The 142,130-nt window shown below is 38.3% G+C and overlaps 12 protein-coding genes, 2 long non-coding RNA genes and 3 pseudogenes across 23 annotated transcripts in view; 7 read left to right on the top strand and 10 right to left on the bottom strand.

The window, feature by feature from the left end:
- Positions 1-36: 36 nt before the first annotated feature.
- LOC131315339 (uncharacterized) lies at positions 37-8,150 on the top strand. The gene is made up of 7 exons (XM_058344507.1): positions 37-492; positions 1,145-1,254; positions 4,839-5,081; positions 6,878-6,976; positions 7,248-7,461; positions 7,641-7,745; positions 7,888-8,150. The coding sequence occupies exons 1-7, from the start codon at positions 99-101 to the stop codon at positions 7,941-7,943; spliced, it is 1,221 nt and encodes a 406-aa protein (XP_058200490.1). The 5' UTR covers positions 37-98; the 3' UTR covers positions 7,944-8,150.
- A 4,643-nt stretch (positions 8,151-12,793) lies between these two features.
- On the top strand, positions 12,794-16,775 carry LOC131315335 (pentatricopeptide repeat-containing protein At1g63330-like). The gene is made up of 2 exons (XM_058344498.1): positions 12,794-14,780; positions 15,991-16,775. The coding sequence occupies exons 1-2, from the start codon at positions 12,946-12,948 to the stop codon at positions 15,992-15,994; spliced, it is 1,839 nt and encodes a 612-aa protein (XP_058200481.1). The 5' UTR covers positions 12,794-12,945; the 3' UTR covers positions 15,995-16,775.
- Positions 16,776-18,954: 2,179 nt separating this feature from the next.
- LOC131315325 (pentatricopeptide repeat-containing protein At3g22470, mitochondrial-like) lies at positions 18,955-21,106 on the top strand (annotated as a pseudogene).
- Positions 21,107-25,893: 4,787 nt separating this feature from the next.
- LOC131315316 (pentatricopeptide repeat-containing protein At3g22470, mitochondrial-like) lies at positions 25,894-28,537 on the bottom strand. Its single transcript, XM_058344475.1, has one exon. It carries the CDS (start codon positions 27,957-27,959, stop codon positions 27,222-27,224), a length of 738 nt encoding a protein of 245 aa, XP_058200458.1. The 5' UTR covers positions 27,960-28,537; the 3' UTR covers positions 25,894-27,221.
- A 9,803-nt stretch (positions 28,538-38,340) lies between these two features.
- LOC131315308 (transcription factor MYB62-like) lies at positions 38,341-39,848 on the top strand. The gene is made up of 3 exons (XM_058344464.1): positions 38,341-38,537; positions 38,802-38,931; positions 39,179-39,848. The coding sequence occupies exons 1-3, from the start codon at positions 38,387-38,389 to the stop codon at positions 39,750-39,752; spliced, it is 855 nt and encodes a 284-aa protein (XP_058200447.1). The 5' UTR covers positions 38,341-38,386; the 3' UTR covers positions 39,753-39,848.
- Positions 39,849-43,052: 3,204 nt separating this feature from the next.
- Positions 43,053-45,007, bottom strand: LOC131315298 (pentatricopeptide repeat-containing protein At1g62930, chloroplastic-like). Its single transcript, XM_058344460.1, has 2 exons — positions 43,908-45,007; positions 43,053-43,576 (listed from the first exon to the last, which is right to left on the bottom strand). The coding sequence occupies exons 1-2, from the start codon at positions 44,869-44,871 to the stop codon at positions 43,530-43,532; spliced, it is 1,011 nt and encodes a 336-aa protein (XP_058200443.1). The 5' UTR covers positions 44,872-45,007; the 3' UTR covers positions 43,053-43,529.
- A 2,210-nt stretch (positions 45,008-47,217) lies between these two features.
- Positions 47,218-49,277, bottom strand: LOC131315290 (syntaxin-related protein KNOLLE). The gene is made up of 2 exons (XM_058344448.1): positions 48,542-49,277; positions 47,218-47,762 (listed from the first exon to the last, which is right to left on the bottom strand). Exons 1-2 carry the CDS (start codon positions 49,157-49,159, stop codon positions 47,433-47,435), a joined length of 948 nt encoding a protein of 315 aa, XP_058200431.1. The 5' UTR covers positions 49,160-49,277; the 3' UTR covers positions 47,218-47,432.
- Positions 49,278-50,804: 1,527 nt separating this feature from the next.
- Positions 50,805-59,817, bottom strand: LOC131315273 (uncharacterized). 3 transcript variants are annotated; one of them, XM_058344437.1, is made up of 11 exons: positions 59,587-59,817; positions 58,817-58,922; positions 58,167-58,659; positions 57,928-58,073; positions 57,375-57,566; positions 57,123-57,290; positions 56,555-56,932; positions 53,949-54,028; positions 53,308-53,668; positions 52,825-53,037; positions 50,805-51,472 (listed from the first exon to the last, which is right to left on the bottom strand). In XM_058344437.1, the coding sequence occupies exons 2-11, from the start codon at positions 58,859-58,861 to the stop codon at positions 51,143-51,145; spliced, it is 2,406 nt and encodes an 801-aa protein (XP_058200420.1). In that variant the 5' UTR covers positions 58,862-58,922; positions 59,587-59,817; the 3' UTR covers positions 50,805-51,142. The 3 variants fall into 3 exon arrangements, with proteins under 3 accessions (XP_058200420.1, XP_058200404.1, XP_058200411.1); XM_058344421.1 differs by having other exon boundaries at positions 59,583-59,774; XM_058344428.1 differs by lacking the exon at positions 59,587-59,817 and adding an exon at positions 59,060-59,187.
- LOC131318240 (small nucleolar RNA snoR100) lies at positions 52,377-52,493 on the top strand (annotated as a pseudogene).
- A 1,760-nt stretch (positions 59,818-61,577) lies between the features above and the next one.
- LOC131315263 (DNA repair protein XRCC4) lies at positions 61,578-65,729 on the bottom strand. The gene is made up of 5 exons (XM_058344411.1): positions 65,438-65,729; positions 65,146-65,288; positions 63,827-63,955; positions 62,896-63,018; positions 61,578-62,001 (listed from the first exon to the last, which is right to left on the bottom strand). Exons 1-5 carry the CDS (start codon positions 65,583-65,585, stop codon positions 61,765-61,767), a joined length of 780 nt encoding a protein of 259 aa, XP_058200394.1. The 5' UTR covers positions 65,586-65,729; the 3' UTR covers positions 61,578-61,764.
- A 2,221-nt stretch (positions 65,730-67,950) lies between these two features.
- LOC131315255 (uncharacterized protein At2g34160-like) lies at positions 67,951-71,689 on the bottom strand. Its single transcript, XM_058344402.1, has 5 exons — positions 71,321-71,689; positions 69,293-69,341; positions 68,724-68,786; positions 68,419-68,483; positions 67,951-68,332 (listed from the first exon to the last, which is right to left on the bottom strand). The coding sequence occupies exons 1-5, from the start codon at positions 71,495-71,497 to the stop codon at positions 68,201-68,203; spliced, it is 486 nt and encodes a 161-aa protein (XP_058200385.1). The 5' UTR covers positions 71,498-71,689; the 3' UTR covers positions 67,951-68,200.
- A 4,343-nt stretch (positions 71,690-76,032) lies between these two features.
- On the bottom strand, positions 76,033-85,038 carry LOC131315205 (MDIS1-interacting receptor like kinase 2-like). Of its 8 annotated transcripts, XM_058344358.1 has the most exons (5): positions 84,690-85,038; positions 81,528-82,022; positions 81,008-81,393; positions 80,342-80,355; positions 76,055-76,178 (listed from the first exon to the last, which is right to left on the bottom strand). In XM_058344358.1, exons 1-5 carry the CDS (start codon positions 84,985-84,987, stop codon positions 76,175-76,177), a joined length of 1,197 nt encoding a protein of 398 aa, XP_058200341.1. In that variant the 5' UTR covers positions 84,988-85,038; the 3' UTR covers positions 76,055-76,174. The 8 variants fall into 8 exon arrangements, 4 of the variants coding, with proteins under 4 accessions (XP_058200341.1, XP_058200348.1, XP_058200315.1 ...); XR_009196630.1 differs by having other exon boundaries at positions 76,033-76,178; positions 80,342-81,393; positions 84,690-85,037; XR_009196628.1 differs by lacking the exon at positions 76,055-76,178 and adding an exon at positions 79,206-79,435 and having other exon boundaries at positions 80,197-81,393; positions 84,690-85,037.
- LOC131315249 (uncharacterized) lies at positions 78,015-79,004 on the top strand. The gene is made up of 2 exons (XR_009196653.1): positions 78,015-78,622; positions 78,679-79,004. It is a non-coding gene; the product is annotated as an uncharacterized LOC131315249 (long non-coding RNA).
- Positions 85,039-110,087: 25,049 nt separating the features above from the next.
- On the top strand, positions 110,088-111,512 carry LOC131315233 (uncharacterized). Its single transcript, XM_058344376.1, has 5 exons — positions 110,088-110,398; positions 110,745-110,829; positions 110,900-111,010; positions 111,102-111,317; positions 111,406-111,512. Exons 1-5 carry the CDS (start codon positions 110,223-110,225, stop codon positions 111,499-111,501), a joined length of 684 nt encoding a protein of 227 aa, XP_058200359.1. The 5' UTR covers positions 110,088-110,222; the 3' UTR covers positions 111,502-111,512.
- Positions 111,513-113,207: 1,695 nt separating this feature from the next.
- On the bottom strand, positions 113,208-116,715 carry LOC131315198 (uncharacterized). Its single transcript, XM_058344319.1, has 4 exons — positions 116,428-116,715; positions 115,368-115,829; positions 114,433-115,280; positions 113,208-114,333 (listed from the first exon to the last, which is right to left on the bottom strand). Exons 2-4 carry the CDS (start codon positions 115,613-115,615, stop codon positions 113,612-113,614), a joined length of 1,818 nt encoding a protein of 605 aa, XP_058200302.1. The 5' UTR covers positions 115,616-115,829; positions 116,428-116,715; the 3' UTR covers positions 113,208-113,611.
- Positions 116,716-132,174: 15,459 nt separating this feature from the next.
- On the bottom strand, positions 132,175-134,103 carry LOC131316979 (probable leucine-rich repeat receptor-like protein kinase At1g35710; annotated as a pseudogene).
- Positions 134,104-141,203: 7,100 nt separating this feature from the next.
- LOC131315243 (uncharacterized) overlaps positions 141,204-142,130 on the bottom strand; it is a 1,046-nt gene continuing 119 nt past the window's right edge. The window contains exons 1-2 of the long non-coding RNA XR_009196650.1: positions 141,844-142,130; positions 141,204-141,736 (exon numbers count right to left, since the gene is read on the bottom strand). The exon at positions 141,844-142,130 is cut by the window's right edge and continues 119 nt beyond it. This is a non-coding gene — a long non-coding RNA (uncharacterized LOC131315243). The remainder of the gene's footprint in view (positions 141,737-141,843) is intronic.

Raw genomic sequence — 142,130 nt, 5'->3', positions numbered from 1 at the left:
CCTATATATTCCCCTTGTTCTTAAAGCTAAATCTTCGTTCATAGTTCATACCCTGTCTGGTGCAGTTTAATACACCTCTCTCTCACACACACAGACACATGTATTCTCAAATTCTATTGCCTAAATGGACACTAAGCACAAACCCATTCCCAATCCAAAACCCATGCACAACAAGAACACGCCTTGCCAACCCCAGAAGGACTGGGAATGATCATGTTCATAATCCAAGAACAGAAAGCTTGGCTTCAGATGAAAGTGGCTTACCCCATCATAACGCTAAGTCAAACTTCCCCTTCAGCACTGGGCCTGTATCGCCACCACCTCATCGTAACGGCGGTGGTGGGAGTGCGGCGGTAGAGTGGAAGGGGAACAAGATATCCTTGACAGTGCCCGACCAGGTTAATGGCGGCGTTCAACCTGGAGATGTAGTGTTCACTACCACAGGACCCTCAGCTGGTTCTGGAAAACCAACGCTTCTCGATGCTTTAGCAGGTCTATATATATAATTTCTCTTCTTTATTTCTACTTTTCTGTTTTGAAATATGTAGTTTTAGCAGCTAGTAAATGATTTTGTACATGAGGTTCCGTTATGCTAAAAGAAATAAGTACTTATTACAATTAGCATAGAAATTCATAATATTTACTTAAAAATCCAGGGGGCACGACGTGACCCATAGTTATACATTGACTCTGCCAGTTCAGCAAAAAACTTTTTTTCTAATACCAGTTAGCTTGTTCAGATGAAAATATATGCATGAAAAAATCGTAGATCATTCGAAAAATAGATGAGAAAGGTAATTCCAATTTTAAACTGTCAATTTCATCACATAAAATATACTATGCTTCATTCAAGTGCAATCGATTTCCAATAAAGTCGGTTTTCGCAGAGGTTTTTTTTTTCCCTACGAGACTGCAAGTTGTACGAGATGAATTTTGCACAGATTATTGGGCACATAGCTAGGATCAAACGTAAAGCGGTGCTTTCTTGGCAGAGTTTTAGGCTCGGACGGGTTTGGAGAGATGGAGTATATAACGTAATCGTCTTTCGTAATATATATATAGCAATAAAGTAGAAGTAATAAACACATGCACGTACGCTGTACGATCCGTGATTACTAATGATCACTTGGTTAAATAATTGCAGGGAGAGTTGGTCGAAGCACGAGACAGTCCGAAGATGTGTATACGAATGGCCATCAACAAACTCGAGCTTCTGGCACTTTGGGTACGGAGAGGCCGGAACAAACTGGGGAAGTAAGTTAGAGAAGAAATCTACAATACACACCTCTTTAAGGTGCATATGATATGCACCTATTGAATGGTCCATATTGTGCCACCTCATAAAAAATTACCTGCTGAACCGGTCATTCATAACATTTTAGGTCTATCGTAACTTTTATACCAAAAATTCGTAACTTTTGATTCATAACATTTTTCTTACAAATCATAACCTTTTAGTGGATATCGTAATTTTTACGAATGAATCGTAACTTTTTAGCAACAGATTCATAACATTTTTAGAATCATAACATTTTGGTGTGTTTCATAACTTTATAAAAAAAATCGTAACATTTTCAGTTCGTAACATTTTCACTACGGAATCGTAACATTTTAGTCCATTTCATAACTTTTCTATAATCAATTGTGTAATCGATTATTTAATCAATTTTTTTTGAACGGTAGTTAATGAAATATGTAATCTATTATGTGAATGTTCAATTCCATAATCGATTAGACTTTATAATTAATTTTTCAATTGATTAGATATTATAATAAATATATAGTAATTGATTTTGCAATTGATTACATATTCGATTAGACATCATAGTCGAATATGTAATCAATTCTATTATGTTCAATTATGTAATCGATTAGACAATATAATCAATTTTGTAATTGAATTGAGTATGATTGGGTAACAATGTGAAGTCAATTACTCAATCGATTTGCTAATTGATGGGCCTTAGTAAGTCCTCTAATCAATTGCGAAATAAGTTAAAAACAATATTGCAATAGATTTAAGAATCAATTGTTCTGAATAACACAAATAATTGATTACATGATAGATTATATTTCTATGCGATTTCAATTACGTAATTGATTGGTATTGATAACACTTGTAATCGATTACATTATCAAATACGAGTATTAGTTATTTATAATTCGGATGCTTGCACTAATTCACAAAATACTAGTAGTACGTCTATTGACCAAAAAATAAATAGCACGTCCTAAATATTGTTGTCTTTTACACGTAACCTAAAATGTATTGGTAAATTTATCTCGTCACTATCACTCTCTTGATCACCCATTAACTTTTTTGTTAGTGTTTCCTACTTATTAATACAGATGATCGACTTCGCTATTCTTTTTAGTTAGACTATTTATGTGAAAATTCACTATGCAATTAAAGATATTGTGAAAAATATTAAACATCATAATATTTCAAAAAAATTCAAAAAAAAAAGACTACAAATATGAAACACTTTAAAAATTCTGTAAAAAATGCCTGGATTTTTTATTACATTATGAAAATGATTGTATCTTTTTCCTTTAGTAATTATCGAGAACCTATTTTAATGAAGTAAATTATTTCCACTTGAAATAATTTTAGCTTCAAAGTTTTTAAAAAATAAAATTATTATTTTTAACATAAATTAATTATCAAAAATAAAATTGGGCTGGTTTCGCCGAAGGAAAAGAAAGATATACGATGGTTGGGAAGAAAGTGAGGTGTGGGATTTTCTTTCCATTTTGGTTAATTCACAGGGTTTACCTATAGCACTGGTAATAGGTTTTTTTTTAGTAACCTATCGGAACATTTTAAAGGGTTTAGATCATTTTTCAAGCATCTAATGGTAATTAAAGAGGGTGCATATGATACACACCCAAATAAGGGGTGTGTATTGTAGCACTTCTCTTTTTTATTACAAGTGATAGAACAATACAAGCTTCTGAATTCTGAAAAACGAGACACAAGTCCACAATCATATTATATATAAGCCCAACTGAAAGCCAATAATGGGAACAAAAAACTAAACAAATAATCCCCATTCAGGTGAACAAATGATAATATGATTTTCGGTGGACGAGGAAGAAGGGTGGATAAGAGGTGGATATGTTATCCGGAGAGATTAGTTAAGGAGGTGGATTAGCTTATACTTCGTTTGAGTTGTAGTTGAGATGAGTGGATAAGAGTGGATAGTATAAATATTACTCCCTCCGTCCCTAAATAAATGTTCGGCGCGCAAACCTAAGTCTTTAAAAAAATACATTTTTTCATAAAAAGAATAAAAAAAACTTCGATCACGAATCAATAGATATCAATGAGTTCTTTTAAGTAGGTCTTCTCGCCGCCCGAATAAGCTTATCCTAGGGCAGCGGTGGCCGGTGGGGTAAGCTAGATCCTTGGACGGGAATAAGCTCTCCCCTGGTCCTTCCCTTCTTCCCGTCTGTTATCCCAGTGCTAACAAATCCATAACAAATACTCCCTTCTTATTTATCCCCCTCCCTCCCTTATCTCCTTTCCGCACTTATCCCCAAACAGACGAGCCGTTATAAGGGGCATCCTAGTAATTTTGTTTGTCCAGATATGATAACGACACCTCCCAGGTGGGTTTCATTTATCCCCTTGGAGGGGGGCTTGCTTCTCCTACCTGGATTACTAATCCCAGATTGTTTGATTGTTGATCCAAACAAACCTTGGAGATGGGTGGGCTCGGGATAAGCTTATCCAAGCAAACTCCAGATATGCATCAGTAGATTATCATGTATGACTTTTGGAATTTACTTTATTTTCTAGCAAAAAAAAAAAAAAAGAGCTTGTGCAACAGTGGATTAACATATATGACTCATCATGTTCGCTTCTTTATTTTTTAAAAACCTTTATATACGTTGTCCTTTCAGTTTCTTGTATCAATATCCTTTAATTTTGTTCCTTTTGTCTATTCAATTTTATGAAATTACTATATGATTTGAAAAAAAGAAAAAATTGTAGTAGGAAACGGCAGATAAATAAATTTTATTTTGTCTTCAGTTGTTGGTCTATTTTCTTACAAATTTTTGGAGTACGTAGAAATTTTTTCTAAAAAATATTAACAATAGTACATTATTTGTTAAACCAATCGTGAACATAATTATCTAAAATGGACCAACAATTAATAATTAATGGAGGGAGTAAAGAAAAAAGAAAAGACTTACCCAAAAAAAACTTTTTGTTTTTGTATTCATTCATGTAAAATTGTGGTATTGTCCTCTCAGGGGGTGTTCCAACTTCAAAAAAAGAAGGTTTTGGAAAAAGGAAGGTAATTTCAAGCCCAAAAATCATATGTTTATGCAAATAATTTTCCTACCAATATGGATCTTGTTTGATAGATTTCATTGAGATCTTTTATACGGTGCAAGAAAAATCAAAAAATTATTTTTCATTTTCATTATATTTGAGTTTGAAAATTGAAGAAAAAGAACTTTTTAAAAAAGAAGGTTAGTTGGAACACCACCTCACTCGATCAATTTTCTAAGAGATGAAAGAGTCTTGTTGTGAATTTATATAGATAAAGATAAAATAAGAATCACAAATAGAAAGAAGATGAGTGTTAGGAATCAACAACAAAAATCATGTTCGTGAAATTTCTTTTGAAGGAAATTTTATAAAAGTACAAAAATATGGACTGATGTTAAAAAAAAGTTTATATAAAAAGATAATTTAGACAAAAAAACAAGACAACTGTTTAATATTTTTTTCGTCTTTTAGAATTTATTTTTCTTACGTTTGGTCATGATTTTTACTTTTTAGACTCATCTCGTCGGACACCGATCACTAAATTCCCATCTCCCAGGAAATTGGAAAAACTGGAAAAGGTGATACGGAAAGTCCAATCCTGAAGAAACCCAAACTACTCTGCCTCCATGGCTACAGAACCAGTTCCGAAATCCTCCAGAAACAACTCCAAAAGTGGCCGGAGTCGCTGCTCGGGAGATTAGACCTCGACTTCATCGACGCGCCTTTTCCGGCGCTAGGCAAATCCGACGTTGAGGACCTCTTCGATCCCCCTTATTACGAGTGGTTTCAGTATAACGAGGTAAAAAGATGTATACTCCCTGATTCAATTGTTTTTGAATTTTTATAATTTGAATTCTAGATTGTACTGTAGTAAATTATTGACTTCTGTTCATATTTTGTAGATGTCCTCTGGGTGATTTTTAGATTCTGCATTCTTCAGTTCATTCGTCAGAATGCATTCCTTAATATGTGGTCAAACAAGTAAAATGTAATAATGCGCGTGCACAACGCCAAATGAAAAATCATAAATACCATAACCCCTTGATTTTCAATGTAAAGTGTTTTTTTTAAAATGATAATAACTTCATTGATAGAAAACAAAGATACAAAAGATAATCATAGTAGCATCCGTCCTTAATAAAGCATTAGAAAGACCACTTCTACCTCTCATGGCCACATAAATGGGCCACCGCCACCCCCATTGGCACTCATTCCCAAAAAAAAAAAAACTCGCATTTATCAAGCATGCACTTGCGGCGTTGGGTATTCTTACTGATCACGTCCACAAAACTAATGGCAAGCCAGTCCAACTGATCTGATTAGTCATTAGACCTACCACCCGCAACATGCACTTGCGGCGTTGGGTATTCTTACTGATCACGTCCACAAAACTAATGGCAAGCCAGTCCAATTGATCTAATTAGTCATCAGACCTACCACCCACCGCTGCCTGGCTCCTCGTTGATGAAGAAAAAGAGGGGAAACACAAAGAAACTCTCATATCTGAGATCGAGAGAGAACCTTCACTGGACAAGATGAGTAATTAAAAGCGTAAAAGGTTGCCATCACTTGAGAGGAAGGAAAACACCCACCAAAGGTAAAACCCTCCCCTCCCGCCGCCGCGTTAAGGTGGTGAAAAACCTAGGGGGAGCAGAGGCAGAGCTATGTTGGGGCCCGAGGGGGCTCCGGCCCTAGCTCCCCGAGCATTCGAATTTTAAAATTTTTATTTTGTATATACTTGATTTTGAATATTATTGATAATTATTTGTGTATAGCTATTTATAATCTCAATAATTTTGGTTCGATTTGATAAAAAAACTAATTATTTTACATTATCATTTCTCAATTTCTTTCATAAATAAAAAAATAAGCACGTGGTAGTTGATGTAGCCTAAAGAATCATTTTAATGTACAAATGTAATGAATTGGAAAACAAAAACCTTATAATATACTCACTCCATCCCCTTTTTAAAGTCCAGTATTTCATTTTGGGTTGTCCCTTAATAAATGTCCATTTTGTACAGGTAGTGGGTAAAAGTTGGTACATTTTCTATTTTGCCCCTAAAAGTAGATTCCATTTTGAAAAGTTAGTGAGTAAAAGTGTAATGATGATGTCTCCATAGAGGGTAAATAGGGAAAGTGGAGGTAAAAGTTGATATAAAATGTGTAATGATGATATTTTTTTAATAAGTTGGAGTTACGAAGCGAAACATTTAAAAAGAGACGGAGGGAGTAATAGTTATACGTTTTGATGAAAAATATATGTCTAATAAGCATCTAAGCCGGCCCCCTTGAGGTTAAAATTCTGGCTCCGCCACTGAGGGGGAGTGAGGGAAGAAAGAGAGAAGGCGGCTAGGTTTATAAATGTGATTGCTTGGTCAGGGTAATTTTAGATTCAGAAATGCTATAACACATGTACACTAGAAACATGTAAGTGTCCATAAAAAAGAATGAGCCGTCCATTCCTTTTCATGGACACGGCCCATTCCTTTTCATGGACACTTTCATGTATCCTACCAAGTCCCTTTTAGATTCTCATGTTCCTCCAAAATATAATTTTTCTGATTTCTGTGTGAATTGTGTTTTGTGTAACAGGACTACACGGAGTACTATAATTTTGAAGAAACTATTGCTTACATTGAAGATTATATGATCAAGCATGGACCTTTCGATGGTATCTTGGGTTTTTCGCAGGTGGGTAGTTGATAATTTATTTATTTTTTTGTTAAAAGTTCTCATTTAAGTTCATTCTTATCGGTTTGTCGAAATGGCATTTTTCATCAAGAAATCTAAGAAACAAAAGAAACCACATAGTAAATAACATTGATGGAGAATATTTTTGTAATAGGGGCCACCCCATAGAGCCAAGTCTATCGAAGTATTATCTTTTGGAACCGGCTCCTCTCCAGTTTTGGAGAGAGCTACACAATTTGTGATTAATTTGCTGATAATGAATTATATATAGGGAGGTGTTATAGCTGCATCGATGCCGGGGATGCAATCAAATGGTGTGGCACTCACTACGGTTCCAAAGATCAAGTATCTGATTATCATTTCGGGGGGAAAGTTTGGTGGATCCACGCCTTCGTCGAACGGGTATCTCGGACATATCGGGTCTCCCGTACTGTGTGCTGATTCATTTTCGTCTCCCGTCAAGTGCCCTTCCCTCCACATTATAGGTACTTCTGTCGTTAATTTGATGCCTGATCCTTGCGCTAAACTGTTACTTGAACCATATTGAAGACTCAATTGGTACTTATGTATTGTATGCCTGATTCTTGCGCTGAACCGTAACGTGAACTGTATTGAAGACTCAATTGGTACTTATGTATTGCAATACCTTACGCGCGATTTACAGGTGAAAAAGATACCATCATGGGACTACCAGGGACTGAGCTAGTGGAATCGTTTGTGGATCCAGTTGTGATCAAACATCACCATGGGCACACCGTGATAAGACCAAGTTAGTATCATCCCAATCTATCGCTCTTTCAAGAACAAAATCTCGTTTTTTACGTTGGCGTTTCGTTACTGTCAATGTTGCATACATGAGCTCTCTAGTGGAAATCCATTGATTCTCATTTGTGAGTTTCGTCTTTGAACAGATCCGACAGACCGGGAGACGATACTCAGCTTCATTGAAAAGATTGAGAAGATGTAACTGTAGCAAACCGTTGGCTTATTCTGTCATGAAGAGCAGAAATCTTTTATGAAGGGTTACCGACCCCAAGATGTATTCGAATGTCTCATTTCAATCTTGATTGTACAGTATCTATTTTGTACAAAAGTACAGCGACCCTAAAGCTAATTAATAAACATTTATTCGACTAGAAATTCTATGTTTTGAAGAAAATACGTAATTGACTAATTGCCTTTTGTCATAAGGTGTAGTAGAACCAACTTCCTTACGCCTTACGGGTTTACTCGCCCGTTTGACCCTAGAAATTCTATGTTTTTCCCGCCGGTTATTCTGTTGGGTTGACCGGTTCTATGCTTAACGGCGTGTGGAGTCTCGCCGCGTGGAGGTCCATCATGATTGTTCTTGTCTGGCGTCAGTGTGGTGGCTGGCGATGTGCTGATGCGGCGCTGGTAGTTGTTAGGGTTTGTAGCTGTTAGATTTTGCCGTGGGTTTTCATTGTTTCGGCTTGTCCCTTTATCTGGTCTTTTAGCCCCTTTAGGTGTTTGAGCTTAATATTTATCTGGGCTTTAGGCCAACAGGTGTGGGCTTAGTCTCAATGAGTGTTCTCATGTTTGGCTTCTTGCTAAACTTAAGGTTGGGGTCTCGGATGGACATACGATTATTCTTAGCATTGTTTACTCAATTGGTCTCAGGTTTGGAATATGATGTCATCACTTATTGTTCCTATTAATCTTTGTAACAATTTCAGAGATTAATGAAATTTTTTGCCTTTCAATAAAGGTGTAGTAGAATCAGAAATCCTGCAGGGCACTTCCTGTAGTGCACCCTGCAGGTAATGGTATGGAGCTAATTGGTTGGAACCATATCTTTATGGTTTGGGGATCTAACATAGATCAGATAGCATAGTTTTCACTCAGTTGCATTGTAAAGAGCTCTGATTTTATCGTTTGGCTTGTACAAGGACCGAAACAAAACAAAGAGAAAGATTGAATAAACAATGCAACTGAATCGTTTAGTGTTTATGCAGGGTCGGGCAAGCCAGATAGGGCTAGTTTGCCCTTGCAGAAGGCCTTGTTGGATTTTGCATGCCTTTTTGTGTTCTTTTTTTTGATGTTGTTAAAGTTGTTAAGGTATCATCGAACCCTTGTCAGCCGAAACAATGCGATTGAATTGTATAGTGTTTGTGCAGGGCCTAGCCAAGTCAGATAGGGCTAGTTTGCCCTTGCAAACGGAAACGGCCGGCCTTGTCTGATTTTGCCTTTTGTGTTCTTTCTTTTGATGTTGTTAAAGTTGTTAAGGTATCACGAACCCTTGTCAACCCTTGAAGAAACAATGCGACCGAATTGTTTAATGTTTGTGTAGGGTCTGGCCAAGCCAGAGAGGGTTACTTTGCCTTGCAAACGGCCTTGTCTGATTTTGCCTTTCTGTGTTCTTTTTAATGTTGTTTAAGTTGCTAAGGTATCACGAACCCATGTCAAGGCCGCTCATGATAGAGCTCGGAAGGCCTTGAAGTAATCTTGATGTATTTCTGTTTATTAATTGGATGATATTTGGTCACCAAAAAAAAAAGTAGTAATAGTAGCAGCTAATGTGAGATCACAATATCTTTTTCTACGTATGATGGGATTATATTAAATTCTTTATTTTATTTTTAATTACTATTTCCTCCGTTTCAATTTAAATGTCTCCTATGGGAAATTAACCGTGCAATTTTAACCTTAGAAAAATAGTATTATTTGTAATTTTTTTTGAATTTTTTTTGCACCGTTCGAAAGTACTCACTGAGACCCTTTTACGCGGTCCAAGAAAAATTAAAAATTAATTCCGAGATTGCTTTATTTTATAATTTATTTCACTCGTTCAAACTTGTTTCTCTTACTTGATTTTATCAATTTTTTTTTGCCAGGCAATACAATGTGAGTTGTTAGTAGTTACAACGGGAGTTGAGCATCTCCTCCTGAGGACTCGAACTCAGAACCTCTCTCTCAAGCAAAGGCGATGCCACAGCCAAAGCTGTGGGGTTGGGCGGGACCCCATGGACATAATTTTTCTTTTACTGCTACCACATTGAAATTTTCCCGATATTAATAGACGACCCCATGGGATATTTACGGCGACACCACACAGAATAATTCTTCCAACTTCGTACCCCTGAAAGTTAAAGCGTACTCTATACAAAATGAAAAGCAAAAGTATAACCCAGCTCCTGTTTCTCACCGCCTCTGTTATCTTTGACTTTGACAGATGGTTTGATCTTCGTCGACTGTTGCATTGTCGTCGGTGGACAAGTCCGATTGAGTCTCGGAAGTTTCCTCTCGCCACAGGTACATATTTTAATTTCTTGTTTTCCCCTCTCATTCACTTTGAATATTCTAGGGCTTGTTAGTTTAAATGTATAAATCTTGAGTGGAATTGGAAAGCGTGATATGAATAGAGTATTCTTTTACGGATAAGTAATATGAATAGAGTTTCTGAGTATACATATAATATGGTAGGAATAATTTTATAAACTTTGCCATTTGGAATTTGCATATATTTAGGATATGGGTTGTTTGATTGTTTTGGAATTTGCATATATTTACGACATAGTTATCATGCAACAATTTCAAAATATGAAACCGTTCGTATGCAGTTGTAGAAGCTCGTGTAATCTTTTTTTTTTTTTTTTTGGGTCGAAAATTGAAAACAAGTACTCCATAGTATATGCCTCTCAATATCTTTTGTGTATTAGTAGAAACACATGTCGAGCTTTAAATGTCAATTTCTGTTAGAACTAGATTTTTAATTACCATTATTATGATTTTTTTATCTGATTTATATTTGGTAACAATATTAATATTTATGAATGACACCACACTCCCGAACTCCTAGAGTCGCCATTGCTCTCAAGACGGAGAGTAAGGAATTAACCAAGGCCATTAACATATTGGTTCGAGATACAAATCGAAAATTTTCTCTCTATTTATTGTGTATGTGTTTTTTCTGTTTCGGTCTTCGGCTGCGAACAACGGTGAGATCGATTGATGTATCTTTTACCTGCTCTTTTCTACAGTACCAACTACGCTCTAACAGCTCCTTGAGATTCAGATTTTAAGTGGATAGCCGTACTACATTTACTGTTCCCATTATTTTTTACTTTTTATTGAATGTAGATGTAGATAGTATGAGAAATGCTAAGTACAAAGAAAATAAGCAAAGAATAGACCCTTAAAGTGTACATAAACGGCTCAGATTCACACAGAATGAATCTGAGCTGTTCATGTACACTTTAAGAGTGTGAATCTGAGCCGTTCATGTATACTTTAAGAGCCTTTTCTTTGCCCATTTTCTTTGTCCCTAGCACAGCTCAATAGTATAGCTAAGTACGTTTACGAAACTACAATTTTTTAATTAATACGTACCAAATGAAGAGAGTAGATGAGTGACAAGCCCAACACCGTCGTTAGTTGTGAGAGTTTGAAACTGAGCAATAGTTCATCAGAATGAATTGATAATAATGTCTAGTATTGTGTTTCTGTTTCTTGAAAGAAAGACATTAAACTACAAAAATAACAAATAAATTAAAATAAAATGGGGGCCTCATTAGTATAAGAGTGGGTTGGTATTGTCAATCATGTTTTTCTTCTGTACTTAAATTCTTTTCTGTAAGGGTTTATTAAACTTTAAAAACGAGTTGACAATGAATTCTGTGTTTGACCTAAATGTTGATTCCATTTTTATTTTTATCCGGCTTATTCCATAACTTTTTTAGTGTTTGAGATCCTATTTTCAACCTGACAATCGATCCAACAATTATTGAGCAAAACACGATTTATGGAAGTGATTTTCACACTCCCCTTCTTTTTTGTCTCCTTGTGTTTTATGCACGGAAGAACATACTTCTTTACTTCAAAGCAGTGTTGTCAATCTCATACCGTGCCGACCTTAAAACGGCACACATTTCTTGGTGTTCTGTACCGGTTGATATGGGGCGTATTGGTCAATACCGGGATCTTGGCCGGCACACAAATGCTTGTGAATAATTTTTCTTTTAATAAAAAAGCATGAATTTTAAGTTTTTTAACAAAATTTGGAGTCCATTTCATATTAATTTTATTAGCACTAGTATTAAGGTGTATCCAAAATGCCAGTAGAATTTATTTTATTCTCTATTTTAAGTTTTGCAATTATACATAAGTATATTAAAAATATCTAAAAACATATATTGTGATGAACTGTAACAGATACAAATCGATATCCATGCATACCGTACCATACAAAAAACGATCTGCTAGCCTAGAACTTCTCTTCATGGTAAAGAAAATTGCTCCTTGAGTTCAAATTTGAGTAAAAATCACCCAAAATACCACTCCACTGCTTACTCAAATTCAAACCAAATTTGAATTTTACTTAAATTTCTCCCGAAATTTGGTTTAAACCAAATTCTTACTCAAATTTTGAAGGCTATTTTCTTCTACTTAAATTTATAACTATTTTATTAGTGAAACATTTACTCAAATTTATGCCTCAATTTGCATTTGCCTATACTAAATCAATTTTTTACCTAAATTTTTACTCAACTTTGGGTAAGAGCATCTTCACTCCTTACTCAAATTTTTATCTAAATTTGAGTAAAAATTTGATTTGGTATTATGTGTTCCAAAGGGTAAACTCAAACCCAGGCACACATATGCACAAATTTGAATAAAATTTTTATTAATGGCAATATCAAAAATTTTAATGTGTGAAATTTGTCTTAAAAAATGAGTAAAATTCAAATTTGGTATATGTTTGAGTAAAGAATGAAGGAGGGTTTTATGATTTTTACTCAAATCAAATTTGAGTCAATTTGAGCATGGGTGGAGATGCTATGACGGGTGATGTTCTTCGAAGGATAAGTTGGATAAAGCGCTCGAACTGAAGATTTGAGTAGAAATCCCTTAAATCTCACAATCCGCTCCCTGAATCCAGCCTATGGACGATTGAGTTTTACTCAAGCCAAAGAACACCCAAATCTTTGCAATCGCTGAGTTCTTTCGGAAAGATGCAGGGAAGTCCCTCTATTGCTCCGATTCGTCAAGGTAAAACTCTTCCTCCCTCGCTTAAGTTTAACCCATTGTTAGCACCATCTCTTGGTTATGTATCCTTGTCTCACTCCCAAATTTCAAGACACGCTTTTGACCCTCATGTTGTTGCAACTACGAACCGAACCCAGATACAGGAATTACTGTCGGAAAAATCCAAATTGGGTTTTGCTAAACTGGACGATGCTCTCAGTGTATTCCATCGAATGGCTCGAATTCGACATGGGTTTTCGGCAATCAATTTTAATCAGCTGTTAACTGCTATTGCCAAAATGAAGCACTATTCGACTGTCATTTCTCTATATAAAGAAATCTGTGCGGTTGGTATTCCAGTTGATGACCGGACCTTGAGTATTTTAGTTAATTGTTTTTGCCGTTTGAATCAAATCGAATATGGGTTTGCTATCTTGGGTATCTTCTACAAATGTGGTTATGTCCCTGGGGTAGGTACCTTCAACACTCTAATCAATGGGTATGTTTTAGGAGATAAAATTGATGAGGCTGTGGAATTGTTTGGAAGGCTGATTAAAAAAGGAGACATAAAACCTGACGAAATTACATACGGGACAGTCATAAAAGGGCTTTGTAAAGTAGGAAACATTGAAATGGCTGTACGGTTGCTCAGAAGTATGCAAAAAAGGAGATATAGGCTCACTGTTGAGATGTATAGCACAATCATCAACCACCTTTGTAAGGACGGAAATGTGGATGATGCTTTGAGGTTTTTATCAGAGATGAGAGAGTGGGATGTTATGCCAAACGTGTTCACCTACAACTCTTTGATTCATGGCTTATGCAACTCAGGTCGATGGAAGGATGCCACTAGAACGTTGAGAGAGATGACAGGGAAAAACGTTCTTCCAGATGTTGTAACATTTAATACGTTGGTAGGTGCACTTTGCAAGGAGGGAATGACAAAAGAAGCAGAGTGCATACTCGACATCATGATTGAAAGAGGTGCGAAACCCAGTGTTCTCACTTTTAATGCACTAATTGGCGGGATTTGTTTGCAAGGGCGCATGGACAAAGCAAAAGAAGTGTTCAACTCCATGGTGGATATGGGCATTGAGCCTAACATCTATAGTTATAACATACTGATCAATGGATACTGCCAGAGGATGAAAATAGACGAGGCCATGGATCTCTTCCGAGAAATGCCTTGTAAAGGTTTAAAACCTGCTACAGACACTTATAATACTTTGCTAAAGGGGTTGTTAAAAAATGGGAGATGTGATGTAGCAGATAGTATTTTCCACGAGATGATATGTAGCGGTCAAAATCCCAACATTTTAACTTACTCAGTCTTGGTAGATGGATTCTTTAAGAACCATCAAGTTGTCAAGGCAATGGTGGTCTTTAGCTTGATGGAAGATCACAGCGTAGTTCCTAATATTGGAGTTTATAATATCCTCGTAAATGGTTTGTGCAAAGCTGGAAAAATCGAAGATGCTTGGAAACTTTTTGGTTCCTTTTCGTCCAAAGGTTTGAAACCTGATGTTAAGACTTACACTGCAATGATCGGTGGACTTTGTGACACGGCCTTGGTGGACAAAGCTGAGAAGTTACTTCTGCTAATGGAAAAAGATGAGTGTCCCCCAAATTCCTTCACTTACAATGTGATTGTGAGGGCATATCTTGAAAGGGGTGACAAACACAAGGTTATGGTAGTTATGCAAGAAATGATCAAGAAGAGTTTCTCACCTGATACACGTACCATGTCCATGTTAATGGATTCCCTCACAGTTGATGTTGAGGGCTGCAAAATGTTTGAAATGATTCAGAAACTTACGCCAAGGTGTAAAGAAACCAAGAGCTGAATTTTAAGGAATAGATTAAAGTTGTTATAATAGAGATGCTTGTGTAATTGGCACACAAGGGTTTCTGAGATTCTGTGCCTTAGCTGCATTTTACCAAGGACCTCTTTCATCGACACTCCCCGCAAAAAAAGAAACAAAAACAAAGGGGGACTCTTGCATGGACTATTGCTTCTGTAGGGATCTTATATGGTTTTCTTTCAGGCATCCTCAGTTGCATAATATTACCATCACTACAAGCAGGATTACCATAAGTTGCATCTGAGTTTGTATGCCCTGATGTGCCATTGGCTAGTTGTCTGAATCATCTAGTGGTTTACAGGATTTGTTAGACCATGGTAAACCTGTCCAAATTCATACACAGTCATGTCCTCTAGGTCTGCGGCTCGTTTCTTGCTTGTTTACTATGGAGACAAAGTTGAGGGTTCAGTTTTCTATCTTCAGTTTTATCACGTCATGCAGCTTAGTTTTCTTTCTCCATATCTATCATTTTTTACAAGGATAACGTTACCACAGGTGTTCATGTATTATTTCTGTTCAACACTTTCTGGAACTGTTGGATATGTTGTCTGTGATCGTTGAGCATTCAGTTTAGTGCTATGAAAAACTCAAATATTCCTTTGTGAAGCCACAGAGGCTTATACCACTTCTGAAGGTAAACTTACAGAGGTCTTCTGCCCTGGCATACTACTATACTAGTAAGATGTCATTCAGATAGTGCATCAATTCACGTCAACTCCTGGTAATTCACGTCAGTCACTTGACTACTCATAGGGAACACATTGTGTCGCATACTTTTATTGACAAGTATGATTTCGTTCTTTCTGTCGTTTCTCGTGTTAGGAGCAGCACATAATGGACCTTGTATAGGTTATTTCTCTGTTTGTTTCCTATCAAACAAAAAACAAGAGGGGTGGGTGTGGTCCTAACACCCAATCAAATTGATAAACTATCCTTGTCCTATCATGGATTCATGCTTATTTTTGCGAATTAGATGACACTACCATAGCATTGCTGTCCAAAAACTGGTCTACGTCATGCCGTTCTATTCAAATGCATCTGCAGTCGACAAATGCTTCTGCAAGCCTTTTTTAACTTCTGGTCAATGCTTTTGCAATCTGAGCTGCAGCTATTTTTTTGTTACCATATTCAAGATATAACAATGGAGCTCCTTTTCCGGGGATGGTGCAGGTAGTATCCAGAACTGTTATCCAATATACGGCTTGACCCTGTGACGAACTTCTTATGAGGTATGACTAACAGCTCACATTTATCTTATGAAATCTTAACCACCAATTGTTCCACCCTTTCTCTCCAAACTTGCAGTTCCGGGTGCAAGGGAGGAAGTTTTATCTCCAAAGTGAAAGTGGATAATATTCTATACCAAGGGTGGTAGCCTAGTCGTCCATGGCTTACTCCCAAGTGGTTTAGGTGGTCAAGAGATCCAAGGTTCGAGTTGTGCTAATGAAGGCCTCTTGAACTTTTCCCTCCGGCGAAGCTTGGCTATGTTCTATTAGTCGGGCAATAGTTGTTATGGCTCTTGGGTTCCTTCTGAGCCTGTTGCGGATCTGGAGTCTCTATGGTCACACCAACTTCAAATTTCACGCGGGAAAGGGTGGGGCTGGGTTGCTGGTTGAGATTGGACTGGTTGAATGTAGTGGTGGTCAAGACAGGGGAGGGGCAAAAGGGTGGTGTTGGTGGCTATTGTTTTGCTTGCGAAAGAAGAAAAGAAAAAGGGGATACAGAGAGGTGGTTGAACCAGGTTATGATAACTATAGGAGGAGGCGCGGCCCGACCTTTTAGAGGCCCAAGGCAAAATACTCAATAGTAGTTTGTTCGACATGTAAAAATTGAGTAAGCCAAATTATGTGAATAGAGTTTTGTGTACGAAATTTCGTTCGGCCTTTTGTGATCTTCTTGTTTTAAATCAAAACATCCATGATTATAACTCAAAACTTGACATGTATTGTTTCGTCCCTCCAGATGAGTTCTTTTGTATTGAAAATCAATCTGTTACATAGTTTGGTTAGAAAAATGGAGCCTTCTCCAATCGGCGCCCAAGGCGATAGTCTTAATGCTTGCGGTTTGGGCCGCCCCTTGATGGCTGTGGTCAGTTTCTTGTGTGAGAGGTGGTTGTGAGTGTGTCAATTGGGAAGGGGGGGAAATTTCAACCCTCTTGTCCAACTCTCTGGTTTTTCATGTTCAGAGATTTCTTCTTCCTTCTTGTTCGGGCTATCGTAAACATGGTGTTATGTTTGGCTATAACATTCCATCGAACCAATGTGTTCAATTTAAAAAAGAAAAAAATCATGTGTTCATTTTATTTTTTTTAATCTTTTTAATTCTTTTAGCTTTGATCAAACTCTTCCATTTTTCTTGGGTTTCTAGTGAGAGAAATCAAATAAAAGTAAAAACGAAGGGATTGTCGAAAAATTTTGTCTACAAACAAAAGACTGCATAAACATTTTTTATTTTGCGTGGTTCATTTTTGTCAAGTTTCTTTCGAAATGTAAAATTTTTCCAGTTTCTCCTACCAGGGGAATGGAAAAGTAAAAAACATGAGAGGGAAAGAAAAAAATCAACCTTTTGGACATCCCAACACGGCATTAATGTATTTTTTTTGAATACGTTTTTGTAAAAAATTTTCTTATTCTGGCTACGTTAGGAACTCGAAGTAGGAAAAATTATAGGAAAGTCAAAGAGAAATTGAGGAAAAATTGTACCTCTCTTGGAAATTTACCTTATCTTTCTTTACGAATCAAACAAGGGAAGGCATTGCTTTTTTTTTTTTTTCCCGTCATTACCATTTTTTGCCCAGAATTTCCAAACAGATAAGATAAATTGATCGAGTAAAATCAGTTTCGCAAAAGAAAAGAAAAGAAAAGGTTCAACGAAGACAGGAAAAAAAACCCTTGAAAGAAGGCTTCATTCTTTGCCTGGCAAAGTGGATTTGCTGACAACACATAATATTTGAACCGAAATTAAGATTTAATCCAAATATGATTGGGTAAAATTCACTGACACTCCCTGAGATTTTTATTAATGACAGATAACCTTTTCACGTTTGAGGAGTGAGTACAAAAGTGCCGAGCGGTTAATCCGGTCGTTCATCTCGGAATCAACGGCCCGGATCGAAACATCTTTTTCCTTTTCCTTTCTTTTTTTAAAAATCCGTTTGGTACCTTTACATCTGGACCGCCCAAAGCACCCCTGCTTGGCAGGGTCTCCAGGTCCTACAATCCCTTATGGTTTCATTGTTTATTTCACCAATACTCAACCACGAACTGTTCAATCAAACACATGATAAAATTATCCCCAAAATCACTTATATTGACAAATTCACCAATTTTTATAATTATATAAATAAAATAAAACCTCCTCAATTCTCAATCTTTAGACCAAAAAACAATAATTTGTCGTTTATGACAAAAAAGGATTCTCACAACGAGTAAAAATAGGTGGCTATTAGTAAATTTTACCCTTTTTGATCAAAACTACTACTCCTATAAGTAAAAAAGTCATTTTGATTCAAATGAAAATTGCTTGTTTTTCATTTCTTTTTAACCTTTTATTAACATCATCAGGTGGGCGAATTATAAGATATAACTTACTTTTTGGCTCATTCCATCACCTATTTGGACAAACATCTTTCAAATTTGGGATATCGGTAGAACGGTTTGTTTCAAATGAAGGATCCTCATTTTAGTTAAAATATGGACCCTCCTTTTTTTGATCAAATTTCGATAATCCGAGCCGCTCAAATGTGTTCAGAACATGATTTTAAGGATATCCGCGAGAAATCCTCAAAAAAAAAAAGGACTAGGAAGAGCTTTGTCTGAACAGTTTTTTATTAAACGGTTCAAATAAAAATTGCTCAAATCAAGCTCTTTCTAGTCATTTTTTTGCCGATTTCTTGCAGGTACCCTTAAAATTATATTCTGATCACATTGAGCAGTTCTGGATCATCGAAATTGGATAAGAAAATGAGAGAAATGGAGCTAAAATGAAGACCCCCATGTGAAACGGACTGATCGGTAGAATGCACATAAAAACCACAAGGAATTCGTTGTCATTCTCTGTCATCAAAGAAAACCTGAGGGTTTGAATGAAATTTACCAAATATGAAACGACGAACTCCAAATGCTTATTGCACCAACACCCACTTGGTGCTTGTAGCCTCGTTCATGCATAACTCATTAACCCTAGAAAAGGTGAAGGGCAGTTGATGAAACGAACCGCTTCAATGAGGAAGCTGCTGGGAATGGCTACTGTTGCTTTCTTCTCTAACCCTAGAAAAGGTACCTCGCTCCTTCTTCTTTCCCTCAAATTTAACCCATTGGTAGCTGATATAGCTTTGTTTCACACCCAAATTCCAACAAACCCTTTTGCTCCTGATTCCCTTGCACAAATGGGTCCAACTCAAATTCAGAAATTGGTGTTCGAAAAACACAAATTGGGTTTTGATGAGCTCGACCATGGTCTTAGTTTGTTCCGTCGAATGGTCCAACTTCGATCTCGTCTTTCTGTCATCCATTTTACTCAGCTGTTAAGTGCTGTTGCAAAAATGAAGCAATATTCGACAGTAATCTCTTTATTTAGGCAATTCCGCGAGCTCGGAATTCCAATCGATCAGTATACACAGGCTATTCTGATCAATTGCTTTTGCCGCATGAATCGAGTTGATTATGGTTTTGCTATCTTAGCTATCTTCTTCAAATGTGGTTACAACGCGAATGTGGATGCCTTCAACACTCTAAGTCTCTAATAAATGGGTATATTTTGCAAGATAACACTGCTGAAGCTGTGAACTTGTTCCTAAGGTTGACGAAAGACAGAGACATTATACCTGATGAGGTTACATACGGGACCATCATAAATGGGCTTTGTAAACTTGGAAACACTATAATGGCTGTAGAGTTGGTCAGGAGTATGCAAAAATGGCACTGCAAGCCTAATGTCATGATTTATAACACAATCATCGACAGCCTTTGTAAGGATGAAAATGTAGACGATGCTTTGGGCCTCTTGTCAGAGATGAGAGAGTCAGATGTTATGCCAAACGTGGTTACCTATAATTCTTTAGTTGACGGGTTCTGCAAATCTGGTCGACAAATGGATGCCACAAGAATGTTGAGCAACATGACAGATCAAAATATATTTCCAGATGTCATAACGTATAATATATTGGTGGATTTGCATTGCTAGGAGGGAAAGACTAAAGAAGCACAGGAAATTCTGGCGATCATGATTCGAAGAGGTAAGGAACCCGATGTAGTCACTTACAGTGCACTTATGGATGGATATTGTTTGCAAGGGCACATGGACAAAGCAAAACAAGTGTTCAACTCCATGGTGGATAAGGGGCTTGAGCCCAACATACACAGCTATACTATTTTGGTCAATGGATACTGTAAGAGGAAGAATATAGATGAAGCCTTTCATCTCTTCCGAGAAATGGCTTGTAAAGGGTTAAAACCTAATACCGTCACATACACCACTTTGTTACAGTGTCTGTTTACATTAGGAAAGTGCAATGCTGCAGATAGCCTTTTTCACGAGATGTTGTGTAGAGGTCTGAAACCTAACATTGTAACTTACTCAATTTTGTTAGAAGGCTTCTTTAAGAACCACGAAGTCGTCAAGGCAATAGATGTGTTTCGTTCAATGCAAGATCACGGTATAACTCCTGATATTGTTGTTTACAGTATCTTCATAAATGGCATGTGCACAGCAGGGAAAATTGAAGATGCTCGTAAACTTTTTAGTTCTATTTCTGCTAAAGGTTTGAAACCCAATGTTAAGATTTACACTGCATTGATTGGTGGACTTTGCAAGGAGGCCTTGCTTGATGAAGCCGAGGAGTTACTCTTGCAAATGAAGGGAGATGGGTGCCCACCAAATGATGTCACTTACAATATTGTGATTCAGGCATTCTTGAAGAGGGGAGACAAACACAAGGTTATGATACTTTTAGAAGAAATGATCAATAGGAATTTCTCTCCAGATGCATCTACCATGGCCACATTATTCCATGATAGCGATTATCTCAACATGATCCAGAATCTTGTATCGATGGATAGAAAAAACAAGTCCTAGATGGTAAGGAATTACGTGATTTTATCACAGTTTGAATGCTTATGTTTGTGCCATGCTAGGAATGCCCAGTTTCTATGTTCTATTTCAACTTTTTGGTATTTCTCTTTCTAAATTGCTTTTTTTCCCTCTGGGATAATCTATATTGTTATCAAGAGATCAAAAGATTGTAGAAAGAGAAGCTTGGTAATCACTTTGACAGGTGATCTTCGAACTCATGAGTTTTATATTTATTTTTTATCGGTAACTCGTGAGTTATATTACCGCAAGAAGCGCCATGGGAAAAAATGTGGAGATATAAGCATACTTAACTAATCTATTGTGTTTAGATTGAAGTGTCTGCTAATGTGGAGATATGCCATGGGAAAAAAATGTGGAGATATAAGCATACGTAACTAATCTATTGTGTTCATCCCTATTTGTTCTATTACAAATTTTTCCAAGCTGCTTCGTTTTGTCCCCAAGGGTTACCATGTGGGACCTTGTTTTGAAATTTTGGGGAACAAAGACAAGAAACGAAAGGCACCATGATCTTTCCTAAGCATGGGATTTATGTATTTTAGTGCATGCATTTTTCACGGACACTCCTTAAAACTGCTGCTTTTCGAAGCTATGCTGGATGTTCTGGTGCTGATGGTGTCTATGATTATCGGGCATTCAGTTTTGTGATATGAAAAACTCAAATACTCCTTTGTAAAGCCACGGAAGCTTATAAAACTTCTGAAGGTGAAGTTATTGAGGTCTTCTCTGCACTGGCATATGAGTAAAATGTCATTCTGATGGTGCATCAATTCACTCCACTTCTGGCAATTCATTTCGATCATTTGACTATTCTTTGGGAACACTTAGTATCACAAACTGTTATCCACAAGTATGAGTTGTTCTTTCCATCGTTTCTCTGGTTCGGAGCAGCTCGTACTGACCCTTATCGAGGTTATTTATCTGTTTGTTTCCTTTCAAAGGAAAAGAAGAGGGCTGGCTGTGGTCCAAACAGCAAACCGAGTTGATAAACTATTCTTCGCGTATTAAAAGTGATGGATTCATGCTTATTTTTACGTTCTAGATGACAGTACGACACCATCATAGCATGGTTGTCCAAAAACTGGTCTACGTCACACCACAGTATTCAAATGCATCTTGAGTCGACATTTGCTTCTGCAACCCTTTTTTGTTTAGTTAAATTTTCTTTGCAATGTGAGCTGCAGCAATCTATGTAGCACAGATGTGGACATGGAAACAGCACGGGACGTAGGTATAGATACGGGACACGTCATTTCTCAAGAAATGGGGACTCGGCTGGGGACATGTATTTTTTTAAAGTTATGCATCCTACAATGTAACCACTAAATATTTAGGTCAGGACTCCTATTGGATGCATCATCGACCAATGGTTTATGCCAATACAAAGACATGTTTTCTGTACAGTTTTTACCCAATAATTTTGAAGTTATAAAAACTTTTAAAAAGTATAAAATGAAAAAAGTGATAATAAAAATGGACACTCCACATGACATGCATTTAGAACCGTTCGATATATATGAGTCCACTTTCATCTAATGGTAGCGGATACAATTGTGTCCGGAGTTGTTTTCTTAGACTTTTCACATGGAAAAGAGCGAAAAGTATCATATGGAAAAAGTGAAAAGTAGGTGAAAAAGCATTTTACAGAAATTAGAAGCAATGGGGATGTTGTGTTTCAATAAGCAAATCAACCATAGCACTGTAATCCCATAATCCATCCTCCAAAAAGGACTATAAGTCTATAACAGTAAGAACACTCGCAACACTTAAACATTTTTAGTCCCAAACCTGGAAGCAACATGCTCATATGGAAGAAAATTAAGTAAAAATGTATACAAGAATGTTGAGTAACCATTTTTGTATGCGAATACTAGGTTGGAAAAAAAAAAAATAGATTTTAAGATTTTTTGAAGCTGGTGGCGACGGGGATGACCACAACGAAGATGAGAATGAGGAGGATTATGATTGCAATGCACATCCACCAGCGGCTGCTCTTCTCGTATGTCTGGCAGTCTCGAGAATCTTAGTGCCATCGGTCACATACTGGGAGGCAGCATTGTTCACGTGGTGTTCGATATCGTCCATTTACTCCCCCTCGGCCTCCTTCATCACCGTCATAGCTTCATTTTGTTCCTTGTTTTCAAGGAATCCCCAATTGACATTGCAAATAGAATCATTAGCAAAATGACCAGTCTCTTACAGTTGCTCCAGTAATGCTTTTGCTTCACCCATCAGCCTTCTTGATGAAGTACTGATTATCAACATTTCTTTTACAAGTCTGCAGTCGTTTGGAAAAAAACTTACTGAAAACATCTTTGCCACCTCTTGCTTCCCCTCTCTGCAGATTTCAACAGTTTGGATTTTGTAGATTTCAGGATCTGTTATGCTTGTTCCATCTGCTGAAATAGTAACAACAATTCAGCAACATGGAAGTCTTGTACAGACCATCCATCATCGTAAAGATGAACACTAGGGACTTCAAATTTTGAACCTTAACTATAATTCTATCGTTCAGTTAGTTACCCAAATCCGCTGAAATTCTAAATCAGCAAGGAATGGGTTGTACCGTCGGGACTGAGGACACCACCCAATTCTTTTGTATTTGCTAAGCAATACAAACAAAGTGAGAACAGAGAAAGACAAGGCTCTCTATTTGCAGATTGCTCTAAATGATGACAAAGATCAATGAGCTGGGGAGGGATGGAAAGAACAACGCCATACATGGAAAATGTCATGTCATACTTTTGGATGTGGCAGTCCAGATCACTAAGCTGCAGGCAAATTACCAGTGCTATATCGAAGAGAATTGATGCACAATTGAGAGGGACATTTTAACTTATCTGCCGATCGATGGACAAGAAAAACATTAGTTTCAAGTAAGGAAACAAGGACTGATGGATGGTATCCTTATTTGTAGAGCTACCAAATGCTTGTACTTATAATATGCACCACGTGCAAACCATTTGCTCCAGCTATCACTTGAGAGAACAACATGCATATCATAGTGCAAATAGTGATGATGGAAGTTTGCATCACTGCCCAAAGTTAAAACACTTCCACACTAGACGTAAATTTTGTTCACTGCTGGTTTCAGAAACCAGTAAAGCAAGACCAAGTCAAAGCTATTTTTGTTGATTTTCCAAATTAACATCCCCACGTAGAGAAAGAGGGGAGCAGTTTTTGGAAACTGTCCAAGTACCCAACGTGGGTCAGTGGGAAGCCAATTGTGATCTGTTGCTCTGCCTATATAGAGACGGATGCAATGTTCAAGCAAAAGGGGAGGGGGGAATTGGAGGATGGAGTCATGGATAGAACATGTCATACTTTAGGATGTGGCAGTCCTGATCACTAAGCTGCAGTCGAATTACCAGCACTATATTTACGGGTATTTGATGCACAATTGGAAGGGACATCTTCTGCTTATTGGCAATTCAGTGGACAAGAAAACTATAGCTTAAAAACTTATTTCACGCAAAAAAACAAGCACCAATGCATAGTTCCAATATGTGTAGAGCTTTTAAAATTATTTCCAAATGATGATGCCTGAAAGAAAATATTAACACATGGCCATAACAGAATAACGCCAGTCAAAAAACTATTTACCCGTTTAATTGCCCACATGAAGCTTGAGTGCAATTAATCCAGAGATCTTCCATAAATAGCTCAAACACCTGTCACAATTAACATTCTATTTCATGCTGATCGGGCAAAGCATGCAAATTAGAACAAACTGTCAAGATTCCAAAGGGTAGACACAATACTACAGCAATAACGGACAAGAAAGAATCTTGCATCAGGGTTCATGAAACTAGAAAGTAAGGCATAGGAGAGTAAAGAAAGGGTAGACACATCAGAGAAGTAGGCATTTTCTACCTAGAAAATCACATTGGAAATGGTATTATTTGGCAAACAGCCAGTCTCTTCAATTTTGCGAGCAACGTTTTTGTTACACCCACTAGCCTTCCTAGCAAAGTTCACCTATCGTACAGGATATGTCCTACATTAGCTCATATATCTATTTTTGTCTAGTAATAGCAGCGTGCAAGTGTTTATACTCTCATGTTCATACACATTTCACATTTCGTCGAGTTTCGTACTCTACGGCATGACATGAGGACAACTGGTAAGAGTTTTTCATTCATTTTTTTTCCCCTTGGTTGAGTACCAAAAGCATAGTTGTTTTCCATTCTTTTTTACCAAAAGAATAGTTGTCAAATCGTGAATCAAATTGATATTTGAAAAGGTTCAGTTGAGAATCGGGAATTGAATTGAACCGTGAATTGCTCCGATTTGTTCATGATTTTTTAAAACGCACAAAAAAATGTACATTTCAAGTTTGAATCAATAAAATATTGTTTCAAAAGATAAATAAATGATGTTGTGGTCTAAATAGGCAAGGCACTTGCTTTTATTACAAGAGATGTGGGTCCAAATTCCTCCATAATCTATAGTTCTACATAAAATGACAACAAAATTCAAAATACCAAAAAAGAAGTGACATACAGGACATAATTTATAATCAACACAAGATCCCTCATAAGATCATTTTGTTTCATCGGTTAATTACAGTTGGAAAGAAAGACACACAAGTGCCACAGGCGAATTTTCAGTTATCTCAGGTAACAGCAGCTTACAAGTGTAAGTAGCCAACTGGTAATGGAAAATGACAGACCCATGTGGGATTGGGTAAAGTAGGAGGTGCAAGGCGTATTTAACCCTTTTCTAAATATAACCCTAACATAATGACATTTTAACATTCATGCAGACACATCAAAAAAACTAAAATGATGACGCATTCATTTATTCATACTCATTTGAGCTCATCAACATAATTTTCAAGCCAGTTGTGTTTTCATCTGAATAAATTTTCATGCACATTATATAACTAGTCATGTGTTTGAGAATGTATGTTTTACCATTGGGAATCTGGGATCGCTATTTACAACTTAAGATAAGATTTTACCATGAGAAAGGATACTCTAGTGGAAAAAAGCTATCATTAAAAGAAAACAACCAGTATCAAAACAATTAGACATTACAACCTCAAGCAAAATTACCAGTAAAATGAAAATGTCAACAAAAGAAGTCAATGGTACAGGTGAAACTTGCTTCTAAAGTTGACAACATAGAACCTCATAAATCCTTCCATGCCACTTGCACAAGCATCCATACTTTGACAACTTCAACTCATTGCAAAGAGAATCAATAGCCAAATGACCAGTCTCTTCCAGTTGCTCCAGTAAGGATCTTGCTTCACCCAGCAGCCTTATTGATAAGTACATCTATCATAATTGACATTTCCATAAACTTATGCAGCCCTTGGGAAGAAAACTTACTGAAAACATCTTTACCACCTCTTGCTTCCTCTATTCGCAGATTTCAACAATTTGGATTTCAGATTTTAGGATCTGTTCCGCTTGTTCCATCTACTGAAATAATGACAATGAGTCAGCAACAAGCGAACAATGTTCTAAAAATTGCTAGGAGCCGTATAGTTGGCCGCTTAACGCACTAGGCGGGTACTAGAAGCCGACTAGGCCTAATCTAGGCGTTGGACAACCGCCTAGCGCCCTTGCCGGAACTAGTCGGACTATGCGGCCGACTTCTAGAACACTGATGCAACTCTTGTACCGACCATCCATCATCTTTCAAACAAACTTTTCAAGGACACCTACACATCCCAAACATGGCTCAGTTATCCAACTTTGACAACTTGAAAAAATTCCTCCTAATTCAAGACATAACTTGTTTATCCCTTGGCACGAGCTTCTGAATCATTCTAAACATTTCCCCATCCTCACCTTCAACTGTGAGTAAACCCACTAGCATGGACATGGTAGACGCATGTACTGAGAAATTGTGATTGACCATTTCTTGCAGAAATATCATAACCTTATGTCTATCACCCTTGTCGAGGAATGCTCGAACAAGTATATATAAGTGATATCATTGGGTGGACAACCATCTAACTCCATGCGTTTTGAGTAACTCCTCAGCTTCATCCAGCAACTCCACCTTACAAAGTCCACTAATCATTGCAGTGTACATCTTAACATTAGGTCTCAAACCATTGGACAAAAGGCACCTAAATAGTTCCCGAGCATCTTCAAGTTTCCCAGTTTTGCACATACCATCAAGAAAGCTAGTATAAACAGCAATATCAGGAGCTATTCCCTGATCTTCCATGGAACAAAACACCTCTACCACCTTGCCAATTTTCTGGTTCTTAAAGAAGCCATCTAACAAGATTGAGTAAGTAATAATGTCAGCATTTTGACCGCTACACATCATCTCATGAAACAAATGATCTACTGAATCACATTCCCTACTTCAAGCAGCCCCTTTAACAAAGTGTTGTAAGTCTCGGTAGCAGGTTTTAATCCTTTACAAGGAATTTCTCTGAAGAGATCCATGGCCTCGTCTAAATTCATCTTATTGCAGAAACCATTGATTAGAATATTATAGCTACGGATATCAGGCTCAAGGCCCTTGTCAACTAGGGAGTTGAAAACTTCTTTTGCTTTCTTCATTTGGCCTTGCAAACAATATCCGTCTATCAGCGCATTATAAGTGATAACATTGGGTTTCTCACCTCTTCGGATCATGATCCCGAGTATGCCCTCCGCGTCTTCGGTCCTTCTCTCCTTGCAAAGTGAATCCACCAGCATACTAAAGGTTACAACATCTGGGAAAATATTTAGCTCTATCATGTCTTTCAACATTCTTGTGGCATCCTCCCATCGTTCTGAGATGCACAAACCATGAATCAAAGAGGTGTAGGTGACAACATCTGGCACAATATGCGACCCTCTCATCTCTGATAAGAGGCTCAAAGCATCATCGATGTTTCCGTCCTTACAAAGGCTGTCGATGATTGTACTGTACATCACTACAGTAGGCCTATAGTTCCATTTCTCCATACTCCTCAGCAATTGTACAGCCTTTGTAATGTCACCTATTTTACAAAGCCCTTTTATGAATGTCGAGTATGTGGATTCATTGGGTTCGATGTCTTCTTTTTCCATCAACATTCCGAACAATTTCATGGCCTTAGAAGTCTTACTTTCTAAAATATACCCGTTTATTAGAGTGTTGAAGGTGGTCACGTTTGTAGTATAACCACATTTAAAGAAGATACCCAAGAAAGCAAACCCATAATCCACTTGATTCAACTGGCAAACACAATTGATCAACAGAGACAGCGTATATTCATTAATTGGAATACCCAACTCGCGGATTTCTTTGTAATGACGGTCGAATATTCCTTCATCTTGACAACGGCAGTTAACAGCTGAGTAAAATTGATGACTGAAGGCAGAGGTCGAATTTGGGCCATTCGTCGGAATAAACTAAGAGCATCGTCCAGCTTATCAAAACCCATTTTGGATTTCTCCGACAACAACTTCTGTAGTTGCATCCGATTTTTTATTGAAATAGCATCAGGCGGATTAGGGTTTGTTGAAATTTGGGTATGAAACAAGACTGTATGATCTAGATATGGTGACAACAATGGGTTTAACTTGATCGAGCGAACAAGAGAGGTACCTTTTCGGTAATAAAGTGCCATTCTTGGGCTGAACATCAAAGCAACACCAGCAATTCTTCTCATCCGCTCTTCTCTCACTTCTTAGAGCATCTCCAATCCACCTCTATTTCTCCAAAATAGAGGATGGATGTAACACATTTAGGGGGATTTTATAATTTATTCTTTTTTTTCTTCACTTTTTATAATTTTTGGAAGAATTTTTGAGGGACCCACCGTCCTTTTTAGAGTTTGGTCCTCTAAAAGTAAATTTGGTCCTCTAAAAATGGAGGATCAAAAGTAAATTTGGAGTACAAAATTCTTCCAAAACTCTAAAAAGGACGATGCCTCAAAGATTCTTCCAAAAAGTACAAAAAGTGAAGAAAAAATAGAATAAATTACAAAATCTCTCCTCAATATGTTACATCCGTCCTCTATTTTGGATGAATTGAAGATGCTCTTAAAAAGAAAAACAGTTCGTGGGTTTATACGTCCGGATTTATTGGTTAACAGATGGGTTAAATATCTACTTCCCCCTCCAACTATTTCAATTTTAGTTATTTCCCCCTCCAACTACCAATTGAAGCTACTTCCCCCTCCAACTTTCAAAACGTCAGCTACTCCATCTAATCCTTAATTCCCGGCCAATTCATGGAGGGAAAACCAACAGCTCCAACCCCCTCATCCAATTGAAGGGATTTATGTCTTTAACCTACCAAAATGCCAATATGTATGTATGTATATCCCTTTCCAGTCAAAACCCCCTCATCCTCGTCTGCATCTCAAGTCCCCATTCCAATTCACGAACAGAGACTTTGTTCCTCTCTCTCTCTCAATCAATACCTTAGGAGTAAGCAAATCCCTAAGTGTCAGGCCAACACTACTTGCCCAATTCCTTAGGGTTAACTAGTAAAAAGAGTAGTTTAATCTTTGCAACGCAAAAGCCTATTTTGGCTTAATAATTAATTCGCATTTTTTATTTTTATTCATGAAAATTTTACATTTGTTAGTTTTGCTTCAATTTTTTATGCATTATTAGCTCGACTCGACAAGAAGAATTTAAAAAGTAAAAAAATTATGAACCAAACTATAATATTTTTTAATACAGAAAAAAAATTCAAAATGTTTGTCTATTTTGAAATGCAAATTTTTTGTGGCTCAACATACAAAAAATGCACACACTACACCTCAACAATATTCCATCTATACTGCTCGATTTTGATGTGCTAAAAATTCTTAACCAAAGTTTAAATCGGGGCCCACTAAATAGTTGCAAAACATAGCTGGAGTGATAGTGTGATACCCATAGCATTGTTTGGCTAAAAAAGTCAAGTGGTTTTTTTTTTGTCCTTATTCAAATTTTTTTTACATTTATTAGTTTTTCGTCAATTTTTTTAGAGATTATTACTTCATCATGCCGAGAAGAATCTAAAAAGTTAAAAATTACAATCGAAACCTTATTTTTTTAATAAAGACAAAAATAAGCCAAGCTAATTTTTTCGTCTTTATTCAAAAAAATTGGATTTCGATAATAATTTTTTACTTTTTAGATTCCTTTCGTCATGACGGAGCAATAATCCCCAAAAAATTGACGAAAAATTAATAAATGCAATTTTTTTTAATAAGGACAAAAAAATAAACCATTTAACTTATTTAGCCCAAAAACCCTTAATGCCTCTTCTATTTCTCCCCGTGGAAGAGCATCATTTTCATGACGTAGCTTGGTGAATTGGACATCTGGACACAATGGTGAAATCACGTTTGGAGATTGAGTTGGAATGTCCAAATTACCCTTCTTTTTTGGGGCACCAAAACCATTCTTGGGGTTAGTGTTGTTGGGTTTTCTATCCATGAATTGGATGGGAGTTAAGGATTGGATGGAGTGACTGACGTTTTGAAAGTTAGAGGGGAAAGTAGCTTCAATTGATAGTTGGAGGGGGAAGTAACAAAAATTGGAATAGTTGGAGGGGAAGTAGATATTTAACTCTTAAATTTTCTCCTATCATTGACCTCTTTAAAAGCACAATCATTCTACAATAAAAAACAGCACAATCATTCTACAATAAAAAACAATTACATACGAGAAAATTTTCAATACCGGGTGGATACCACGTAGTGTTCGCTTGGCACATCTGAGCCATCCGATGCACTTTTAGATGACTCAGGTTTGGAGAGAGAAAAATGAGAGAGAAAGAGGAGGGTTGAGAGGAGAAAGAATGTTTTAATCTGAGCCGTCCAAAAGTGCATCGAATGGCTCAGGAATGCTAAGCGGAGACCACGTGAAATATATCCACCCCTATGGTTGATATAGACAGAGCGCTGTGACCCTTTTTGCTAGTGTTTCGTAGTACAAACTGCTGCGAGCTTGGTTTTGTTGATCGAGGACCGCTTCAGCGGTTTGACGGAATTTATAAAATGAGTTGTGTAGATTAACTTCTCGCAGCGACATAAATTTATGTTGTGTTTGGATGAGTTTTTGAGAAATTTTTGAAAAATTTTGTACGGTTATGAGTAGAGAGAGAAATGAAAGGAATTGTTGAAAGTAGGGGTACTGATTGGAGAAAGATAGAGACAGAAATGAGAATAATAATTGGAGATAGGTATGAGTAATGATTGAAAATATAAGTAATAAATATTTTTTTGAATTTTTTTCAAATCATTGTCCAAACAAAGCATTAATGTGTCTAATGGCTCCACTTCACTGAGCATAACTAAAATTCATTACAAGCATAACAAAACTCAAACAAGGCATAATCAAAGAATATCCAAAAAACCAACTAAGACATAACAAAATTCAACCAAGGCATAACAAACAAGTTATAATTTTTTTATGCTTGTAATGAGTTTTGGTTATTTTTATAATGATTTTATTATGCTAAAAGTCACGATGTCTCCAAAATGACCGGAAACACCGAAGTCATTCCATCAATTTATCCTAGACGGATATGATGTATACTGAAGTTTTCCTTTTCGCTCGGACGATATGACAAAGTGAAGTCCTCTTTATATTGCCACGCAATTAGAAAACCACGTAAGAATCTCTTTGCACTTTCTAGTTGCGTTCTTTACTTGATTGTAGTTAAGCATCAAAAGTGGTGATAACTCCTTATGGATATGCTATATGTTCTGAGGACCATATCACCATCGCCTCTTTCTCCAAGTAAAGCTCACGGGATGCAATCTCGCAACCGGTCCCCCACCTCACAACTGATACGAAGAGCATAAGATCAGCACAAATTTCCTGTCATGTTTTTGGTCACATTTATGCAGGAATGTGTACTATGAAAAGAGAATTTTCGCACACCTTCTTTGGGCCACATGGGTAGTTTCAACTTTTTTGGCTTCCAAAAGTGAGATAAATGACAGAGCAACTATCGCCACTAACAAGGCTATACAGACTCTCAATTGTGGAAACCTCTACAGCCTTTACAATCAAGATGAACAACTCTCCGCACACAAAGTGCAAGCACTACTCTTCCCATTCTTAAATTTCTCTTTTGAATCTATCCAAACCCTATCCCCGACCGCTTCCACTATTGTGTGAACTTTCTAGTTCTTCTTCCACTATACGGGAAATCGATCCCTCCTAAAGAGGGAGTCCCACGTCGGCTATGAATCGAAAGTGGGAGTGGCATATAAGATAATGTCACACCGGTTAATTACTAGTATTAACTTGAGTTATTAACTTTTGAGCCACGTGAATAAGGCTAAGGGTTAGCAAGTCTGCTGTTGCGGATCGTTACTGTCACGCCCCGCCCCGCGCACGGCGCCCTATGCGGGCTCGAGCCGGTGCGGCCGCGTGCTCACGACGATCCAATCCATCTTTGTACAATATTGTCCGCTTTAAACGCCCAAAGACCGTAGACTTCCCAGTAGGGTCACCCATTCTTGGACTACCCCAGGATGAGCACGCTTAACTGTGAAGTCCCTACGTTCTTTGACCTGCCCTCACGGCTTTAAAAGGCCTTGTACAAGTATGATGGATCATTCCTTATAAATTGTGACCTTGCCCCCCCCCAACTGGTGAGTAGGCTGTCACAATCTACCCCCCTTAGAGGTGTAACGTCCTCGTTACACAGTGCCCAGCAACCCTCCCTTGGGGTCTGTGGCAGCAGAGCGCATTCTACTCACCACTTTGCCCAGGGTTAAGCTTTGATACCACCTGTCACGCCCCGCCCCGCGCACGGTGCCCTATGCGGGCCCGAGCTGGTGCGGCCACGTGCCCACGACGATTCCATCCATCTTTGTACAATATTGTCCGCTTTAGACCCCCAAAGACCGTAGACTTCCCAGTAGGGTCACCCATTCCTAGACTACCCCAGGATAAGCAAGCTTAATTGTGAAGTTCCTACGTTCTTTGGCCCGCCCTCACGGCTTTAAAGGCCTTGTACAAGTAGGATGGATCATTCCTTATAAATTGTGACCTTGCCCCCCCAACCGGCAAGTAGGCTGTCACAGTTACACTATATATGTTTAGCTCATCACCTTGTGCAAGTGATCTAGATAGAAATAGCCACTAGCTATTTCTTAGACGTTGAAATTAGGTACTTAATGTGAAGGAATTGGATCATCTCCAATCTTTAATTGGGAGTGATGGGACAATCCAAATCCGAATCATTCATCCTCGCAATTATACTAATTATTTATAGTCCAGATTTGGACTGTCCCGTCCACTTCAAAACTTTGATCGGGGAGAATCCCAACCCTAATGTGAAGCCTACCAATCCCACGTTTAGTCAGCTCTTGTGTATTATCAAGTACTCCAGTTAATATGTTGTCTAAGCACGTTTTTTTTATTTATTTATTTATTTATTGACATCAACTACCTGTAAATAAAATAAGACAAACTGGAGGACTTATTCCCCATAAGAAACACCCAAAATTCAGTTTGGAGATCACAAAGTCATGTCTTGCTTTATTCCTTCCCTTTTCTCTATCACTTCCCCCAGTTCTTTCCTGCCATCAATTGGTAAGAATACGTTTGAACTCATACGCTAAAAATTCAAACTAACAATATATCGATTATCGTGCCCTTTTTCCAATTATCAATCACAATAATAGCAGGATTTGCCGATTATTTTTGGTTAGATTTCCCTCCCCTATTTTCGACTTGATGTACCTTTTGTTAAGTTTTTTGAAATAAAATATTGTTTTTGTCGATAAAGACAAAAGAGGCTTCTCGATTTCTAGTGAAGAGACACAAATGCGAAATCATGCTATATCAAAGGCTTTTACCCCCTAACTATTCAGAGCACTTGTTGATTTGACTGTCATTCTTTGCATTAAAATCATTTTTTCTCGGTAATACAGGTGTTTCAGGCAGCTTACGCGCACCTCAAATTAATCTCTAGAGTCCTTTCCACAGCTGTTTCACGTGCTTATGTGTGGGGGTGAGATGGTCCAAAGAGTTGATAGCAAGAAAAATCAATCATCAGACTTTATGAGGAAGCAAATTTTTAAGTCTCAAGCCAAGACCACCGGGTCGGCCGTTGAACTTTGCTTTTAACATCATTGTATGAGCCACTTCCATCAATCTATGCTGTTTTAACATCATTGTACGAGCCACTTCCATCAATCTATGCTGACATGAAGCAGATCATGCCAAGAGGTTGTCTGGGTATTGGTTCCCCTCCTGAGTTAATTGTGGGTCCACTCCCATGTGTTTTGTGCATCCTAAGATGTTCATCCAGACAAACTTTACTACCCACATTTAACGTTATTTGAGCATGTTAAGAGCATCTCCAACAATCCCCTTAAACATCTTACATCAAAAGGTTGATTTCTTTGTTTACGGTTTTAAGTGTTCCAAGAGACCCTTCAAACACCAACCATCCTCCAAATTCTTTTCTCTCTCCTACGCCAAAAATAGCCTTTACCGGCAGTAACAAAAGCATCAGTAAAGAGGCTATTACCGAAGGTAATAATGAAAAACCGTAGCAAATGGTAATTATTAACAGCGGGAGTGATACCGCCGGTAAAAGTGATTATTAACGGCGGTAATGTGGAACCGCCGGTAAAAATAACTATTAACGGCAGTAAGAAAAAAAACTGCCGTGGATAAAAAAAAAGAAAAAAGAAAAAAATTGCCGATAAGAATGGTGGTATACAATACAAATATCATTATTTTTTTAATAAAACACAAAATTTCATGTTGCTGAGTGATTAAGTGCTCGGGTTAATATTCAATGGGTCGCGGGTTCGAATTTCGGCCACTACAAATTTTTTTTGAAAAACCTTTAGCGGCGGTACTTTTACCGGCAGAAAATTATTGCCATTTTTTCTTTTCCACACTTGTTTTGCTGGTGGTATGAATTCTGATGTTATTACAGCAGTTATTTAATGCCGCTAATGCCAAAATTTGATGTAGTGCTCCTTTGAAAGTTGACATACGAGTAAGCTTCCTTCGGATAATAATACCTACTACTAAAGCTAATTCTTCGATCATGCCTAACGGCGTGGGTTTCTACAAGTTGGATGTTGCGGCTGGCGTGGCTCCTGCCGTGGTTGTTGTTGGACAGCCCGGTACTCGCCTAACGACAAGGTGTAGCTTCCGCGGCAGTGTTGGTGTGTTTTGGTTCTGGTTTGCATCTCCGACGGGGTGGCCAGTGGTGGCGTGGAGGAGTTTGGAGGTGTTTGCCCAGCGACGTGGTTTGTTTTTGTCTGACCAACAGTGGTAGCGACGTTAATTTTGGGGCTAGGTTTTGGGTTTTTTTTGAGCCGGGCTTTATTGTTAGATTTGGGCTTTTTAGGCCTTTTGGTTGTATGAGCTGTATTTGTTTGTATCTAGGCACTTTAGGCCTTCAGGTGTTGTTGTGGGCTTTGTCCCTCTGGTTGTATTTTTCAACTTTTGGTTAGAATCCATTTCCCTATTTCTAATAAATTGTTACTTTTGTCGATAAGAAATAAAAAAAAAATCTGTCGAAGCACACAAGTTGCTTGGAGAATATGATCCATCAAATTGCAAGGTAAATTAGCAAAACTAAAGTATATTTTTGAAGATAAATTTCAAAGTAGATCGCTAATTAAAGGTGATCTTATGCACTCTCCTCTATTTTTCCAAAATCTTTTTCATGGTAGATCTTGTGTTTTGTAGTTAATAATTCTTTATCTTTTGCCGAGAAAAAAAAAATGTCAAAAGTGGAGCGGACCAAAATTATTTTCCATACTACTAGTACGCTGCTCTACACTGACCAATCCCATCTCAGGAAATTAACTTGTTGGGTTCTATAAATCTTGTTGGGTAAAATACCCGACCACCCGCGCAACGGAAGCGTAACAAAAAACAATCACACACAAAAGAGACTCAAGATTATGTGGTTTCCCAAACTCGGGTATGTCCACGGAGAGAGAACAACTTCCACTAAAATTGAACGAGTACAATGAGATACAAAATACCCTACTTTATCTCTCAAGCTCTCGATATTTTTATCTCTCCCACACTCACCAATAATATTCTCACCAATAATATTCTCACACAATTTTGCTCTCTCTCTCTCTCAATATGCTCTCTGCCGTTTTTCCCACACATACTCAATTCACGGCACAACACCACTATAAATACACAGAATTGACAATGGCATGAAAAACTCTTCCACTGCTGAGAAGCCTCTAGAGCCAACACAACAAATGCTCTGTGGGACTTGTAGAAATGCACCACCCAAAGCCAATTAATTCCACCGAACAATTTCCTATACAGCCAAATAAATTCCCTCTGTTTTCATTTTCCAAAAGCATTAACACCACATGGGCAAAACCCAACAAACACCCCCTTTTGCTCATATGAAATCGCACCCCCTTACTCTGGTGCCCCGCACCCCTTCATCGGGGTGCCTAATCGAAACTATCATAAACCAAATTTGGTGCGAAAGAGACCCTCTTTCTTGCGCACAAATTTTCTTCATCAACTTTTTGCCAAAACCAACAATTGAGGCACTTCATTCTCAATGTTGCTCCACACATAAAGATTCATTTGCTTGCACCTTTACACACCATACTTGTGTAACCCGACGCCCATAATTTTTCCTTGCTCGGTATCGACCATTTGCATGCCACACTTCAACTCGACCTTGAAGCTTGTACAATTGCCCACCATTTTCCCTTGCAACATCACTTTATCATTCTTGAAAACCTCAAGAACATCATCCCTTGTCGCAAAGCTACATCCCTTTGAATGTAACATTCCCAAAGAAATTAAATTTTTCCTTAGTCCCGGCACATGTCGAACTTCGGTCAACCTCACAAATTTTCCATCGGCCATAAGAAAACGTACCGTTCCTATGCCAACAACCTTATTCACCGTGTTGTTTGCCATCCTAACGGTACTTCCATCACAAGGCTCATACGAACAAAAATATTTTCTATTTGAAAACATATGAAATGAACAACCGGAATCCACAACCCAATCAAAATGCGCCGTACCTTTGAAAGTCACCATAAGCAAATCACCTTCATTTTCGGCAAAGCTCTCAACAACCGCCACTTTGGATTTTTCCTTCTCTTCATCTATCTTCGATTTGAGCTTTGGGGAAAACTTCAATATATGTCCCTCTTCGTTACAAAAATAGCATTTTCCTTTTGTCAACGGCCCACGACTCACCACCTCGCGAGTGTGAACGCCCCCTTGGCTTGGACCCATTTTGCCTTTCCGTCGTTCGTCCTCTAGTTTGACTATCAAATGATGCAACCATGACACGCTCCTCGGATATCTTCTCGCTCTCCTTCCTCCGTATCGACTCGTGAGATAGGAGTGTAGCAATAACCTCATCAAGTCCGAGAGTTTCTTTCCCAAATAACAATGTAGTCTGGAGATGCTCATACGATATCGGCAAGGAAACCAACAACATGATCGTCTTATCTTCCTCCTCAATCTTTGCACCAATGGCTTCCAACTCCGTTACTAGCCGATTGAACTCATCCAAGTGCTCATTAATATTTCCTCCCTCGGACATACTTAACGCATACAATTGCTTCTGTAATGACAACCCATTCGTCAAAGATTTGGACTTGTACCTACTCTCCAACTTCGCCCAAAGTTCCGTCGGATCCGTTTCATTGATGACTACTCGGAGAGCGCTATTCCCGAGATACAATTGGATGGTGCTATTAGCAAGCTCTCTCATCTCCTCCCATTTATCTTCCTTCATTTCTTCCGGCTTTTCGAATTTCGGCTTGAGTGCTTTCACCAAATCTTCTCTCACCAAAATATTCCTCACCCTTTGTTGCCAAAGAGCAAAATCATTGTGCCCATTGAAAAGCTCAACCGCGAACTTGGTGCTTTTTCCTGCCATACCGTAACTCTGATACCACTGTTGGGTAAAATACCCGATCACCCGCGCAACGGAAGCGTAACGAAAAACAATCACGCACAAAAGAGACACAAGATTACGTGGTTCCCCAAACTCGGGTACATCCACGGAGAGAGAACAACTTCCACTAAAATTGAATGAGTACAATGAGATACAAAATACCCTACTCTACCTCCCAAGCTCTCGGTATTTTTATCTCTCCCATACTCACCAATAATATTCTCACACAATTTTGCTCTCTCTCTCTCTCTCTCTCTCTCTCTCTCTCTCTCTCTCTCTCTCTCTCTCTCTCTCTCTCTCTCTCTCTCTCTCTCTCTCCCGTTTTTCCTACTCAATTCACGGCACAACACCACTACAAATACACAACATTGACAAAGGCATGAAAAACTCTTCCACTGCCGAGAAGCCTCTAGAGCCAGCACAACAAATGCTCTATGGAACTTGTAGAAATGCACCACCCAAAGCCAATTAATTCCACCAAACAATTTCCCATACAGCCAAATAAATTCCCTTTTCCAAAAGCATTAACACCACATGGGCAAAACCCAACAAATCTTTGGTTGCCTTAAGATTCATTCACTGCTTTGGCTTCAACAACCAGTAACCCCGTACCATAAAAATCTCCTCTCTCTCTCTGAAAACAGCTATGCAATCTGCGAATCAAAGTGCAAGGAACGATAGTGAAGAACAATCAGAGATGAGAAGAGGGCCATGGACTCTTGAGGAAGACACTCTTCTCATCCATTGCATTGCTTGTCATGGTGAAAGCAGGTGGAATTTGTTAGCCAAGTTTGCAGGTAATAACACTACTAACAGTTAAGAGATCAAATCTTCTATACCGAAAAAAGTGCATGACTGCATGTACTTCTGTTCCCGTGCAATTTCAACGGTGGGCTTGTACAATAGTCTCTTTCTGAGAAGAGTCTTTTGTACAATCATGCGGCTGACATTGCAGGGAACCGAGGTAGATACTTTTGGGTACAGGTGACCTCTATGACAGGCATTTGGTTGATTAATTACCACTCTTTTGCTCTGTTTTTCATCATTTCCTTACTTTCCAGGGTTGAAGAGAACCGGAAAAAGTTGTAGATTGAGATGGCTAAATTATTTGAAACCTGACATCAAGCGCGGAAACCTCACCCCTCAGGAACAAATCTTGATTCTTGAACTCCATTTCAAGTGGGGTAACAGGTCAGTTCTAATCCCTAGTCATGTTGCAATCTAATTTGATTGAACGTATGTCGTAGCGACCTTAGGGTCACATATAAGAGTATGGTTTGTATGCTGACTTGGACGATCGATGTTTGAATCATGAATTTGTGCAGAAATTTGTGGCAGAAAAAAATAATTCATGAATTTCTTCCTCTATAAATCTCAGCAAATTCAGGATTCAAACATAGCCTAACCAACATGATACTCCTGAATTTTGCGGTAATAGGTGGTCAAAAATTGCACAACATCTCCCTGGAAGAACCGACAACGAGATCAAGAACTATTGGAGAACGAGGGTGCAGAAACAAGCACGCCACCTTAAAATCGAGTCTAACAGCAAGAGGTTCCTGGAAGCGATTCGGTGCTTTTGGATGCCAAGGTTAGTTGAGCAGATGGAGCAGACTTCATCGTTGTCGCTATCATCTTCATCTATTCCTCCAACCATGGGAACTCAAAACTCAACAATTTCTTCGGTACCACCCGGCGAAATGAAGTGCGTCAATCAAGCCAATGAAAAGCCTGAAATTTGCTTCTCAGCATCCATGGGAATAACAGAGATGCCAGAAATTTCAGACCAAGCAACAAGTCCACGTCATGGCTTCACTTCCCTTGTGGATGATTGTTACTATGTGGACATTATAAGGGGCTATGATATGGAGGGCTTCAACCTGGATCCCATGTCAGCAGTGGGGCCAGGCGAATTCTCCGATAGCCAAGTGGCGGGAAGTGATTTGATCAGCGATGACATGGCAGGTGCTTTATGGAACATGGGTGAATTGTGGCAATTCAGGAAGCCATGAGAGCTGGGCATCTGGGGGGAAGTTATTCAGTGTTTCGAGACCACAACCTAAAAATCATAGGCTATATCAGATAAAGTAAGACTAAAGTTCCTGTTGACTCGAGAACCTCCTCAGAATTTGTAAAGCCTGCTGGAGAAGGTTGGAAATTGAGTCCTTGCATTGCCGGGCTGCTTTGAATAATCTCTTTGTTAGTATAGTTGCATCATTCTGGTTTCTGGAGAATGAATTCATTACTCATTAGTGTTGTTGGCTTTCTGATGATAAACAAAGAGACCAAAGGTGTAGTACTCAACTCAATTCCGGGAAAGGAAGTGGAAGTAACAACTAGGAAGATTAGGCTCTGTTCGGTAAAGTTGCCGGTATTCTGTATTTTTTTTTTGTAAATGTGTGTGGTTAGAGAATTATTGTTCAAAGCAAGTTAAACTCGTCCCTCAACTACCCTATGGATTTAAGTACAGTCCCCTATTCTGATGCCGTCAACAATCGGTAAAGATTTGGACGAAAAAACGAAAATGTTAGAATCTATAAAAAAGTTAAATGAAAGTATCCATGGAAAAAAAGAATGAATGATCCAAATTCCATAAATATGTGAATCTAGACAATTCATTTTCACGAACGCTCTCACGAAATACTTTGTTGGGATAACTTTTATACCAAATTTGTATATGAACGTTTGATCTTGTAACGCTGGTTTAGAATATCATCATGATTCATAAAAAGAGCTACTATATTAATCAACTCATCCGAGTAGAATCTTATTGTCGTACTATTATTATATTTGCCGTTCAAATAGTCAACAAATTCTTAACGGCGCCAATGATTGGGCTACATTGAAATGAATCAAATATTCGAGGGTCGATGGACTACATTATAAGTTCAATTGGTAAATTAAGGGATGAATTACAAATATTTAGAATAGTTTACAGATGAAGAGCTAATTAGCCTTTTAGAGATTATGCAAAAGTTTAGCTCAATTAAAAATTCACAAGCGCTTAACATTAAAAAAAGAAGAAGAACCTTTTTTTCATTTGGAAAGTTTTCCAAGACTAGCTGAAACTACTAGTAAATTGGGGGATGGTGAGCACACGTCTGAGCCGTCGGACCGTCCGATCGTGCATCCGACGGCTCGGATCTCATATTGGCAATGAACCGCTTTCGATAGTTGATTGCCGAGATGAGATCTGAGCCGTCGGATGCACGAACCGACGATTCAGAGGTGTGCAACATGATGTTATGCAAGTCACTACACAGCACCAACCTGAAGTCAAGGGGTTGAAAGGAGCCTAGCTAATCAACCAAGGTATTTTATTCCAATAATCTGTCATCCCAAAAGGGACAGTCAAGTTCCCTCTCACACACATTAGTCCCAAAGCCAGTGACCATTACGGCAAATCCATGGCAGCTGAAAAGAGTACAAAAATGAAAAGCACCACAAAATGCCAAAAAAAAAAAACAAAAAGAAGAAGAAGAAGGTGCAAAAGTCCAAGATTTACAGAAATTAGAAGCAATGACACCCCTGACTTTGACCGAACCAGGGAGGCGAACAGTTGAGGTGAGCGTAAGCTGGCCTAGACACCCCTGACTTTGGAACTAAAAAAAGAAAAGATCCAAGATTTTATAGAAATTAGAAGCAACGGGCATGTTGTCTTCCGACAAGCGAATCAACCAGAGCAATGTATTCCCATAACCATCCTCCAAAAAGGACTTCAAGAACACCCTCAACACTCTCAAACATTATTTGTCCCAAACCAAGGACCAGCATGAACATCTCTATTACAAAACAGAAGGGTGTGGGGACAAATTGTTGGAACGGCTTAGATTCATTTGATCTAAAGGCTGTAGTGCATCCTCCCTCCCACTTCCTGGTTAAGTACCCATGGTTTTCACCTAAATTACACATCAGTCATTTCCTTCCAACCGAGATGCGTATTGCCGTAGGCACAGGCTAGCACTAGTACGGAAAAAAAATACAAGACAGGTAAAATAGAACGCAAGAATGTAGAGAAACCATTTTTCCTGTGAATACAAGGTTTGAAAAACAAGAGATTCAAGATTTTCGGAAGTTGGTGGCGATGGGGACGACGACAACGAGAATTAGAATGAGGAGGATTCTGATCGCGATGCACATCCACCGGCGGCTGCTCTTTTGGTGTGTCTTGGCAGTCTTGAGGTTCTTAGTGCCTTCGGTCACACATACTGGACGACATTGATCACAAGGTGCTCAATATCGTCTATTTGCTCCCCCCGGGCCTCCACCATCACCACCATGTCGAGGGACACCAGCAAGAAAGAGCAGGGTTCATGAAACTAGAAAGTAAGGCATAGCAGAGCAAAGAAAGGGTAGACACATCATAGAAGTAAGACTTTGCTACCCAGAAAATCACATTGCAAATGGTATCCACTAGCCTTCCCAGCAAAGTTCACCTAAAAGATATGTCCTCGCATTATCGCGTATATCTATTTTATATATATGGCAAGTAGTAGCAGCATGCAAGTGTTCATACACTTTCCACCTCTCCTCGTGTTTCGTACTGTACAGCATGACATGATCACATGAGGACAACTCCTACGTGTTTTTCAGTCTTTTTCCTCAGTTGATTACCAAAAGCATAGTTGTCAAATCACGAATCGAATCAAGATTTGTAAAGGCCCGGTTGCAAATCGTGAATCAAATCGAATCGTGAATCGCTCCAACTCGGTCATGAATTTTAATACGCGTGAAGAGATTTCAAGTTTGAATCAATAAAAGTATTGTTTCAAAACATAAATACATGATCATGTGGTCTAAATAGGCAAGGCAATTGCTTTTATCTCAAGAGATGTGGGTCCGAATCCCTCCGTGATACGTAGTCCTACATGAAATTGTAGTAAAAATTCTGATATAAAAATGAGAAATGTCATACAAGAAATTATAAACTTATAATCAATGCAAGATCTCTCATAGGAGTTTTCCATTCCATTTTTTCCTCAGTTGATTATGGTCCAAAAGAATGACACACAAGTACCACATGCGAATTTTCAATTATCTCAATTAACAGCAGGCGTACAAGTGTAAGTAGCCTGCTGGTAATGGAAAATCACAGACCAATGTGGATTGGGTAAAGTAGGAGGTGTGAGGTGTATTTAACCCTTTTCTGAATTTACATAATGGATTTTTAACATTGACACAGACACATCAAAAAACTTAAATGATGAGGCATTCAATTATTCGTACTCATTTGAGCTCATCAATATAATTTTCCAGTCATTTGTGTTTTCATCTGATTAGATTTTCATGTACATTATATAACTAGCTAGTCATGTTTGAGAACGTATATTTTACCATTGGGATCGCTATTAACAACTTAAGATGAGATTTTACCATGAGAAAGGATCCTCTAGTGGAAACAAGTTATCATTAATAAAAAGACAACCAACATCAAGGGAATTAGACATTATAACCTCAAGCAAAATTACCAGCAAAAGGCAAATGTCAACAAAAGAAGTCAATGGTATAGGTGGAACTTCCTCCCAAAGTTGACAACATCGAACCTCATAAATCCTTCCATGCCACTTGCACAAGCATCCATACTTTGACAACTTCAACTCATTGCAAATAGAATCATTAGCCAAATGACTAGTATCTTCCAGTTGCTCCAGTAACGCTTTTGCTTCACCCAGCAGCCTTCTTGACAAGTACATCTATCATAATTGACATTTCCATAAAACTTATGCATCCCTTGGGAAGAAAACTTGCAGAAAACATCTTTACCACCTCTTGCTTCCTCTTTGCAGATTTCAACAATTTTGATTTCGGATTGTAGGATCTGTTCCGTTTTTTCCATCTGCTGAAATAATGCCAATGAGTCAGCAGCATGCCAATCAATGTTCAGTTATTCAACTTTGACAAATTGAAGAAATTCCTCCTAATTCAAGACACAACTTTTTTATCCCTTGGCACAAGCTTCTGAATCATTCTAAAAATTTCCCCATCCTCGCCTTCAACCGTGATTAAACCCTCTAGCATGGACATGGTAGATGCATCTACAGAGAAATTCTTATTGATCATTTCTTGTAGAATTATCATGACCTTGCGTCTATCACCCTTGTTAAGGAATGCACGAACAAGTATATTATGAGTGATATGATCGGGTGGACAACGATCTGCATCCATACCTTTGAGTAACTCCTCAGCTTCATCCAGCAACGTTGCCTTACAAAGTCCACTAATCATTGTATTGTACGTCGTAACATTAGGTCTCAAACCTTTGGATGAAAGGCAACTAAATAGCTTTCGAGCATCTTGAACATTCCCAGCTTTCCACATACCATCAATAACGACATTATAAACAACGATATTAGGAACTATTCCTTGATCTTCCATAAAACGAAACACCTCTATTGCCTTGCCAATTTTTTGATTTCTAAAGAAGCCATCTATCAAGATTGAGTAAGTTATAATGTCAGGATTTTGGCTGCTACACATCATCTCATGGAGCATATGATCCGCTGCATCACATCTGCCCGCGAGTAACAGCCCCTTTAACAAAGTGTTGTAAGTCTCGGTAGCAGGTTCTAATCCTTTACGAGGAATTTCTCTGAAGAGATCCATGGCCTCGTCTAAATTCATCTTATTGCAGAAACCATTGATTAGAGTATTATAGCTACGGATATCGGGCTCAAGGCCCTTTTCAACTAGGGAGTCGAAAACTTCTTTTGCTTTCTTCATTTGGCCCTGCAAACAATATCCATCTATCAGTGCATTATAAGTGATAACATTGGGTTTCTCACCTCTTCGGATCATGATCCCGAGTATGCCCTCCGCTTCTTCGGTCCTTCCCTCCTTGGAAATTGAATCCACCAGTATACTAAAGGTTACAACATCTGGGAAAATATTTTGCTCTGTCATGTCTTTCAACATTCTTGTGGCGTCATTCCATCGTCCTGATTTGCATAAGCCATCAACCAAAGAGTTGTAGGTGACAACATCTGGCACAATATCCGACCCTCTCATCTCTAATAAGTAGCTCAAAGCATCATCGATGTTTCCATCATTACAAAGCCCTTTTATGATTGTCGAGTATGTGAATTCATCGGGTTCGATGTCTTCTTTTTCCATCAACCTTCCGAACAATTTCATGGCCTCAGAAGTCTTACTTTCTAAAATATACCCGTTTATTAGAGTGTTGAAGGTGGTCACGTTTGGAGTATAACCACATTTAAAGAAGATACCCAAGAAAGCAAACCCATAATCCACTCGATTCAACTAGCAAACACAATTGATCAACAGAGTCAGCGTATATTCATTAATTGGAATACCCAACTCACGGATTTCTTTGTACAGAGAAACGACAGTCGAATATTCCTTCATCTTGGCAACAGCAGTTAACAGCTGAGTAAAATTGATGACTGAAGGCAGAGGTCGAATTTGGGCCATTCGACGGAATAAACTAAGAGCATCGTCCAGCTTATCAAAACCCATTTTGGATTTCTCCGACAACAACTTCCGTAGTTGCATCCGATTCTTTATTGAAATAGCATCAGGCGGATTAGGGTTTGTAGAAATTTGGGTATGAAACAAGACTGTATGATCTAGATATGGTGACAACAATGGGTTTAACTTGATCGAGCGAACAAGAGAGGTACCTTTTCGGTAATAAAGTGCCATTCTTGGGCTGAACATCAAACCAACCAACAGCAGCAATTCTGGGAGCAATTCTTCGCATCTTCTTGAATTATTCCGGAAGAATTAGACCGACTATTCGCAACCTCGTATTTTCTCCCTTAACTCACTACATTTTGGTAAATAGTTGTTGAAAATTATACATAACATTTCGGTAAATAACTGTTGAAAACAATATTATATTTCGGTAACTACATGTCAAAAATATGTTCAATCTTCGGTAAACAACTGCCGAACATACATTTTCGGTAAATAACTGTTGAAAAAAATATTATATTTCGGTAATTGTATGCTGAAAATATATCTCAATTTCAGTAACTAATTGTCGAGTATAATTGAAAATTTTTAACGGACCGCAGAAGAAAATACGAGACGGCAAATAGTCGCTCTCAGAATTAAATGGGTGACCGGTTGTTATGTTAGGAGAGGGGTTAATTATATCTTTGATCCTTGAATTATTCCAAATGAATTAAAATTCGTCCCTCAACTATCGATTGAACTCTTATAGTCCCTCAACTATTCAATGGATTTAAATATAGTCCACTTCCTATAATAATTTCATTTTAAGTCGCAACCATTCATTTAGTACCGCACGTTTAGAAGATCATATCCATAAAAAGAAGATATTTTAGTATATAAGTCATCTAAATAGTTAACGGATTGTAAACGGCACTAAGACTAAATAAGTTTAATTTTCAATTAATGGATGAGCTAAAAACATTTAGAAGAGTTTATAGATGAAAGAGCTAATTAACCCTAAAGAGATGATGCGGAAGTTTAGCTCAATTAAATGTTTATCGGTGCTTGGCGTAAATATTCAATTCTTGGGAATCAAAAAGGTGAATTTTCAGATCAAGCAATTCACATATCCGATTTAACTAAGTTTTTAAATTACATGACATAAATGAGTCTTGACTTGACAAAATAAACGATAGTGAACATCAAAGTTGAATTCACAATATGCACAATCGATAAGATTAAGGATTCTTAACAAGATGAGAGTGAACAAAGTTACTCCCGCAAATAAGTAGAGATTCTTGGGACAGGAATGGATCCCTCTGTTCCAACATTTGGACTCGATGATCCGAGTTGGGCCCACCTAGTTTCCATTTTGTTCATTTCATAGCCCAAGTTGTAAAAGTTATGGATTATAGAAAGTTCAAAACCATTTTAATATAGCTGTCTAGATATCTAATTGAACATTATTTGACTTGGGAGAAAATGGAGGACCATAATTTTGAACATAAATGTGATTTCTTCAAGTTTTTTTTCTACGCTGTACAATATCTAAATAGTATCATATAGCCAAACGATTAACATCACCCAAATGAGACTTAAGAGGTTTTCATACATCGAAATCGAACCATCTGAGAAAATATAATCTCAAGAATGATTAAAACATCGGTTTTGCTAACTTCCGTCCACTAGACAAAGGATAATACACAAATAACTTCAAATAAGTTAAGATATCAATACATATTTCACAGATATTAATACACTTTTCAAATTATCAATACACTTTTTATGGATTCATGAAAGCCTCTCAAACGAATATTCTTTTAGAATAGCATCTATGTCACTGTGATTCGATCCCCAATTTTTTCAAAATATCCATTCCGGGTTCATTTTAGTGTTCTAAAAATCGGAGTTAATTAATCGATGGCGGGCTTATCCCTGACTAATTGTTATGCACCGATTAATCGCCGTTTACTAAGCCTCGAAGCTTGAAGGTGGACCGTCCGACTAGCGCCAATCCATGGCAGCTAATAATGAAAAGCACCATAATGCAATGGGGATGTTGTGTTTGAAGAAGCAAATAAACCAGAGCTCTGTATTCTCATAATCCTCCTCCAGAAAGGACTTCCACACTAACAAAACTCTCAACATTTTTAGTCCCAAACCAGGGACCAACATGCTCATACGGAAAAAAGAATCCAAGGCAGGTAAAAAAAATACAAGAATGGAGAGCAACCATTTTTTTTTCTTCTGCGAATTCGACGTGAAAAAAAACAGAAGATTCAAGAGTTTCTGAAGCTGGTGGCAATGGGGACGACCACGACAAGAATGAGAATGAGGAGGATTATCAGCGCGATGCACATCCACCGGCGGCTGCTCTTCTGGTACGTCTTGGCAGTCTTGAGGTTCTTGGTGCCATCGGTCACGTACTGGGCAGCATTGATCACGTGGTGCTCGATGTCGTCCATTTGCTCCCCCTGGGCCTCCACCATCACCGCCATGTCGAGGAACACCTGGTGGAGCTCCAAGAGGCTCTTCTCTATCTCCTTGGCCGCGTCGTGCCTGTCTTGTATCTCCACCACTGTTTCCAGTACCTTTCCCCTCCCATGCTCCTGTTTACCCCCCCAAAAAAAAACCACAAACGCGCAAATTCAAATCCAACCCCCCAATGCTAAATGCCAAAACTTGAACCTTCACTAAATTCCAATCCTAAACTTTGTTACTCAAATCCGCTGAAATTCTAAATCAGCAATGAATGGAGCCCCGTTCTCCAATAAGTACTCATTTTTGGAATTAAATCTCGTAAAGCAGGAAATAAGTCCGAAAAACATAAAAACCTTAGGGAACCGGGTCTCAGGGTCTAGATTTTTGTTGGGAAATTGTAACGATCAAAACGGCCGGCCTCAAGACAATCGGAGAATTAAGTCCTTATTCTTGGAATTAAATCTCGTAAAGCAAGAAATAAATCTAAAAAACATAAAAAAACCTTAGGGAATTATAAGTCCGAAAAACATAAAATCCTTTGGGAACGGGGTCTCATGGTCTAGATTTTTGTTGGGAAATTGTAACGATCAATGTCATATAAAGGGCCGGCTCAAGACGATCGGAGAAATAAGTACTTATTCTTGAAATTAAATCTTGTGAAACAAGAAATAAGTTTGAAAAACATAAAAACCTTAGGTAGCTGGTCGCAGGATCTAGATTTTTGTTGGGGAATTGTAATGATCAATGTCATATAAAGGGCCGGCTCAAGACGATCGGAGGGTTGTTACTAGATTATCTCAAAAACCTCTATTGTCCAAAAAAAAATTTGCTCCCATTTAACATCTACCACCAGAGGTACATTTACAAGACAAATATAGAAAGAGATTTCAAATAACTTAATTAATACCTGAATTGCCCTTTTGAGGAAGTCCTCCCCACCAACCCCATTCCCACTAGAAATAATCTTCTCAATCACTTCCTCATCCGGATTCTCCCCAGTAACTGTAAAATACCTCCTCCCAACAGTCTCCTTGTACTCATCCATCATCCTCTTCCTCAATCCTTGAAACTCCACCATCAGCTCCTTTAGCTTCCTCCTCAGCCCGTTTGTCACTGCGGTCCGGGTCCGGTCCACCGGAGTACCCGATTTACAGCCCGACACCCGCCTGCTCACGTCGTTGGCCCGATCCATCTCCTGCAGCTCGGCACCGATCCCCCTCGCCGCCCTCAGCACCGCCAACACATCGGCGTTGATCCGGTGGCGGAGGGCTTTCACGGATTCGGGTTTGTGGAGGGTTTTGGACTCCTCGTTGGATTCCTGAAGCCGGGTCAGGATGACCCGGATCGAACCCATCTGCTCCTTCACCTTCTCTGCCTGATCCAGGAAGGACCCGAGGTGCTTGTCCATGTGGATCGCTGCCGCCGTCATTTGGATATCCGGGTCGGGTCCGGCCTCGAGGTCTTTCATGGCTTCTTTCTTTAGATCCACGTAGCTCACGAATGATTTGGTCATCAGGTCGTTCATCTTGGCTGTGTTTGGAGAGAGAGAGAGAGAGAGCGAGAATGGAAAGTGGAGATGTGAAAAAGGAATTGTGTGAGCTGCGGAATTTGTTGAATCTGGTTGTGAGATTTTGGAAAGGGTTTTATAACGGATAGTATCAGAGCTTCCCCATATTTGATACTGTAAGGAAAGTAGCCGTTGTGGCTTCTTAACGGCTATATTTCTTGATTTGACTTTTCTATTTTATTCTTTGGGTACGGGGGATTCTTGAGCTGTAGATGCAGGGACATGGCTCCGTTCCAAAGCATATTTTTAAAAAATAAGTACTTATTTCATATTTTTAAACTAAAAAATAACGTAAATAAAAAATAATTTTTTGATTTTTTTTTTGCATCGTTCAAAATCTCATTGAAATCTTTCAAACAAAATTCATGTGGCATATTTTTATATTTCAATAAGCCCATTATTTTTTAATTTAAAATTGTCTTCTTAAAAAATAAGTACTTATTTGACGTTCTGAAATGGGGCCGGCCCCGTTCTAGATTCTCAAAAAGTATTTGCAAAATAAGAACCTATTTTCAAACTTAAAAATAATAGGTTTACGAAAATAATTTTTCAATTTTTTTTGTAAGATTTGATAGATCTCATTGAAATCTATAAAATTAGATTCATATTGCATTTTTTTTTTGTTTCAGTAAGCCTATTATTTTTAAGCTTAAAAATTGTAAATAAATATTTATTTTGTAAGAGAGTAAACCAGATTGGTTTGATAAAGGCGATTGGTCTTAAAACACTCTAAAGTTTTGAAAGATTAATATTTAAGAAGGATTGAAAAAGATTCAAATTATCCCTGGTTTAATGCACTTCCCTTTTACACAAAAAGAGATGAGAAAAAATATTGAAATTATTGCAATAGCAGCCTTGTTAGTCTTAAAACCCTAGGACACGATCTTCAATAAATTTTTTCTCTCTCTCGACTTATTACTCTCAAAAATCTCCCTCAAAACCTAAACCGGATAAGATAGAGTCTACAGGATAATTGGTGAAACTATGTACCACAAAATTAGTTATGCTATATATTCCGTTTGAGTGTGATAAGGAACTATATTTAAAAAAATACTCCCTTCATTCCTAAATAAATGTCCGATTCGCAAATTTAGGCCTTTAAAAACATGCATTTTTTCCAATTTTTTGAACGAAAAATGCATCTATTCAAATGCCTAGGTTTGTGGGCCGGACATTTATTTAGGGACAACGGGAGTAATATTTTTTGGCTATAGATGGGAGAAATTAATCCGGAAGATATTATTTACCTCAACCTAAAATTATAATTCAAAAATATTTCATGAAATAAAGATGCCCAAAATATAATCCCAAAAAATAATCCAACAATCAAAAGTCGACCTTCAAAGCAACATTAGTTGCTCCTGTCTTTTCTTTTTCCCCATTTTATTTCCAAAATTGACAACGCCTCAATCTGTACCACATCAATGTTACGATGCAACTTTTACCTTTGAATCACCGGCGAAAATAAACCCCCTAGCCAAATTGGGCACGGAGAATTTGCGCTTAGAGCCCTTGGTTCTCGATAAACAATAGGAGTATATCAAATGCAAGCTCTAAAGCCCTTGGTTCTCGATATCGCTCAAATGCGAGCCTGATATGCTACTTGCAGTGGAAACTAGCCATCATTTTTCTTTCATTTTCCTTTCTCCCAGTCACTCATACAGCATTAATCAGAACTCAAAATAGTACAAGATGGCTGAAGAGGTCAAGCCATAGCAATGCCTCACCCACGCTCACGCCAGAAAAAGGTTTAAAATGAAGTTCTTTCCCAGCTGAAAGAAAATCACTTAACATGACTAATCACAACTGTTGTAACTCCCACAATTATTACCAAGGGTATTCTATCCACCTATTCTAGGGGACGAAACTGCAGATATCATCAAGGGATGTAAACTAATGATATCGTGAAATTCATGTGTGTTAGTTGTGAGATCCAGGTGTTCACTCGAGCTGTTTCGTCCAATCAAAAGGCGCCCAATCTCGGGCAAAACTCGAAACAGCTTGCTTTTGAGTCTCCTCTGAATCATGCTTCCTACGACCATAAATGTCCTCTTCCGGCAACTTCAGCATGCCCCTTATGACATTGAGTCCGAAGTTGGCTTTGAACTGCTGCTCATCATCAATCACGTGGACAAACCCCTTGTTTAATCCGAATTCAACATGGAAGTACGGAAAATCCTTGGGAACAGAACCACGCAACCCCTTTACACTTGTATCAATGAGCTTCTTCGAATTGTGCTGGCTCCACTCGTCTTCAGCTTCATCAATTGCCTGAAGGAAACTCATTTCACAAACATGTGAGTAGGAAAATACTAACAGAAGATTACTACAGATGTTGAGTTCTCAAGAAACAAGTAAAATTTTATCGATGTTGCTCAAGGTTTAAAGATTAAACCAATCACCAAGGGTTTTCTTTCTGTAAAAGACCAATAGTGATATATGAACCAAACTTTCCAAATGGTGATGAGTGTGATTGGCATTTTTCTATCAGGATAGAGGCAAAAAATGGCAACACATGGTATCTTTGTTTCAGTGTCCAACGATTTGTACAAAAAGTAAACATCTACATTTCAATACAGTGGAAGCGAATATATAAGCTCTACGGTACACAAGAAGTAGGAGTAGCATTTCATATTGACAATGAGATATTAAACTGCATGCTAAACTGAAGCTGTGAAAAGCAACAAAGCAAAAGCCCCAGATGGCAAGCCATTGGAGAATGGATGACTAACTCAGCTCACAACTCTCTCTTAAATACTCCCTCCGTCTCACAATGGATGACAATTTCGGCAAATGTGCCTTTCAAGAATTTATCAAACAAGATTCATATAGCATATAAAAGCATTATAAATTAAAAGACAGATAATTTTTTTTAAAAGGTCTGAGCTAGCGAAATTGTCATCCATTTTGGGACAGAGGGAGTAACATATAAGGACAAAGGCACAAAGGGTTTAAAAAAAGGAAAATAGGGTGGTTACATTATGTGTGTGTGTGTGTGTCTTCTTTTGCTACTGTAGAAATCTAATTAGGGGGCTTCGCTGCCTATAGTGGTAGGATTTTCACCCAATTTACCATTTCGGTACCGATCAACTTGCAGCATTAAAAGTCACGCAACTACACAAAAGATTCTGTGCTTAAACTTTTAAAACGAGCATAATGGTGTCCGCTAGACTATCTATGAAGGAAGCATGGTAATGTGCACAGAAATTGAATTGGCCCAATTGGGTCTCTAGGCCTACCCTCTCTTATGCCATTTGGCTTTGATTTGAGGGCATGGTTCTGCAGCAAAACAGATATAGGGGGCCACTGGGTATTCTGAGAGCAGCCACTTTGTGCATATTGCCAAAGGTTAGGTCTGTCTCCAATCCTCCCCCGCCCATACCTCCAATGATTGCAGACTACATGGGTTATGATGTTGTTGTTGTATTGACACGTATTTCTGTCTCAATACAACAAATAATATGGCAGAATAAAACCAATAGTACATGCAGAAAAACTTTCAGAATATAGAGGAGAAGGGGAAGGCGAACAAATCCATTGAAAATAAGACATCCAAGGTAAGTGGTTCCAGCAGAAATAAACACAGTATCAACTAATAACCTCAACATAATAGAAAAACGCACCTTTTTGAAATAGAGAGGTGCCTGTTTTGCAATGTCCTGGGGCAAGGGAATGCACTCAACCAAACAATGGCGCCTTTGCTGGGCCAACCCCATGACCGTTTCAAGGAACACAACATCCTTTTCTTGCTTTGCAAACATCATGATAAGGCATTTCTTGAAGTTGCGAATTTCGTCCCACACATTATTGTCCACAGCCCTTGTAGCTGATTCATGCTGTTTAGACATAATAACTAGGAAATCAATCATAACAGCCACAATGAAGAAAAAAGCTGGGAGTCTGTCTGTGACTCAATGGGAATGAAATTAATGAATCTATTACAACAATAACAATAGCAGTACCCATGTAACTATGTACAAACAAAGCTGAGTCCACAACGATATCAGTGACATGAAAATAATGAAGAATTAACCCTCATTAGACAAAAGAGACGGATTTATCAAGGTGTTATGAAAAGCGTACTAAGATAACACACCAAAACTCACCTGCAATGTTAAAATGCAGCAATGACCCACTGCAACAGACTGCCAGTGTGGTAAACTGAGGTAGGTGAAATTGGCTATAGCAACCACAAGATGTCTTGGCCTATTGGGGTTCTCAAAGCAGAATTTGCAACGCTCTTGTTGAGTTAAGATGCGCGTTGAAAAATTAGTCTTCTCATTTAACTTCTGATCGGTGCCCCCTTTTTTCTTCGCCTTTCTCCTTGGACCATCATCGAAATCATATTCATCATCTGCTTGAGCAGATGTACTGAACTTCTTGTTTTGTACAATCTTTTGGGCAAGATGCATGTCAGCATCATCCTCTTTCTTCCTTTGCCGAATAGACGTGTCATGCGTTGTATATCTGAAACATCGAAAGGAAAGAAATATCAAGACTGACAAGGTCTACTCAGAAGATTAAAAATATAAGACATGACAATTCAAAAACAAAAGACAAGTAGGGAAGTGTACTGGCAGATTAATTATGGGTCAAAGTATAAAAACTTAGTTAAGGAAAAATGTAAAACAACATGCTCATCGGGTTACGTTTCGATAAGCATAAATAGTTAGTCAATAAACAACTACCAAAGAAAGTGTCTTATCTCTGCAATGTTACTTGAATTTATTTTAAGATGCATGATTACCTTCTTGTGTTTCTCTCAGTTGGTGGCCGACTGGATTCATCCTCAGCAACTAGCTTTGCTTTAACATTTTCTGCTTCCTTCTGAAGAAAAAAAAATACATCAGAACATAGTTTCAATTAACAATCAAGGTGAAAACTCAGGCTTATCATAACAGGTCCACCAAGAACATTGACACACCTGAAACGTTTGAGTTCCGTGAAAAAAAAATGCTGAAACAAAGCAATATAAGGATTGACATTGCCATAATCCCATCACAGCAAAAACCCAAAAAAAGGACAAAAATTAAACAGGATGCAGAAAACAAAATAAAAACAAAAACAAATTAAAGAAATAGAGACAAGGGAAAAAAGAAAAAAGAAAAAAAAAAAGACCACAATGTAATTAATATTTCCGCACAAGAATGACGGTGAGGCATAATGTAAGTTCAGAGGCGTGCTTCCACAGAGACACTAGTGCAATGCTCTTTATTGCCGTAGCATATACCTCTAATTCTTTGTTGTTTCCTTGTCTTTCAAGAAAAGGATAAATGTTACCATGAGGAAAGAAATAAACAAGCCGCAGCATCACTGCAATTCTTAGACGAATACAATCCACTAAAACTCTTAAAGTGTTAGACTCTGCCAGTTTTAACAGTGACCGCACTGACCAGCAACTGATTTAACCAATAAAATACAGAACTTCCTAAAGCACGTCCAAATCAGTTGAAAAAAGGTTACTATCTCGAATGATAACTAAGAGATAAGCCTATCCTCATATCACAGTTCAAGCAAGGTTGCGCAAAGTTAGTAAACTCCAGATCTTCATTGAATCTGTGATGCTGTTCAATAAAGTTGCTAAACTCCAGATCTTCATTGAATCTGTGATGCTGTTCAATAATCATATTATAGACTCAAAACTGGTGATCACAATTTCTGTAATGATTATGAAGATTGTAAACGTTAAACAAATAATGCATTCAGCTTTTTGGCTAAAAGCGCACACACAAAACACAGGTACGAACAAGAGACACGGAATTTTAAAAAACCAACAGACACACCAACTGACTGACTCACTAATCATCAACAAACCCCTTCAACCTAAAATATAACCCAATAAAGAACATGTGAAATACACAACAATCATTTTCCCCAGGGTGTCTGGGATGCATCCGGAGTATATGAGCTTTTCCCTAGTTTGTCTAACAAATAATGATCATAACAAGACTCCACGTGGCATGTCCCCACGCTAACCGTCATGTTCGAAATTTTGTAGTCTATAACACATGTCAGATACTGTAACGACAGCAGTGAAGAGTCTGTGCTACATAGCTAGAACATAATTAACGTAAGTTTGGCATAATTCCCCACATAAATTGAGGTGTCACATAGACTTGCCAACGCGTGCACCTAGAAAAAATCACACAAAAGGGAAAGATTCCATTGGAGACAGTCTGGATTTCAAGCAGCAGTTTTTTTGCTGGGATAGCTCCTACAACCATACTGCCTCACAAATTTACACCGAAAACAAATGATGCAGCTCAACAAGAAAGACAATCCCAGTGTGAGCAGTAACGCACTAGTTAGCAGTTGTGAACAAAAAAGTCAGCTCTTGAATCAAATACTTAGTCTTTTCTCGTGTTTAACACTTAAAAGTAATCAAGGGCTGTTAACATGTCCAAACTTGAAAAGAGCTAAAAACCTAATATCAACTCGATAACACCAGAAAACAAACCAACATGGCTCTTGCTTCAGATAAAGCATACTCCATGCCCTAACAACACTCAAAAGTCAAAACCCATAGCATATTATAGCCTAATTCCACTATTCCCTAAAGAGAAAAGAAAAAGACAAACAGCAGAAAACATAGATGCACATGCAGAAACAGTAAGAGACAGTGGAATTTGAAAAAAGTTAATGCATGCTATCAATTCTTGTGTTGGGCCAGTCCATACAGAGCTTTTTCCTTGCTTTAATTGGGCCACTGCTAGTGGATGGTGGGATTGATTCCCCACATTAGTCGGTTCATTGGGGCCGGATACCGGGTTACAAAAAAAAAGAGATTTTTACCTCTAAGTACAGAAAAGTGAAACTTAATTCCCATTAAGGAGAGATGGAATACTTAATTACCATTAGGTCCACTTTTACAAAAAATATATTTACCATTAATGGAAGTGTCACCCTAGGGTTTTAGGGTACCCTAGTACCCTTGGTTATCCTAAAATCTTAGGATACCCTAGGGTTTTAGGGTTTAGGATACCTTAGGGTTTAGGGTACCCTGGGGTTTAGGTTTAGACGCTTTCATAGAACACTAGGGTTTAGGTTTAGGCAGTTTCATAGAGGTTTTAGGGTGCACTTTCCTATTATAGGGTTTTAGCAGTTTAGGCACTTTCATAGGGTACCCTAGAAGTTTAGGCATTTTTATAGGGTACCCTACAGTGTAGACACTTTTATAGGGTGCCCTAGGGGTTAGGCACTTTCAGGATTTAGGGTTTTAGGCACTTTCGTAGGCTTTCAATGTTTCATTAATTAGAAGAGACCTGGTGGGAATTACTTTCTATTTTCTGGATCTAGAGGTAAAAAGCCCCAAAAATAAATACTAAAAAAAGTAAAAGAAGTGTTTTGTCTCACCATAAGTTTTTCAGCTTCTTCATGCTTTCCTTTCAAACGAAGTTGCAACGCTTTTGCGGCCAATTGGTTTGCACTCAATCCCTCGTTAACTGTAAAAGATGCACTAGGTACCGACTCTGACTCTACTTTTCTCTCTCTGTTTGGAGAGCCAACAGAACCACCGGGTTCATCATCCTTTTGACGAATAACTTCATTCATAAAGCTTCCATCATTTGCAAACCTATTTAAGCTTGACAATGCACTAGAGATAAGGCCGGAATCCTTGGAGGACATGGTTTGCCTTTTCTGCTTGCCCCAAGATAAAGAATCATGAAGTTTAGGCACTTTCATCTCCGAACGTCGGCAAGATACATCCCGCATGCTTTCTCGGTCAGTATTCTACAAAAGTTACAAAATGTAAGTTAAAAAGAAGAAAATATCTTTGTACCCAAAAAAAAAAAAAAAAAGAATATCAACTTACTTAAAAAAAGAACCAAGATTAGATGATTATGCTAAACAAAATGAAACACACTTGGCCAATGTATATGTCAAAGCTTTTAGCAGCATTACTTCATTAAGATCTAAGTACCTTGCCAGGTATCTTTTCATTGTGATCCTCCACAACTGTTTGGTGTTCCCCTGTTAAGCCCCTCTTTCTATTGTGTATGGCATGGAGGTGAGCACGAGATGAAGCAGCTTTACGAGATGCCACAGAAACCGCTAGCTGACCCACTGATCCCCACCGCTCTTCCACAACCTATACAATTTAAACGGATTGCATAAAATTGGTAAATGCTCAGATATGCTAACTTTTTTAAGTCCAAAATATACAAGATCTTACCTCCTTCAATTTCCGTCCTTCTCGGGCCGCCTGCTCTTGAGCACGCTTCAAGGCTTTTAATCTCCAGCTGGCACCCCCGTCTCCAACAACAGAAGATGACACCCCAGCCTTTTTCCCGTCTTCAACTTCTGGATAACCAGATCCATTATTCTTCAAATATGGATTCAATTCTCTGGGATGTTCTCTCTTTATCTGCCCCAATAAGCAAAAATTGTTTGAGTCACAAAGAATCAGCGTGTGCTCTTGTATGGGAAACAGCAAAAGACAAAAGAAAAGGCTGGTCTGAATAGGATAGAGTCATAGACGTCGCAGGGATGATCAAAGTAGCCCCTCACTTTCCTAACCAATGAGGTCTGCCGCAAAATAAAACCCAAAGGCGAAGTAGAAAAATTCTCCATCCTCCTAAAACATCAAAAGCTATGATATTTTCTCCTCCATCCCATTTCCACTAGATAGGTATGACAATTCACTGAAGGCAATTCAAGTGCAATCATTGAGCAAAATTCAGGATGAACAGTGAGGCTTTAAAACAAAGTTGACGGAGAGGGCATACCTCCTCAGCCTGAGGTTCCTTAGGCTGATCTGAAGTTGTTGCAGGCTCTCTCTCAATGTTGTCTTTTGGTCTAAGCATCCACTCTAATCCCATTTCCTTTCTCACAGTATTGCTACTATCTAGGGACTGAGATCCTCTGCCATCACCTACAGAGAGATGTCGAAACAACATGTTTAGAGTTCAAAAACTGGAAACAAAAATGCCTATTTTAAATGAAATACTACAAGAAAAGTGAGTACCAGTCAAGTCATCTCCCATAGACTCTATTTCACTCCCTCTCTGACTACCCTTCTTCCTTCCATGGGTTTTACTTCCTTTCGGATGCTTATCTTCTCTACCACTGCGGCTATCCTTTTGTTCATCATCAGAATTAGGCAAAGAAGAGTCTTCAGATGAATAATCCTTTCTCCCATTTCTTGACTTCTTCTTTGACCGGTTTCTAGCTTCATCTTCCGAAGAATCCCCGTATCGTTTCTTCGCTTTTTTCTTATTCCTACGTTTCTTTTCATCTTGGTCAGAGCCGCTCTGACTTTCTTTTCCGCTAGAGTATGAAGAGCACTCATCCGAAGAATACCACTTCTTTTTATTTCTAGATCCTTTTCCTATTCTTTCAAGGTCATCCTCATCTGAACTACCATGTCGATAACTTTTCTTTTTCCTTCTACCTCTTTCCTTCTTGCCAACTGGATTCTTTCTCTCTCTTCTAGAATCATTCAAGTCTTCATTTTGTGCCTACCACAAAACTTAAACCATCAATACCAACAAAAAAAAAATTATGCTGTTGAGTCTTGATAGATGGGAAAACCATAGGAGCATTAAGAAAATAAACTTATCGAGGGAATTAGCTCGAGGCTCATTACAAATGAAACAAATCAAACTGAGGCTTTACCTTATCAACCTGATCCCGGGGTACGAACTTCAACCCCGAAAGCATCTTCTGTTTTATTTACTGACAGAGGAACAGGATTTGGGCAACAAAACTAGTAAAAGCTGTCCTGAAGAATCAAAATAAAGACAACGAAGAAGAAAGAACATTAGGAGCATGCACAATTCAACAGAAAAACTGTGGCAGCACAGAATCTCAATAATATCAAGTAATAACAACTCGATGGAAATCTAATTCAAAACATACAGCATCTCCAGCTTTTACTCATACTTCCACTCAAATTTGAGTAAAAGCTTTATTTGGGATGAAACACTCCACTGGGCAAACCCAAATCCAAGCACAAACTTGAGAAAAAGCTTCATTAATGGTGTGGTTGCAAAATTGGGAGGAAAAAGATAGCCTTTCAGAACCAAAACTTGGAGATGCTCCAAGACCATCTCCAGCCCTAACCTATTTTCTAGACTCAGAACCAAACTACGAGTAAATTTCACTCCATCCTTGAATTACATGATTGAGTTTTCCCATAAATTTTTACTCAAATCAAGGGAAACTGCGAACAATTGGGGCCGAAAGTAGCCCAACCTCAAATTTAACTTGGTTCCAGAGTACGGAAATTTCGACAATTCAAAGCTTTACCTAAGTAGTGGAATTTATGAACAAATTCTTTTTTCAGGGAAATGAATTCCGGTACGAATTCTCCTTCAAAACGAACCTAAACGAACCTAGTGAATTGAGGAAGAGAAAACGGAGAGAGAATAGGATAAAGAACTTACCGAGCGAGCGAGACCCCGTTTCAAACAAGACAAACACCAGAACCGAAGCTCCACTCTTCTTCGTGTAGCATGTAACCCTAATTTGGCTCGCCGGAGCAGGTGATAGAACTGGAAAATTATTCAATGTAAGAAAGTCTCGCCGTAAAATAGTGAGACTCGGAGGCGGGGCCCTTTCCAGTTTCCTTGTTTGAGCCTTCGAAGGTATCACAAGATTTTTATCAATAGTGCCCTAAATAATAAATTAGGACTAACGAATGACAACCCATAATAATAATTGGGCGATTATTCGCAGCGTCGTATTTTTTCCTTTAATCCATTATATTTCGGTAAATAGTTGTTGAAAATTATACATAACATTTCAGTAAATAGCTATTGAAAACAAGATTATATTTCGGTAACTACATGTCGAAAATATGTGTTCAACTTTCAGTAAACAACTACCGAACATACATTTTCGATAAATAGTTATTAAAAAAATATTATATTTCGGTAATTGTATGCTAAAAATATATATCAATTTCGGTAACTAACTATCGAGTATAATTGAAAATTTTTAACGGGCTAAGAAAAAGAATACGGGGCTGCAAATAGTCGCCCTCGTAATAATAATAATAATAAACAAATAAATAAACTACAAAAAAATCACTCATTTCATCCCTCAACTTCTTGATTGGAACCAATTTGGAGTCTAACATTACCAGATTCCCTTTTTTAAGACGAAAAAGTTAACGGATTCTCCAATTTTCTCTAAAATTTCATCCCTAAATTATGCTCCGTTCGTCTACTTCATCCATAAAGGCGTAAACTATGCTCTGTTTGAGTTTTAAAAGACCGATAAGTGACTAAATGGACTAAACTGGATATAATAAAATCATGGGACATGTGCTTGGTTCGGATATTTGAAGGAAACAACCTAGATCAGTAGATCTTGAGCCCTGCCTTCAATAAATCAAAATTTTAGACACATTGCTTTGCCTTTTTGTTTTTCTTTCTAAACGAATTCCATTAAAGATGATAATAAAAAAAAAGAGAAAGAAGCCAAAGAAATACTCTTATTTTGTTTTTTAATTAATATTCCCCAAATATGGTCAGTATCTAACTTTTAAGTTTTTCTAGATAAACCCCACAAATTAAAAAACAAATGACCAAAAGTACAAAGTACAATGTAAAACAAATACATCCCTATTTTTCTTAAATTAAGGCTTCTACCTTATTTTTCATTTTCGTTTTTAGCTTCTGTTAGTTTTCCACCACACTGGTACGGTTGAAGACAAAATATGTAAATCCCACCTCAATAAATGATGGTTGAAGACAAAATATGTAAATCCCACCTCAATATATGGTGAAAAGAAAAACTTAGGGGCGCCATATAGCCGTGCCCATGTACTGAATAATCTCATGATGGACCAGGCCATTGGAAAATCAGAAAGTCTACAGTTACCGATCGGGATTTCCCGATCGGAATCCCGACGCCCCGCCGGCCACCGGATGGCTGATCCGTCCAATAATTCTAAAAAAAAAAAATCGAGTGGGCCCAAGCGAGAATAAATGGCATCCGACGTGTGTAAGTGGCCGATCCAAGCACTCCTTTTTTGGCCGATCCAAACACAAAAATGGAGTGCTTGGATCGACCACTTACACACGTCGGATGCCGTTTATTCACGCGCAGGCCCACTCGTTTTTTTTTTTAGAATTATTGGACGGATCGGATCAGCCATCCAGTGGCCGAAGCATGCCCGGCGGGGCGTCGGGATTCCGATCGGGATTTCCCGATCGGTAACTGTAGACTTACTCTTGGAAAATCAGCACATCTACAATCACTAACACTTATGCACAAAACCTCACATTAATGCGTGAGAGAGTTTGCGAATAAGTGTTTTTGGTTGTCGAAAATTTTTACAGCTTTTCAGTCAACAATCTAAAAATAGACTGTTTGGCTCAGAACGAGCGTGGACACAGTTATTAAAGCGTCCTCTTCAAAAAGCGCGAACTCATCCAGAAATCAAAATATTCTGCAGATTGAAAACTCAAAGGACCCTTCTTCTTTACCAGAACAATAAGAAATCAAATACTACAATCACCCCATTACTCAAAACAAGAAGTTAAACTATAACAGGGCACCGCGCAGGTAATCTACGAAACACTGACTAAGAAGATCAGGCTCAGCCAGTGAGATGTCTATTTTCTCTTTCTGCCACGAGGTTTAATTGAAGAAACATTCTTTGAAGTGCCAGTGAGCTTCACTGTAGACTCTTCCTCACTCTTTTCATCATCACTTCCATCAAAAGTCTCTGTTTTGTCTGTTGATTCTTCTTCTTCTTCTTCTTCAGGCAATTTTCCGGATTTTTCCTGTTTCGAAAGTCGGTCTCTAAGCTCTCTAAGCTTTGCTTTCTTTGAATTCAATACCCCAAGAAACTGGAACAAAATAATAGGACTTGTCATTCTAATGTTTCCGAAAGCAAGAAATAAACAACTGCTAAGGCAAAAAGAAGACATTTTTTTCAACTGTTAAAAAGTGGTAGAATTGGGAAAATCAAAACAAAGGATCTAACGACTCACAACAGTCAGATGCTTCAACTCTTCAATTTTCTCTCTTTACTTACCCTGATCCTTAACCCAAATACTGCCTTAGGCTACCCAGTTCGGTGGTCCCATATTAGTGCCTATCGTGATTTCTACAGGACTCAAGGTCCTGCCTCGCCATGGACTGCCCATATTAGGCACTTGGATAGCAGTTTAGTGGGAGATTGTGTATTGGCATGCGAATTAAAACTACGTCGAGGACAATTATGTGAGATCTCATCACCCAATGCAGCTGCATTGGGATTCAAGGACAGGGAATCAACTCAGGGGCCATATCCTACTTTTCTAATCCTGTTGAGCTTCACCTTGGGAATTGAAGCATTCATGTTCACCAAGGGGAGGCAAGATAGGAAAAGAGCTGAAAGACTTCAAAGTCCTCTCACACGCACACACATTAGATTCCTGAGTAACATCAGTGTGCTCTATGTTTCGAGGTGGAGAAGGAATCTGAAAGTTAGGCTACAGGAGTCTAACAAAAGATATACTACCCTTGAGCCTTGAAAACAACCAGTCACCAACATGTGGTGCTTCAACTAGAATATATATTACTTGTGATTGTGATACTGATCCTACTTGTTTCTGCTGTTGCTCTTCTCTTCTTTATAACCCTGTCAAAAAATTTAAAAAAAAAAAAAAAAACTAGCTGACGTAGTATACCACTTATGCTCCAATTTCAGGAAGCACATTAAAGGTCGAAAAGAATGTGGGTTAGTGTAGACCACACACCTTCGCATAGATTGCATCTTCAAACTCTGTCTTCTCATTGCTGAATCTCTCACTTTGTGCTAAACACTTCTCAGCTTCTACTCTTAGCTTGTCGAATGATTGTGTTTTCCATACAACTTCATCCTATATATATCGGACAGGAATAATCAGATCAAGGCAGAATGCAACACCATATTTACCCAAACTGGAAAGGAAATTACACAAAAGAACCAATAAAGAAGAAGAAACATCAAATAAGTATTTCCAAAGTTCCATTGAACAAGCTTCGACACAGCAATAAATAGGATTCAGATTCCAGAAGTAACGAAAACATGACATTAAGTTCAGAATCCAAATTAGAAAATCATACCATGACAAATAGGTTGAATTTCATTGGACCCAGAAATGATACATACGCGCATTCATGCGCACACAAACACGCACAAGTATACATGTAACGTAGCTACAATGAACCCAAACTAAACCAAGCCTTGTGACCTAAAGAGTAGCAATACCAGGCTCCTGCATTATGGCCCACCCAAGACTGATTAGTTTTAGTGCAAGCCAGGCTCAATGTAAAGGTCTTCAAGGGTAGTGGGACCGAATTCCATTCCTTGTCAAAGGTTTGGGTTAGCAAAAGACTGATATGTATCTAAGCACTCTTTTATGACTGGTTGCTAAGACAACATGGCACCACGGGCACAATTTTGCAGTTTCAGTGGAGTAACTACAAGTCTACAACTACAAAACAAAACGGGGGGAAGGCCAGTTTAGCTAGGATGCCATGTCCAAAAAGTTAGAGCCGCAAGAAGACAACAAAGTTCTCAAGCATATCTTTCATTCAGACATTCACAATGGATGTAAAGCATCTGGAATAAAATCGAGAAAACCATATACAGCAAATGCATTGATGAAAAACTTGGGAGAGGTTGAGAACTATGCATAATCTTACACTTAGTCGCACGTTTGCGTCCATGAGAAAGTCCAAGATTCCTGCTGTAGTTTCCTTATCATTGGGTGAAGGCTTACATTTCCATCGCCATTCTAGCTTAGTCCCTTCCTTCTCAAATGTCCATGACAACTACTTAAAATTACACAATGAGTGAAAGTATAATTAGCATTTATGAGCAACAAAAGAAATCAAAGTCTTCCAACATTAACAATCTTCATTGAGCTCAATGATGGAAACATAATTTTGTCCATAAGGGACCTTACGACAATCCAAGGCAAAGATACTCATAAATTGCATACATATTTCTGTTGTTTAACAAACTAATTCTAGTCTAATTATTGTCTCACAGCCACATTTAAACCACTAAAGGTAAAGGATACTAATTCGACATGAACTTCATGTTTAACAATATACTGCAAGCCCTAATTCTATAGACACAAATTACGCATTTCACCTTCAGCTATGGTTATTAGAGGCCAAACTACATTTAACCGTGTTTGCCTCATATTATTCCCTTTGTATTTGCGTGATATTATGTCATATTTGTGTTCAATGATTCAATCTTCATTATGGAACCTAATCATTGGGGCTTCAGAGTAAAAAAAAATTGGCAGTCCAGAGTCCAGACAAACAGGTACATAACCCCTTTGTTTAGCAAAAGAAACTTAATAAAGCCCAATTAAGGTAACTGATTCACAAACTTGAAATTCCAAGAACTGTTGGACCAAATTTCAAAAACACGGATTAAGAATTTTCACCAAATACAAGTATAAGGTAAGTTACATGCAACAAAATCCAGTGAACAATAAAACTAATACTTCATCAACAAACCCCATAAAGACTAACCTACGTACAAACCTTAGTAGCAGGAGCTCCTGAAGTGGTGCCACTCCCACCTTGAGAGCTCGCTCCCAACTAAGGAGCTTAATGGGAGCTCGCTCCTTACGAAGATGGGAGCTTTTGTATGCTCTTTATGTAGATAAACAAGGATTTATTAATTGGTCTTTAATGAACTCATATATGATATATCTAGCCCAAGTCATGATATCTTGAAGAAAAAAACCCATATATTGTAACACTAGCCCATTTTTTACACTTTCGGTGGACTTGGCCCTTATTTTTACTCTCTAAAATAATTTTAATTCTAAAGTGAATATTTTATGCTACATTATCTTCTTTCGTAATATATGTACAAGCTCATTTCACGCTCCCAACCCTACATTCCCCGCTCCTGCTCCGTGCAACTAAGATACAAACAAATAATCGCGAGTATTACATTATCAAACACACATCTCGAGATAATCAAATCGAGAACTAACTCTTCTGTGCCCGTTTCCGGCATCCGTAAATCTGTAAACCGATCCCGGCTGTTGAAACCCTAGGTGCCTCTCGGCCAACTCGATGTATTCGGAGACGGGTTGGTCCCACTGAGACGCTCTCTCCCTAACCTCGTCCTCAGTAGCTGAACAATTTCAAACGACGTGGTCTTAATCAAGCCAAATCGCATCAAAAATTAAACACGAAAATTTAGAGAGAGAGAGAGAGAGAGAGAGAGAGAGAGAGAGAGAGAGAGAGAGAGAGAGAGAGAGAGAGAGAGGGTATTCGCGGTACCGTTGAGGGTCCAGGCGTGGAGGCCGTCGGAGATGGAGAGGTCGAAGCGAGAGGGGAACCAGGTGGCCTTGACGAAGATTGGGTCTGTGGTGGTCTGGTCTGCGTTTGAGATTTCAAGTTTGAGGCATGTGTTCTTCGTTGACTCCATCAATGGAGGGACTGTAAGAATCAGTGGACGCAGGGGAGAGAGACTGTAAATCAGCGGAGAGAGAGAGAGAGAGAGAAGCTTCCCGCCTACTCTCAAACGAGACTAAACTGGCGATGCTATTCTCTGCGGTCGAACCATCAATTGACGCTGATGGAGGGGAAAATAAAGAAATGGATGCTCACCCGAAGGGCTGTAAATGGATCGAACAGTTCGCGAACTCGGCTCGTTTATACTTGTCTCGGCTCGGCTCATTTAGTAACAACTGACGAGTGGAGCTCGGATCGTTCGACAAAAGTATGACTCGTTTGACAAAATCTTGACTCGATTAAAGACGCTCGTTTAATAAATGACTAAGCTCGACTTGTTAAGAGCTTGGCTCAATCCAAACTCAAGCTCAAGTTTTTGGCTCGTTTAGCCGAGCTTGAGCTCGACAAAGCTCGACTCTGCTTGTTTTGCGGCCCTAACTCCTGTCCGGTCTGGCCTGTTTTTAACCTTACCCTGTCTTGTTTCGATAGCAATCGTGACCGTGTATTTACCCTTCAGAGCTTGTATAAAAAAAAATTAAAAAAAAGTTAATGCTAAAAATTATGGAGCTTGAATATCATATGAAATAGTCAACGGGCCTTTGGCCCAGCGGCATGGGACGGGGCCTAGGCCTAAGTAAATATAGGGGAAAATGACGGCCAAGGACGTGTTTAATAATTAATACCTTCTAAGGACATTTTCAGCATTAACAAATGTTCTCAAATGTTCTCAGCATGTCCTTGACAGGTATTAATTATCAAAACACGTCCTGGGCCGTCATTTTCCCTAAATATAGATCTCATCTCAGGTTCTTGATGGATTTATGGTCAGCCTGCGTTGTAATCTAAGTATTAACGCTACCTATGGCAAAAAAGAAAAGAAAAGAATGTCATATGTTTCATGAACATCATCCTAAAAAGCAAAGAGTTTGTATGAACGTGTCACAAACGCATGCAATTTATGGCGCTATATTGCCTGCTTTTTGTACATCTCGTGAGCATCATGCAGGGGCGGAGCTAAGATTTATCGACAATGGTGTAAATTACTTATAATCTGTTATGAAACCGGACAAAAGTTCAGATTTTTTGAAGTTCTATGGGACATTCGGACATCATGGGATCTAACGTGGAAATAACTCTACAACTATAACTCTTGTATCCATGGCAGGGGCGGAGCTAAGATTTATCGATGATGCGGGTTTTTTTTTTTTTAAACTCAGTGAGGAAAAGTGGCATACTTGCCAATCCAAATGGCATCAGGCCTTTAGACAGTATCACAAGACTATAGTTCTGGTAAACGCTTTGTTTTGTGCCAGACATTTTTCTGACCATTTGTTTAGGATTTGCTCCAGCTGCTGAAATGGATCTAGTTGTGCATTGCTCACATAGATAGGGAGACTGTAGACATATCAAGGAATTCGTGCATTCGTCGATTTCAATTGTCTCCTACAAAACGAACTTTTAAAATAGACATGGTTACAAATTCCAAAAATACTACCAAAAAAAAATCGATACAATTTTTTTTTTTCTCACTCTATACAATTACAACGAAAGAAATTTCAGGTACATTTATAAAAGTATATAGTCTTGTAAGCGATCTTAGATTAGCTGGTGTTAGATAGCTTAGAAATTATGTAAAGTTTTTAAGAAGGGGGGGGGGGGGGAGGGGACGGGGGGGGGGGTGGGGAACAAAGTTAATTTTAAGGAAATTTGAAACTTGAGGAAATGGGTTCGTCCGGGCTCATCCATGTGTTTAGTTGTGGTGTTGTTAAAGAGAGGTTTGGTGGCAATGGTGGACATTGTGAGGACAGAAAGGCACCAAAATATTTTTCATGGACTTAAGGGGCTGCGGTACCTGAGAAGCGGCATCAGGCAGGACGGGACGGGAGGGGAGGTAGTCAGGTAGAGGACGAGAGGAATCCCAGGCCAGGAAGGATCAAAACACTCAGCCCATAAATCATCAGCATCACCGAAACCAATGACATAAAGCTTTCCATCCATGGATACGGTGAAAGGGGCGAATCTGGTGCAGAGCGTCCCGAAGCCATTAGTATCCCAAATCGACTTTCAGGCCACCCATATTGGTGTCCGAACGAATATAATTCGATTGTAATTATGGGAAAAAATAAATTATAACTTGTGGCTCTTTATTGCCTTCTGTGTTTGTGTGCATGTACGCATCAGGACTTTTGACAAATAGGCACGAACTACAACTACCCGGAGCACCTTGTTCTGTGCTAAGACGTTTTGGCTGTAAGTTCGGAATTGCTTCAGCTTCTGAAATAGAACTTGCAGTGTCATATCTATGCATATTAACGCATTCATGCATTCGTGGATTTCAATTCTCTCCTACAAAATGAATCTGTAGATTGTACATGGGCCAAAAAGAACATTGCTGAAGTTGTTGTTACCAACACTTCACAGGAAAATGGAAGACAAGAGTAAACAAAGTGAATACAATTTCCATTTGGAACGCCGCCACCAAAAACCCTCGGTGATATTGACGGCAGATCCAATTTGCTCGACCTATCTAGCTATACATAGATCATAGATGTATATAAACTATCAGTATTCAGAAATTTCTCCCGTTGATCAAACTGCCTCGACCAACTCCTTGGCACTGATTTCTGATTCCTTCTCAGCATCAGCCTCCTCCTTGGGTGCTGTCGCAATATTGTCCTTCCGATTTTCAGCATTCTCGTTCTTTTCCAGCACAATTTCGATCTAAATTTGAGAGAGAGAGAGAGAGATCAGTACTAACAATTTGAGTCCAACTGGAAAAATGGACACAAAATGTTGAGCAAATGTACCTTAGGCTTCTGAATTATGCGGCCTTTTGCTTCATCCTTGATGCCAACGGTAGATGTCCAAACCCCTGATTAATTTTCCCGAAAATGCCCAATCATATTTAAAAAAATAACCATACAGTTAACGCTTTAGACACAGAAACACGTGCACGGACAAAAAATAATGGGAATGGTTGATTGACTTCATGAAAGTTGATCTAAACCATACACTAGAATTTTAGGTAGACAATTGGGTATGGTTTTCGGCATCGATTGCATTGTTGTTACCCTATTAATGAACGGTTAAGCCTAAAAACAGAGTTTATTACCTTTCTCCATCGCGAGTCCGTTGGCCTTCAGAATCTCAGCAATTGTGACGACAGTTGGAATAGCTGGTATAGATACACAGCAGATATTAGCATGCATAATGCCCTACAAACTGCCTAATATAAAGATCAACTGTTGAGCAACAATCAGGGAGACAGAATTCAGCTTAGGCTCACTTGTTCTAAACTTGTCGAATGTAAAATAGAAATATTTGTCTAAATTAAATCTGTCTTACAAGACAAGGCTAGTAGCCTAACGTTATAGCGTTCAGAATTCATGTGTTCCGAAACATACATAGGGCTACGTTCATATCGATAACAATTTTGTGTCTCCAGCAGTCCTACTTTCTAACTGTATCACAAACATGGTCTCTTCTTTTCTGTTCTTTTTTGAATGGAATCACAAACATACTTAGACAGAGAAAAAAAATACCCATGCAACAAATGAGGAAGTCCAGTATAATGATCCTTCATTTGCTCAATGTGCCTCATTCATGACCATAAACACAAAGAATAAAGTACACATATAACTTGAAGTAAAAATATGAAAGATCTCAGGAAGGAACACGTACCCATTCCCAAAGCAGAAAGCACGACGTTGTTGTGCTGCTTAATGCACCTCTGCCATGGATACAAGAGTTTGTCATTGACAAAATCCAAGAATATAGAGCAGTATTAAAGTTTTTTTTTTTTTTTTTTGTGGAAATTCGTAACTGATCCTACCAACCGCAACCTTAGGTCACATGGTCACTCCATAAACTGTATCCCCAGGGGCAGAGCTATGTTGGGGCCGAGAGGGCCCTGGCTCCCTCGGCCCCGGCTCCTCGAATGTCCGAGTTTCAAAAATTTTATTTTGTATATACCTAATTTTGAATATTATTGATAATTATTCATGTATAGTTTACTTATAATCTTAGTAATTTTGGTGCGATTTGATAAAAAATCGGTTATTTTACATTCTTATGTCTCAATTTCTTTCATAAAAAAAATAAGCACGTGATAGTTGATGTGGCCTAAAGAATCATTTCAATGTACAAATGTAATGAATTGGAAAGCAAAACCTTATGATATACTAAGTATACGTTTTGATAAAAAAAAATATATGTCTACTAAGCCGGGCCCCTGGGGTTAAAATCCTGGCTCCGCCACTGCCTATACCCTTCTATATCTGTTTCTTACAATATTTCGCTTGTAGGGAGGGTGGCCCAACAAGAATTTTCAGCATCAATTTGAGAACCAAAATAGCTCAAGGATAGGAACATTTCATGCTCATCCACTCGTAGTCAATACTCAAGAACAGTATTTTCGTCCAATAATGGGAATCCACAGATTAAGAAACATAGTGACGCTAAAAGCACTAGAAATTTGTGAGGATGAAATGCTCAGGATCAAGAGAAAAAGACAGAAATAGCAATATGAACCTTTATACTTCAACTTATATCATATGATGCCAAGGGAAAATCATTTTTGATCTTCTTGGAGTATTCATTTTTGTTGTCCAAGATCAATGGTACTGTTGGAAGGAGATCGCTTAATTTGCCAAAGATTCAAAAACAATGAGGAAGTTCCTCAATAAATCTTCAAATTTTGGGACCAAAAAACCAGTGTCAATCACAGCTTTGGAAAACCATCATAAAATGTTACTCTCTTTGTCCCAATTTGTTTGTCTACTTTTAAATTTTGCGTGACTCAAAATGTTTGTCCAGTTTTATGTTTACATAAATCGGTTCCCTTAATGCCCTCTCTCTTTCAACAAGACATGCATTGGAGGATATGCACACTCATCTTTAAGGTAAAAAAAATGAGGGATATTCTCGAAAACTCAAAAAAAGACTCGTAATAATCATTTGGTGCTTTTAAAAGGTTGAAATCTAAAATTTGTACAAACAAATTGGGACGAACAGAGTACTAATTATCAACCAACCAATAAACCGCCGATGCAACTACCGGATCAATTCAATCAATCCTAGAGTAATCATCATTTATAATTAAACTAGGGAAAGGATTTACGCACACCTCTTTTGTACAATACGGTGGACCTTTAATTTCTTGTTTCTTATCTATGGAAATTCACAAAATTAAGAATGGCAATTTCATATGGCAGACAGTAAGAAGTGTATTTGCACAAAAGCAGAGAAAAAGCCATTTTCCTATATCCCCTTTTTGGATGGAGGGATTTCCGCAAGAAAAGAAAAGAAAAGAAAGAGTAACGATTTCTAGTCAAATCACTTATTTAGATTGATTATTTTGGCAAGGAATGAGGGAAAAAGTTCGCAAATGCAATTTTTTAATTGGCTCTTTTCCTTTCTCACCAAAAGGGCTGCTCTTTCTTATCAAAAAGGGATGCTCTCATCTCGCCCTTTCTCACCATCCAAGGGGCTGTAAAACAAACAATTTATAAAAACCCTAATCCTCAAAAACAGATCAAGACATTTGAGAATCTAGAAGTATTTCACAAATCAAAACAATGTAGTAGAATCTTTAACGAATGCGAAAGAATGGTGCTAGTTACGCATGGTACTGAAACTGGAAAGAGAACATAAAGACCGTTAAAATAAAAGAGAGAGAGAGAGAGAGAGAGAGAGAGAGAGAGAGAGAGCCTTGGCGAGATTGAGGTAGAAGAAGAGGGGCTTCTTGGTGTTTGAAACTTGAATCCTGTTCTTCTTCTGTGCCTCTACAATCTTGCCCTCTTCGACCTTCGTGCTCTCGGCATCACCACCGTCCGCAGCGGTGTTAGTGGCGGTGGTGGTGGTGTTCGCAACTTCAATCGCTTCCATGATACTCCCTCTATCTCTCTCTCTCTCGCTCTGCTTTTGTTTGGGGAATGCAAGTATGATGAGGGAGAGAGTGGGTATAGTATTTGATCATTGGGGCGGTTTGCATGGGCCGACAAGAGCGGTGGTTGTCTGAGAGTGAAGGGATGGACACGTGGCTGTCTATGGGCTGCTGGTATGGTAGTTATTTTTTGGCAGTTACAACTCAAACGACAATGTTAAGAGAGAGAGAGAGAGGGGAAGAGATTCTAAATGCACACCAACTCCTTCTCAGTACGCCCACCAAATGAAAATGGACGGTTCGATGAAGCAAACGGTTCAAACCTGATCAAACCGGACCGGTTTCACTCGTACGTACCCCGGCTCTTGAAATATACAAGCGGCGGGTGCCCACGCGATGCGTATGCCGTTGTATGTGTTTGCACCTGAAAATCAACGATTCAACTCCTACTTCTCCACACAAATTTCCGTCAAGGAAATTTTTTATGTGTTCGAGCCAACTTACTCACACTTCAACTAATCTCTTCCCCGGTCCGTTCAAAGGCAGACCACCTACGCTGAGATTAGGGAATTCTCAAGAAATTCCTTTTCTTGCGACCTGACCGCCTCTAGAATCTAACTCTGGTAAATTGTGTGGAAAGCAAACCCACCAACTAATTGAACTATGGGCTTACCTGTTGTGTGAAGGCTCTTCATGCCATTTGTATTTGCTCTTAGTTCCTCTCTTTCTTTCTTTTTTTGTTCTTAGTTCCTTATTTGGCCTTTCTTGCCAGTTCTCCGTTTCTCGCTCTTGAAGAGGGATCAAAAGTTAGAAATGGTACAGTTATCAGGCTGGTTTGGTACCTGCCTATCTACTTTACATTTTCACCCTCACTTGTCAAACATGTGCGCACACAAATTCAAGGGCATTTTATGGGAAAAATAAATTATTAGTATCCCTCAAATTTGAATCGAGTCCAAAATAAGTGCTCTCCCTTTATAAGTAGAAATAGATAGATGTAGAATGAGAAAAGCTTTCTTATTGCGGAGCCGTGAAAATAGTTTAATTATTCGCGTAAATAGTTTTTTTTAAATCGGGACCATTAATTGCCGACACGGGTGACTAAGATTACGTGGAGCCGTGAATACAATTTAGTTGTGGTGCGCTTAGCGTACAATATTTAAAACAACCACTCCACATATAGAATAATGAGCAACAAACAAAACCCCAAGTTGTTTTGGTGGTCAATGAGAGTTAGGAGTTCGTTCTCTTTTAAGATTTCAGTTTTGGAACCTCCAAGGTGCTATCATCTTTAATTGAACTCCACTAGTGGACGATAGGTCTAATTGCCGACCGATTAGTTTGGGTGACCTTGACAAATTAAATTAAAGAAAAAAAAGGGAAATAAACAAAAAAAAAAAGGACTACTATTACCACACCTCCAAAGGAATTATGTCCCATATTATTTTGTGGGATTAGTAGTCCAACGTAATTGTTAAACAATTCCATGTCTGGCTCAACCAATCAAACCCCCCAAACTGAATTCGGATACAGTCCAGGTTTCACGATAAGAAGGTACGTATGGTTTTGATCTCAGTCACGTAATCCTTCAAAATGGCCTTCGCTCCAGCTCACAATCATTTGCTTGCGCTCACACTCTCAATCCTCGTACTTAGGAATTTTAGTTGCTTGATAGGTTTTTTAAAGACGTTTTTCACACTCATGCTCGTATTCGCCCACGCATTATGTGACTTAAGTTTGAACAACCAAATCTAGTCTTCCAACTAGTTCAACCTTGAACATTGTTGCAGGAGTAAGAGCTTCATGTGAAGTTCAGGCATTCGAAATAGAAAGTAACATTCTTAAATACGCAGAAGCGGATTCAAAGTTATTTCAGCTTTCAGTTGCACAAAAATGAAAAACGCAAATGGATATTCTCAATACAACCTTAATTTCATTGCCTCATTCGACCTCGTGCAGAAGATAGATTTTGCAGCTGTTATACCTATCCAAGAACGAAAAAGTTCACATTCAGTCACATGGTTTCATCATCTCGAGAAAAGTCGTAACTACAATAAGCCAATTAGTTCAAAGTCAAAAGCTACCTATCCTATGCAGGAAATTTCCATTTGTACTCTCTCTGTCGTTTGCGTTGTTTTGCATTGGTTATCGAGTCAATTTTATTCATGTGGGGGATTGTTGGAAAATATTATAGGATATAATATTTTATTTTAAGTTTGAATGAAAATTGATTTATTTGGGAGTGGCATCTTTTCATTGGCACTTGTTTGCCATGAACGGACGCGTCCTTCACAAATGGATGTGCCTCTTTCCTTGTGGCTTTTCGTAAAGTTGTGAGTTGGCCTATAAATATTATTTCGCTCATTCATTTTTAGAGTTGATTTTTCCTTCATTCAAGTCCTTTCATATGAGAGAGAGGTACAAACACAAGATGGTTTGCCAGGCTCTCTCCAATTGAAATGCTGCTTTGGGGGGATTCCGATCAAGTAGTGCTGAGAGATAGTCGTCCAATGCAAACTGTGAGCTCCGTAGCGGGGGCGAAATCTGTTTTAAGTACAGAGTGTCACACACAAACACTTGCATTGATCACCAATTGATTTCCATCAATTTCCAGGTTTTGAGTTCCGATTTTATTGCACTCATATAATTGGTTTCATCACAATTAGTAAACACATGTTTTTCCAACACTTGGGAAATAATAATGGGAAGACCTGGAACTTGTTTACGTACGAGTCTAACAATTCTTTCCGAAAGAATCTTATAATCTGAATGAAAAATTGCAAGATTGGATCAAGCACCTACACCTCGTGTGCTGGTCGGTGCACCACTCGTCGGTTCCCGGCCATAGAGGCTAGGGGCTCTTGTTTACCTCCAGGTTTATTGAACTTTGGCCCCTTTTGGCGTTTCCACACTCGCCACGGACTTAGGTTGAGTTTTGCTTAATTTGGCGTTTCCACACTCAGCCACGGTTGAGCCATGATCAGTTAACTGTCCATGAAGTTGATTGATCATTTTCATGTCTAAACAGAAGTCACACTTAATTATCTTGAAGTGAAACTTCCCCCTTGCCAATCCTATCCTAAGGATGCATGCAAAAAGGAAGCTCTTAATTAATTAGTTGCTTCTTTTTGAAACAAAAATCGAATGAAGTTTTACGATTAGAAAAGCAGGTGAGGTTGATGCTTAAGAAAGTGTGTATTCACAGAAATGAATCCCCTGCTGTGTGGTAATTACATCATTTTAAATGGCCACATCCATTGATCGATAATTGTTCTGCGAATTTGTATGTTTCGATTAGAGTGAGACTTATTACCATACAAGTGAGAAGTTGGATTAGGCTTAGTCCTAATTTTGGTTCAGTGACATTCTTTTTTATCTTCCTGTACCATAAGAAATGCAATGCAAATGCCTAGCCTTAATTGGTCTTCATTTTTGGGAATATAGTCAGAATTTCTCACAATGCGGTTGAACCCAAGACTGTGTTCGCTTTTGATTTCTACAACCAACCCCTTGCTTTGTGCACGGGCCTAATAAATGTTCTCTCAAATTATTACTCTTATTTCTCTATTTATCTCTCTCCACTTATTCTCCCAAAAAACTCCTTCAATTCTGAATGTCAAATTTGTCATGCATACTTAGATAGGTACCATAAAAGATTAATGGGACTCATTTAGTAAACAAATTAGGTTTGACTAGTTTACAAATTGACTGAGTTTGAACTCGAGTTTTAAAATCGTTAGTTAGACTCGGGTGAGACAACACCGTTTCGCACCGAACACAACACCCAAATTTGAAATCTTTTCAAGGGTTGCGGAAGGCTGTCATCTGGTGATTTGGCCTAGAGTCGGCACCGGGTGTACCCGTTTCCGTGGCTCTATTGATTCATTGGGAATTGGACATACTTACGTATACGTATAACTAGCAGTGAGCCGTGCTATGCACGGGAATTTGTTCCGCACCATATTAATTATATTCTCGAGGAAAAAAAAAAGTGTGTTGACAGGCTAATATATTGTGCCAATAAGAAATAAATTTTATTTGGAAGGGGATTCCAAATGAAAAATCATTGGAATGCTGTTAACCCATTCTTGAAAATACACTTGAACAACATTAAAAAGTAAATTAAGGCTTTGAATACAGCTTTTAACCAATTCAACATTTTTCATTTCTCTAATTGGATTGATAAAGGAAACAAAAATCACATGAATCCAGCTTATGGAAATCAACGTACACCTTAGAAAATTATGCAATAATTTGTTGCTTAATCTCAATAGAATTTCGATCAAAGCAGGAAAAATGTAGAAGTATCAAAGGTAACCTTTATTCGACATCGTCACACATACATTTTTCAACTTTATATATAGCAACCTTGATAGCTAAGTCTCTCCGATTCTTCCACAAAGCAAATGCGGACTCAACAAACTCTACTGCCAAAGCACATCTCAACTTAAAAAGAAAATGCAAAAAGAAAAAAAAGATAGCAAAAGGCTATGAATATATATGGTCTGCTAACTTAACAGAGGAAGGAAAAGAAACTTATAGAATCAATGTTGCTAGTGATGACGGTGGTTTCAATGGTCACACTTTCTCGGTTTTACATTTGGGAATCGCATATCGGCAAGTGGTTGATAATTTGATGTTCTCTACAATCCAATTCTTCAATCCTCTCAGTTTTTCATTCACCTATTAAAGAAACATGTTTCCATTTAAAAAAAAGAAGAAGAAGATTAATTTGTACATGCATGAGATAAATCTAATTAAAGAGATGGTAGAAACATGATAAAATTTGAACGTTAAATTAGAAGAGGAGAAATCTCTGTTTGACTATAGCAATAATCGATAGATGTAGATACGAAAAGAATTTCAAAATTAAGACTTACATTTTAGGAGAGGAGTGAAAACGAACTTATTAGTCGGAGATAAGACTTACATTTCAGGGAAATTTACAATCCCCACAAAATCCTGCACGTTTGTTATCAGGTTTGCTATTCAAAAGTATTCTTTCACATATTTTTAAGAACTTAAAATTACCTCTGTTGGCTAATAATCAAGTAATATAGATTATGCTAATCTGTTTTGAAAACTAACTTAACGATTTAATCTTATATCCAATCAAGTAACTATTGTTTATGAAAGAGTAATACACATGCAACCATAGAGCCAGTGCCACTTAGGAAAGCACAGTAGAAAAATGGGTACCAAAAACCGGCCCAAACAGTAAAGGGATAACAAGAATTAGGCATTTGGAAAATTGACATCATGAAGCCCCATCGACCGAGATAGAGGATTCTATTGCAATCTACCAATCGTTTCGGAGTAAATTGGGAAGATCGAGTAAGGAGAGAGACTAATTGGAAGACTAATGGGAAGACCTGCAAAGACAAATAGGGAGAGACTAAGGGGACAGAGTGGTACCTGCTCGGCATTGAAAAATTTCTCGTGGAAGACTTGGGAAAAATTAGCCTGGTAATTGTCATGAGTCAACAATTCTTTCTGATGGTTAGCCTAATTGGTGTAATTTGTTATCTTTATTGCCTATATTCGGGGGATGTCCCTTAGAATTATTTGCGCATCTAGGTTCACATTGCTTGTTTTGTTGTGGCGTACGGAATCACATTTTTTTTATCTGGTACGGAATCACATTGCCTATTCATTTTTTGCAGCAGGTTGGTTGTTATAGAGTAATTATTCAATAGTCCCGGAGTATCATATGGCGTGTCCACGTGGTGCTCCCAAACAATAATGTAGCGGTAAGTCCACACCTTATGTCTTATCAAACAATGGTCCACATCAGGTACTAGGATTGGAAGGAAGATGAAAATCTTCTCCCAACGGTGTGACATAATCGGGTCAACATAGCACTCATATTTTGTTCAAAGCTTCAAGTTTCAAATCTCCAAGTCTTAAGCTATATACTTCTTGTAGGCTGTATATTCGGTTAGTTTTTTTAATTTCAAGCTAATTTACCAAGAAAAAAAACAATTCTTGCTGTCAGGATCTTATAATTTGAATGAAAAATTGGAAGATTATATCGAGCGCCTACACTTATTTATTGAGCTGATTCTTCACGAGCCCACTCAAAAAGATTCTACTAGTTCTTGATCAATAGATTATTGTTTATCTTTTCTATTTAATTATATCTTTCACGTGGTTTCAGGATTATAAGCCGTCTAGTAACTAAGATATTCGACAATGATGTTACAATTTTTGAAGTTTCGTAGATGTATAAAACTTAGAGATGTATTCATCAAGACTGATTTTCCTAACACTTAATCTTAAAAAGATCGGACTAAATCCAAATGCTTGGAGGGAACAATTAGCTAAAGATCGAATGCACGAGGAGTCTTGTGTCTACCATCGAACAAGGATTTCTTGTATAGCGGAGATGAAATCCAGCCTTATTAGTCTATGTGCGACTTGAGGACTCGGTCACTTCATGCAAACAAACAATATGTGCACCCCATACACCAAAAAAAAAGGAAAAATAAAAATTACGGAACATTACAAAAGTTATTATATTTGAACGGCCAAGAAGAAATTTTATTAAGGAGAAAGGAGAAGGACAAGATACAACAAAAAAGGGGAATGGCATCACTACACCAAGGATACGTCCCAACGAGGTTGGCACTTATCCCTGCAACGATCATATGCCAAGAGAAAGCAAAAAGCAAGTTGATAAGAAATCAACCAAAGAGCGAAACAAAATAAAACCCAACCACCATGGAATCAATAACATTTTCATGTCACATATCAATATTGGGTGAACATCCAAAAATAGGAAACTTGTTCCGAAAATCAGCCACAACACAGTAAGTAGAATCCAATGAAATCCAGAATAAGCATGGAGAGGTATGGCAGCTTCCAAGATCACCACATCAATTTAGTAAGCCACTGATATCTTCATTCCTCTGCTGATATTGATGGGGATTGGGAATAGATGAGACAATGTACGGAACACAAGCAACAGCCTTTACTAAGTGCAGTTTCAAAGCAGGATGAATCACCTATGAGTATCCCCACCAATAATGACTTCAGCGTATGGATCTCCACTTCCTTCCATTGGGTAAGCTCTTCAGACCACTGCTAATTTTGCTCCCTTAGCCCTCCAAAAGTTTAATTTGATAGGAGTTGAAAAGCGATGATACAAGGAATTGCCTCCAAAAGATTAATTATGATCACTTAGCCCTCCAAAAGATTTTGATTGGAGTTGGTAAGCGATGAGACAAGGAGACAAACTTTTAGATGCAAGGAATTGCCAACCTTCAGCCTTCACTAAGTGCAGCTTCAAGCATTATCCATAAATTAGCTCCATCAATAACAGCTTCAATAGAGAGGCGCCCAACATCATAGCCCCCCAAAAAGATTTGGAGTAGAGTTATGATCACTTGCTAAACCACCAACTCTCTTAGCCCTCCGGACTTAGGAGTTGAAAAGAGAAACAGAGCCACAAACCAACATCACAACCAACCAATCCCAGATATGAATCAACAGCAACCACACAACCCATCCCCAGCCACCTAAAGCAGAAGAAAACCCCACCCCACACCAACCAATACAAAACCAAACCAAATCACCACCCCACCCCACCCCACCCCACCCCATTCAGACTACCCCACACCCGCAGGCTAAACACCCCCACACCCAGCCACCAACCCAGAACCACACACAAACACAAACACAAACAGAGACGACACACACACAACTCACACACACCCCCACCCTCACCCACACACCCCATACGCACAAGATCTGTTACGTACCCAGCTTGAACAATATCATTAAATCTAAACATGATATCTTCCATTAAAAAGTTGCAACCACCTTACGTCTTGTCGCCCAAAAAGCAACCCTGGCGTTGATCAGCTCAATAACTTCCACCCAAACCACTGCTTTATTCTCAAAGAACAGTTGATTCCTGGCATTCCAAATGGACCATATCACTGCGAAAGGTATCAAAACCCAAAGTTAAACAAAGCGATTGAACAAATGAAAACGAAATTAATCATTTACTGTCTTCCCCAAGAACGGACCAACCCAAGTTGGCCCACAGGACTTGACGTCGAGACCTCGGTGGATTTCGTCACCAATGAGAGTGGTGGATTTCATTGGAGTAAATCCAAAAGAGAGAGGGCGTTATATATATATATATATATATATATATATATATATATATATATATATATATATATATATATATATATAGAGAGAGAGAGAGAGAGAGAGAGAGAGAGAGAGAGAGAGAGAGAGAGAGGGGTGTAGATTGGAGAGAAGTGGGGAAAGAGAAACCCAAACAAACCTGAGAAATTTTTCAGTTCCACTGAAATTTGAAATTTCCAATTCCGCTGAAATTTGATGGTGTTTGTGTAATATATTTGAAAGAGTGTGGGTATATCCTTAAAAGTAGGTAAACAATTGGAATCAATTCAATCTCAATTATTGCAACAATTTATCTTTTGTTAAAGCAGGAAAAATGTAGAAGAATCAAAGGAAATTAACCTATATTTGACATCCTCAAACAACATTTTACAACTTTATAGCATCCTTGATATCTTAGTCTTTCCGATTCTTCCATAAAGAAAATGTGAACTCAACAACTCTAGTGCCAAAGCACATCTCAACTTAAAAAGAAAAGGAAAAAAAGATACTAGAAAAAGACTACGAATATATGGTCTGCTAAGTTAACAGAGGAAGGAAAAGATACTTATAGAATCATTGTTGCTAGTGATGACGGTGGTTTCAATGGTCACACTTTCTTGGTTTTGCATTTGGGGATCGCATCGGCAAGTGGTTGATAATTTGATGTTCTCTACAATCCAATTCTTCGATCCTCTCAGTTTTCCATTCACCTGTTAAATTTTGCCTGCATTGTCGCAAAATGTTGTTAGAGTTCTAAGAACAACAAAAGATTTGTGCATGCATGAGATAAATCTAATTAAAGAGATGGTAGAAACAAGATAAAATTTGAACGTTAAATTAGAATAGGAGAAATCTCTGCTTGAATATAACAATAATCGATAGATGTAGATATGAAAAGAATTTCAAAATTAAGACTTACATTTTAGGAGAGGAGTGAAAACGAACTTATTAGTAGGAGATAAGACTTACATTTTAGGGAAATTAACTATCCCCACAAAATCCTGCACGTTTGTTATCAGGTTTGCTAAGAAAAAGTATTATTTCACATATTTTTAAGAACTTAAAATTACCTCTGTTGGCCAATAATCAAGTAATATAGATTATGCTAATCTGTTTTGAAAACTAACTTAACGATTTAATCTTATATCCAATCAAGTAAAGCCATTTGGTGCTTTTACAGCTTTCCTCACAAGTACTCCCTGGCCTTTTACTTAATATGTAGTATAGATTCGCAAAGTTTATATTGCTTGAAAAAAAGTAACTATTGTTTATGAAAGAGTAATACACATGCAACCATAGAGCCAATGCCAGTTAGGAAAGCACAGTAGAAAAATGGAGAACCAAAAACCCAAACAGTAAAGGGATAACAAGAATACTTTGGCATTTGGAAAATTGACATCAAGTAGTTGTCCTAATGTGATCATGAGGAATGGGTTCTGCAGGTGTGACTTGTGTTTTGATAGAGCCACAGAAACTTGTTGCATGGTTGGTCGGCACTGCGGGTTGGGGCGCAAGCATGCAAGTGCTATCTTTACAGCAAGAACCACTGCTTCCTCCTCCTGATTCCTTGGTAGTGGGAGCCGTTTGTCCAATACATCCTTCAACAGAATACCATAAGAAGATGGTGGTGACGAATCCAAAGATGATGAAGAAAGAGAAGACATGAGATCCCCTGGATGCCTCCCCATTACAACTTCCAGTGTTAAAACACCAAAACTGTAGATGTCTAACTTTTCATTCACCTCCATTGTGTAAGCAAGTTCTGCCCAAAGAAAGGAAGGGTGCAACAAATAGGGAAAAAATCTACTAAAAAATTGTAGGGGCGGCATAGGAATTAGCATATTCAACATAGAAACCCGACACTATATTGGTAGCTAAGATGAATTGTGCAAGTACCTGGAGCAGCATATCCCAAGGTGCCTGCAAAGGAAGTCCAATTTGATGAGTGCAGGTTTAGAAGTCTTGCAGTTCCGAAATCAGATAGATAAGCAACATCTTTTAAGTTTAGCAGAACATTCTTGCTCGATATATCACGATGAATGACTGGGGGTGAACATCCATGGTGCATATATGACAAAGCATCTGCCAAACCTTTAATAACATTTATCCTCTTATCCCAATCCAAACTTAGTGCTTCTTCCTCACAGCTTAGTTTCTTGTCCAAGGTCCCCCCTTCCAAGAACTCATAAACCAAAAATGAGTGTCGTGGATGTGAACAGTAACCCAAAAGCTTTATGATATGCCGATGTCGTATCTCTGTCAATGCTTGAATCTCACTCATAAAACTTTTCAGATTAGCCAACTCGCCATCTTGCGAAGGAGGGTACTTTTTTATAGCGACAACTTGACCACTTGGCAGCTCAACTCTATAAACAGCGCCATATTCACCTGCTGCAATGCAATGCTTGTCATTGAAATCCTCCGTCACTTGGATTATGTTTTCATACACCAATTTCCCATCGAAGCTCCAAATCTCAAACAAATCTTTATTACTTGCTCTGTTTGGCTCAATTTCATTGCCTCTCATTTTGTTGCGATAAACCAGGAAAGTTATAGCAACAATGAGAAATAAAAGGCCCAAAATAGGAACTACAATGGACAACACCACTTTGTTATGATTTCTCCCGCTATCTCCATTGCTCTGCTTCAACGAGCATGGCACCAAACTAATTTTATTGCCACACAATCTATCATTATTTTGGTATGCTTGAAATGGAGCATCTTCAAATGCTTTTGTGTTGGGCAAAGGACCTTCCAAGTGATTGTAAGATATGTCAACGTATGTTAAACTTGACATCCCGCTAAAACTTGAGGGGATAGAACCGGACAACAAGTTGTGGGAGAGGTTTAGCGTCTCTAAGATTTTCAAGTTGCCGATCTCTGGTGGTATCTCTCCTATTAACAAGTTATTTCCAAGATCGAGAGTTTGAAGAAACTGCAATTTTCCTAATTCACAAGGAATAGTCTCCTTGAGATGATTTCTACTCAAGTTCAGGTTTAGAAGATTCACACACTCACCCACCTTCCCTTGAATAGGACCACAAAGATTGTTTCTAGACAAGTCTAGATGCTGAAGACTAGACAAGCCTCCAATTTCCTCTGGAATATCGCCTGAAAGTTTGTTATTGCTAAGAGTAAGATTGAACAATAAAATCAACTTTCCAAAATTCTTCGGGACCGCACCAACTAGATGATTTGAAGAGAGGTCTAGTAAACGTAACTGAGTTGCGCTTCCAATGCCAGGTGGAATGTTTCCAGAAAGGTCATTGTTGGAGATCTTTAGGCTAGTCAAATTGGGAAACTGATCCCATGTATGCCAAAGCTTGCCATAGAAATTATTGTGACTAACATCCAGGTACAGAAGGTTTGGGAATGCCTCAAAATCTTTTGATATATGCCCCATAAATTGGTTTTGACCAAGGTTAAGACGACGTAACTCACTGCAATTTCTCAAACAATTCGGGATACGACCTGTTAAATAATTATTTGCTGCGTTAAATCCTATGAGGGATCCATGAATGCACATATACGGTGATAGATGACCTATGAGCTTGTTGGAGCCTATTCCAAGAATTTGTAGATATCTAAGATTGTTTAGTTCTTGAGGGATATATCCAGAGAGAGAGTTCTCGAAAAAGGTCAACCATGTGAGGTTTGTCAAGTTCCCTATTAAAGCGGGGATTGATCCCATGAGATTATTCATTGACAATTCAAGATCAGTGAGAGATCTTAGCATTCCTATTTCTTGAGGGATAGATCCGGAGAGAGAGTTCTCGTAAAGGTACAACATTGTCAGGTTTGTCAAGTTTCCTATTGAAGCGGGGATTGATCCCATGAGATTATTCATTGACAATTCAAGATCAGTGAGAGATCTTAGCATTCCTATTTCTTGAGGGATAGATCCAGAGAGAGAGTTCTCGTAAAGGTACAACGTTGTCAGGTTTGTCAAGTTTCCTATTGAAGCGGGGATTGATCCCATGAGATTATTCCTTGACAATTCAAGATCAGTGAGAGATCTTAGCATTCCTATTTCTTGAGGGATAGATCCAGAGAGAGAGTTCTTGTAAAGGTACAACGTTGTCAGGTTTGTCAAGTTTCCTATTGAAGCGGGGATTGATCCCATGAGATTATTCTTGTATAATGCAAGGACAGTGAGAGATCTTAGCATTCCTATTTCTTGAGGGATAGATCCACAGAGAGAGTTATTGTGAAGGTACAATGTTATGAGGTTTCTTAAGTTCCCTATCGAAGCGGGGATTGATCCCATGAGGTTATTCGTTGACAATGCAAGATCGGTGAGAGATCTTAGCATTCCGACATCTTGAGGGATAGATCCGGAGAGAGAGTTCTCGTAAAGGTACAACGTTGTGAGGTTTCTCAAGTTCCCTATTGAAGCGGGGATTGATCCCATGAGATTATTCTTGTATAATGCAAGGTCAGTGAGAGATCTTAGCATTCCTATTTCTTGAGGGATAGATCCAGAGAGAGAGTTCTCGTAAAGATACAACGTTGTCAGGTTTGTCAAGTTCCCTATTGAAGCGGGGATTGATCCCGTGAGATTATTCATTGACAAGTGAAGATTAGTGAGAGATCTTAGCATTCCTACTTCTTGAGGGATAGATCCAGAGAGAGAGTTCTCGTAAAGGTACAATCTTGTGAGGTTTCTCAAGTTCCTTATTGAAGCAGGGATTGATCCTATGAGATTATTCGTTGACAATGCAAGATCAGTGAGAGATCTTAGCATTCCTACTTCTTGAGGGATAGATCCACAAAGAGAGTTGTGGTGAAGGTTCAATGTTGTGAGGTTTTTTAGGTTCCCTGTTGAAGTGGGAATAGATCCCGTGAGATTATTCATTGACAAATCAATTTCAATGAGAGATCTTAGCATCCCAACTTCTGAAGGAATTCTTCCCGAAAGATGATTGGTGGACACATTAAGAGATGCGAGTCTCGAAAGGCCACCAATCTGAGAGGGAATGGTCCCATATATTAAGTTATTTGATAGATCTAGTTTCACTAAATGAGGTAACAAAGAGAAGTTAAGACCTGAAAGCGTACCTCTCAAACCAATATTGTCAAGGTTTAAATTGGTTACTTCACTGGCCTCGTTGCAACCAATTCCGACCCAAGTGCAATGACTACTTTCATTCCATGATGAAAGGTGAGATTGGCTTTGATTGTCAAGGCTAGCTTTCCACATCAAGAGAGCGACTGCTTCACTTAGTTTTGCAACTGTTTGAGTTGCAGAAGAAGCACGAGCAACGGCGGAATCAGATGAAGAGACAAATGGAAGGATGATAACAAAGACAAAGATGATTACGGAGTGAACTGCTTGGAAATTAGGTACGGATGCCATGGTTGGTTTCTTACGACAATTAATCTAGGAGTGGCAGTTGTTCCATTGTATGGGGGACTATTTATAGGAACATGGTTTTATCGCATATGTAAATCGCATGGTTGAGATAAATTGAAATTTACATCACACATTAAATCTTTCAAAAGTTATAATCCTGTAGCTGTGTGCATATGTATACGTACAAATTAATATACGACTTACGCTTCGATTTTGTGGAAAAATTCTGCAACTATGTGGGTCATAATTAAGGAGGACGACTGATGAGAACAATTTGTAGAAATCACCAAAATTGATCGATATCGACGGGCATGTGGGAATAACTGGCCGGGTGGTTTCAGTCAATTATCATCATCAATATTCTGGGGTCGCATAGACTTGACTACGGTGTCTATTGGTCACCTTCTCTTCCCTTGGAGAGTTGGAGGCCTTTGGGAAGCAAGAAGTGAGCTATTGGTAGTGGCGGAGCTATGTTGGCCCCCCGGCTCCGAGTTTTAAAATTTTTATTTTTATATATTTGATTTTGAATATTAATGATAATTATTTGTTTATAGCTACTTATGATCTTAATAATTTTGATTTGATTTGGTAAAAAACCGGTTATTTTTTATTCTCGTCTCTCAATTTCTTTCAAAAAAAAAAAAATAAGCGCGTGGCCGTTGAAACTTGAAATAGCCTAAAGAAAAAAATAAAATGATTGATATATATACTTTAATTACATTAGGCTAGAATAATTTCAATATACAAATGTAATATGTATTGGAAATGAATTTTTTTATAATATAATAAGTACACGTTCCGATAAAAAATATTTGTTGATTTAGTGGGCCCCTTGGGTCAAAATCTTGGCCCCGTCACTGAGCTATTGGCCTATTGTCATTGTCTATTCTATGCTTTCTGTGGTATCATATCCATGGGATATTTATCCGAGTAATTATTTAGTGTTTTCAGAATACTATATATGTGATGTTGCCTACGTGGTACTCCCACCCCTAACAATTTACGAAATGGCAAATTATTCGGAAGGAACGTTATCATTCACTTGGTTGGGTGGTTGGGAGATAAGGAGTGACCTATACGATTAATGTGGTCACAATATGTTATTTGCGACGAGCACACATGGAAATGCCACATCGTACTCCGGGAGTACCCAATAATTGGCATGTTTATCCTAAGCGTGGAAGTTCCGTCCAAACATGGGATATGTTTACCTTTTGATTCAAATTTTTTCTGTCACTAATGGTTTTACTTCAATTTTTTAAATTATTGGTTCGTCTAGACGGAAGAAATCTAAAAAAATCTATGATCGAAATCTTAAAAAGTTTCACGAAAGACAAAAATTATGCAAAACATAGACTTTTTTTTTTTGATTATTTTTGTTTTACTTTAAAAAAATTCTGGTTCATATTTTTTGTTTGTTTGTCTGATTTCCTTTTTCTGGACCAATCAATAAGCCACCACAATTTGACGAAAAACAAACAAATGAAAAAAATTGATTAAAACGAAAAAATCATCTGACTTGATTATTAAGGCGAAACACCCTGGACAAACAAAAGATGTGGAAATGTCTTTCACTGTTCTCAGTTTTATAGAAGAATGGGATCTAGTTTTGTGTATAAGTGAAGCAATGTGGCACAAATGCTGGATTGTAATTTGCAAGTTAATATTTTGAGGAGGATGTTTAAACTCCAATGTCTTGGAAATTCCTCTATTTTCCAAAGAGTGATTTTCATATCCTCCTTTAATAACCACTCTTTTTTACTGTCTTGTTATGTCAATTTATAATGTTGTCCTTCTAAGTGTGAAAAACTATAGAAGAGCCGCCCAAAAGTAACTCAATTGCTCTTCTTTTTTTTCTTCTTTTTTTCTCTTTTTTTTAACAGCAAAAGAGAATTTATTAATTTTTGATCAGGGGAGTACAAAGATCAAAGGATAAGGAGCAAGAGGCATTACAACGATAAGAAAGCATCCCAACAATGTTGACACCCAACCTATCGATAATCATATGCCACTCCAAACCCTAGACAAAAAAGTTGGCAAAATACCAACCAAAATGAAAAGCCTCTCATTAAGGACAGCCCAAATGAGAGGGCGAGACAGTTTCCAACCTAAACCGAAATAAAATTTCACACGAGGACAGGCTCCATGAGAAATATGACAGAGCCATAAAGTTATTCAATAAATTACATTATGACCTGGAGGTCACGGGTTCGAGTCGCGGAAACAACCTCTCTACTTGCAGAGGTAAGACTGTGTACATCAATCCTTTCCCAGACCCCGCAATAACGGGAGCCTCGTGCACTCAGTTTGCCCTTTAATATCAAAGCCACGAGCTGACAAATGTGATCATTGAATGTAAAGCTTCCGCTACTTAACAGCTACTGGCCTATTGCCATTCACAAAAACAGCAGTCCTCTACCCAAGTTATTGTATATTCCATGCTTTCTGTGATATCATATCCGGCGGATATTTATTCTATTGCCATTCAGGGGATATGTTTATCCTTTTGATATATGTTCCTGTTTTGGCTTAATAATCCTGTTTGATTATTCTCGTCTTTTTTGTTTTTTATCAGTAATAGAAAAATTTTATTAATCTTTGAAGACATTACAAAGATTAAAAGAACTAACTAGGGACAAGGCATTTATCATGAGGCTCGGACATCCCAATCATATTGGCAGTGCCATACCTAGACAATCATATGCCACCACAGGCCCCGAGAGGGAACATCTACACAAATGAGTTGGCAAAATACATACCAACCAAAGCAGTGTTTAGCCAAAAAGAACGCAAACCAATACAATATTAATCAAACAAAAAAATCAATAAACATGGAATCAACTTACCCTGCATGGAGGGGTAGACTTGACGTTGGGGTCGGGCCCGGGTCGATCACTTTGTTTTTCCCCAACTCAAGGAAGTACTAATAATCCTAGTCGAGTCGACGAAATATCTACAACACATGTTTTCGATTTGTGGAAATTATGCAGTTGTCTGGGCCAGAACAAGGATGACTAATGAGAATTATTAGCAGAAGTCGCCAAAATTGATCGATAGCATGTGCAGCCAATTAAGATGGAATATATCAAATTACGACACGGCATTTGGGAAGAACCGGGAGCTTTTAGTCAATTATCTCCATCAATTATCTTTTTTTTGAACCACAAAAAAAAAAAATTATGGTGGCTACTGGTCACCTTATCTTCCCTTGGAGGGCCTCTGGGAGGCAAGATGAGAGGCCCAAAATTATTCAAATGCTTTTAACAGCTATTAGCCTATCGCAATTCACAACAACAGCACACACCTAAGATTGGTACGAAGTTGAGATAGTTATGTTTGGGTGTTTTGTTTCCAACGTTCCTTTTTGTTTTGGTTGGACGTCTTGCCTTCCAGTTTTGGGTCTTGGATGGCGATTGCCGTTGTGCCCTTGGTCCCTTTAATCTTTGGTTTCTTTTTCAAAGATTAATAATTTTTTTTTTGCCTAGTAACAAAAAAAACAGCACACACCTAAGATATTGTAGTAGTAATTTGTGCTTTGTGTGGTATCAATGGGCAAGATGGTAATAAGTTGCGATTGGGCTAAACCTTCGACCCAAGGACAGATCTCAGACAAAAAAAATTGATTTAAGTTGGTTCAATGCTAATATGCTATCATGTTGAGTACCCTCTGCTGTAATCTATTTTTCTTTGAAGATGACGTATGTAATCTTTGACGCGTGGAAAAATAGAAATGACTAAAGAAGACAGTGGAATAATATTATTCATCCAACTATGCCTTCATCAAATGTGATACATTCGATTCGACGTAATGAGAAGAACAATACAATTTTGATGCCTGTTTATAGACCTTAAGAGAACAAGTGCATTGATCTGTGAGTAGAAATTAATTCATTGGTTTGGTTGGCTGTTTCAGACCTACCATGCAAGTTTTTTTTTTTTTTTTTTTGCTCCGAAAAAGAAATTAAATTTTTTTGAAAAAAAGATACAAAGATTAAACAGACTAGGGCACAGCGACTAATGTCACTTGAGACCCAAAGAAAAACCAGGAAGGCAAGACGTCAAGCATAGGCAAAGACCCTACATAAAACCACCCAAACTGAACCTCCTAAACAAGCACCTCAAACCCAAAGAACCTAAGATGAAAAAATGCATCCTCCATACACGAAAAACTAAAAAAAAAAAACCAAAAAGCCCAAAACAAAACCGAAACACAAACATGAATGCTACTAGGAACCTCAAAAGTAAACATCCAACCCGAACACAAACTGAAACAAAATCCGAAACCAAAACACCCTCACCAAACGGAAGTTCAGATATATCAAGTTAAAGAGAACAAGTGGATGACATATGTGCTGGCTGTTTCGGATCAATCATGGATAAAATGCTCTTTCGAGATACCCCGCAAATTCTTACATGGACTTCATTGCTTCATGGTATATGTCATTGGCTGTCTATTGCATGCAGTGACGGAGCTAGAATTCGAATGTGTGCGTGGCACCGTTCAATGAAAATGTAGTTACATATTATGTGGAAAGAAGTGAAGAAAAAAAAAAAAAGAGTGAAGTCGTATAATTATGTTTTGTCATGATTTTTTAAAAAAAAAATAAATAAAGGCTTTCTTCAACTCTCTTTAGTATGTAAATGCAAGACATTACGAAGATTCCAAACCCACGACGAATTTGCATTTTTTTAAGAGAGAGAGAGAGTCTTGATCCGAAGATTCCGAACCTATCATTCTCCAATTTGTATTTTTTAAATATTTGTACGAATTGTATTAGTTTTTTCGTACTCGTAGATACCTAATCAAACAACATTAGTTTTTAAAAAGTTTATGTGTTCAAGAGAGAGGCGCCCATCATGAAACCTCCATAGCAAGCCGTGGGGCTGATTCTAGGCTATTTGGGGATGCTTCTAGTCCCATAGGAGGGACATCAGTGGTGAGTGATTTTTGCAATTTGGTCTTGGAAGATGGCGCAATTGCGACAGAGAATTTAACTCCTCTATTGATTCATGATCCGGCCTCGATTGAATAGGAGGTGGCTGATCTTAATCTAGCTGATCTTAACCCAGCAGAGAATTTAACTCCTCTATTGTTAAATCTTTTGATGGTATCCAATTGGTTGTGGACCTTGACCTAGCTTATAAGACTAAAGATACCAATCAAACAAAAAGGCCAATAAACATGGAATCAACTTACCGTGCCTGGGTAGACTTGACATTGGGCTCGGGCCTGGGTCACTTTGTTTTTCCCCAACTCAAGGAAGTACTGATATCCTAATCGAGACAAAATATGTTTCATATACATATTTTCGATTTGTGGAAATTCTGCAGTTGTCTGGGCCAGATCGAGGATGACTGATGAGAATTATTAGCAGAAGTCGCCAAATTTGATCGATATCAGGGGGCATGTCCAGCCAATTAAGATGGAATATATCAAATTACTACATGGCATTTGGGAAGAATTGGGAGCTTTCATTCAATTATCTCCATCAATTTTCTTTTTTTGGAACGGCAAAAAAATTTATGGTGGCTACTGGTCACCTTATCTTCCCTTGGAGGCCTCCGGGAGGCAAGAAGAGAGGCCCAAAATTATTCAAATGTTTTTAACAGCTATTAGCCTATCGCAATTCACAACAACAGCACACTCCTAATTAAGATTGGTAGTTGAGATAGTTATGTTTGGGTGTTTTGTTTCCAACGTTCCTTTTTGTTTTGGTTGGACGTCTTGCCTTCCGGTCTTGGATCTTGGGTGGCGATTGTCGTTGTGCTCTTGGTCTCTTTAATTTTTGTATTCTTTTTCAAAGATTAATAAAAAAAAATTTGCCGAGTAAGAAAAAAACAGCACGTACCTAAGATATTATTCTGTGCTAATGACGGGCAAGATGGTAATGAATTGTGATTCGGCTATCATGTTGCGTACCCGCCCCTGTAATTTATTTTTCTTTATCGGAGACGATGTATGTAATCTTTGACACATGGAAAAATAGAAATGGCCGTACGTGTATCATTTAATTAAGAACATACTTGAAGTGCATATATATAAGACTAAAGATGACAGTGGAATAATATTATTATTCATCCAACTATATATGCCTTTAGGGGTGTGCACGGGTCGGACGGGTCGGGTTTGACCCAAAACCCGACTCGATCATGTTGGGTAACAATATTTTAGTCCCGCAAACCGAATCGAACATAGGTAAGAACTGTCCGTGAGCCCGATTCTTTACGTTGGGTCGGGTCGGGCCCGGCGTCACGGGTGAGGAACGTACCAACCCAAACCCCGAACCGAAAATTGATTTTTAATAGAAAGTGAATCCGCACCCGTCCGAACCACATATTCGACCCCGCCCAAGACCCTTCGGGTCGGGTCGGGTTGGTCTGGTTGCGGGTTTTTTGCACACCCCTATTAATGCCTTTGTGTGAAGAGCAAATTCATCAATTTAAAAAATAGACTCACTAGTTTCCTTGGAAGGTAGTCTCAACCAAATTAATCCTAGGGAAACTATTCGCTCAGTACATATATATATACTAGATGACAAGTGAGTACTACTCCTTCAAATTACACAAAGGTTGAATGAGAACAAGTGCATGATGATATATTGTGAATAGAAATTATTTCATTGGTTTGGTTTTTTTTTTGCTCGGCTATTTCATTGGTTTGGTTAGCTGTACTTTCTTTCAGATCTATCAAGTTAAAGAGAACAAGTGCATGATATATATATGTGATTGTGGCTGTAATTCGGATCAATCTCATGGACAAAATGCTCTTTCGACATACCCCAAATAGCACGCAAATTCCTACACATATGGACTTCATTGCGTCATCACGGTATATGACGTCATTGGCTGTATTTATTACATGGAAAATGAAAAGGTCTTTTAAGTCTTTGGCTGTTACTGTGAAAGAGGCCAATGATCATCTCCAGGAAGGAAATTCATTAATTAAGGTGTTTGCTTCCAGGGACGTAGGGACGTAGCTCAGTAGGGCACCATTAAACATTGTCTTAAAATTTTTTTTATCTTTTTTGTGTTTTGATAACAAGATGTTCAGACCAACTTATGCGCGTATCGACTAAATATTCCAGGGCCATTATATAAATTAACGGCCAAACATATTCTTCAGTGATCTCAAGGTTTTCATTTTCTTTCTTTTTTTCTTGAAACAGCAAATTTTTTTATTAAAGATAAACTCGACAATGGGTACATCGAGGGAAAATAAAGAGCGAAGCGATATGGGGGAGAGGGGAGGGAAACTTTCAACAAGAAGTTGAGAAGAACAATTCCAATCAAAAAACATGACAACAGTATTCTCCCATGTATCTGCATCCGCATCGGCCATTCTTCCATTTTAGCTGGCAGCAAGTGTGGTAATCAGTGGATTGAATGGAAACAAATTTGTGAGGCCAGAATTAACCAGTGAAAAAACTCTTCGACAATCTCCTCTCAGGACAGATCACCAACATATCAAAGCCTCCCATGTATGGATTTGAAAGAGTGACAAACAAAAACCAATAAAACATGTATGTCGAAAATCCAGAAATTAGGAGCTGAAAGAGATATTGTCAAAACTGAAAGATCTTTCCTTCTGTAGCAACTCTTAGCCCTCCAAAAGACTGGAGTTGAAAGAATTACAGCACCTTGCCAGACATGAAAGAGCTCTGGCCCAAATATGGAAGCTCATACTAAACCAGCAATAACAATAATGATCTCTTAGCCTCCAAACGAGGAGTTGCAAAGAGATAGCCAAGAAAGCACCAATCAAAACATCAGATGTAGAGACCCGTATTTTTCAGAAAATATTTAAAGGTTTTATAAAATATAAAAATTGGGGATAATATGAAAATAGTGAGATTATTTGATTTGGGGTTTAAGTGATGAAATGGAAACTAGAGGGAGTGTAGGTGTTATTTGCCCTTTTGCTAGTATATATAGTGATGTGTGTGAGTAGGAGATAAAATTCTCCCATATATCTCTCTCTCATCTCACGCCTCTCTCTATCTCTCTACCGTCTCTCCTTCTCTCTCTTGCTCTCTCACTTGAAACTCCACCATACACTTCAAAAACCTCAAGGATCCATCTTGTTTTCACCTTTAGAACGCAACCCCGGGCTCGTATCACATTGGGTGAATCTCGGGGAGAAGATTTCGGTTGATTTCAAGGAGTTTGGAGCTAGGGCTCGTTCGAATCTCTTGGGTTTCTCTTCTTCACTCGAGGTAGGGACTTCTTTACCTCTTTTATGTGTATATATGTTGATATGGTGTAGAAATCGTGCTTTGATCGTCCCCCTTTGGTGCTTTGAATGTCTGTCAAACTGCAGAAAATCGCCTCGAAACAGCGGGGTATTGATACCCAAATATGGGGTATCGATACCCCATCCTTCTCTGGATTTCCAGCTTGCCCGGTATTGATACCCGACTCAAGGGTATCAATACCCCCTGTTGTTCTGGACAGCTTCGATGTTGTCTTGTATTCCTTCAATCGTTTCAATCCCCAATCGCTTTTAAACACTTTCGGATGCCTTCTAGTCCATCTCATGCTTATCTCATTGACGTCCTATGATTAGTGGATGTTATTCTTGACCCATTGGCCTTCCGTTAGTAAGGATTAAATGATAGTTTACTTGGTTGAAATGTCAATATGATGCAATTTGTGATTGATTGATTATTTATGAACATTTGTGGCATATTTGAGATATAGTTGGCATTGTCGTAACATATTTCACGTATGATTGTGGTCTTAGGATGGTCATAGCTTGTATATCGAGTAAGGAAATAGTTATTTGTGTCGGAAGTTGATTTAGGAAGTCTCGTAACGCAAGGAGTGGTAATACGATGACTTAGATGGTCCCGCAACGCAAGGGGTGGTAATGCAGTGGCCCGAGTTGTTAGGAATCACCATGACGCAAGGGGTGGTAACACGGAAATCCTCGTGGTGTTATACGGTAACGCAAGGGATGGAAATACCGATGGAGGTGATTGGCAATAGTGAGTTGTGTCGAGGTTACTTGAATTGTTTAACTTCGTGTGAATTTAATGGTACATTGAGCTATGGGCATGCGTTAGGATGATCTTATTGAACGTTGGAAAACCTTTGAATCAATTGTTATCTATTGATTGAGCCGTACTTCTTGTCTTCACTTTACCTGCACATTTCATCGTGTTTACATATAGAATCGGTAAAGATTTTCCTACTGGGCTAGTGTAGCTCAACCTAATCTTTCTCTTCAGGTTCAAACGCTGGATGGTAGATTGCATATGTTGAATGCTTAAAGTGCGACTTTTGGAAGCCAACCTCATGTAGTTACTTGATCATCTTTTGTAATGGACTTTATTTTGGTAAAGATGAGTTTGTAACTATTTATTTTAGAAATTCCTTTTGACTAAATTGTTTGTAACTTAAAAGTTAGTCCGTGCAAATACTTAAGTCACTACAAAAAAATTGGGATCTAACAACGGTCAAAAGCGTTACTAAAAAACACAAAAATCGTTGCTAAAAGCAATACCAACGGTTCACCAACCGTTGCCCAAACCGTTGCGAGATATCCGTTGGTGTAGACATATAGCAACGGTTTTGACGAGCGTTGGTACATATTTTTTTTTAGTAACGGTTTCTTAACCGTTGCTAAAGGCAAGTTTTTTTTTTAAAAATCTGGGGTAAAATATGACATGGCAGCCACGTGGCGCTGACGTGGCCCCCACCTGTCGCCCACATGGCGCTGACGTGGCGCATGGAAGGCAACACAATAATTTTGCTTCTCTTGAGAATCGAACCCAGGACCTCGCGTATGCGCGCGCAAGTACGAACCAGCTGGGCTAGCCCAACACTTGTGTAATATTAAGGGCCTTTTAATATTTATACTATGCAAACCGGTTGGGCTAACTTATGTCATTAGAGTTTTATCGATTTATTCTTAATCCAAGTTTTTAAATTCGGTTTATACTATACAAACACCTACTTTTTTTTTTCGATTGGAACCATCTATTTTTTACATAGTAAAGATAGCTACGCTTGTTCGGATTATTTTTTGTCCTTAGTCAATTTTTTTTTGCATTTGTTAGTTTCTCGTCAATTTTTTTGGGATTATTGCTTCGTTATGACGAGAAGAATCTAAAAAGTAAAAAATTTCAATCAAAATTTAATTTTTTTGAATAAAGACAAAAAATAAGCCAATTTTTTCGTCTTTATAGTCCGGTTTTTAGTAACGGTTATGGAAAACCGTTGCTATAGTCCGGTTTTTCGTAACGGTTATGGAAAACCGTTGCTATAGTCAGGTTTTTCGTAACGGTTATGGAAAACCGTTGCTATAGTCCGGTTTTTAGTAACGGTTATGGAAAACCGTTGCTATAGTCTTGTAATCTAGTAACGGTGGCATGAAAACCGTTGCTATAGTCCTGTTTCTAGTAACGTTTGGAAAACCGTTGCTAAACACCATCTATACCAACGGTTTTTTTAACCGTTACTAAAAAACCGTTGGGAGATCCCAAAATTCGTGTAGTGAGTTCTACTTGGGGCTGGAGTGCCTAAGTTTTATAACTTTAATCTTGGGGACTAATTTGTAATCTGAACAGGTGGGGACTTCTTTGGGGTAATATACCTACAATAAACGAAACTTCTTATTAAAATGTATTATTTAATTATATAGAAAATCGAGAGCGTGACATTAGAGACCCAGAAACTAGAAACAAAATATTTGAAAGCTAACATTACATGGTTATCTCTTGAAATTTTGCTCCTCTGCAGGTACTTCCCAGCCCAACTATAACAAAGCCACTTCTAGTCAAAACTGTTACTTCCAGTACTGGCTCCGACATTTAGGTTGCCCTAGCCCAATTTTATGCTTTGTTGCTCACTTACTATCACTTCATACAAAATATATATATACAAAAAAAAAAAGAACATACAAGTTCAAAAAAAAATTCAAAATTACGTTATTCTCTTAGCTTGAATAGCATAAAAAAAATCAACATCAAAATATTAATCTCGGTTATAGTGCTTTATGTTTAGCATGATCTGATTCAAAGAAAACAACTTCTCATTGCCTTTTTTGAATCAAAATTTTTAATTGAGTTATCGTACTTTACTTATCCAAGAACTCGGAGCCTGTTCTGCTAACATTTTTTTGTGACTTTTTAGACTTTTTAGTTGATGTATGTGAGGAGAATGACCTCTCTCGAAAAAAATAAAAAGTTTTTTTTAAAAAAAAGCACAAAATGCTCTTAGTGGAACAATGCCTCATTTTCAATTGAGATCATAGTCAATCTCTTTTGCGAAATGGTAGTTCGAAGGTAAAAATAAAAATTATGTTAGCAGTTGCTCGATTTATTTCAACTATAACTTTTCTTGATCAAATGTAAGAACATATCACTTATACATTACTATTGTGTTTGTTAAATTGAAAATTTCCAACAAAGTAATTTATTATCGGCAATATTGTGGATTGAGAGAAAAATAAAAAGAGGTAGAACAAAAATGGAGAAATAAAGATAATTTTCATATTATGGTGAATTGCGAAGAAAACAAAAAGAAGTAGAACAAAGGAAATAGAGATAACTTTCACAACTTGTGGAGACAAGCAACACCGTACGGAACTGACTTGCGCTAGTGTTGGAATACTCCCAAGAATAGGCTTGGTGTTTGAAACAGTAATGCTACACGCACAGCAATTGTGCACAGATTTTTTGTGGGGCCCATTACGGGTCCCACACAAATAATCCGATCCGTTCATTAAATGTAAAATATTTTTTCAAAGCCCCCCACCAAAAATCAGCTCAATCCGATATATATAAGTGTTTGATTCAATCATTTAACTTTTCATTATCCTGAGATTCGAATGAAAAATTAAATGATTGAATCAGGCATCTATGAGTATCGGATTGAGCTGATTTTTTGCTGAGGCCCTTAAAAAATGTTTTACATTTAATGAACGGCTCGGATTATTTGTGTGGGACCCGTAGTGGGCGCCACAAAAAATCTGTGCACAAAATCTGTGCACAGTTGTTGTGCGTGTAGCATTACTGTGTTTGAAATGGGTTCTTGATGTGTATTGTCAGCAAGCGGGTCAAAGGGTCAACTTTAATAAATCCGAATTGTTTGTTAGTGCTAATATGTTGCCCGAAGATAAAAAATACACTTTTGAGAATTTTTGGAGTTAAGGGGGTCGAAAAAACCCTGGAATTTATATATCTTGGGGCTTCGATGGATTTCTCGGGGAGTAAAGGAAATATTTTTGCTAAAACTCTTTGCAGAATTCGGAACCAATTGAGTATGTGGAAAGCTCCTATGCACGCTTTCGTTTGCATCTAGACACATTTTGGCTAAACATGTTTTGCTTACCGTTCCAAATTATGTTCTGTAGGTTTTTAGAGCCCCTAAATATTTCCTCACGAAGTTGTGCGGTGTAGCCTTGAAATTTCTGCGGTTTGGAGTGGGGGATATAGAGGTCTGGTTTGGAAAAATTGGTCGGCTTGTCTTCCCAAGAGTAAGGGAGGGTTGGGCTTACGTGATTTGGGTTGTCTTAACAAAGTTAGCAAAAACTGCTTGGAGGCTGTTACAAGAACCCGGCGCCTTGTTAGGTACGGTACTCTTGGGAAAATATTGTCAAAGGAAACCTTTCCTAGAGGTTAAGGCTGCCTCTGGGGCCTCTTGGGGTTGGAGGAGCATTAATGTGTGGGGTAAGGACTACTTGGTCTATTGAGAAAATTTTGGTCTATTGAGGCAAGGGCTACTTAGTCTATTGAGAAAATTTTGGGAGCCGATTATTCGGGTAATGATGAGGATATAATAAGCAAATTCATGACTACGGAAGCCGAAGATGGCGCAAGGGCCAATGTTCAAGATTCTCAGTGTAATGATTGATCCTTAGTCATCTCAGGAGCGGGTTTTGTTTTAGGTGTCTTATTGCCTTGGTTGGGTTTGGGTGTCATGCTTCTTCTTTGGGGTTGTATGCTTTGGTTGGCTTCTTGCCATCTAAGGGTGGTTATTTTCCCTTCTGGTTCCGGGTGCTTCGTGCTTTTGATCCTTTTAATTTTTGTAATTTGTTTTCAAAGATTAATAAAATTCTTTTGCTGTTCAAAAAAAAATGTGTGGGGTAAGGAGTTACTTGTTAAGGAGTTAAAATGGCAGATTGGTAATGGGGAAAACATTAGTGTGTTTCGGGATGACTGGATTCCAAATGTGATAAACCCTTTTCGGGATGTTAATTTGGACAATTGAATTACCTTCCAAATGTGGTTTTGCGAAACGAGTGTGGAGATCATGGTGGAAATACGGGCAGGGATTTTGCTTTTGGAATGGGGTATTACCACTAATATAGCCAATATATGTATCTTAACGGATTGCCTAGTGTCAGTTTGTGCAAGGACTGGCTAATCCGGGCAAGGCTGGTTTGTCGTTGCAATCACCCTTGTCTGACTTTATCTTTTTATGTTCTTCTTTTAATTCTGTTAGGGTTGTTAAATTATCTACGACTCTTGTCAAGGCTGCTCCCAGAATGTCTTGAAGCGATCTTGTAATATTTCCCATGCAATTAATGGGATGAACTTCTCTTCAAAAAAAACTCTCTCCACGTCAATCTGTCGTGGCTTCGGAATTTATTCACCATGTTCACGGACCTTCATGGTCGAACTTATTGCACTAGCAAGCAGAAGCTTCCGCAAACATTTCGGCCTCCACTACTTCCGATAAATTGGTCGTTCCAACATTTTTTATATCCATTTTCTCTGGATGGATAAATCCTACTATATCCACGGTTCGGATCTACGGTATATTGGGCACACCATTATGTAGCTTTTTTTAAAAAAATTGTTCAGTGTTCATGATCCTAAATTTTGAATGAAAAATTGTAAGATTAAATTAATAAATTACATTTTTTGATTGATCTCATTTATATGAGACCACCAATAAAATTATTTCAAATTATTAATTAGCTCAGATCATTTGTGTGGATCCCAAAGTAGACTCAACAACCGAAGAAAGATCAATCCCTACAGGGACGTCTCGACTTCTGTACCGTATAGGATGCAACCATTTGCAGCCACAAAACCATTACAGGGACCCGGCTTCCAGCTAGCTATAAGATCAATCATGGAAAGCCTTGGTATATATGAGTATGATGTAGAATATGAGGAGGCCTAATTTCATGATCAGTTGGACCGGTCGAAATCTCCGAAGCCCAAACGATGTTTAATTGCGGATTATCCGATTTAGCAAAATTTGGACGAGTTCGGATCAGGCCCAAACTTGGTAGGCTGACTTAAAATCACGCTGCGATCAATACTTACCACCTTAATTAAGTTCATGACGCATGGTGAATTTTGGCCTAATTTTTAGGCATTCAATTTATGTTATTTGCCATTTTAGAAAAGTTTTAAAACATTAATAACTCTTAGCATATATTTCCATAGAAGTTGATTCTTTTTGAGAAATTAAAGTCTTATTTTTCTTTCTATTTTCCAATTTTGTAAGTTTCCCCAATTTTTGGGTCTTTTTATTTTTCAGTATTATTTTTAGGGTTCCTAGGGTTAAGTTTTATAAAAGGGGTTGTAACCTAATTTCGTATTCAATTTTTTCCATCAATAATATTCAGAGTTTTCTCTCTCTTCCTTGTGCGCAAGGTTTGCTCGAGAATTAGAGTGTTTATCTCGTTTGGAATAGTATGCTAACTATTTTCCTGTGAATTCCGCTGCGTCAGAGTACATACATACCTCGCTTGCATACACTATTGTGAATTCTGCTTCCTCTAAGACTTTTTCTTTTGTCATCGGTTCATACTTTTATACTTTTGCGATTCGTCAGACGAATGATTAATTCCAAAAATTACGGCGGAAAGCTAAACAAAAAGTTAAAGAAAAATAAAAAAATAATACCGAAATAAGTTTAGTACAAATATGTTTACAAGAACGCTGCCTTAGTACCAATATATATAGTTTTTTTTTTTTTTTAACAGGACTAATATATATAGTTTAGGATACCTAATTAGTAATTATGGTGTATATTCTTATCAGTACAGTTTGTTTTCAAGGTTCCACTCATGTACCAATCAAAAACGACATAGGGCCGGGAAGGACCAGTCTTCCAAATAGACTATTCCATTGGCAAAGACTCAAAAAGATTCGGGCATGTGCAGCCAATAAACATGGAATATATAAAAATTACAGCATAGCATTTGGGAAGAACTGGGAGCTTTCAGTCAATTATCATCATCAATTTTCTGGGTTGATATGATGGCTATTGCTCACCTTCTCTTTTCATGGAGGCCTCTGGAACGCAAGAAGAGAGGCCCAAAATTATTCAAAAGAGGTCAAGGCACACGCGATGCACGTGTAAGTCGAGTTTTGTATATTTTTGTCAAAATTCAATCAAACAAACAATAAACGGGATGCTATCGTGCATATTAGGTCAAAATCAATTTGCACAAACATCACGTGTGTCTCCACCTCTAGCGATGTTTTTTTTTTTTATCGGCAAAAGATGAAATTTTATTAAAAACACTACAAGAAAAATGAAAATTGGTGACGAAAAGTGGCGACGAAATTTAATTTTGTCACTAAATGAGTATATTTGGCGACGAAAAAATAAATTCGTCACTGTTTTGACAACTTCCGTGACGAAATAATTTCATCACCAATTATACTTGTTTAGCGACGAAAAAAATATTTTTGTCACCAAAGGTACCCATTTGGCGATGAAATACATTTTTCGTTGCCGAAAGCTTAAAAAATGTGATGAAATTATTTTTCATCGCCAAAAATAATCATTTGGTGACAAAAAATATATTTCGTCGCCAAATGAGAGCATTTTAGTAACAAAATATTTATTTCGTCACCAAATGCTTAACTTTGGTGCTGAAAAATAATTTCGTCACCATTTTAACGCTTTCAGCAGCGAAAAATTTATTTCGTCGTTAAATGGGTACCTTTCGTAACGAAATTTATGAATTGCGCTTTGTCACTAAATGTATTTCGGACATAACTCTTTACTAAAAACTCCGATTGAGATAATTTAAATTGGGTTTGAACAATAACTCAATTGCCTACAGCTTTCATGTTTATCAAAATTGCTAATTTTAATGTTTAAAGGTTCAAAATTACATTTGAAATATATTTTCATGTTAAACATATGTGTTATATATTAGATATTTCAACTAGTTATTGAAAAGTGTGTGTGGTGCAATTGGTCGGAACTTGCGCGAAAAATTCAAAGGAATCAGGTTCGAAACCCAGCAGGAGCAAAAAGAAGGATTTTTTTTCCCCATATGAAAGCATCTTTTGCAATGAAAAATTTCGTCATCATAAAGCACAATAAGTGAGGAAAAAAATTTCATCACCAATTATTCACTTTTTGGTGACGAAATATTTCGTCATCAAAAGGCACTATAGGTGAAGAAAAATAGATTTCGTCACCAGGTAGGAATCCTCAACAACTTTAGTCGACAAATTTTTTTCATCACCTATATTATTTGTGACAAAAAATATGCAATTTGTGATGATTTTCATTTGTCACTCAATTGAATTTTTCTTGTAGTGAAACGGTAAAAAAGAATCCAACAAAAAATTGGAATACATGCACCTCCAAAGGGCAAAGGCCCAATACATCTCTAAAGGGCAAAGGCCCACCACAGGTGATGTTGTACAGTATATAGTCATTGAATCATTGAAGGATACCTTTAACAGGAGCATTCCTTTTCTGTCTCCTTTATTTATTGTACGGAACAAAGCCTCCACTCAAATTTGGGTAAAAAAAAGATCATACAGTTTCAATTTTGGGTTGAGTCCAAGATTCCAAGTTCTCTATAGATGCTTTTAAGTTTTAACAACTACTTAGCCTAATGCAATTCACAACAACAACTACTTAGTTCTGACTGGCCGGCCCCAAAATATCAACAGCTACCCATCCAAGCCCACCATTTGTAAAGCCCATTCCCCATAAGCCCTGTTTTAAATAAACAACCAAAAATACCCCTGCTATAGTCGAACAATAAATATAATCCCAAAAAACACACTTCGCCCATGTCCTTTTCAACTTTCAGCAAACCCTAAATCCTCAACGTTCTTCAAAACGTTATCGACGTCCTTCTACCTTCAACAAACCCAAAAAAACTCATCAACGTCGTCAATCCTTCAACCAGATTGTCCCCCTTATTCGGTAATCACTGTTTTCTTCTTCTTCTATACTTTTTCTATACTCTCGTATTTCACATCATGTGAATTTTTGTATGTTGCTTTTGTTGCCTGTGTATCATGATCCACACACCTTAGATCTGACTTTTTCTGACTTTTTGTTTATATATTTGCCTGTGTGAGTTGCGTTTATCTTTTAAGGTGTGATTTATTCTTCGTTTTGTGGATTTTGAGGATGTGAATTCGTTTTATGGATTTTGGGGCTGTGAATTCTCTGTCGAAGCTATGAAATCATCATTTTTTGTGTAGTAAGCTCTGAGGTGTGAATTCTACTTCGTTTTGTGAATTTTCATTTTCCGAGATGTGGATTGTTATTTTTGGGGATGTGAATTCTCTCTCAAAACTGTGAACTCTTCATTTTTTGTGTACTAAGTTCTGAGGTGTGAATTCTTAATTTGTTGTGGAATTTTCTGAAGTGTGGACTCTTATTTTGGGGATGTGAATCCTGGTTTTTTTTTCTTTCTTGTTGTGAACTCTTCATTTTTTGCAGCTAGCGAGTTATGCAAATTCACATGCACCATTTGCTTAAAGCACCATTGGTTTACTTCACACACAACATTGGAAGAATTCACACCCAAAATGGCAGAATCCCCACCCCATTTGACAGAGTTCACACTCCATTTGACATAATTCACACTCCATTTGACACAATTCATACCTCATCTAACAATATTCACCCCCCAATTGACAGTATTCACACCCCCCATGACAGAATTCACCCCAATTTGAAAGAATTCACACGCCCTAAAATCATATTTCACACCAATTTTTCAAAACATAATTCATCCAATTTCCACTATACATTCCTGAAAACAGAATTCACATGCACCATTTTGGGGTACTGAGATTTGAATTCTACATTTTGGGGTACTGAGATTTGTTTTTTGTTTTTTTTTTAAAGCTATGAATTCTTTATGCTTATGTGAATTCTGCATTTAATAATTGTTAGTGTGAATCATATTTCTTTTCTGAAGGTGTGAATACTTCATTTTTGGGTAGCAAGCTCTGTTTTTTTCAAAAGAGTGAATTAATTATTTCTGTCTGAATTCAGCATTTCAGAATTGTTTGATACCCTGATGTCATTGTCCCTTATAAATTTCACTTTGTCTCTTACCATAGGCACAGAATCTTACAAGGAACAATGACAATAGAATGGGGATGCTATGTCTCTCAAAAAGAGTATCAAGAAATAGAACAAAAAATGAAGGAAGTTGAATTGAAGAGGGTACCACTAACAGCTAGTCCTTCTGGATCCAAGAAGCTACCACCATGCAAGGTACAGCCAATCAGGCTACTGCGCCCAATAACTCAACCAATTCAGGAAGTACCAAAAAGAAAAAGGTTGGCAAGAAAGTCAACAGAAAATCAAACCCAACCACCACCAAAAACGCGTGGGACGAAAAAAAGAAAACGAGAAGTCCAAACCCAACCACCAAGTCCATCATTGGAGGAACAACAACCCAAGAGAACAAGGAAAAGTCCATGCCAAATTCCATCAAAAACCGCATCCCACTCCTCTTTGGCATTAACCTACCCAATTAGAACAAGGTCAACAACGGCACAACCAGCTCAAACCTCATTGACATTGACATACCCACAACAAGGGAGAAGAGCAAGCACAAGGAAAAGGACAAGAACAACACAAACACATACACAAACGGACACAAAAAATAGATCCAACCTTCAGTTGACAGTTACATTTCTGCAAGATCTGAGTCTCAGAGGTGACCACCTCAACCTGCTGAAAAAAACACCATTCTGGCTGATCATTGATGCAATCATCTCACGAACATTGAATGCTGATAAATGCATCAAGTTAGACACGGTTTTCACAAAACTTGTTGCTGCATACAATCCCAAAACAGATTGCTTTACAATAGCTGGGAAGAATGTGAAGCTAACGGCAAATCATGTAAAGTTAATTTTTGGAATATCTTGCGGTACGGAGCCGTTTGCAGCAAAATTGAAGACTAGAGAACAGGTTGCATTTGCCAAAAGACACAACATTCAACAAAGACTGACAACCAAAGCCATATCAGATATGTTGAAAGAACTTGCCCAAGAGAACAAAACCAACATTGAAGATGTGCAAGATGTTGCACGTTTGGTCTGCATGTTTCTCATCGTCAAACTTTTTTTCCCAACATCCGGTATAACGGTCTCATGGAAGCATGTCGATGCAATGGAAGACCTAACTAAGATGAAGTCATACAACTGGGCAGCTGAAATACACAATGAGCTTGTTGAATCAATAAAGAAATCCAAACATTCACCGAAAGATGTGAAGGGCTGCCAATTGCTACTTCCAGTAAGTGAACTGATTCAAATTTGTTTTTACAATTGCATGACATACAACACTTCCAATACATCTGCTAATCAATTACATATTTGCAGTACTGGCTATGCGAGCACACAAACATTCTTGAACAAGAGTTGTCAGAACATCAAGTGCCCAGATTACTTAAGTGGAATATATCCACACTTGAACATGCGTTGCAAGCCATTCCAAACATCGTGAACACAAGAAAAATTAAGGTAAACTCAATTATTGCCACAAGGAAAGTGAGTACTGTCCTTTTCTGTAACGCCCCTCAATTTTGGTCAATAAAAATTTTTGTTAAATATTTGAATTTTATTTAAATTACTTATTTTCTCCTGAGTGGCTATATGATTTCTTGTTTTCGTCTTAGTTAGATTTTTGGTGTAACAACTCCGATTTTTCATTCAATAAAAATCTCGTTGTTATTCGAAATTTCTTAATTTCTCGATGATTTTCTTATTTGATTCCTAGTAGTTCGTATCACTGTATTCCTCGACTAGAAACTCTAATTACACTTTAACCCCTCAAGAATTGTTTCTTGAACTTTAAGCCCTACCTAGCAAGCCTAGTTAGCTTCTAACCGACTTGTTGGAGAAACCAAACTAGGAAGTCACCTAGTTATTTTCCCTAACCGTAGATGGACCGTTTTGCCCATCTTGAACCTTTTGAACCTTTTCAAACCCTAGACTAGAATTGTTTAATTATTTTCTTTTATTGTTTTGATTTTATTCTTTATCCATTGGACAATAAATGTTAGGGGAATTATTATCCATTGGATAAAAGAAACCCATTTCTTTATATTAAAAGGATTTTGAAAGATTTAAACAAAGTACTATGATTGACATTTATAATTATTTTGAAAAGTACTTTTCGATTATTTTACTAATGAAGGTACCCTAGTAACTATGGACCATTGGACAATAACCATTAGGGTAATCTTTACCCATTGGACAAAAGCCTTTTCTTTATTTTATTTGGTAAGTACATATATATATAAACACATGTGTATTTTCAAAAAGGACATGTAGTCTTTTCCAAAAACTTAGTTTAGTAATTAAAGTACTCGTACCTTATTATCCATTGGACGATAACCGTTAGGGGAATTATTATCCATTGGGTAATAGAGTTATTCTTTCACCAAGTACATGGGTTCATTAAAATAATATTTTTTCTTAAACCCCATGTGATAAAGTACACATTACTTTATTATTAAAGTACTTAGTAGCCTTAATAGCCTTTAAGGCCTAAGATTTTTAAAAGTACCCTTAATATTATTTTGTATTGGGGTTTTGTACCCAATTGGATTTGTTTAAAGGGAGGTGTGATCTACCTAGATTACAAAGTACCCTAGTTTATTTATTTAATCAACATGTGCCTAATTGTATTTCTTTAATAGGATTTTAAATTTGGAAATCTTGTACTTTCTTATTCTTTCTTGTTTATATATATATATATATATATATATATATATATATATATAAGTGTACTAGGGAGAGAGAGAGAGAGAGGGAGAGGGAGAGAGAGATTGCCGAGAGAGAGAGAGGAGAGAGAGGGCCGAGAGAGAGAGAGAGAGAGAGAGAGAGAGAGAGAGAGAGAGAGATGGGCCGAGAGAGAGAGATAGGAGAGAGAGAGGGAGAGATTTGTTTGTACTTCCTTGATCTTTCTCATCTTTTCAATCCATGGGTGATATCTTCCTTCCTAGCTAAGAAACTTCCTCCATTGTACTTCTATGCTTGTTTAAAACCAAATCTTGTACCTATGTCTCCTCCTTTCCAACATATCTTCCAAAAATCCCATCCAAAGTACTAAGAATAGCCATGCAAGCCTAGATAGCCCCATGGCCTAACCCATCAAGCTTTCTATCAAGTATGACAAGTGAAAGAAATCAAAGATGTAGAGAGAGAGAGAGAGAGAGAGATTCGGTTGAGAGAGGGAGAGGAGGAGCCTTGGCCTATAAATAGAAGCTCACTCCAAGCTTAAACTCACACCTTCAACCATTGCTCTCACTTCTCTCTAGAAATTTCAAGAGTTCTTGCTTCCAAAGTTCTAGTTTTCTTGTGTTCTTGAGTGTTCTTGAGAGAAACCACCAAACCACTTTCAAAACCACCTTTAGATCTTTAAAGTAGCTTAGTTAAGTTAGGAAGTTGTTTCTAGGAAAAGAAAGTACAACTCTTTTCCTTTCGAAGCAAACCGACGCCGTTACGCCGCCGAAATCCAAAACCGACGACCAAATCTTCTTAGCCGACTACTACCGCCAAGAAGCACGGTAGGACATCCTTATCTTCCATCCCAAGTAGTAATCTTTACCTATTTTCCCAAATATAGTCTTGTACCCAATTATAAGTTCATTAGGAAGAAACTTTAATCATGTCATTTAAAGTAGATAATGTTATCTTTTGTTGAAAGTATATGAAATGCATGATGTTTGTTATTAGTGATTCAAGCATGTCAAGTAGTTTTAAAATGGATGATCTTGTTAGATTGAATAGTACAATGAATGATATCGTATGTGAAAAAGTCCCACCGCGGAGTCTATGCATGATAACGTGACACGAGAACCAAGAAAGTAGAGACATGACACCTAGGGTGTGGATAATGATGAGATGTGTTTTGAAACCGCAATGTGGCCGAACTTGGTAGCCCATTGTGTGTATGGAAACCCGCGATGTGGCCGGACGTGGTAGCCCATCGTGTGGATTGTGAAAACCGCAACATGGCCGGACTTGGTAGCCCGTTGTGTGTATGAAAACTCGTAATGTGGCCGGACTTGGTAGCCCATTGCGTGGATTGTGAAAACCACAATGTGGCCGGACTTGGTAGCCCATTGTGAAGATTGCCAATGCGGCCGGACGTGGTAGCCTCATTGGTAATATGGCTTGGTTATCCGCGGAGAGGAGCCAATGCAAGTTTTGTGTGCCAATGGGAACCCGGCGCGGCGGAACCGGAGGTTGGGTGTGTAGCTTTGTTATTCGCGGTACGGAGCCAATGCAAATTGTGTGAGTTAAACAAATGGTTTTTGAAAAGATTAATTGGTATGTGAAAATGTTGACACGGTCTACGATGAGTTGCGTAGGAGAAACTCGGAGAATCTTGAACACCAACGATAGTTATATAGCGATTGCGGATGTGTTATTAATGTTATCTTTTGTAGCTGTGTATACACATATCATGTGGAAATCGATGTGATGTTATAACCTGTTTTTTTTAGTTATGGGTTAGCGGGTATAGGATTTTTCTATTGAGCTTTCGTAGCTCACGGTGTTGCCTTTTTGGTGACCCTGACATATTATATCGGTGGCGACGCTGGTATAATGTGTCAGACTTTGTAGATGATCAATGTGAGCCGTACACCTTGGAGGCCTTTGGAGCTGAAGAGCTGGCTCAGATGGAGGAGCAGGCGAAGCTGTAGATAGGAACTTTAGTTCCCTTCCGTTTGTAATAAAAGTACTCCTTTTAAGTTTCTGTTGTAATAAAGAGCTTGACTCAGTTTATTTTCAATAAAATTACTTATTTAACGCCCAGACTCCATTAGATTTTATGAATAAAATGTCTTTTTAACGTACCCAAAATTCGGGGCGTTACATTTTCAAATATATCAGTTCTTCATTTGGCCTGCGCAATATATCTAGTTCAAAGGTGTGAATTCTACAAAATGTAGAATTCATATGCCCCATATGTATTATTCACACACACACACCCACCCCCCCCCCCCCCCCCCCCCCCCCCAATTTGATAGGATTCACATTCCCATTCACACCCCACATGACACAATTCACCCCCCATTTGACCTCATTCACACCCCCTATGACAGCATTCAACCCCCCCCCCCCCCCCCCCCCATTTGATAGGATTCACATTCCCATTCACACCCCACATGACACAATTCACTTCAAATTTGACACAATTCACCTCAAAATTGACACAATTCACCCCCCATTTGACCTCATTCACACCCCCTATGACAGCATTCAACCCCCCCCCCCCCCTTTTGAAGGTGTGAATTCTGCATTAGAGAATATGAATTCTACATTACAGGATTTGAATTCTGCCTTTCACGGCCTGTAAAATATGTATCCTCCTATTGATGTTAGAAATCTATTTGACATATTCAATCATTGTCATAGGTACGAGTTGCTGAACTTACTGAAACGAATCAAGAACACAAACTTTACAAAATGAAATTCCCTTGTATTCAAAAAGGAGAAGGAGAAGTAGAAGAAGAAGATGAAGATGAAGTTGAAGATGAAGATGATGATGATGATGATGATAGCAATGGCGATGGCGATAGTGATGCTGCTGCAGATGATGATAGTTCTCGTGATGATGGTGCTGGTAATTATTCTCCGGTTAATGCTGGAGAAAATGACGACAATGGTGATGATGACGATGATAGTGATAATGATGCTGCTGCTGATGATTATGATAGTCCTTGTGATGATGGTGCTGGTAATTATTCTCCTGTTAATGCTGAAGACAAAGATGATGACAATGCTCATGCTGGTGGTCATGATTATCTTGGCCTTGAGGACATTTCACAACCCAACCAGCATTTTCAAGCACCACAAACACAGAACCCTCCTCAGGCGAATGAGTTGGAAGTATCAAAAGCGCTACTCCACATATCCCAAAATCAAAGTCAAATCCAAAGATTTATCTCTGATCAGGACTCGGGATTAACACTTGTCCCTAACACGTACCTGCCAACAAATGAAGGGGAGTTTCCACATCTTATGTTATCCCCTTTGCCAGCATATATCCATCCTGATCAAGATGAACCCCAACCAAACCTTGAATTTTTGTGTTCCTCTGCAGTGCAAAGAGTAACTGAACCGCTTGTTGAGCAGCTCCAGGAGGTAAACAGGCAACAAGAAGTTATAATTGACACACTCAAGGAACAAAACAAAACTAATGAGGTAAAAATGGCAAAACTCCTTCAAAAAATTGATTTTTTGTACAAGGAAAGAAGGAATCAACAAGGGAATGATAAAGAAGCCCTTCTCTTGGCCATACAAAATATCAAAGAGTCACACATGGCAATCAGTGAGGAAAAGATACAAATGGAGCTTGAATTCAAAGAAGCTGCAGCAAAACAGGAGCAGCAGCTCACAGATGCACGAATGGCATTAATCGAGGAGAAAAAGATCTCACTTGGACTGAAAGAAACTGCAGGCAAACAGGCTCAGGAATTGGAAGATGCACGATTGGAAAAAATGCAAATGGAGCTTGAATTCAAAGAAGCTGTGGCAAAACAGGAGCAGCAGCTTACAGATGCACGGATGGCATTAATTGAGGAGAAAAAAATCTCACTTGCAGAGAAGAAGGCTGAAGAAAAAAAGGAACACCAATTGCAAACTGAGATAACACAGCTGGAAGAGGAGAAAATGGTTTTCATTAAAGAGGTGGAAGCTCTACAACAACACAAACAAGAGATTGAAAGGAACAACGCAGAGCTTGAAAGGGAAAATAAAGAATTGCAAAAAGAACTGCAAGAAACCAAACAAAGGAGCAAAGAAAGTCCAAAACTTGAACCCTTCTCAAACAAGACCGAAGAGCAAAACATAGAGCAACAAGTCCACAGTGTAACACAGAGTGCTCAAGTAAAACCATACTCAACGTAAGACACTCTGGACTTTGTGCACACCATTACACAGGCGACTAGCCAAAAACCCACTCCACCATCAAAATATCGAAGGATCAAGGACAAAACAAGCCAGGGGACAAGGAAGCTGAATGTCGATCCCATGTACACCTATCCCCTACTTGACAAAAGAGCTGGCAAAGAAATGAAAATGCAAACAGATGGACCAGCAGACCGCAAGCAGCTGAAAAAACTCAACAATCAGATGCAAGTTTTAAAGCTTCTGCCACAACCAACATTGCAACTCATCAAAGAAATGTGGGCAAATGCATCTCCAAAGTAAGAATTCACCCCCCATTTGATATAATTCACACCCCATCTGAAAGAATTCACATCCCTGAAAATAAAATTCACCCCAATTTGACAGAATTCCAACTTACTTTATGCGATAGAATAGTGGTAGTTTAGGGATTCTGAGATACAGGAGCAACAAATGTAGAATTCACATGTCCCATTTGTATAATTCACCCCCCAATTTGACAGTATTCACACCCCACATGACAGAATTCACCCCCCATTTGACACAATTCACACTCCATCTGACAGTATTCCTAATTTCATTTTTTAATTGATTGCATAGCTAAATCTTTGTTTGTACTATTAAAACATTGTCTTCTTTGAACAGCAATGTGGCCTATACTGGAGCAAAAGGCTTTGTAATGGTTGAAGACATCCAAGAGATACTTCGAGATGGCGAGCTTGGCCACGAGGTACATACATTCATAATAAATTTAATACCGCATGCTATATAATAAGTTAATTCATTACATTGTCTTACAGACAATAAATGCCTATGCTGAACTTCTGGTCGAGGAGTACGACAAGTTTCCGAATTTCAGTTTGATTGAATCACAACCGAAGAGGTCATACGTCTTCTCTGGAGACCTGATGGTATGAAACAAATTACTGTATTATTATTTTTTTAAATAGCCTAATGTATTAACTCTCTAAACAAAAATCAAAATCTTTTCCTTCAAAACAGAACTCGTTTGTATTGAACACCACTGAGCAGAATGAACAAATGTTTGGAGAACTACTGCCAGATGCCATAAATTCCGCATCATATCTGATCTTCCCAATATTCTGCAAAAGCCACTGGACACTGCTCATCCTTGATACTACTCGACCAATGTGGTTATACTACAACTCACTGAAAATCGAAGGGAGGGACAACTACTTTGATGCATCGACTCCATTGGTTAACTTCTTACTAATTACTTTGTCTTCTCTCTATATTAGAATCCAATTCATTTGTTTTTTACTAATTGATCCTCTAAATTCATCAGAGGCTGGCAATCACTAAATACATCTGTTCAGAAATACGCACATCAAGACTGGAAAACTTCTCATCAACTGCTTGCATGTGTCCGACACCAAAATAGCAGCCCAATTCGTATGTCTTAAAACCACTTCTCTGTCTCTACAAACCTAAACCTAAAGAAAAAATATAAGCATTCAACTAACACATTTAATTTATCTGTTACTGCAGACTTGATTGTGCCCAATCGTGTGCTACATCATCCAACATTATATCAATAATGATGTAGATGGGATTGCACAAAGCCTCACAAAGCATCACGTCAGAAAGATAAGGGCAGATATCACACACAAGATACTAAGCCAGAAATCAAGGTCATGGACGTTGGAGATGCACAAAAGTGAAGAGGAGGCAAGGAGACTCCATGGCAAGCTGAACTGCAGAGACAACAAGGTCAAATTGAATGAGCCGTGAGGAGGTGCTGGGTTAACAGGTTTGCCAATGCAGGAGATACTGCAGCGGAAAAAGTAGGAAACACATTTCTAGAGATTGCAAAAGCGGCAACACATTTCTGGAGAATCTTTGTCATTGTACTAGCTGCACATTGATCATTGTGAATCGTGTAAAATTTCAAGTTCAGATGTGATATTCTCTTGTTTCTGTCCAAAAATCTTATTGCATTGAAGCGATAGACTGTGTATCTTCAGTTGTTATCGTTCTTCTAGATGTATTTCATTTTCTGAGATGTGGATTGTTATTTTGGGGATGTGAATTCTCTCTCGAAGCTGTGAACTCTTCATTTTTTGTGTAGTAAGCTCTGAGGTGTGAATTCTACTTCATTTTGTGAATTTTGATTTTCCGATATTTGGATTCTTATTTTGGAGATGTGAATTCTCTCCTTTTTAAAGCTGTGAACTCTTCATTTTTTGCGTAGTAAGTTCTGAGGTGTGAATTCTACTTCGTTTTGTGAATTTTGATTTTTCGATATCTGGATTCTTATTTTGGAGATGTGAATTCTCTCCTTTTCACAGTTGTGAACTCTTCATTTTTTGCGTAGTAAGTTCTGAGGTGTGAATTCTTAATTTATTGTTCTGGAATTTGATTTTTTCCGAAGTGTGGATTCTTATTTTGGAGATGTGAATCCTATTTTTTTTCTTTCTTGTCATGAACTCTTCATTTTTGCGGCTAGCGAGTTAAGTTTTTTTTTTTTTTTTTAAGATGTGAATTCTTCATTTTGGTAGCCTTCACATGCACAATACTTATTGTAGAAGGTTTCGAATTTCTGGAAACTATTTCTCTTCTAGGAAAATCCTCAAGCTGACTGGGCAACTCACTGCGTCTATAATTGGCAATCTGCTTGACAATGAGAAATTAACAAAATAGAATTCACACCCATATTGAACACAATTCACACATTGAAACCATAATAGAATTCACTTCCTCTATTTGATAGAATTCACACACCATAATAACAGAATTAACAGAATTCACCCCCTTGTTGGTCGGATTTCACACGCCCTAAATATAGAATTCACCCCCGTCTATTTGACAGCATTTACACACCCTAAAAACAAAATTCACCATGTTGTTCACACGCCCAAAAAAAGATTCATACTATACAAATATACAAAATAAAAAATTCACAAAAACAGAATTCACCACCTTGTTGAATTCACTCCCTTGTTTAATTTACTCCCTCTATTTGATAGAATTCACAACCCCTGTTCACCACAATTAATACAAACCATTCTGAAAAAAAGCAGCAAAATCCACAAAAACTTAACACCAAAAATAACCAAATCAATAAATCCTCAATCAATTCAACTCAATACAATTCAACTAAATCCAAATGAAAACTTATTTCTCAATATCCACTCAAATCAAAGCCTGTTATGAAATCCAGGCAGTATTTAATTGATAGCCTCCTTACAACTCCTCCTGTTATGAGATCCTCTCTTTCCACACCTAGCACATTTAATGGGTCTGACCTTCTCCCCAAAAGATCGTATCCTCTTCTTCTTATTTCTCCCTGGTGGCTTTCTAGAAATAGGAGGTAATATCACAGCATCACCGGCAACTTCAGGTTTCCACAACGTAGGAACAGGCATAATAGGTCTAGAATATGCCTCCCGATAACATTCCACGTGGAAGTAACGTTCAACACATGCGTTCAGTGACTTCCCGCTCTTTTTAATTGCACAAATTGCATGCACACAAGGTACACCATTCAATTGTCATTGCGTACAAGTGCAACTATGCCTCCCTATATCCACCTTGACAGATGGATTGCATAAAACTTCAAGCACATCTGGTGAAGAAAATTTTACTTCCCAGGCCTTGGACTCCTGAAAAGCAATTGCCAAAGCTTCATCCATTGTGGGACAAAGAACCTGACGCCACTTCGCTGCAGTTTGTTTCCTACAACACATCTGTTCCATAAGCTTGATCCGTACTTGATCAACCAGTTGTGTGATCGGTAAGTGCCTCTCCTTCTCTATCCTAGAATTGAAGCACTCAGCCAAATTAGACCACATCTCTCCATAGTGCTGTCCCGGGAAAAAAGCATTAGCCCAATGTTCGTAAGGCAAATCAGCTAGGAAATTCGTAATCCTTGCTTCCCCACCTGCTTTCTTTAACCTAGCCATTTCTTCATTAAACTTCATCTCATTTGGTGCATAAGCACATAAACTGAACAGACCAATCACGCGCTCTTTATACTTGTTCCTTCCACCTGTCAATCGACCACGAAGGTTGTTCTTCAAATGGTACAGACAATACCCATGAAATCCTGAAGGGAAAACCCTGGGAACTGCAGCTTTTATTCCAGCATTCCTGTCAGAAACAAAGACAATGCTTCTCGTATCTCCATCCAAAATACCACGCAACTTCTTCATAAACCACAACCAATTCTCATTGCTCTCCGAATCAGCCACACCAATACACAATGGAAACAGTCCTGAAAAAAAAAAGTGTATTAGTACAACAATTAACAACTCACACATAATTCACAATCCAAAAATAATTCACCACACAAAAATACTTTAAAAAGTTGTACCTTTATCACCATCCTTCGCACTCGCAGAAAGCAATGATCCCTTGAAGTTTCCCTTCAAAAATGTACCGTCGACAAACAAAAGGGGCCTCAAATGTTTAAAACCAGAAATACATGCACTGAACGCAACAAACAACCTTTGAAATCGATTTGTCTCAGTGTCTACCTCTATTTCAAACACGCTTTCAGGATCAGAATTCCTAACAGCCTCACGATACCACCGTAATTCATCAAAGGATGCATCATAATCCCCAAAGGCTTCAGACCTCCCCTTCTCAACACCCTTCCAAGCTCGTTTATATGGAACATCCACCCCATACAAACCCTTCAGTGAACTAACTACATCGACCGGACGTTTCTGCGGTGTGGTTCGAATATCAGCACTCATTAATCTTCCAATCATACTGGACGAAGCCCGTGAATGCTTTGTGATAAGGACAGAAGCACCACACGAGTGGATATCATCAAAACTACGTATATAAAAATAACTGCTGACCTTGTCCAACCTCGCATGCACTCTCCACTTACAATCTGCATCCTTACAAAATGCAGTCACCCTATCCTTTTCATTCTTTGCAAAACTATACTCAAAACCATAAAATATTGCAAACTTTGCCAATTTATCACAAAACTCAACTGCACCGCCCTTAAACTTCTGGTTAACTTCTTTGATATAATGACGCCAACTGTCAGACAGTAATGCACGATCCTGATGCTGACAAAATGTGGGTAGTAAGTCTCTTTCTTTCTCAACATCCAACCTCCATTCCGAACGAATAACACCTAAACCTTTCCCTTTCGAACTGCTGCAACTTCCAACATCAGTACACAAACCATCACTGCTTCCACTACTTCCACTAACACCTAGCCCTTTCCCTTTTGAACTGGTGAAAATACTACCATAACTGTCACTACTACCACCACATAGTCCAACAAACCCAACATCAGTAGTCAAACAACTAACAGCTGACCCTTTCCCTTTTGAACTAGTAAAATTACTACCATAACTGCCACTACTACCACCACAAAGTCCAACAGACCCAACATCAGTAGTCAAACAACTACTCTCACAACGATCAACTCCAATAGCCATAACATCACTCCCAAAACAACCATTACTGCCACCAGAATTTACAACTATAACGTCAATTACTTCAACACCATAACAACCAACTAAAGAAAACATTACCTCCAAATCATCATCATTCTCCAAAACACAGCCATCATAATCCCGTAGATTATAAAAAAAGCCTCACTGAATCGAATCTCAACCCACTGAACTTGAAGCACAAATTGTCGACCAAATCCATGTACGACGTGAAAGACCAGCAACACTTTAATGGAATAGTACGCAAACCGCATTTACACATCAAGATGACTGAATTCTCGGAAATCACCCCCTATCAACAAAAAAATGGAAAAGAAATGAACACATGAAACTCATAAATCACAAAAACTACAAAATTCACAAACCAAAAATAACAATTCACACCCCTTCCCATGCACATACTCCCCACCATAACACACAATCCAAAATTAAAATAATAATTCACACCAACTGCATGACACAATTCACACCAAACAGGAATGTTAAAACATATTACGAACTAGCCTGTAACACAATTCACAACACTATAACGAACAATTCACATCACCTATTAGCCCTATCCACAACTCGCACCAACTGTTTACTCATTCTGGCTTAAATTCACACCAAACAGTAATTGATAATACATAATACGCAACTACCATCCCCTATAACACACAATTCACAAGACTATAACGAGAACATCAAATAATCCAGCTTAACTTCAAACCAGAACTCACACCGACTGTTAACAAAAACTCATTCTAGCTTAAATTAACACCGTTAACCAAATCTCATTCTTCTTTCCCTTAAACACTAACGAGAAAGACAAATAATCAAAAAAAAAACAATCACCTTTAATTTGCTTACAATTTACTGATTCAGCATCTCAATTATTATAATTTACTCACCATTGCTTACGACTGTAAAATATTCTATTCGATCACCGTTACAATCACCTTCGATCTACTCCTCTCGCTGCAATCCTGCAATCCTCTCTCCTCATTGCCAGGCATCCTCGTAAGTGATCAACTCATGCGCCGATCGAGTTATAAACGAAGGAAAAGACCAAAACAATTAAAACGATAGGAAAAGGGGTAAAATTGTAAAACAACCCCTAGAAAGGGGCTGCACGGAATACAAATTACAAAAGGGGGTTCGGAAGGAGCCCCAACTAAAAAACAGGGCCGGCCAGTAATTTCCTGACAACAAAATCCATTTTGGCCCACAGCGTGTAGTGCAGTTAATTCGGTCGTCCATTTTGGCAATGAACGTCTTGGATTTTAATTTGAGCAATATAATGGACGGTTCAGATTTGTAAGAGCTCGGATTAAATCTGAGCTGTCCATACCGAAATGGATGACCGGATCAGCCGCACTATACATTGTAGGGCGGTGGGTACGTTTTAACTTCCGACGGTCCTTTTTGCTTTGGTTGGTGTCTTGCCTTCTGATTTTGAATCTTGGGAGGCTATTGCTGATGTGCCCTTTATCCGTTTAATTCTTTTATTCTTTTTCAAAAATTAATAAATTCTTTTGCTGAGTAAAAAAAGGAAAAAAATAGCAAGCCCCTAAGATATTTTTTTATGCTCTGTGTGGTACTGACGAGCAAGTTGGTAACAAATTGCGATTGGTCTAAACCTTCGACTCGTGACTTATTGGGACCTGTCCAAAGTGCACATACAGTGGCGGAGCCAGCATTTAAATTCGGGAGTGGCACTTGTCGATGAGGGCCTACTTATTATTGTTGTGTTTCATCTGTTTAAGTGTGAATAATAAGGTTACATGTATAGGGGCGGATCTGCAAACACTAATTTTGACACCTTCTGTTTTTAGAGTCCTAATAAATGATCGAAGTCGTTCAATGTGTTTAAAACATGTTTTTAAGAGCTCCTAGAAAAATTTAGCTCATTCTGATATCGATAAAGCCTTGATCGATCCATTCATTTTTATTCTATGAAATTTGATAGGAATCGCTAAAATGAACCGATCAAGGCCTTACCGATATCAGAATGAGCTGATTTTCTACGAGAGATCTTAAAAATATGTTTTAAACACATTAAACGGCTCCGATCATTTGCTGAGACTTTAGAGAAAAAAGGTGTCAAAATTGGTTTTAGCGGATCTGCGCCACATGTATATTCATGTTCATGTAGTTAAATTTTGTCCTGGCCTTTTTCTTTGTTAAAAGCTTTGTTAAAGGAACAAAAATTTACTCCAACTCTTTTAAGTTCTTCAAATACTAGCCATTGAAATATCATTATTATGATACAAACTGCTCATTTGTTTAAAAATAACATTTACACTATCTATGTAAAATGCAAATTGTCCAAAAACTAATAGAACGAAGAGGACCTATTCACAGGTTAAAACATTAATTTAATGTTCTCAATTCAAACTTTGTTCAAACTTTTCATATTTGGTTCTAGGGCTCTCTTAGGGAGCTCGTTGAAAGTTTTAGAGCAAAAAATTCATTATGACTATTGGGATAAAAGAATTAGAAAAATAAGATTTTTGCACCTGCATGTTCAAACAAATAAAAAATTGAGAAGAGAGTGAGAGTAAAGAGTCTGATGCAGTAAACATTGTAAAATGGGCTAGCTAAAGTAATAAAGTAGATTTTTAAGGTGTAATTTGGTCCAAAATTTAAAAAATCTTGTGTTGATGCCCTTACCCTTTTATTGTGATATCTATATCAACATAGATATATTCACATTTACTGTTTCCTAAATTCATGGGAGGTTTATTGTTTCCTAATTAGGTGGGGTGTGTTTTGGGATTTTATTTAATCGGGGCGGTTCAAGGGACACTCAAAAAACCACCAAAAAAAAACACCCAAAATCTTAATCTCATAGTTCCCAATCGAATTTTTATGATCCGAATTGTTCAATGTGTGCAGAATGTAATTTTAAGGGTGCTTGCGAGAAATTAGCAAAAAAAATGACCGGAAAAGGCTTGATTTGAATAGTTTTTATTTGAACCGTTCAATAAAAAAATGTTCGAAACTGTTTGGATCAAGCCCTTCCCGGTTATTTTTTTTGTTGATTTCTCGCGGGTACTCTTAAAATTACGTTCTGATCATATTGAGTGGCTTTGATTATCAAAATTTGATCGAAAACTATGAGGTGTTTTTTTAAGTGTTTTTTTGGGTGTCCTCGGAACCGCCCCGTTATTTAATTGTAGTTATGTAAATGATGAGATTTGATTATATCCATGCCTAAAAGGCTAAAACAATAGGATTTGAATATATACATACCTAACAGAATTTCAAATGATAAATAGAGACTTGTAAAAAATTCTTATGAATGACGAAATACTTCATAAAATATGCTTGATAGAATACACCACAACGAAATACACCATGAAACAAAATACACCCCGACGAAATTCACCATGAAACAGAATACACCACAAAACAAATACACCATGAAATCTGCAAAATGCTTCATAGAATACACCATGAAATATCTATAGTATAAAACAGAACGGTTTTCTACCAAAATGTCTATTCATACAAATAGAGCACCCTCTACAATCGTTCAATCATACTTCCTATTAACTTTGTAGCCGTCGGATCGAATAAATATTTCCTAATGTTTTCTAAACTTCTTAATTATATGTTGACCTATTGCTTCCTTCCTTTTGATTCAATTTTGTTTTCTTTTTCGAAACTTAAATTCAGCACTTATTGTACATGCAAGTATAATTTAAATTGACTGCTGATTTTGCCACTCTCTTTTTTGTTAATGCCACTCCCCTACAAGTGTTGCAGGAAAGTGGCATTAACATAAAAGAGAGTGACAAAATCATTTCCCTTTAAATTTTATGACTTCCTAAATATGAGTAAGTTTTAATTTAAATTTTATTGACCAAAGAAATGCCATAATGGATTCCATGATTTGGGCATCTATATTATAAAAAGAGTACATAATAAGAAAATTTTGATATGACTATCTATAATACAATTCATGACCGTGTGGGAACCACGTAAATTCCCTCCATAAATCTTTTTTTCCTACATAAACAAATTTTGATAATGATGATTTTACATTCCACATTTTAATCCCCATGACTTGCAGGATTTCCAAACTGAAAAGGAAAGCATTCCGTGATTTTTGGTGATTACGATTCGGTGATTTCCCTTAGCAATCCGTGATTAGGATTCCGTGATTTTTGGTAATTAGGAAGAGCTTATTATAGTGATTACTTTATTACCGAAAAGGAATCCTTTGTTTCCGTGATTACTTTATTACCTTGAAAAAAAATTGGAAGAGCTTGAAAAAAAATTGGAAGAGCTTATAAAGAGAACTCTTGACTAACAAATCTCCAAAAATCAAAAGATCTCTTTTATGCATTAAGTTGTTTACACTTTCTATGGTTTTTTCTTTGTTTATAGAGTTACTAATAATTTTCTTTTTATTTTCTTTTTGCAAATTCATAGGAGTAATGGCATATAATACGAAATTTTCAAGTGAATTTTTCTGCAAATACTCCAATTCGTAGGAGTGACGGTGTTGTAAGTATTACCAATATTCCGATTCTTAGACAATTTTTATATTTTTTGAAGTTTAATTTGTAAGTATTAATTTTGTTCCCTTTTTATCGACGTATCTCTTCCTCTCCATATTACTTATCCTCCTCCTATCCCTTTTGTTTCCAACATTTCTCCCCATCCTTTCAATCGATGAATGGTTCGTGGCTATAGATTGATGCTGTGAAAGGGTCAGAGGTAAATCTTAGAAACTGTAGTCCACTAAGTTCAGGGTATGGATTATTTCAATTCCTAACATTTTATTTTTTCCTTAATGCAGGTCATTTAACTTATGGGTTTACCAATAAATCAAGGTACATGATATTCCATTAGAATGTAACTTATGGGTTTACCATGTTTCAAGGTCATCATCTTCCCTTTCTCTATGTTTTCTGTAACTTTTTTTTCCTTATCGTAGAGGAGGTTTCATCAAGTGAGAATGTAAAGAAGCTCTGGTTTCATTGGGCCAAGGAAAAAAAAGTAAGCTGGCCCCCCCAGGTCCTAATCCTGGCTCCGCCACTGGATTAATTAGATGAGTGAAATTGCTTTAATTTTCTATTCGATATGCATTTTTCGCCCATAATTGGTAGGATCTTATCTCAATAATAGAACATTCTTTTTACTTTGGAAATAGTTTTGGGATATATGTGAAGTAGGCAACACTTTGTATCATGGAAAAAACTTAAAAAGTACTCATTGATTATTTGGTTCATCAAACATATTGTAGTACATGCTTTTGATGTTGATGAAGATTGCTCTTTTCTCATTTTTTTTGATACGCCTCACAACTGAGTACTCTTGATAGACAGGTAGGGTATTCCTAAGAGAGTTTGATTCAGTTTTGTTTGCTTTGGATTATTAGTAGCAAAAATCCTATTTGTTTGGTTTGATGTGTACAATTTGATGGACCCGGCAGATTAGAGACTACCGACGAGTAATAGTTTGAGTTTATTTCTGACTTAGTTTTAATGCCATTGCCATTTGTGTTCTAACTCGAAGTTTGTAGTATTCTTTTTGTTTTTATCATCTACTATTAATTGTTGTAAGAGTTGGCAACTACATATTATTGGATATTTAAACAAATTTTAGCCTGGTCGGAATTGTTTTACCATAGTTTTATGGTTTTGAATGGTAGCTCATGAAGCTTCTTTAGATTTTTATCAATTGCTCAAGAACCTCTCAAAGCACCAAAAGATCTACTTGGTCATTGCCAGGTATAAATAGTTTTTTTTTTTTTTACCTTTATGAAACTGATTGTCAAGGAGGACTAGGGAGCAATGAGGTTGAATTTGTTGGATTGGACAAGTACATACATATGATGGTTCCCCTATATTGAGGTTGGCCTATTTTGATAAGGCACGTGCAATTAATTAGCCAAAATGGATTAGTACATTTATGTTTACTTTTTGGTACATGCATGCACAAGGCTAGCTTGCAAGGCTTTCAAAGAATGGGGTTGAAGTGAAGCTCTAAAAAAATGCTCTGGGTGTCCTCCTGGAAGCTTTCATTGGGAATGAAGATGAAAATGATTTTTATATATCAGTAGGTCTGATCGTTTTATTCTTACTCCTCTTTGTTTCATTAGTTGTTGGGTGAATGCTAAAAGGGTGGTGGTACCATGCTCCCTTGATTAATTGTTATGGTTGAGTTATTTGGGTTAATGAAAATACATACATTTGGTATACATTTGAATTTATACATTTTTTATTTTATTTTTTATCTCCACATGGATCTTTTTGTCTTCTATTTATATGATCAATGTGTACTTCTTCACATGGATCTTTTTGTTTCTGAGGCCACCACCCTCGAACTAATATTATTGATGGGGTGATAAACAATTGAACTTTGTGATGATGCGGGATTCTATTTGATCTCCCACATTGAGTTAAATGGAGCTCTATAAACACACCTTCCATTTCTATTTGTTATACTAGCTCAATTAATGTTATTATAGCTCCATGCTTGCACATGGTGTTTGATTACTGAAGTTTGTTTTCATCACGGGAAATTCATGGTTACTACACGGTAGCTCCGAAAAGACTTCTAGCAAATGTGAAATTGAGAAGTTCGGAATAGTTGCAAACTCGCTGTTACATTTTTTCACGCCTTTACACGTGGGTTCATTCAGTCTTGGGTGGAAATGGGGTGCAAAACAATACTTTATTCCGGAAATAGATGTAGCGTTCTATAAATGCTTGGGTTATTACTTTTTGCGTAGTTGGATTTGTCGGGTAAGAGTTGATATATTGCATGCACTGTATAAGATTTCGTGTTGATGTGGCGTCATGCTTTAGATTATGTTTATTTGTGTATGCACGGGTTGTTGTGTAGTTCGAATTTTGCAAATGGGGTCTTGGCCTTCAAAAGGTTAGAGGGACAAAACTGAATAATTTGTTGAATACCAAATTCGACCCGTGCCTTCAGGCACGGGCATGCACTAGTACTTAATAAAATACCCATAAGTATGCATGTGTTGCTTAGAAGGATGAAAGCATTAAATTTTCATCGCGTGGAGGAGTATTTATATAGAGTCAAATAAACTAGAAAGTGCAATTTACATTGCTACCCTACCATCTGTGGTCTGTAAGCACTGGGATCTTGTGAGCAGTGAGGGCATGTCGGCTCAAGGCCAAGCAAAGCTTATCTATGGGGCTTATCCACCCAAGCATCGAAGAAAAGGGGCACGCCGACCTAATGCCACTCTTAAATGTCAACTGGGGCATGCCGGCCCGCTCAATGTCTATCTATCTAAGAGCACATCTCAGAGGCAAAGGACAGTAAAGTAAAGAGGCTCAATGGTAGTCCTCAGTGGTAGAACTCGGCCTCGTTCTTGTCGTTGTCGTCACTCTTAATCTCCTTGAAGTACCTGGGGCTCCTCTCCCATCCTCCTCTTCTAAGGAGGCTTTCGTTGACGGTCTCTGACAGTCTCTCTTTCTCTCTCAATCTCTCAGAATTCTCTCTCTGAACCTCTGAAAACTCTTTGGTGCGAGCCATCCTTTCTACGGGCCTCTCTTTCAACTGCACTCCTCCAGCCGCTGGTTATCTAGTGCTCTCGTATCTCTGAGCTGGGGCTAAGGTGGCAGTATTGCTTTGCGTAACTCTTGTTGTTGTGGTCATTCTAGGTTATCATCCTCTAGAAATCGCCCTAGTCTATCCTTGCATTTTCAATTTGTACATTCAATTTAGTATGTATATCATTGCATATTGTATATCAAATGTTGAAAGCAGGAAAGGTCTATCAAGTGCCAAAGCACGCCTATCCAATATCGGAAGCAACAAGTAAACAAGATTTTGGGATCCATACCTAGGGTATACTGGAACTAGAACCGAAGCTGCCGCTCTATGATAGTGCAATTGTAAAAGGGGGGTGCCGCATGCCGTTCTCCTTGTCCATTTCTCCATGACAAATGTCAAGCATATAGCCTCTCTGTCCTACTCCATTGGCAACTAGAGCACACTTTGGTGATCAGAATACAGTTCAGAGCAGCCCGTTTCCATTAATGACAACTGGTCCTGTGTAATCCCCTGAACGGCACATTCATCCTGAACCATGATCCGTCGGTCTTGTCCAACTCAACGACGATCGGCCATATCATCCATATCGTCCTTCTCAATCCTTCAACGACGATCAGCCATGTCATCCTGTCAATCATTCAACGACGATCAGCCATGTCATCCGTGTCAATCAATCAACGATGATCAACCATGTCGTCCTTTAAATCAATGACGGTCTACCCGTCCTTCAAATCAATTCAATCAACAATGATTTACCCATCCTTCTAACCAATTCAATCAACGACGATCAGTCATGTCATCCATTTCAACCCTTCAACTACGATTAGCCATGTCGTCCGTTTCAATTCAACCAACGACGATCAGCCATGTCGTCCGTTTCAATTCCATCAACGATGATCAGCCATGTCGTCCGTTTCAACCTTTCATCGACGATCAGCTATGTCGTCCGTTTCAATTCAACCAATGACGATCAACTATGTCGTCCGTTTCAATCTTTCAACAACGATCAGCCATGTCTTCCGTTTCAATTCAATCAACGACGATCAGCCATGTCGTCCGTTTCAATTCAATCAACGACGATCAGCCATGTCGTCCATTTCAATCTTTCAACGACAATCAGCCATGTCGTCTGTTTCAATCTTTCAACAACGATCAGCCATGTCGTCCATTTCAATCCATCAACGGCGATCAGCCATGTCGCCCTTTTCAATCCATCATCAGAATATTGTCCCACGGTCTGTCCGTCCGCAACTAATTGTTTCCCAGGAGAGTCCGCCTCGGCCTACCCCGAACAAAACCTCTACTTCAGTCTAGCTTCAAGCACATCTTCTAGCAGCCTTATTGCTCTGTCTTGGATGGTCTTTGATAAGGAGATTGGTTCTGATTCCCAATAGATGGAATTTAACCTACCTGACACAACCTACCCGTGTTTGTTGGAAATTATGTGTGCCAAGGATAGCTTGATCCCCTCAATGACGGTTTGCCTGTCCAATTTCAACTCAACGACGGTTTGCCCGTCCACTTTCAACTCAACGACGGTTCGCCTGTCCAATTTCAACTCAACGACGGTTCGCCCGTCCACTTTCAACTCAACGGCGGTTCGCCCGTCCACTTTCAACTCAACGGTTCCCCCGTCCAATTTCAACTCAACGACGGTTCGCCCGTCCACTTTCAACTCGACGACAGTTCGCCCATCCAATTTCAACTCAACGACGATTTGCCCGTCCACTTTCAACTCAACGACAGTTCGCCCGTCCACTTTCAACTCAACGATAGTTCACCCGTCCACGGTCAAATCAACGATGGTTTGCATGTCTATTGTCAAATCAACGACGGTTTGCCAGTCCAATTTCAGTTCAAGCAAGTGACTCTGAGTTGCTTTCAATTAATTATTCCCCAGGAGAGTCCGCCTCAGCATTCAGTGATGGTTCGCCCATCCAGGATTGTCTATTTAATCCGTCAATGACAAATCAAAACATTTAATCCACAGCGCGAGTCAGAATATCGTCTGGTCAATCTGCAACAACTGCCCGCCAGCTCTGGTCCACATCAGTCTAAATTATTAGTGCATCTTCCAGCAGTCCTATTGCTCTGTCTCGGATGGTCCTTGATAAGGAGATTGACTCTGATTCCCAACAGATGGAATTTAACCCCCCTGACACGGCCTACCAGTGATTGTTGGAGTTCTTTGTGTGCCGAAGAAAGTTTGGTCCTGCCCAGCTCCAAACCTTGACTTCAAATATAAGGTTGAAAACCCCAAGCGTAGAGCTAGGTCGTCGATAGCATAATAACCGAAAAGTCCGGGATCGTACCCACAAAGAATCGAATATAGCTTAATCAGATTGTAGGGTTTATATGGTGGTTTTGGCGTTCAAGACGGCCAACTTGGTTTTCCTTTAAACGGTAGAAAAGATAGCGAAAAAGACTAGAAATGAACTTTATGAACTAAAAGAGGTAAGTCTAGGGATCATCCTTCCCCTAACAAAGACCGCTACCGGTTCTCAAAATAACTCAAGCAAGAGACACGACCGCGTGCTCACGCTCGGAAGATTTAACTTTAACGACTACGTTTATCAAAAGATGTGATTAAACGGAACTAAACCAACCTATTTTTTGCTAATGTATCTAACACGTAGGAGGCCACGAGCCCTCGGTATGCTGCTTGCCAAGACCGCTTGACTAAACTTCATATCAAGAAGTTAACACATCTCGCTTAGACCAAAATGGCTAGGTTAATAAAATTCCGAAAATCATGATTTTAAGCCCGAGGGTTCGAGAACCAAATAACACCCTAAGTATTTAGGAAAGAGTAGCCCAAGACTTAGCCAAGAAACTACTCACACATATTGAAAAGGCTAGAAATTATACTAGGAAATGAAAACATGATTAACCGATAAAAACGAAAATAAACTTGATATTAGTAAGAATCTAATCCGTACAAACAACTTTAATAAACGAAAAATTAACAAATGAGAAAGACTTACAAGTGTTCTTAAAAGATTTAACTAAGAAAGCTTGGAAGACATTAATGGAGAAATACTAACCTAAACTAACTACCTCACTCTTTACAAGTGAGAGAGAGAGAGGAGTATTTATACAAGAGACCTTCTCTCTCCACGCAAAATATCCCAAAAGGTACCTACTAATGGAAAGTTGAAATCTGTCAAAAAGCTGTCGGAAAGCCTCTCGTATCGATACTCCATAAGCGTATCGATACCGAGCAGTCTTCCTCTACAATCCAAGTTTTCCAGTAGAAGGACCGTATCGATACGCTGGAAACCGTATCGATACTCCATAAGCCGTATCGATACGGTGAAGCTCCCAAAACTCTCTGTTTCAATGAGGTATCGATACTCCAAGACCCGTGTCGATACTCCATTGTTATCCCTGCATCTTGGCCTCAGCTTCAACAGACAGCTCCCAGCAGCTTCACAGCTCCTCAGCATCTTATTTTCATTCTCTAAACTTAAGTAAATACTACATTTTAAACCTTTCTTTTACCTTTTCTTTACTTTAATTTATTTAATGAAAATAAGAAAGTACCCCTCATTTGGAAACAATGGCATTACCAGAATTTCAAGATTCCAATTAAATTAAAATGTCAACCCCTCACTTTTAGTACAAAACTGAAAACTGCACATTTTTCACATGAGGAAATGGCTCAAAACATGGCCTTGCTCTTCAAATAAAACCTTGCAATTTTTTAGTTACTCTTAGAAAAATTCAAGAATCAATTACCGCCATTTTTTATCTCAAAAATCGATACTTTTTCAGAAAGTCATTTTTTCATACTTAGACAGATTTTAAGGGGCCGACAAGGTCTTCGGGTACTTGGAAGCACTTGGGCCATCCATGGCGTCAAAACACTAAAAACACACCTTACGTGCAATATTGCTATAAAGACTAAATAAAAGCAAGATAAAATAACATAAAACGGAACTAGTTGCACCAAATATCTACAATATTGGGTGCTCATCAGGTCCCCAAGCAGTAATGATTCGTCTGCAGCTAATTATTCCCAAAGTGGCGGCCTGTCTCGTCCATTCAATCAACAACGCGGCGGTCTATCCCGTCATCAAATCAATCAGTGACGGCTTGCCCGTTCAATTCAATCCATCAATCAGGTTCCTTAAGTTTAAAGTCTATTTTGCTAGAATGCTTTGTTCTAGATAGCCTAGAGGGGTGTCTAGAAACCTTTGACGTTACTTGTACCAAGACAATGGTGCTCCAAGTGCCGTCAAAGGGGGGCTACTGTAGACACCCTATTTTGGACTTTCCAAATTAGTTTACTTACGGTATTTGATTCCCCGATGATGAAATGGATCAATAACACCCCGGAAATGTTAGTATGTTTGAGCTTTGAGCATTCCAAAACCCTTTCAGATTCCTTTCAAACTCTCTAAACCAGAACTAAAAAGCCTCAGCAAAATCTAACTTGCATACGCTGGTACTCAACTTGCGTGCGCTTGTCCTCTGCCACGTGTCAGTCATCGGTCAACTTTGACTGTTGACCAAGCCCAAACTGGACCAATGCTAGCCTTTCTCTTGAGAGTAAGCAATACACCTCCTATTCTCATCCATCTATACAACCACCCTCCAAGCATCATCCAAACAATCCATCCATTCAAAGCTCAAGCACTTTTTCAAACCCAAAAACCAAAGGTATACATCTTTTTACCGCTTTCTGTTCTGATCCCTGAGGGGGGGGGGGGGGGGGGGGGGGCTGGGAGGGTCAAAGCTGGTAATCAATACCAGTCCTGGCCCTAAAGCTAGCAAGGTTTCAAAAAAAATGTTTCTGACTAGCATCGGCGTGCGCAGGTCATAAGCACGCGTATGCCGATTCGTGGCAGTACGTACAATTTTTAACTTGATCTGTCTGGAATCTGTCAGGAACTGGCGTACTCCAGTTCGGAGCCCTTCGGAACTGGCGTACTTCAGTTGTGAACTGGAGTCTAGATCTTTATTTTATGCAGTATTTCTTGTCTATTCATCATTGTGAGCATGCCTAATAACCAGTTTACTGCTTTCCATAGTTAAAGTTGCTAGTTTTACTTTCTTGATATTATTTCTGTCTTAGAAGGCCTTTGGGATCCTTCTGGTCATGTTCCAGAACCCAGATAATGCAAAGTCAAGCACTGGATCAATGAAGTGATTCACGTACGGTCCCTTGTGACCGGCGTATGGTAGTTATTCTAAGGTCCAATGGCTGGCCCTTGCATGGTAGTCAAACCCTGGCTTCTGTTTACTTCCCCGCACTATTTATGGGGTGTTTTGTCTATTTTGTTTCCTTAGATTCATTTATTTTGTCAAACCCTGGCTTATGTTGTCTATATTTGTATGAATCTGGTTGTATAAATTGCGTTGTTTGTCTTGGGTATGCATTGGTCCTTTTTAGAGCCCAGAGGGTTGAGAGTAAGAGCCGTGAGTTTAGATCTACCAGCGCACGCCAGTCCTGTAGTGGAGTACGCAGGTCATCTCTGTATGCAGTGGCCTAGCCGATGCATACAGGTTTTCTCCTGCGTGTGTCATTTCGGATCAGTGTGCCCAGTTTGTCTAAAACACTCATAGGTGCTTGTTCTCAATCTATATTCATTGCTCCAATCAATCATCCATGCCATTTTGTCATATAAATGCAACTTGTTACAGTCTTAATCCCCTTTAACTGTTCCCCCACCCTAATCGGCTAAAAAAATGATTAATGAGAGAAAAACGCAAATGTTTTACAAAATGCCCGAGTAAAGACTGATCTTCGGATTGGGCGAGAGGGGTGCCATAAAACCCTTCCCTTCTTGTAAACTGGCTCCCGAACCTTAGATATCGAAGGTGACAACGGACCAGTCTATGCCTTTTCAAAATCAAACAACGTAGCAAGCGTTTCAAGTTCGGTTCTTTGGGTGCATACCGCAAAACCCGAGTGGCGACTCTGAATCGAAGCGTTTCGTCGCGCTTTCCAAAAAGGGCGCACCCGATTTTATACAAAAAATAAGAATTTTTCTGCAGCGTGTGCCCACATCGGCGAATGTCAATAGTGTTAATTGTAGTTAGTGAGGTTAAGTGATTTTCTTCTTGTAAGTTTTTTATGTTCCCGTTTTGGCTTAATATTCCACATGATTATTTTAATTTTTTTGTCTTTATTCCAAAAAAATGTCCTTTGTCAATTTCACGTCGATTGTTTTCTGAATTATTTATTCATCTCAACAAGAGAAATCTAAAATGTAAAAAATTATAGTCAAAATCTTAAAAACTTAACACGAAAGAATTTTAGTAAAAAATTGCGTACGTAGGCAAAAGAAACAAGCTTAGTCTAAAATGAAGATGAATATATAATAAGATGCAGAATCCTTAACTTATCCAAACTTCGAAAAACCTTTAAAACTACTGTAAATATCCAAACACTAATCGCTATGTATAATGCAAAATATTAAAATTCTGTCGTTTTTTTTTTTTTTTTTGAACCAACAAATTAGTTGAATCGATCTGGGACAACATGAATACTTGGGCATTTGGACAATTGTCATCAAGTAGTTGTCCTAATGAATACTTGGGCTCTGTAGGCGTGACTTCTCTTTCGATAAAGCCGTAGAAACTTGTTGCATTGTTGGTCGGCATCGTGGGTTGGGGAGCAAGCATGCAAGTGCTAGCTTGACAGCAAGAACCACTGCTTCCTCCGATTGATTCCTTGGCAGTGGGAGCCATTTATCCAATACATCCTTCACCAAAATACCATAAAAAGATGGTGGCGAGGAATCCAGAGTTGATGAAGAAAGACAAGAGATGAGATCCCCTGGAAGCCTCCCCATTACAACTTTCGAGTGTTAAAACTCCAAAGTTGGAAACGTCTAACTTCTCATTCACCTCCATGGTATAAGAAAGTTCTGTGCAAAAAAAAGTGGTACAAAAAACAGGGAAAAAAACTACTAAGAGATTGTAAAGGTGGCTTAGCTAGGAATTAGCATGTTCAAAAGAAAACCACGACACTAATATTGGTAGCTAAGATGAACTGTGCAAATACCTGGAGCCGCATATCCCAAGGTGCCTGCAAAAGAAGTCCAATTTGATGAGTGCAGGTTTAGAAGTCTAGCAATTCTGAAATCGGAGAGATGAGCGACGTCTTCCAAGTCTAGCAGAACATTCTTGCTTGATATATCGCAATGAATTACCATAGGTGAATAGCCATGGTGCATATATGACAAATCATCTGCCAAAGCTTTAACAACATTCATCCTCTTACCCCAATCCAACCTTAGTGCTTCTTCCTCACAGCTTAGTTTCTTATCCAAGCTCCCCCCTTCCAAGAACTCATAAACCAAAATTGAGTGTCATGGATGTGAACAATAACCCAAAAGCCTTATCATATGCCGATGTCGTATCTCTGTCAATGCACGAATCTCACTCATAAAACTTCATAGATTAGTCAACTCTCCATCTTGAGACCATGAAACTTCTTTATAGCAACAACCTAACCACTTGGAAGCTCAGCTCTATAAACAATGCTATATCCACCTAGTCCAATGCAATGCTTGTCATTGAAATCCTCTATCGCTCGGATGATGTTTTCATGCACCATCTTTCCATTGAAGCTCCAAATCTCAAACAAATCTCCATTAGTTGCTTTATTTGGCTCGATTTCATTGTCCCTCATTCTATTGCGATGAACCAGGAAAATCATAGCAACAATAAGAAATAAAATTCCCAACATAGGAACTACAACCTGAAGCACAACTTTGTTATGATTTCTTTCTTTTTCTCCATCGCTCTGCTACAGTGAGCTGCTTGCGACCTTAAAGTGTGTTGCAATAAGAATACCCCAAGCGTAGGGCTAGGTCGGTTGAAAGCATAATAATACCCGGAAGTCCGGGGTCGAATCCACAGGGAGCGCATCCATAACTTGGTTCAGAGATTAGCTTGCGTAGAGAATTTTGGCGTTAGGACTGCCAACCAAACTTTGGCGTTGAGACGGCCAACTGAGAAATTTAGGTGAATGGCTACTTAACCTAACTACGGCTTTTTAACTGGAGGTTTAAACTAAAGGCTAGGTTTAGGGATAATCAACACCCATAACACAAAGGTAATCTTATTCTTCTCTTTTTACAAGGGTGCTAAGCATGTCTAAGGTTCTTTTGAGACATTTAAACAAACACATGGAGGGACATAGCTCCAAGCATCAAATGTGACAAGAAGTGTAACCCTTGCCTACATTTGATCAAAAAGATTAACACCTCTAAGTTTTGATACATAAAATGAACCCTAGTGCATGCTTAAGCTAGGAAATGAAGATTTACAAAAGAAGAACAAGAAATACCCATGGCTACGGGATGCTAACCATCCCACAACCTAGCCTTGCTACACTACTCACACATAATGAAAGGAGACATGTAATGAGCAAGGGTAAAGATAAGGAAAATACTAAACATGGATTAAATGCGAAATAAACACAAGATCCTCGAAGAGGAGAAGATTCTTTACAACTTTAATGAAGGCGAAATGCTTCGAAACCGAACAGATTGTACCTAAAATCCTTCCTCAAAACATGAATGAGGAGAGAGGTGGGAGCAAAAGCTTTAATGGAGGTAGAGAGAGAAAATGCAGGTATTGAATGCCTTGAAATCGGGCTTAAGTTGGTATATATACCCCCTTTACAAAATAATTACAAAAATGCCATTAAAAAGTTCGCGCGCAGACACCGGGAATTGATACCCCTAAAAGAGGTATCGATACCTCCGTCCTCTCTGGACAGCATGCTTCCTGGTATTGATACCCAGTGTTGGGGGTATTAATACCCAGTGTTTCTCTGGCTGATTTTGGTTGTTTTCTTCTTTCTTCCGGTCTTTGAGAGCCCCGAACCTTCCTTTCATGCTTTGATCACTTCGTTTGAGACTTAGGGAGCGATTCCTAATGAGCCACACGTACTCGAATGCTTTCGGATTCCTTCGGGGATTATTGGGAGCCTTGGAAACGTCCTTTTCGCTCCGATTACCTACTTTTCAACAAAAACACAACTTGCGCGCAAAATCAAATAGAAACAAGTAAAAAACGCTTGCAAGAGTAGAAAAATGGGATAGATAAGCCCCATTATTTACACTATTTAGGGCTTATCATGAGCATTGCATCAAACTAGTTTTATTGCCACACCTCCATCATTATTTCGGTATGCTTGAAATGGAGAATCTTCAAATGCTTTTGTGCTAGGCAGAGGACCCTCCGAGTGATTGTAAGATATGTCAACTAACGTTAAACTTGTCATCCCATTGAAAGAGGAGGGGATTGAACTGGAAAACAAGTTGTGGGAGAGGTTTAATGTCACTAAGCTTTTCAAGTTCCCAACCTCTGGTAGTATCTCACTAGTTAATAGATCCAAAGAGAGAGTTCCTGCGAAGCATCAATCTGGTGAGGTTTGGCAAGTCCCAAATTGAAGCGTGGATCGACCCTGTGAGATTATTACATGACAAGCTAAGCATAATTAGAGATCTTAGCATTCCTACTTCTTGAGGGATAGATCCAGAGAGAGAATTCTTGCAAAGGTACAATGTACTGAGGTTTCTCAAGTTCCGTATTGAAGCGGGGATTGTTCCCGTGAGATAATTCTTGTACAATGCAAGATTAGTGAGGGATCGCAGCATTCCTACTTCTTGAGGGATAGATCTAGAGAGAGTTCTCATGAAGGTATAACATTGCAAGATTTGTCAAGTTCCCTATTGAAGTAGGGATTGTTCCAGTGAGATAATTCTTGTACAATGCAAGATTAGTGAGGGATCTTAGCATTCCTACTTCTTGAGGGATAGATTCAGAGAGAGAGAGTTCTCGTAAAGGTACAACATTGCGAGATTTCTCAAGTTCCCTATTGAAGCAGGAATTGTTCCCGTGAGATAATTCTTGTACAATGCAAGAATAGTGAGGGATCTTAGCATTCCTATTTCTTGAGAGATAGATCCAAAGAGAGAGTTCTCGTGAAGGTACAAGACTGTGAGGTTTCTCAAGTTCCCTATTGAAGCGGGAATTGTTCCCGTGAGATGATTCATGTATAATGAAAGATTAGCGAGAGATCTTAGCATTCCTACTTCTTGAGGGATAGATCCAGAAAGAGAATTCTCAAAAAGGTGCAAAGTACTGAGGTTTCTCAAGTTCTCTATTGAAGCAGGGATTGTTCCCGTGAGATAATTCTTGTACAATGCAAGATTAGTGAGGGATCTTAGCATTCCAACTTCTTAAGGGATAGATCCAGAGAGAGAGTTCTCGAAAAGGTACAACGTTGTGAGGTTTCTCAAGTTCCCTATTGAAGCGGGGATTGATCTCGCGAGATTATTCGTTGACAATTCAAGATCAGTGAGAGATCTTAGCATTCCTACTTCTTGAGGGATAGATCCAGAGAGAGAGTTCTCGAAAAGGTACAACGTTGTGAGGTTTCTCAAGTTCTGTATTGAAGCAGGGATTGATCCCGTGAGATTGTTGTGAGAAAGGTATAAGTCGGTTAAGTTATCCAAATTTCCTATACCTAGAGGTATGGAACCGGTGAGGTTGTTAAAACTCAGAGAGAGAGAACTGAGAGAGCTGAGCAATCCTATTTCTGAAGGAATTGTTCCTGAAAGATGATTGACGGACATGTCAAGAAAGGTGAGTCTCGGAAGGCTGCCAATCTGTGGGGGAATGGTCCCATATATGAAGTTGTTCAACAGATCAAGTTTAACTAGATGAGGGAACAAAGAGAAGTTAAGACTAGAAAGCCTACCTCTCAAACCAAAACCCTTGAGGTTTAAATTGGTTACTTTAGTGGCCTCGTTGCAGCCAATCCCAACCCAAGTGCAATGACCACTTTCGTTCCATGATGAAAGGAGTGATTGGCTTTGATTGTCAAGGCTAGCTTTCCACGTCAAGAGAACGACTGCTTCACTTCCTTTTGCAACTGTTTGAGTCGCAGGCGAAGCCCGAGCAATAGCAGAATCAGAACAGGAGACCAATGGAAGGATATTGATAACAAAGACAAACATGAATATGGAATGAACTCTTTGGAAATTGGGAATAACCCTTTTGGGTAAGGATGCCATGGCTGGTTTCTTACGACAAGCTAGCTAGGAGTAGTATCAGTTGTTGGATGGAAGGATGAAAGCATTAAATTCTGAGGAGTATTTATAGGAAAATGATTTGTCACCTTTAATCTGGACGGGGAGATTAATTTAATCCGGACGCGCATAGACTTGACCATGGTGGCTAATGCTCACCTTCTGTTCCCAAAATTATTCAATTGCCTTTAATAGCTATATTGGCATATATATATATATATATATATATATATATATATATATATATATATATATATATATACACACACACACAGAGGGCCTTTCTACTAAGGGCGCTCTTATTCAGCAAGTTGTGGACTTTGTCTTTTCCGATTGAATTTCGATGATCCGAGCCACTCAATGTGATCAGAACGTGATTTTAAGGGCTCTTACGAGAAATCAGCAAAAAAAAAATGACTCATGATTTTTATTATTTTTTTTTGTCTTTATTCCAAAAAAAATCTCTTTTGTCAATTTCACGTGTCGATTGTTTTTTGGATTATTTATTCGTCTCAACAAAAGAAATCTAAAATGTAAAAAATTATTATCAAAATCTTAAAAACTTAACATGAAAGAATTTTAGTAAAAAATTACGTACATAGGCAAAAGAAACACGCTTAGTCTAAAATGAAGAAGAATATCTAATAAGATGTAGAATCTTTAACTTATCCAAACTTCAAAAAGCCATTAAAACTACTATAAATATCCAAACACTGATCGCTATGCATAATGCAAAATATTAGATTTCTGTCTTCTTCTTTTGTTGAACCGGCAAAACAAAAAAAATGTAAGCTACAAAACTAGGCACAGAAGAGCCCAAATGAGGACTAGGCAACTCAGAGATAAGAAAAAACTCAAAAAACAAACCTAGCTACAAACAATGAAATCCGCCACTACACAAAAAATTGAATCTGGAATCCCCTAATCCATACAGATCGATGTTGAGTCTAAACTTCTCTCTTTAGGGCCTGCTTGGACGGGGGATATAGCCTCCCGGATTTCTTTTCACCCCTGATAAAGGGGGATAAGTCCCATATCCACCGTTTGGAAGCCCAAAATTGCTCCCGGATTATTTTTCCCCCCTCAAAATTTATCCGGCTGTGGAGGGGTTGAGGGGGATAACTTTTGGGCACCCCCCAGCCTGCCCAAAAATTATCCGGCTGTGGATGGTGGTATATGGACGATTATGCCCTTCCTTATCCCCCTCCCCTCCATCTCTGCAACTAACCCTATTTTTTCAATTTTTTTGAAAAACAGAGAGAGAGAGAGAGAGAGAGAGAGAGAGAGAGAGAGAGATGACTGGACAGAGAGGGAGGGGGGAGGGAGAGGGAGAGAGAGAGAGAAGGAGAGGAGAGGAGAGCAGAGGTACCTGTTATTGCCGTTGCCGGAGTGCTGTTGCCGGAGTCTCTGAAACCCTTCGGTTTCATGGGGAAGAAGAGAAGCATAATAAAATAAAAAAGAAAGGTTGGGTAATAGTACATAGTAAATGTAGGCAGTGGTGGCCGGTGGGTAATATTTTTTTTTTGAATTTATTATATACTTATTTTAATACATAATAAATTTAACATTGCATATGGACAAAATAATCATTTGACGGCTTTTTCCATCATCTGCCGCTTCTTATTCCCCAACTCTATAAACCATCCAAACAAAGTCAAATTTTATCCCTCCTCCATAAACCATCAAAATTAATACCCCCTACTATCTTATCTCCCCTTCATAGTTTTTACCCCAAATTTTTTACCTGCATCCAAACAGGCCCTTAGTTTGCAAATTAAGGACTCAAATCCGTCCCGTTGTGATGATTTTCGAGCTCAGCTAAATGGAAGAAGTTGGAAGTGATGGACGTGAGCTAGGAGTGATTGACACTGGCCGAAGGCAAAATGGGAGGCAAATGGTTGCAAATGACTCAAATCCATCCAGTTGCATCTCATCAAATCTATCCGGATGAGCCAAGATTCCAGCTTCTGTTTTATTTTCCAAGCCATGTGTCCAGTCCATCCAACCGGTACTAATATCTACGACATGTAACTTCCAATTCGTGGTAATTCCGTAGTTGTCTGGAAATTCTGTACAAACATCAACTGGTGGTTTAGTAAATTGGTGGTTTAGCAATGGTTTCCGAAATTTGGAGAGGCATATTTGGGAGGTGACGTTCTTTGCTACTTTGTGGTCTATATGGCTTGCGAGGAATGACCTCATTTTCAACAATATTTTAAGGTCCGCGAGTGAGGTTGGGGATTTAGTTAAGACAAGGATGGCTATGTGGATGAAAGCAAAGTATGACATTAAGGTTTATTCGGTGGAGGATTTTAGGAGCTTTCTAGGTGGAATCCGTAAGTTGAAGCTTTAAGTTTTGGGTTCGTGATGTTGTGTCATCCAACCTTCGGTTGGATGCTCTTCCTTTGTTTTATTTCTTTGTCGTGTTGTGAGTAACTATTGTCTCACTCTTGTTTTTTCTTTCCCTCGATGTACCCCTTTCGAGCTAATAAAATCGTTTCTTTTGCCAAGCAAAAAAAAAAAAAATCAACTGGCATTATTGGCTTATGTGCAGCCGATAAACATGGACTATGGTGGGAGCTTTCCGTCAACTAGAAATTGTTTTTAGTAATGTACTATGGTTGCTAATGGTCACTTTTCTTCCTGTGGAAGCCTCTGGGAAGAAAGAAGATCGAAAAGCAAGCCCAAAATTATTCAATTACTTTTAAAAGCCCGGTCTTGAGATTTCTGAGGCTCTAGGCGAGGTTTGGGTGGTACCATGGTTTCAGGATACATTTAGGTGGATGTTTTTGGCGTGAATCCTTTCCTCACTTTGCCATGGTCCTGGTATTGCTGCGTGCTTATGTTGTGGATATGTTGTTATCTATGCTCTCCGTTGGTTGATGCTTTGAGAGGCATGGTTTTGTTATTTTTTGGCCAATGAGTTTTTGTTTGCTGCCGGTTCTGATAGATGCTGGAGTATTTGTTTGGGTTGAGCTTCTATTTTGGGTCAGATGTGGTCATGATGCAGCTGTCGCGGGTTTGGAGTTTTGGGAGATGTTTTGAGGAGTTTTGAATCTTGGGTGTTTTGTCACTTATAGGCTTATCCGGATTTTTGTTTTGTTTATCCAATTATTCGTTGGATTTTCTCTTTTCTGGGATTCCTCTTGCTCTTGTGTTATTTCACGGAGCTTGGGTTTTCCTCTTTCTCTTTCTTTTTGCTCGATATACCCATTGTCGAGTTTGCTTTTACAAAAAATTTTGCCGTGTCAAAAAAAAAACTAGGTATATGTTCACCCTCATGCTTTACATTCTTGTTTGGGCTTAATAATTCTGAAGAATTAATATCTTTTTATCATTCTTCAGAAAAAAAATTTGCCTTTGTCAATTTTATTGATTTTTTTGCATTATTGGTCCATCTCGACAGAAAGAATCTAAAACTCAAAAAATTATGATCAAAATCTAAAAAAATTTCAGGAAAGAAAACAAATAATCAAAAATTTGTTGTCTTTCTCGACGAAACAAAAATGATTTTGAATGTTCGATCATTACCACAGAAAGATCTCAGCCTTATATGCTGAAACGTACCCTAACCAACTTCACTTACACTAATTAACAACTAATCACCACTTAACTAAATAAATAGCTCAGAAACTAAAATTGAATTAACTCCTAAGTAACCAAGTGGAAGTTGACGTGTCCACTTGTATTGGAGAGCTGGAATCAGGTGCAACCACATCCTTAGAATCCTTTACACTCCCCCGCGAAAAAATGGGAGGTTCGGAGACTATGAGTTTGGACTTGAGCTGTTTAAATCTTGAAACTGACAAAGCTTTGGTAAAGATGTCAGCTAGCTGTGACTCAGAACTGAGTTTGGAAATTCTGTATGTTTTGTTCGAGCATAAAAGACAGGATTAGAATCGATGCAAGGGCTATGGCAGATTTATTGTCACACCACGACACACAAGGCACAGAAGAAGGATTAGACATCAGACTGAATTGTGACTACAGCTTTGGATCACCCAATCTAGTCTAAATTTCTCTCTCTCTCTCTCTCTCTCTCTCTCTCTCTCTCTCTCTCTCTCTCTCTCTCTATGGCAGATTTATTGTCACACCCCAACACACAAGGCACAGAAGAAGGATTAGACATCAGACTGAATTGTGACTACAGCTTTGGATCACCCAATCTAGTCTAAATCTCTCTCTCTCTCTCTCTCTCTCTCTCTCTCTCTCTCTCTCTCTCTCTCCCACCGAGTTAGAGGATTCTATTGCAATCTACCAATATTTCCCTAGTAAATTGGGAAGACTTGGGCAAAGACTAATGGGAATTGAAGAGCTGGGAATAGTTCTGCACACAAGATCGATAATGAAGGAAATCATTATTGAAACATATTAATGCGAAGAGAGTCATCCACAATGACACTCCTATACATATTAAAACGCAATGATTGCCGAAGAATTACCACTCAACCCTCTTCAAGGGTTGGAGTTTTTCCAAATCCTTCCATTCAGATTTTGTCTTTCTTTTTTTCCAGTCAAGCGATGTCCTCCGAGATAGAGGATTCTATTGCAATCTACCAATCGTTTCCTATAAAATTGGAAAGACTAATTGGAAGACTAATGGGAAGACATGGGAGTCTATTGCAATCTACCAATCGTTTCTTATAAAGTTTACAAAACAAAATGATTGCCGTAGAATTAACACTCAACCCTCTTGAAGGGTTGGAGTTCTTCCAAGTCTTCATTCAGATTTGGTCTTTTTTCCCAGTCAAGTGATGGACATCCACCGAGAGAGGATTCAATTGCAACCTACCAATCGTTCCCTTTTAAATTGGGAAGACTTAAGGGGAAAGACTAATCGGAAGACTAATGGGGAGAGACTAATGGAAAGACTAATGGGGTGGGGAGAGACTAATTAATGGGAAGTGTAAGGGGAGAGACTAATGGAAAGTCCTGGTGTTGGAAAATATTATAGGATATAATATTTTATTTTAAGTTTGAATGAAAATTGATTTATTTGGGAGTGGCATCTTTTCATTGGCACTTGTTTGTCATGGACGGACGCGTCCTGCACAAACAGATATGCCTCTTTCCTCGGGGGCTTTTCGTAGAGTTGTGAGTTGGCCTATAAATATTATTTCCCTCATTCATTTTTAGAGTTGATTTTTCCTTCATTCAAGTCCTTTCATATGAGAGAGTTACAAACAACACAAGATGATTCGCCAGGCTCTTTCCAATTGAAGGCTCTTTCCAATTGAAGTGCTGCTTTGGAGGGATTCCGATCAAGTAGTGCTGGGAGACAGTCGTCCAATGCAAACCGTGAGCACCGTAGCGGGGGCAAAATCTGTCTTAAGTACAGAATGTCACACACAAACACTCGCCTTGATCACCAATTGATTTCCATCAATTTCCAGGTTTTGAGTTCCGATTTTATTGCACTCATATAATTGGTTTCATCACAAATAGTAAACACATGTTTTTCAAACAATCTTAAGACAGATTTCTGTTTACTTTTGTGATTGTGTAATTTCTGAATTATATGTTTCTGTTGATTCAACTGGAAATCGCATGTTGGAATTAAAATTCCGCTCATACATGGGACAGTGTTAAATTCTTGTTCACGGCATTTAAGGGTATGAACTTTTTCCAGTGAAGTTTCTTACCCAAGTTTGCATGGTGTTAAAGATATGGCTTGGCATTACTCACGTCTGTGACAATTGTGGAGTTTTGGGCATAATCAATGTTTGAACTGATCTATTTACTAATGGATTGCCTTCTGTCGTACGTCCGTTTAGAAAGCGGTTGCCTGAACCATCTCTTCGATGATTACTAAATGGCTGGCTTGCATAATTGGGTTAAAATAGTACTCCATCTCTCAGTTTGTAAATGACCACCAAAACGCCTATCTGAATATCTTCATCTTACATGGGACAAGATCTTATAAGAAAATTTTCAGTGCAAATAGTGTCCTTTATTCCCACCTTTTATTGTCCAACACAAGGCTCGTACGTATCACTGGTAGGCGGTTGCAAACTTTGCCCAGATGCAGCCAAAAGAAGTTAACTCTGGATTTACTTTTCAAAAGTCCCAACAATGACCGAGTACAAGAAAGAAGGTGAATACTGAGACTACACTTACATGTTCAGCGAAGGAAATTAATTCCTGCATTGTCCAGAACCTGCCGGTTAAGAGTTGCTATGTCATATATAGCTCTCAAGTAATGCATTTGTTCTGCAATAACGGAAATTCAATTGAATGAATCATAGCAGCAAATGCTGTATCATTGAGCAACTTATCAAAAATAACTGTTTGATCTCATTTCATGGCAAAACTAAAGTGCCTCACCCCAAGATTAACCAACAAATCAAATGGTAAAGCAGGATTTGGAGGATTCTTCAGGAATTGCTCGGGAGCTTGGATACTAGGCTATTACGGGAAACTAACAAGTGGTTCTAGTCTAGAGTCAGAGTTATGGGCAATATACCGGGGTCTCACAATCATATTGGAGAAAGGCATTCAAGATGTGAAAATTTAAACTAATTCGCAGGTAGCAGTTAATCTCATGCTACCAACCATCAACATTCTCCTCCTTATTTACCTACAAGTAATGAAGGAGGCAAGATTTTAGGCCAGAGGAGCAACATTAAAGTAAAGGGTAAAGAAAAAAGCCACATATATACACAACGCTTATTCGTCTTTTAAGAGTTACTCCCTGCTACAACTTCTAATTCTTGGTGATGAACTCCTTTGCTACATGATGGAACACAATCTTTCCGGTTTCTACTTCAAGATATTGCTTTTAACAGTTTTCCATAAGCGTTTACTGGTCGCACAAAATGTTTTCATAAGATATGAGTCATATGACCCAAGCTCATAAGTTTACCATCAACGGAGAATTGGTCCAAACAATCTAAATGAGAGAACAAGGACCTCAAAAAGTCTTCCTACTAAAGCATTAATACAAACACCTGGCGGGCTACAAGAGAGTAAAATGGTTAAGATGAAGAGAAGAGTCTCAACAGTAAAGAAAGCAGATTTCAAGATAACATCCAAACAAAAAAGAGAGAGTTCTATGAATTGCAAAAAGCTAATAGAAGCACATCACAAACCATAAGAATTTCAATAGGTATCCATTAATTGCATAATAATGGCAAACCCATTCATTTGAATCCACATCTACCTAAACAAAGCCTAAAAGGTAAATGAAGTTCACCATCTATAGCAACGGATTGAAGAAATTCCTATGCAAGTAGTCACTGAACAATTCCATTTCATAATCCACTACTCAATGAACCCTCGTTCAATTACAAGAACAAGATAATTAACTTCTATCAGTGAATGAAGAATCTAGCATAGTAATCAGGCTCTAATCACGAAATCAAAATTATGATCACTGATCCTGAATCCAGAGAATCCACATAGAGTTAGGCTCCGACCCATATCAAAGAAACAAAAGATACTAATGGTCAAATGGACCCCAACATATGGACTAGAAAGGAATTTTTATTTCTTCCATTTGAAGATTAAAGCATTAACCTTAACAAAGCCCAACAATTTGATCAAGTGGTGACACAAAATTCATCCCTTTTTACGGTTCCTTGCCATGGTCCCCATGAGCACCTTCCAATGGTGGCAACGTCTGCACATAACAACACATAATCCCATTACTTTTAACTGGAGTTGAAGCGAGCGAGACATTTCATCAAACAGTTAACAGGCAGCAAGTAAATTGAGAAATAGCGTTACCAAACTAGGCTTGAAGATGTTGTGGACGACGGAGGCGCCAGAAAGAAGCGAAACAATGACGACGACGCACGACCACCCCATCGACGGAGTGCCCGTTGGCTGCCTCCCTCCTCCGAATCTCTGCTTCATTTCTCACCCGCCGACTTGACTTGCAGCAGCTGGCGCCGTTTCCTTGAGGGAAATGGTTTGAAGGGAAAAATACTTTGGATGAGGAATTGTTGCCTGATCAGATGATCTGAGAGTCGAGTCCGGTGCTCGGTGTTCTCCGTAATAAGTTCCGTTGGAGC

The sequence above is a fragment of the Rhododendron vialii genome, chromosome 2a (genome assembly GCF_030253575.1).
Source record: "Rhododendron vialii isolate Sample 1 chromosome 2a, ASM3025357v1".
NCBI classification, from domain to species: domain Eukaryota; kingdom Viridiplantae; phylum Streptophyta; class Magnoliopsida; order Ericales; family Ericaceae; genus Rhododendron; species Rhododendron vialii.
This window is presented reverse-complemented; position numbering and strand designations above follow the sequence as displayed.

Excerpts from the sequence above, each read along its gene's own strand:
- LOC131315255 (XM_058344402.1), bottom strand. The coding sequence starts at position 71,497 with ATGGAAGCGATTGAAGTTGCGAACACCACCACCACCGCCACTAACACC. Across the intron at positions 68,484-68,723 it reads CGGACTCGCGATGGAGAAAG|GGGTTTGGACATCTACCGTT; the intron begins GTAATAAACTCT and ends AAAATTAATCAG. Across the intron at positions 68,333-68,418 it reads GCATAATTCAGAAGCCTAAG|ATCGAAATTGTGCTGGAAAA; the intron begins GTACATTTGCTC and ends TCTCAAATTTAG.
- LOC131315316 (XM_058344475.1), bottom strand. The coding sequence starts at position 27,959 with ATGAAATTGTTCGGAATGTTGATGGAAAAAGAAGACATCGAACCCAAT.
- LOC131315198 (XM_058344319.1), bottom strand. The coding sequence starts at position 115,615 with ATGTTTTCTTTAGTTGGTTGTTATGGTGTTGAAGTAATTGACGTTATA. Across the intron at positions 115,281-115,367 it reads TGTTTGACTACTGATGTTGG|TAGTGGAAGCAGTGATGGTT; the intron begins GTTTGTTGGACT and ends TGTTAGTGGAAG. Across the intron at positions 114,334-114,432 it reads TGCGAAGGATGGTGATAAAG|GACTGTTTCCATTGTGTATT; the intron begins GTACAACTTTTT and ends TTTTTTTTTCAG.
- LOC131315298 (XM_058344460.1), bottom strand. The coding sequence starts at position 44,871 with ATGAAATTGTTCGGAAGGTTGATGGAAAAAGAAGACATCGAACCCGAT. Across the intron at positions 43,577-43,907 it reads AGCTGAGGAGTTACTCAAAG|ATGGAAAAAACGGAACAGAT; the intron begins GTATGGATGCAG and ends TTATTTCAGCAG.
- LOC131315263 (XM_058344411.1), bottom strand. The coding sequence starts at position 65,585 with ATGGAGTCAACGAAGAACACATGCCTCAAACTTGAAATCTCAAACGCA. Across the intron at positions 65,289-65,437 it reads CCACGCCTGGACCCTCAACG|CTACTGAGGACGAGGTTAGG; the intron begins GTACCGCGAATA and ends GAAATTGTTCAG. Across the intron at positions 63,019-63,826 it reads ACGCAAACGTGCGACTAAGT|GATGAAGTTGTATGGAAAAC; the intron begins GTAAGATTATGC and ends CGATATATATAG.
- LOC131315290 (XM_058344448.1), bottom strand. The coding sequence starts at position 49,159 with ATGAACGACCTGATGACCAAATCATTCGTGAGCTACGTGGATCTAAAG. Across the intron at positions 47,763-48,541 it reads TCCTCAAAAGGGCAATTCAG|GAGCATGGGAGGGGAAAGGT; the intron begins GTATTAATTAAG and ends GGGGGTAAACAG.
- LOC131315273 (XM_058344437.1), bottom strand. The coding sequence starts at position 58,861 with ATGCTTTCGGGGTTGAAGTTCGTACCCCGGGATCAGGTTGATAAG. Across the intron at positions 58,074-58,166 it reads TATGGGAGATGACTTGACTG|GTGATGGCAGAGGATCTCAG; the intron begins GTACTCACTTTT and ends ATCTCTCTGTAG. Across the intron at positions 51,473-52,824 it reads CACCTCTCTATTTCAAAAAG|GCAATTGATGAAGCTGAAGA; the intron begins GTGCGTTTTTCT and ends AGTTTCCTTCAG.
- LOC131315339 (XM_058344507.1), top strand. The coding sequence starts at position 99 with ATGTATTCTCAAATTCTATTGCCTAAATGGACACTAAGCACAAACCCA. Across the intron at positions 5,082-6,877 it reads AGTGGTTTCAGTATAACGAG|GACTACACGGAGTACTATAA; the intron begins GTAAAAAGATGT and ends TTTGTGTAACAG. Across the intron at positions 6,977-7,247 it reads GTATCTTGGGTTTTTCGCAG|GGAGGTGTTATAGCTGCATC; the intron begins GTGGGTAGTTGA and ends AATTATATATAG.
- LOC131315233 (XM_058344376.1), top strand. The coding sequence starts at position 110,223 with ATGTACACCTATCCCCTACTTGACAAAAGAGCTGGCAAAGAAATGAAA. Across the intron at positions 110,399-110,744 it reads TGGGCAAATGCATCTCCAAA|CAATGTGGCCTATACTGGAG; the intron begins GTAAGAATTCAC and ends TTCTTTGAACAG. Across the intron at positions 111,318-111,405 it reads TTGATGCATCGACTCCATTG|AGGCTGGCAATCACTAAATA; the intron begins GTTAACTTCTTA and ends TAAATTCATCAG.
- LOC131315205 (XM_058344332.1), bottom strand. The coding sequence starts at position 84,987 with ATGGCATCCGTACCTAATTTCCAAGCAGTTCACTCCGTAATCATCTTT. Across the intron at positions 82,023-84,689 it reads TGACAATATTGGTTTGAGAG|CAGGTGAATATGGCGCTGTT; the intron begins GTACGCTTTCAG and ends ATTGCATTGCAG. Across the intron at positions 81,394-81,527 it reads CTTGGGATATGCTGCTCCAG|AACTTGCTTACACAATGGAG; the intron begins GTACTTGCACAA and ends TTCTTTGGGCAG.
- LOC131315335 (XM_058344498.1), top strand. The coding sequence starts at position 12,946 with ATGCAGGGAAGTCCCTCTATTGCTCCGATTCGTCAAGGTAAAACTCTT.
- LOC131315308 (XM_058344464.1), top strand. The coding sequence starts at position 38,387 with ATGCAATCTGCGAATCAAAGTGCAAGGAACGATAGTGAAGAACAATCA. Across the intron at positions 38,538-38,801 it reads TTTGTTAGCCAAGTTTGCAG|GGTTGAAGAGAACCGGAAAA; the intron begins GTAATAACACTA and ends CTTACTTTCCAG. Across the intron at positions 38,932-39,178 it reads CATTTCAAGTGGGGTAACAG|GTGGTCAAAAATTGCACAAC; the intron begins GTCAGTTCTAAT and ends TTGCGGTAATAG.